The sequence below is a fragment of the Anastrepha obliqua genome, chromosome 2, assembly GCF_027943255.1.
Source record: "Anastrepha obliqua isolate idAnaObli1 chromosome 2, idAnaObli1_1.0, whole genome shotgun sequence".
Lineage (NCBI taxonomy): Eukaryota > Metazoa > Arthropoda > Insecta > Diptera > Tephritidae > Anastrepha > Anastrepha obliqua.
The window spans coordinates 23,922,195-24,034,144 of record NC_072893.1 but is presented as its reverse complement, the minus strand read 5'-3'; the positions used below and the strand labels follow the sequence as shown (position 1 = coordinate 24,034,144).

The 111,950-nt window shown below is 37.3% G+C and overlaps 2 protein-coding genes across 2 annotated transcripts in view; one reads left to right on the top strand and one right to left on the bottom strand.

Moving 5' to 3' along the window:
• The first annotated feature begins 1,287 nt into the window (after positions 1-1,287).
• Positions 1,288-70,491, top strand: LOC129239056 (E3 ubiquitin-protein ligase HECW2). Its single transcript, XM_054874331.1, has 8 exons — positions 1,288-2,364; positions 2,438-3,700; positions 3,764-4,288; positions 4,379-5,214; positions 5,340-5,506; positions 68,512-68,700; positions 68,763-68,900; positions 68,972-70,491. The coding sequence occupies exons 1-8, from the start codon at positions 1,908-1,910 to the stop codon at positions 69,906-69,908; spliced, it is 4,512 nt and encodes a 1,503-aa protein (XP_054730306.1). The 5' UTR covers positions 1,288-1,907; the 3' UTR covers positions 69,909-70,491.
• A 35,203-nt stretch (positions 70,492-105,694) lies between these two features.
• The window catches only part of LOC129238049 (death-associated protein kinase related), a 15,098-nt gene continuing 8,842 nt past the window's right edge, over positions 105,695-111,950 (bottom strand). Inside the window, exons 2-5 of the mRNA XM_054873090.1 lie at positions 110,549-110,761; positions 110,299-110,474; positions 109,885-110,203; positions 105,695-109,514 (exon numbers count right to left, since the gene is read on the bottom strand). Coding sequence (XP_054729065.1) covers positions 107,522-109,514; positions 109,885-110,203; positions 110,299-110,474; positions 110,549-110,761 — 2,701 coding nt within the window. The 3' untranslated portion in view covers positions 105,695-107,521. The remainder of the gene's footprint in view (positions 109,515-109,884; positions 110,204-110,298; positions 110,475-110,548; positions 110,762-111,950) is intronic.

The following is a 111,950-nucleotide window of genomic DNA, read 5'->3' as shown; positions in this document are numbered from 1 at the left end:
GGAGGCTTATAGTTTTTAAGTAATTTTTTGCTAAAGTTGAATCTCAGAAGTGTTGACTAAAAAGGCGCTACGCACTATTTTTTGCGTAGAACTTCACCTTTTGTTTGTTTGTTTGTTTGTTAGGTAGGAGTTTAACCTCCTACAATATCCAGAACGTAATTGTACCAGTGTTACACGTGTCTCACGAGGAAGCTGGAGCTCTTCATCTGCTGTAGGTGGTGGTTGGACTCCGATTACGGCATTCACAGGACGGGAGCTTAAGAAGGTGGTGACGGTCTCCCGGTGAATGTCGTTTATTGACTGTCTAAACACTGTCAGGTCCAGTAGATTGCGGTCAGTTTTGTCCTGGATTTCGTCAGCGTAGTCTTAGAGATGTCTCCTGACGTGCCTGGGAGGCGGCTAAGGATAAGCAGGTGTCTGCAGGGGTGAAATCTGCGGTAACTTCCCAGCAGGAACTGCTTGCTGAGCAGTTTGTTATGCTCCATTACTGGAAGCATTTGTGCCTCGTTGTGTAGGTGTTGAACCGGGGACATCAAGAGACAACCGGTCGCTGTCCGAATGACAGTATTTTAGTATGTCTGAAGATTTGTCCACTGAGTGTCACTAGTTCCATGCGACCAGACGGGCGCTACATAGTTTAGAACCGGCCCACCAATTGCCTTAAATGTCCATAGCCACAGTTCTTTGTCTTTGCCCCAAGTGCTGCCGGCCAGCGATTTGAGGACCTTGTTGCGATTTTGGACTTTTGTGGCAATTGCGGTTGTGTGCGCTGAGAAGGAGAGCAAACTGTCAAAGGTTACACCCAACATTTTGGGATTGTTTACCGTCGGAATTGGTGTGTCGTCGACTTTTACCTTAAGGGACAGTTTGACCTCCTTTGCCCAGGTGGTAAAGAGGGTCGCTGTGGATTTAGTGGGGGAAAGTTGGAGATTCCTCGCAGTGAAAAAGCGAGAAAGGTCGGTGAGGTAGTTGTTCACTTTGGAACACAGGCCATCGATGTCATTGCCCGACGAATTTTTAACTATGTTTGGAAATATTTTATACTCACTCTTAAACAATTTATTTTAAGGAATTATAAATGTATACGTTCACCGATATAAGCAAATTAAAAGCAATTATATTTTCATATATAAAAATTTCATGTTAAAATCTTTAAAGCAAAATGTCGTGCACCCTGTGATTTTGTTGCTGTTTAACCAGAGAATGAAATTCATTAACATTCTCTGGTTTAACATAGGCAAGGCAGAGAAGCTCCAAGTTGCGCGACAACTCTGCAAATTTATCGTTAATAAAGAAAGTTTCGCAATGCTTGAGTGAAAAATTGAAAATAGTGCGTGAAAAAGTGTAAATTAATATAAATAGTTTTATATAAGAGTTATTAAGCTCTTGCCGCAAGGGACTAACCTAATTTCTAGCCAACAGAAACGGATTTCAATAAAGAAATTTATTGTAATAGTATCAGCAAATTTCGGTGCGGAAGTAGCTGTAGAAAGTGCGACATTAAAAGTGAAAAGCGTTGAATAGGCTAAATAAGCTAAGGAAGAGTAAATTTTAAAATAAGCCATGTGTTGAAGGAAAATATAACTATTATTTACGAATCGTGTGAAAGTTAAATCTAATTAGTCCAACTAGAAAAATCTATAAATTTACATTATCTGTGTGTGTGCAATCAAGCAAAAACCGAGGGGACAAGTGTGAGTTTATGTGAGGAACAGAACGAGCTTAAAAAGAGGACAAACAAATGAGAGAACATGAGAAGAATACTGCGAGCAAAACAAATGGCGAAAAAACGTGCCTTTGGAGCTTGTAAAGCACTAATTTATAAACCATATGCTCAAAAATTGTTTTAAGTAACAATACCGGCGTGTCTGGCAAGGATAAAAATTGCAGCATTCGAATATTTGCACATGTTGGCTGAAGATATGGGTTATAAAGCGAATGGGGAGAGTGGTCATAACGGCAAAGGTCGTATTGATAGTCGTGGGGCAGGGGACGACGACGATGGGGCGGATGAAGAAGAGAGTAGCACGTTTTATGAGGCAGTCAGTGAACCGGATCTTTGCTTAGATGCTCTTAAAATAACGAATGACGTCACGTCTGTAAACAAAATTACGTCGAGTGCTGCTGATTATGGAGATGGTGCAGAAGAGGCTGAGGGTGCACGTTGCTTACCACAGGCGACAGATGTTATTGACACCGAATCTGCTTCGGCATTGGTTTCGGATACGTCAGTGGTGATCTGCAACGCCACTGACGTTGACACCAGTTGCACTCTGTTTGTAGGTGACCAGCGGGTGGAAAATGGGGAAAGTAAAGAGTCGTTTTTTGAAGAAAATTTTACAACACGGCCGAAACGAAATAAGAGTAAGTACAAATTTTCTACAAGATTGTTTTTTTTGGTTTATATAGAAAAACAAAAATATATATTTAATTTCAGATTTAAAAGATTTGAATAGAATAAATCAAACAATAATGTCTGATGATCAACAACAACAGAAACAACGTCAACAGACACTGCTTACAACAAAATCGTGTGAGACCCCTGCGACTGCTTCAATCTCACCAACTAATTCGCACAGCGACAGCGGAAGTGTGGGTGGTGGTGCTCGCCGCAAGTCATGGACACTTTCGCCACAGAGTGGTGACTCCACACCACAAAGCGGTGCAAAGAAAAAAATTAAAACAGTAAGCGTAAAATCTCCAACGGCGGCAGTGTCATCAGTAGCTGGCACGGAAAACTTGAACTTATGGGTTGCACGTGAATGCTATGAAACCGTTCCGGCCGAAACAGTTTATGAAGTAGAAGATGATATTGTAGCTGTGGACGATGAGGAGGCCGCTGTCGAAAGCTTACTTGGTGCAGCAGCTGCTTTCCAGCCTAACACAACCAGTAAAACAGTGCAGCGTCGGCAAAAACATCTACGACAACCGCAACATAGGCCCTTAGAACGCTCTTGGCCTCCCAGAGCTTTTGGTAAAGATTTGAACTTGCAAGGTGATGTATTCAAATTTGATATACTCGACACGGATGAACGGATTGATGTGTATGGTGGAATTGGAAGCGGCTCCGCTGATGGATTTAGTAGCGCTACAAGCAGTACAAATAATTCGCCACTACTACTCCTAAACAATGCTGCCCCTTCATCCACTAGCCCGCAATATGATCTGCCTTCTGGAACGATATCTCAGGCGCCGGTCAAATTTAAGCCATTAATTAAGAAAAAGATTGGTCCTGATAGCTATATAAACACAATTACAACAAAAAAGGTGTCAGCTTCAGAAACTTATGAATTCCCGACATTCCCGGTAAAAGACAATGCGTCGGCTGGTATAGGAAACGCATCGCCAGTTAATCAATTTCCATACATACGCCAGCATCGGCCACTAACGCGCGCCTTGTCAAATGGGAAAGGCCCCGCACCATGTAATGCGATTAACTATGATGATTTGGGTGCTGGCACTACGCATTCGCCACGTTTATTGCTCTCTCCCAAACGTCAACGCAGTCCACCTTCCGGTTGTTCGACACGCAGTGCATCACCTTTGGATGTTATCATAAGTCCGGAAACAAGTTCGCCTTCTACGCCACAAACTCAGTTTAAATTTGTTTCGAGTGTCGTTGGTAGTGGTGCGCCATCGTCGCCTGCAACGCATATACGGCCTCAACAGAGGCTGTTAAAACGTGTTGGTGGTGGTGCCGGTAAGTGGTGTTATTCATTTATATGCACTTGGGTAGCTCTATATTTAATTTCGTATTTAATAGGAGCGAATCTTGTATGTCCACCAACCCCCACACATCATGCTCGACGCCAGCAACGCTTACAATCTAACGCTTCTGCATTTGCAGCACATGCTGATAATTCATTTTCTGTTGCCGCGACACCATATGCAACACCCAACAATACCAACCAAGGCGAGTACAACTTAGCGATTATTCCAAGGTCGCCACCTATAGCCTTTGGGCCTGCCGTAGGGGGCGAAATAACTGTCGCATCGGCGGAAAACCACACGTTTGACTCGGGCTTAGAAGAATCACTTGACACTAGCGGCGCAACAAATGAAGCCTGCAGTACACGCCTACCTTCAATCCCTGAGCGGGGGACCGCTGCTGGCTTTCTTCAGGGCAGCGCTGTTTTCGGTGAAGGCGAAACTGCGACAGAGCCCTTGCCCCCGGCATGGGAGGCGCGTATGGATAGTCATGGACGTATTTTCTATATTGATCATACGACACGTACAACGTCGTGGCAACGCCCCGGCACGAATGGTGGTGTAACCCTAAATGGGGCAGGTAAGTTGGCCGAAATAAAAATAAAATATTTCCAAAACGGTATTAAAAAAAAAATATAATTAACATTTAACTCTTTTTCTGCACTTTTAGGACGTGAGCACCATCATCGCCAGCAATTGGATAGACGCTATCAGTCCATTCGACGTACTATTACCAGCGAAAACCGACTATCGAATGCTTCCGTTTTTAGTGCGAACGATAGTTCCGGTTGCAATAACACTGCCAGTCCATTTGCAAATGCTCTCCATAACAATCAAACCGCAGCTAATAATAGCAATCAACAAATGCTTAATCTTTCTGTACACCCAGCTGTTGTTATGCTCTGTCGCCCGGACTTTTACTCCATGCTGCATACAAACGAAGACGCTTTATCGATATATAATCGAAATCCGGCACTAAAACATATGATTATACGTATACGCCGCGATCCGCAGTGTTTTCAACGTTACCAATACAACAAGGATTTGGTGGCATTAGTAAATACATTCGCTCAGCTTAATCGCGACTTGCCCTCATGCTGGGAGACCAAACTCGATCAATCCGGCAAACAGTTCTTCATCGATCACAATAACCGTAAGACGTCATTCATGGATCCACGCTTACCGATCGAAAGTGCACGCGTAGTTCGTCAAAGGCATCAACATCCTTCACATCAGTCACCACAACTTTCATCACATTTTTCACATGCACACCATCAACACCTACACTTACATCCACACCAACCGCAACAATATCAACAACAAAGTTCTCATTTTGATGTTTTTGATGGGAATTGCATGTCTTCCTCTGGTGTGCCGCCACTGCCACCTCCTAGGCCGGTTAGTACTGCACGTACCGGACCAAACGGGGCAATAGGTGGCGCCAGTGGAGGTGCTGTTGGTAATTACGAGCAGTACAACGAGGTGCCTGTAGCTTATAATGAAAAGGTAAATCATTCAATCCATAATTTTGGATATTTTAGAATTTTTTATTATTTTTTCGTTGCAGTCAGTCCATAATTTTCTAAAATTTGTATAATTTAATTATTTTTTCTTTGCATGAAATCTCGCAGGTGATAGCGTTTTTGCGTCAACCAAACATTTTGGAAATTTTGCGTGAACGACATGGCCAGAATACAGTTTCGCGATCTTTACGTGAGAAAATTAATATTTTACGTGTGGAAGGTGTGCCAGCTTTGGAGAGATTAGGTCATGATTTGCAGCTGACCATTCTACTAAGGTTAGTTATTTTAATTTTAGTTTTTTTGTTGTTGTTGTAGCAGCATAAACATTGCCCATGCATATACGAAGAATGCTGCTGAAGTGACAGTCCTTGGCTGGATATAAATCCGAAGAACCGACTGTCGGGGGAACGTTTTTTTTTCAATTTTCCCTGTGGCTTTGGCTCTTCTTAGAATTCAAATGAAGCAGATAGCATTAATGTAAGTAGTAAAAGAGCAAGACTGCAGTTTGTTTTTTAAATCGTAAATAGAATTGGAATATAATTGAATGCAAGCGTTTGAGAAAAGTTAATATATATAATATATAGAAGCGGGTGTTATGTGCTAAGTGGAACGTATTCTTGAATGAGCATGAAAAGGATCAAGATAGTTTCTTTTGCGGACAATGGATTCATCTTGATAATAGGGAAGTTTCTCTTGACTATTAGCGGGCTCATTCAATTAGCGCTAAAGGAACTCTCTAAGTGGGCGGCGACTTTCAGTTGCCGTCTATAGATGGAGTAGCACTAACCCTATCGAATGAAGCCAAGTATCTTGGTATAATTATGGACTCGAAGCTTTCTTGGAACACCGAGGAAGGGATGAAGAAAGCTTGTAAGGTCCTCTTTATCTATAAGAATAAATTTGGCAAAAAATGTGGCCTGAAACCGCTGGGGGTATAGTACAATACGATCATCAGACCCATTGTGACTTAATGAAGTTTTCGTGTGGTGGGAGGCGGTTCAACGGTCCAACGATTACCTTGAGTAAGAATACCAGCTGCGCTGCGATTGATTCCTCAGGCGGCACTGGAAGTGATCCTCCAAATTCCACCCATTTATATTTATATAAGTATGTATGTTAAAGGTATAGTGGCCAAATCTGTTTCTAGGATTAAAGTAGCATGTATGCTAAAAGAAATTTGTCGAAATAAAATATTAGGCCGCCGTAGCCGAATGGGTTGGAGCGTGACTACCATTCGGAATTCACAGAGCGAACATTGGTTCGAATCTCGGTGAAAAACCAAAATGAAGAAAAACATTTTTCTAATAGCGGTCGCCCCTCGGCAGGCAATGGCAAACCTCCGATTGTATTTCTGCCATGAAAAAGCTCCTCATAAAAATATCTGCCGTTCGGAGTTGGCTTGAAACTGTAGGTCCCTCCATTTCTGGAACAACATCAAGACGCACACTACAAATAGGAGGAGGAGCTCGGCCAAACAGCCAGAAAGGGTGTACGCGCCAATTATATATATACCTATATATATGCTAAAAGAAAATACTCAGTTCTACTATCTGTGGAACACTTGCAAGACGTAAATCGCGAAAACGCGAATCAATTTAAGATGTGTTAAAGAATGCAGGAGGTCGCTCTCGCTTATTCAACAACACCACACCACACTTTGTTGGGCCCCCGGTCACTCTGCAGTGGAAGGGAATTTAAAGAGCGGATGAGTGTGCAAGGAAAGGCTCTGAACTTGACCTTCAGCAAGTGGTAGAGGACATAAGCATTCCTTTAAACAAACTCTCCACTGCGATTGACTTGAGCGTAGTCGTGGAAAACAATAGAAGGTGGTCTCTGACTACTAATTGCAGGGTAGCCAAAAAACTCTGACAAAACTGAATCTTAAAAAAACTAAATGTCTGCTTGGATTCAACAGATCAGCTAACAGCGTTGTTGTTGTAGCAGCATACTAAACCCTGTCAGTGCAATGTAAATGACCAGTCGTCTTCGGTAAGCTCAGCTAACGGTAGATCCAGATGGCGTAATTTAAAACCGGCTGGTTAATTGGAAAAATATGATTCAAGCGAAGCAATGGCTTGAAAAGTGTTGTGGGAACTCCGTTCCATCAGAAACAACAATAAAACGATGGTTTGCTGACTTCAAAAGTGGTAATAGAGACACCGATGATGTACAACGCGTTGGACGTCCAAATGAGGCGGTGGTAACACCAAAAAAAATCAAAAAATCCACAAAATTGTTTTGAATGATCGAAAAGTGAAGTTGCGTGAGTTAGCTGACGTCGTAAGATATCAAAAAGACGTGTTGGCTTTATATTGCATGAGCACTTGACTATGAGAAAGGTCTGTTTAAAGTGGGTGCCACGTTTGCTCACTTTCAAGACAACGCACCGTTTCACATGTCAATCAAAACAATGGCAAAACTTCATGAATTCAACTTCGAATTGCTCCCAAATTCACTGTATTCGCCACATTTGGCTCCCAACGAGTACTGGCTATTCGCAGGCCTAAAAAATATGCTTGCCGGTAAGACATTTCCCTCGAATGAAGAGCTTATAACTCGAACTGAGGCCTATTTCGAGACAAAAGATAAATCGTCCTACAAAAGTGGTATTGAAATGTTTGAGCGACGCTGGCATGATTCCTTTGTTGATGAATGAAGCTAATTCGGAACAAAAATGTTTTTTTTGTTAGGGCGGGACTTTTCAGCTCATGTGTCATGTACCTGTTAATAAACTATTGCGCCATAAAAGTATCAGCAGCGCAACAGGTGCCCTGTTACTAGATTTGAATATGAACTATACGACAACTACAAAACTGAAGTAGGCAAAAATATTTCATTATTTCCCACGCTGCAATGTTCAACTGAAATGTCACCAGTATTTATTAATTAATTTCAATATTAAATCCTATTTACTTAGCCTCATTGTCTCTAAGTACACGCCCACATTTTTTGCGCTCAATTAATTTATTATCTATTGAAATATTACAATTTAGCTGCTGCTTACATACCTACTCGAACACGAATTGTTACCACAAAGCAAGGCTCTGGAACTTCCTGTTCTCCATGATTCACATTGTTGTGCGATTCTCGCCGTCGGTTAGTGCTAATAACCGCACCAATTCAAGACCAAGTTCTGTCTGTCTGTTTGTACATTTTTCTGAACCGCAACTTATTCGTATATATGTACATATGTAAATGTGCGCTAGATAGACAAGTGCAGGGCTTAAGAGCCGACAACAGTAATAAAATGTTGGTCCTGCATGAATGATTTTGCGTTAAGTGTGCTATGGCTAAGCCAATGTGGCAAGGTTGAGTATGCGCCAAACAAGGTTGAATAAAAATTTCCACTAAATGCCAAATATTGTTAGTCCGTGTGACTAACATTCGCAATTGCATTACCTTTCATTTTGCACTTATTAAGTAATTAAATAATTACAATGTAGAATCGTACAGGCCAAGTCAATGCACTTTAAGCTGTACCGGCTGTATAAATGGTGCAAAAAAATCTGTCTATTTGTGTCGTTTTTCATGCTTCATCTGAAATTAAGGAAGTAAGGCTCGTAATATATTGAACTGTTCAAAGGTTAGGTTAGGAACAGCAACAATAAATGGAAAATGGGCCCGAACTTCTTCAGAAAAAACAACGTTTTAGCTTAACGTTTTAGAGATATGTACATTCGAAAATAATAATAAATCTCACTGATATGGCAAATGAGGATGAGAAGTAAATTAAAAAAATCCCACTTACAGAGATAAAACAATAAATACTGTAAAAGACAGTAAATCGCCGAGATATGATTACATTTCGGAAAGAAATATTAACCATATGCCTGACAAGGCAATAATTTAACACATGGGCTGAAAAGACCCGGGCCTAACAAAGAAAACTTGTTTTTTTTTTGTTCAGAATTAGCTTTATTCATCAAGATAATTTCCATCAAGAACAAGGTAATCATTCCAGCGCTGCTCTTGCATTTCAATACCACTTTTGTTGAACGATTTATCTTTTGCCTCAAAGGCCTCAGTTTCAGCGGTGACCTCTTCACTCGAGTGAAACTTCTTACCGGCGAGCATTTCTTTTTAGGCCTGCGAACAGCCAGTAGCCCCACCGGATGTGGGAGCAATGCGAAATTGAATTCATGTAGTTTTGCCATTGTTTTGATTGATTTGTGATTCACTTGTTTTTGGTCAACACTGAGCAAACGCGGTACCCACTTTGAACAGAGCTTTCTCATAGCCAAGTGCTCATGCAATATAAAGCCAACAGGTTCTTTTGATATCTTTACGACGTCAGCTAACTCACGCACCTTCACTTTTCGATCATTCAAAACGATTTTGTGGATTTTGTTGATGTTTTCTGGTGTTACCGACCCATTTGGGTGTCCACTGCGTTGTGCATTATCGGTGTGTCTATGACCAGCAAATCGGTGAAGTCAGCAAACCATCGTTTTATTGTTGTTTCTGATGGAGCAGCGCCCCCATAACACTTTTCAAGTCATTGCTTTGCTTTAAAGGTATTTTTTTCCCCGCCAAAAAGTAGTGTAAAATTAAAACACGAAATTCTTTTTAAGCTGTCTTATATAGACTGAATGACAGAAATTACCAAACGAAAAACAAAAACAAAAAAATCCACGACTCTTAAAGGTATAAACTCTTCGCTAACTGCAAGAACCGTGGTCCCATATCTTTTGCCAACTCCAGTGTTCGCAGTTTAGCAATCATAACGCGAAACCACATAAGGTATAATGTATATGCCGTACGCTGACATGAATTAGATAATACTACTAAGACAAGGGACAGCTTCCACGGCTGTCTTCCATTTTTCTCTGGAACTTCTGTTAAACCTTCTTCGAGTGGACCTCTATGGTAAACATCAAACCCTGATTACCATTCCTTAGTTTTAGCTTACGAGAATTATGCCTCACTACTTTTTTCTTCTATTTTGAAAACAAAGATTTTCGTAAGCATTCCTGAGAGAACGAATGGAAAGCCATTACAGATGTACATACATACCGATGGCGAGGATCATCTTATCTATTTGTGTTTTCGATACGTTTTAAGACATCATTTTTATTTGACGCCATCGTCTAGGTTTTCGCTCTGTATTATAATATAGGTCTCACCATTGATAAATATAGGGTTGTTCGATAGGTGCGCTTCAACTTTTTTCCGATAGGGAGGGCGAACGACGCAATATTTTTTATTTTTCGATTGTCATTTGTAAACTTCATTAGTATACATTTTATCATGGAACGTTACACACTTGAGCAACGATTGCAAATCGTGCAAATTTTTTATGAAAATAATCGTTCTGTTGCTGCTACTTTAAGAGCATTACGGCCATTTTACGGTCCATTTAACAAGCCGTCCCGTTTTGGGGTTATGTGAAGTCATTGGTCTACAGTAACAAGCCGGCGACGATTTGTGAGCTCAGAGCCAATATTGAACGCGAAATTGCTGGAATTTCGGCCGATTTATGCAAAAGAGTGGTCGAAAATTGGGTTCAACGATTGGACTTCGTAAAACGTGCACGCGGTGGTCATGCAAAAGAAATCGAATTTCATACTTAAATGTATATGTTCAAACTCGATAATAAAAAAAAAATTAGTTAAAAAAGTCAAACCGTTTGTGTTTTATTCAAAAAAGTTCAAAAGTTGAAGCGCTCTTACTGTACTATAGGTACATCGTAGTTCGAAATTTATTTTTAATTTCTTGTGACTTCAACAATTTTGTCAGCCTACAGTAATCTAATCTGCTTGTAATATCTCTGGTTAGGATAGTGGGATTCATTCTGAGGAACGCTGCAATTCAGTGCAATTCTAGCTGTCAGGCTGCCATTAAGTGCCTACAATTTAATAGTAGTGCCTCTTTCAAGTTAGCTATTGAAAGAGGGAAGGTCCTAAACTAGTTGGACTCGCAATGCACCACGGGTGTGACAGGATCAACCCTGGAGACAATGACGCATGCATGCCTACTACAACTTTCATTGAAAAGGGATATGTATTAGCAGATGGAGCTAAATATCCGACGAGCAGACAAATGTTTTCAAAGATTGATGCAAAAGGTCTAAATATATCACTAATAGTATTGACAGGCGGCGGCGTTAATCTGGATTACCGCGACAGTTCTCTTCTCCTTCTCTTCTTAGCATCACAGTCTTTGGTGAACCATTGTTTCATTCACAACCTTGCGCCATCTGTCTCAGAGTTGCTCTGTCCCTGGGTATTCTAAACACGTGTCCGAGCAATCTTATCCTCTGAGATTTTATAAATCTTATCACAGTTTCGTTTTTTGGTAATAGTTCCATCCCATGATTATATCTAATTCGATAGATACCGTCTTGCAGTCTTATAGACCCATACATTTTTTTTTCAAAACCATTAGCTGATTAATGCCAGTAGTTTGTATGGGGCACTTAATCTGATCAAAATTGTAGTTTGACAAACGGTTGTTACGCGGATTAGTGAACAGCTGATTTATTTATTGAATAGTTTTGGCAATAAAAGATGGACCGCAGGCAACAAATATGGGTATTAGCTGCCCCGATACTAAAAAAAAAATATTTAAAACAAAGAAATCTTTAATTGCAATTTCTCAAACTGCTCCAAAATATCACAACAATTAATCCCCTGAAGAGAATTGTAACGAACGGATTGACGAGTACCCGCTGTCAAAATTGCATGAAATTGCATAGAACCGCAGCGGGGACGATTTCTTGCCGTCGGTTATTTTTACGGCAGGAAAATAATTAGATTTATTTCTATTTTCTATCAGATTTTATTTCCATTTTATATACTCAGGGCTGCTTTTTTGATGGCTTGATGACAATTTATTTATTTACAACCAAAAGCGGGCAAATAATAAGCAATTAAAATTTATTTGATTTGCACAACAAAATCCACAAATTGTCAATAATTTAGACAATTTTAATTTAATAAATTTTTAATTTAATTTTTAAACAGTTGTTTATTGGTAGTAATGAGCTTCGACCAGTTGCTTCACAAATATGGCGAACCAAAAGATTTCACTACAAAATTAATTTTATTGTAACCACAAAATGTCATTTGAAAACCATCCTGTTGCAATAGTGTTTTCTGTCACCGTCGCAATTTTCTGACGGAAATGCAACAGCTGCCACCCGCTGCAATTCTGTCTCGGGCCTAATGTAATTTCGAATGTGTTAGTGCAAACTAGCATTGCATCCAGTTTTTGTTATTCTTGCTTGTAAAAGCTTTATTATTTTTCATTCACAATAGATATTTACTTTTTTTCGGTGGTGTTGCATCGAAAATTCCCCTAAGCCGCTTAAATTATGGAAATTAGGTCTGATAGTTGATCCGGATTGGGTGTTTGGCCGAGTTGCTCCCTCTATTTGTGGTTTGCGTCCTCTAGTTTTAAGCCGACTCCGAACGGAGAGAAGAACTTTTTCATGGCAGAAATACACTCGGAGGTTTGCCGTTGCCTTCCGAAGGGTGACTGCTATTAAAAATAAAAAATAGTTTAAAAAACTAAAAAACACGCTTTTATTGCTAATCGAACTAAAAAGTAGAAAATAAATTTTAGTGACAAAGGGACCTATAATGAAGTAATAGCAAATCGAACGATCAGTCATAGTCAACTACCTCAGAACAGAATTATAACAAAAATTAAGATACAAATAGAGTAATTCAAATAGAGTTAAAAGCGTGGGATGCTTGATATAGTAAATATTACAATCATTCTATTGGCAACTACCTATGTACAGAGGGTTATGAAAGTGAAGCAAAATGCATCCCACGCTTTTAACTCTAATTTGAATTACTCTATTTGTATCTTAATTTTTGTTATAATTCTGTTCTGAGGTAGTTGACTATGACTGATCGTTCGATTTGCTATTACTTCATTATAGGTCCCTTTGTCACTAAAACTTATTTTCTACTTTTTAGTTCGATTAGCAATAAAAGCGTGTTTTTTAGTTTTTTTAAACTATTTTTCATTTTCCACTTTTTAGTTCGATTAGCAAAAAAGCGTGTTTTTTAGTTTCTTTAAACTATTTTTTTTTATTATGAATGAAAATTATTGTTATCATTGCAGTCAGGGAATAAATGATTCGATATATTCGTGTTATATTTAATTCCTTTCTTATCGACTGTGAGTCTAAAGCTATGCAGTTATCGGCCGTAATAAAGAAGTAATCGGGATGAAGAACTTATTTTGTGGAGGGAGCTTAAGAAACTGATTTACATGAATAAATAAAGATTTTTCATTTTACAACCAAATTCACCTTACTTTTTGCCCACAGTAAAAAAAAGAAAATATTAATCCTGGCAATCCTAATAAGGGTAATAGAAAACTTTTATCAAATTATTGCATTGTCATCGGTCCTTGATAGGTGTGCAAAATTTCAAGTCGATCAGACTTTTAGAAGCCAGTGAAAATTAAGCTCAAAGATTCCGTTACATACATACATACAACCCGACCTAATAAAAGTGTGTTAAAAATGTGTCTCTCATTTTGGTGTTTTATATACGGAGATTCTAAACTAAGTAATTCCACATGGTAGTCACGCACCAACCCATTCGGCTACGGCGGCCGATGATCCGGATTATTTGAACTTAACCTGAGATAATTCCGAATTAAGTCGTTAATCTCGATTACCATCATTTAATATTGATTGCCACTGTCTGTCTATGTTAAACCGCTCTGATCGCATCCATCAAGTCAATGGTCGCTATGTTGACTGAACATTGCCAATGAGTGTAATAGATATTTAATTAATGGAAAAAACTGCTAAATGATCCACTGTATATTTGATTTGGTTCGTCATTCATTGGTTTAGGTTTATGTATTGGCATACCAGGTTCTTGGAGATGGGTAGGTGCGATCAGCTGTTACGTCACCGCTCCCAAGCACGTGCACTTCTTCTTTATGTCTCATAAAATTCGTATACAGTCAGACTTCTGAATGCTAGTATACATATTTGTAAATTATAATATAATTCTTTTTTTATTTGCCAACCTGATGAAATGAATTCTCTGCGGCATCCGTTGAAGGCATCACAGTAACTGATTGATGACTTATACGCTTTTAGGCGTTATAAATTAATTAGCATACACTACAAATGTTTAATGTTTGCACATACGAATATTCACATGGTTGATTTTGTATTGGGGCTTCAATTTTGAAATTGTACTTCATTTATTTTTTTACACTAATTTCTACTTAATTGTTGTAATTGTTTTGTGGTTATTGAACTGTAGTTGCAATCATACTTATGTATTTATCTGTGATTGCATACGTGGGTGTGTAATTAGTTAGTTACCCCGTAGGGAAGCATTCGGCCAGTAACAAAATTTTCGGTACGGTATAATTAATTTAGTATTATTTCGGCATTCGCGAACCACTTCACTGCTCAAGTAACAACTGCCGAACTCAAAAAGACACTAAATTGAGCTTGCGTAGACGTGACTGCGTCAGTTGACACATAAGAAGCCCTAGTGCATTTTGAGCTGCTGGTTCGAGCCGCAATGGAGCAATGGTTGTTTTCAAATTCAAAAATATTAAGAAAGTATAAACAATTTTGTTTACCGTTTCGAAGTATAGATGGTAGTTTTGTTTTCTCAATTATTCACCGGGATCTTCAGAAGTTTAACCCCATTAGTGGTCAAATTTGGCCATGAGTATTTATTGTACTGGGGCCAAAGGTTTTTCGAAATAGCACATGAAGAAATAAAGCTCCATCTTTTCTGCTCTCTCCTGAGAAATAAGGTTTGCAATTCTCCTTTAGCAACATACAGGGGATGGCGATGACTGGGTAAGAGGTCTCTGAGACTAAATCAGTTTCCTTTCTGGCAAGCTCATCAGCAATTTCATTTCCCTCTATGTTCATATGTTCTGGAACCCAGATCAGACAAATGTTACCTGCACACCCATGAGATTTGATCTCCTCCTTACAGGAGTTGACTAAGCAGTTAATAATTGTCACTGAAACTGAGCACGAAAGTTAAAGGGTGAGGTTCAGCAATGACATAGTTGGCTCATCTTCCAAAGTGAACGATTATCTCGCCAACCTTTCTCGCTTTTTCACTGCAAGCAATCTCCAGCCTTAGATTTCCAAGCATCTTCCAAGAGGAGGTGTATGCCATTTGCCTACGTGCAGAGATTAACTTAGACAGGAACTTTCGGAATGAGCGAATAGCATTCTGAGCGACAGGAGAAGCGATCAAGGAGAAGCTTAGGAGTGAAGAGCTAAAGATAAGGGAGGTTAGATGACACCAAACTATGAGGCTACGCCAGTCGAAATTCTTACTTCGAACATGATGAACACATGATCGGGATATGGTCCACTGACTCTTGACCAATCCCAGAAGACTGCAATGCATCGTCTCCTTGAATGCATTGCAATAGGCATCTCGGCCATTTGCAGCCAGAAAAAAGGCACATACGCTCAGTCCAACCCAGCTCTGTCTTAAATTTAATAAGGGAATTGGGTCCAGATGAAGTACTGTGACGACTAGAGGGTACAAAAGACCATGAGGTCGAAATGGAAACTTCCAATAAATCGAAATCTAAGCTTTTCCCCACTAAATCCACGGCAACCCTTTTCGTTCCTCCTCGCATATAACGGCAATTGCATCTAGGGTTCAAATCCGTAACAGGCCCTCAAGTTGCTAAGTATTAGCACTTGGGGAAAGACAAACAAATGTTGCTGGCGACATTTAAAGCAATTGGCCGGTCGATTGTGAATTAAAGTTGCGCCCGTCTGATCGCCTGGCACTAGAGATTCGCAGTGGACAAAGTTTCAGACCTGTCAGAGTAAGATGGTAATCGGTCGGTGCAAGGCCCGAAGAATAGGCGGATGCAAATAATTTCCGTGCTGTAGACTCGCCTGTGACACTTTCTCCATACACGTCGCAAATGTCCCGGGCTGCTTCGGCAGCTTTTTGTCCTCGATGAGCAAAGCAAAGAAGACCAGGTGTCGAAAACGCTGATTTTTGCCTCCATTTCTAAGGCTCAAAAAATTAAATAACTCAAAAATACAACTAATATAGTTTCGTAGAGCAGAAGGAGTTCTATCGAATGAATTCTTACCCTTTGCCAAACAGCAAACAAATCGTTATAAAATAAAAGAAAATATAAAAACGCTATGAACTTATTCCCCAACCCAATACTTTGCCAGACAGTTTACAGACGTACATTACACGACATTCATCGGGAGTCTCTTACCATCTTCCTGAACTCCCGACCCTCGTATGACGTCATCGGAGTCTAACCACCACCCATCGCAGACGAAGAGTTTCAGCTGCCTTCTGAGCATCGCGTAACTTTTTCTCAATTACTTACGGTATATTATAGTAGTTTAAAATCCTACCTTTCCAGTATCGACCTCGGCATACTCAATACATGTCTGGGATGTGCAGGTACCCTGCACGATGTTAACCACCTATTCACCTGCCTTCTTAAACCCACTCACCTAACACTTCTCTCTCTTTGAACCCAACCCATCGAAATGGTAGGGATACAGCGTAAGTCTCGTTATTTAATACCCACCCTTGTGCGTATGTATGTAGGCTGTGTGTGTGTGTTTGCTTTAACTTCAAGTTGCAGTAAGCCAATGCATCATCTCGCAATTATCAATAGTTTGCTCATTCGATTAGGTTTGCCTAAAATTATGAAATAATTTCTACACTTACAAACACATTTTCATATGTATGTATGTATATTTTTCACCTGCAAAGTGATGAATAACAATTTGCATACATATGTACATACATACACACATACATACATGCACATGCATATGCACACATCATTTTAATCATTTAAATGCATTTACTAGTGAAGCTGAATGATTACAATATAAAAATTAATAATTGAAATGACATATCTACGTTTACTTCTCGATATCTTATAAAATTAGCAGGTAATTATATTACATTGCAATATTTTTAAAAATATTGAAATTGTTGGAAAAGTGTAGTATTTATTCAAGTTAGACAATTGTTGAATTCGATCATCTGTTTCGCATACTTCATTGGTAATGCAAGGTGGCGCAAAATTAATCATCCAATTTTCTTTGTGCATATTTCTTACTAAATAAAAACAAAAAAATATTTTGAGTGATGGAAATCTGAATTTGACCTTTACGCGCTCCGTTGCTTGTCTGTTTGTATACTGCAGCTGGGCAGTGCATTAATTAGAATATTTTCTGATAGGGTGATTAATTTTGCGCCACCTTATAAACTAATTCCAAAATTACATATGCACATAACATAATAAAAAAAATAAAATGAAGAAAAAAATTAAATAAAAAAAGAATTAAAAGCAAAATAAAGTAAAAAAAAATAAAAAAAAAAAAAAATGAAATAAAAAAAAAATAAAAAATTAAAAAAAGGAAAAAAAGAAAAAAAAAAAGAAAAAAAAATTAAAAGAAAAAAATAAAAAAAAAAATTAAAAAAGTAAAAAAATAAAATAAAAAAATTATATATTGTATATATTAGGGAATAAGTCCAAAGCGGTTTTATCTTTTCTTTTATTTTATAACGATTTGTTTGTTGTTTGGCAAAAGGTTAGAATTCATTCGATAGAACTCTTTCTGTTGTACGAAGCTCTGTTAATTGTATTTTTGAGTTATTTAATTCCTTATTTTGAGAAATGGAATACCCAGGAGGTAAAAATCAACATTTTAAACACTTGCCCTACTTTGCTCTTCATTGAGGTAAAAAGCTGCCGAAGCAGCCCGAGACATTTGCGACGTGTATGGAGAAAGTGTCATAGGCACTGCACGGAAATGGTTTGCAAAGTTCAAAAATGGCAACATTGAGGTCGATGACACGTCCCGCAGCGGAAGACCTTCTGAATTCGATGAAGAACGTCTCAAATCACTTTTGCAGGAGAACAGTCGCCAGACCAGTCGTGAATTGGAGGAAAAAATGAACTGCGATCATAAAAAGATTCACAATAACCTTCACTCAATGGGGTGTACCGGAAAGTTGGGAGCCTGGGTGCCTCACGAGCTCAACGAAAAGAATAAAGAAAGTCGCCTTCCAATTGTTTCTCAGCATCTCGCCCGCCATCGAGCAAACATGCGCTTTTTGTACCGAATCGGCACGGGAGATGAGAAATTGTGCCTCTACATGAATATGAAGCAAAGAAAGCAGTGGGTGACTTCAGGAGATGAGCCAAAGCCGAGAGTCAAGCCGGACTTTCATTAAAAAAAATCATGATATGTGTTTGGTGGGGCTGGGAGGGCATGGTGCACCGAGAAATGCTCGAAAAGAATTTCACGGTCCACAAGGAGCTCTACATTGCCCAGCTACACTGCTTGAATGAGGTTATTCAATTGAAAATACCTGATAGACATGATCAAACAATACTCCTTCACGACAACGCCAGGGTCCATGTTGCACAAGTCGTCAAAGCCGCACTCCAAGAGTTCGAATGGGAGGTTCTTCAGCATCCGCCGTGTTCTCCGGACCTAGCACCGACCGATTACCATCTTTTCCGCTCCATGTCAAACTATATGAAGGGCGTTATCTTCGATAACAAAGTGGTCCTTAAAAAGTGGCTCAATAACTTCTTTGACACCAGACCTGCCGATTTTTGGCGGAACGGCATCAACAAATTGGTGGGTAGGTGGGAAGAGGTTGTAAACAGCAACGGCGAATATCTAATTGTATAATTATTGCTTTTTTGTTAAAATAAAAGTCTTCGGTAAAAACGCTACGAACTTATTCCCCAATTCAATAATATTTCTGCCATAAAAAAAGTTCCTCATAACCATTTTCCGTTCGGAATCGGCCTAAAACTGTGGGTCTCTCCATTTTTTGGAAAAACATCAAGACACACACCACTAATATCATTCATAGGAGGAGGAGCTCGGCCAAACACTTAACAGAAGTATACGCACCAATTAGTATTATTTTTTTTTTTTAATTTTTTTTTTTGAAATTTGTGCAATTTTTGTTAAAATTTGTACAATGTTTGGAATTTCGATTTACAAGGTTTTTATTGTTAATGAACTATATTTTTGTAAAAATTAACAAAAAATATTTTCCCCGAAAAATATTGCCAATATTTTGAGAAGATTTAATCTAACTTAACCTAGGTTAAGATTGTGGCAAGTTCCAGCAGCATTCATATATTCGACTTGCTAACTGTGGGTGGTGTACGAATACATTGTGCGACCACTGTACTTACGATATGCGCATCATTCTTAAACTGCTTTATGCTTTCCTTCAAAGCAATGCGTGTGATTTTCTATGCAAATTTATCCGTAAGAATATGGAAATACGGATACATTTATTTCACACCTGTTCGATTCGGACTTCATTTCGTATTCAAAACGCTTCGTTTTTAATTTAATGCAAAATCAATTTCTTCGTTCAAAATTTGGCGTGTATAAAATGTGCAAAATAAATGTTATATTTTTTAATCAAAGCAAAACAATTTTTTTTTTTTCCAAAATAAACAAAAAACTTTTATTAACTATCACGATAATTTATCCGTAATGCGGATCCCGGAACAACGAGACTATGAGCCCAGAAGCATAGAAAGCATCCAAGAAAAAAATTATATATGTACATAATCGTATGGTAACCGAATGGTTTTGTGCGTAACTTCTATTCAGTAAAGCCCAAGTTCGGAACCCACTCTTCGAATGTGTTTCTGCTAAGACAAAACTTCTCATAAAAACCAGTCGCCGTAAAACTGTAAGTCCTTCCTTTTGTAGAACATCGTCAAGATGCTCACCACACATAGGAAGAGGAGCTCGGCCAGTATCAAAAAAGGGTGTAAACGCCAATTACATACATACGCTTATGGTCATTTAAATAGGTAAGCTGCCTTTATCCATCGATTGTCATCGATTGTCCTCATGCCGCTCGGAAAAATGTTAAGCTATTATTGAAATTATCGCTTTTTTTTTAAATGGCATCACTTCTTCGTTGTGAATTTAGAAAACTAGTTACATTACCTTGCATTATTGGTAGCACAGATTCGGTTATTTTCAGAGAGTGTCATTTTGCGTGGCCATTAAAATAGGTACTTGGCGAATAACTCTTGCCTTTTAATGAATTAAGTGGAAAATATTGCATGTTTCCTTGATAATTAAAATGAAATTCTTTCAAAGATGGGTCGTGCGCAGCATTGCAGAGATTTAAACAAAAACAATAATCATATCAATAAGTTAATCAATTATATATTCGCCGTTGCTGTTTACAACCTCTTCCCACCTCCCCACCAATTTTTTGATGCCGTTCTGCCAAAAACCGCCAGGTCTGGTGTCAAAGAAGTTGTTGAGCCACTTTTCAAGGACTTTTTTGTTATCGAAGGTAACGCCCTTCATATGGTTTGACAGGGGGGGGGGGAAAGATGGTAATCGGTCGGTGCAAGGTCCGTAGAATACGGATGTGGATTTGACGACTTGTGCAACATGAACCCTGGCGTTGTCGTGAAGGAGTATTGTTTAACCATGTCGATCAATGTAGAGCTCTTTGTTGCCCTTTCAGTCCCATCAAATACAGATCATGATCTTCTTTGTATGAAGGTCCGGCTTGACTCTCGGCTTTGACTCATTTACTGGAGCCACCCACTCCTTTCTTTGCTTCATATTGATGTATAGGTACCATTTCTTATCTCCCGTGACGATTTGGTACAAAAAGTGCTGTTTATTACCGCATGTTGCTTGATGGCGGGCGAGATGCTGAGAAGCAATTTGAACGCGACTTTCTTTGTTTATTTCGGTGAGTACCCCGGCTCTCAATTTTTCGGTAAATTTTTTTTCCAATTCCCGACTGGTCTGGCGACCGCTCTCCTTCAGAAGTGATTTGAGACGTTCTTCATCGAATTCAGAAGGCCTTCCGCTGCGGTACGTGTTTTTTGGGAGGGACTAACAGTTTTAAGCCGACTCTGAATAGCAAATGGTTTTTTAAAAGGAACTTTTTCATGGCGGAACTACACTCGGAGGTTTGCCATTGCCTGCCCAGTCTTTTATTATTGAATCATAGTGCGGAAGAAAATTCTTAATATCGAATACAAAAACAAAAAAAGAAAAATGCAAAAATGCAAAAACTTCATGCCATTTTTATAAATAAAATTAATTTTTGAAAATATTAAATTAATTAGACCTTTCAACTACATAAAAATGTTAAAAATTTTTATCAAAGTTAAGGAAAACTTGAATAACCCAGCCAAATCTTGACCGACTTAGACTTTTAAGGTATCAATGGAAAGGTATTTTCCCACACTCACTAAATTTTGAAAAAAAATTTAGCACTTGCATCCCAATTTTTCCGCAAATATCGCGAAGAGAAAAAAATATTTTACCGCCAAATTTGTCAAAGCTCAAAGTCCAATATTTTCTCGATGTCGCTCAATTGTCGTGGCCTATGCCACAGCTTAACCCATAAAGCATAAAATTGCGAATGCTTGACCCTCAAAATTTAGGGTAACATTACGCATACATAAGCGTAGTAGAATAATATTTACATACTTCGAATTTGATAAAAAAAATGGGTTCAGTTGAACCCAGTAGGAAATGGAATTGATTTACAAAAAAGTCCGTTGCAAGATACTGAATTTGCAGCAGACAAATTAATTTTGCAAATACATTTTTTCTTCATTGCATGAACATAACTATTGTAGATTCTCACGTTTGCCTCAATTTGAACTCAAACAGAATTGTTTATTGTCGTGAATATGAACCTACATAAGTAAATATAGAAATTCATGTATGAATGCTCGCACTCACTCGCATATCTGCCAAAAATTATCATTTACTTGCATAAATATGAATGTATGCATGTGTGTTTGTGTGTATGTATGAATTGTTTGAACTAATCACCGAAAAATATGGGTGGATCCTCTGTTATGAATACTTAATTGTTTTTATTTGCCAACTTGTCGCAGTAAAGCTGCTGTTAAAAATTTGAAACACAATACATATTATACGAGTATGTACTCGTATATGATATGTAAAGGGTGATCAATTTAAAGGTATCGGATTTTAAACTAAAATAAAACAATGAAAATTCAAATTGATTGGTCAATCTTTATAGTTTTTGTGTAGAACCATTCATGACATTTTTTTTAAAGATAATCCTTTTCAAATGTTGGCCGCAACTGCGCCATAATTCGGCCATCCGTAAACACCAATTTTGAATGATTCGCTTGAGGACTTCGGTTGGTATCTCGTGAATAACTTTAGTAATGTTGGCTTCCAATGCCTCAATTGAAGTGCGTTTATCCACAAAGCATTTAGACTTTACATACCCCCACAAATAAAAGTTCTCTTTATCCCAACGATTACGATTTGTAAATGTTGTTGAGGTGTAAGTTTTTCCATGGTGAAATGTCAATGAATACAGAAAAAAAAAATACCAGTCTAACGGTTAGACGCGATAGAAGTGAAACCTTCCGTAAAACAAACTGAGAGAGAATGAGACGAAAGCAGCATTAGGGGCGGGATAATTATAGGTTCATTATAATATTGCTATAAAGTTCATATTTTATTTTCTTCATTTTATTATTATTCATCCTCAATGTTTTCAATTTCAACAAATGATACGAGTGGCTTATGATAGCTAAAATATGATACAAATGCTTTGGTTTCGATGTTGTCAACATATCTTTGAAATACCGCGTCAATTGTTGTTTTTGATCGTGTTGTCGATTCAGTGCGATTGTTACACATTTTTAAATTGAATGTTGTATTGAGAAAGTCAATTGAAGGAACCGCTGTGTCCAATGCAAAATTTACGTTAAAATCGCCACTTAAAATCATTGGAACTTTATCGTAATCTTTTCTAAGTATCCGCGATACTTCTGGTGTATACTTTATTAAATTTTCGTGAATGAATTCCGTGATGCTATTTATTGATTTTTTTTTCTGTCGATATTCACGACACTTTTCTGCATTGTTTTTCGGCATAATTGCGGTAAATATTTAAAAATGAAAATATTTACGAATATAAAAATACACACGCGGTTGCTATTATGAGCGTCCCCAGCAAAATCTGCGTGACCGAAACTCTAACACAATTACATTTTTTTGAATGTTACAAACGCTTATGCACGCAGGTTTTGCTGGGGCGTGACCGAAACTCTAACACAATTACACATATGCACTCGTATTTGTTTGAAAATCGACTTTTTTTTTGGTTCTCCGTCACCTTTGGAAAATGTGTAAACAGTAAGCAAACTTTATTCATATATTTTTCCTCATTTTTGCATCAGTAAAATTAAACAAACGCCGTAGCCGAATGGGTTGGTGTGTGACTACTATTCAGAATTCACAGAGAGAACGTCAGTTCGAATCTCGGTGAAAACACCAAAATTAAGGAAAACTATTTTTCTAATAGCGCTCACCCCTCAGCAGGCAATGGCAAAACACCGAGTGTATTTCTGCCATGAAAAAAAGCTCCTCATAAACATATCATAAAATAAAATAAAATAACTGTATAAAAAAAATTTTTTTCTTGTGATCCGAACCAAGGATTTTGGATCGGAAGCTCACATTGCTAGTCGCTCGGCTACCGCGCCATGCTGTCGGCGCTGGCCTAAAAGTTATTTAGTTACGAAGCGTTATAGTATATGTTGATATAAACGTAGCGACGAACTAAATAACTTTTAGGCCAGCGCCGACAGCATGGCGCGGTAGCCGAGCGACTAGCAATGTGAGCTTCCGATCCAAAATCCTTGGTTCGGATCACAAGAAAAAATAAAAGTTATTTAGTTCGTCGCTACGTTTATATCAACATATAATATAACGCTTCGTAGCCAAGAAGGTCGCTTTTTCGTTTCACTTTTTCTCAAATCACTCCCAACGATTCTAAAGAAGTTTTCACTTCAAAAATTTGAAAATGGTTAAATTTCAAGGGCCGATGTAGAATGTAAACCACACCTAAATGTCAAGTTTTCTTCTGCATTTCATTTGACGTTTTTCAATTCCAGACTAATTCAATTTGAACCATGGAAAGATACACAATCGAGCAACGCGTTAAAGTTTTCAGGCTTATTATGAAAACGAGCGTTCAAATCAAAATGCACATTTTCACCTCAGTGGATTCGGCAATAAGTAGAATTGCCGCATTTCGGCGAATGATAATCCAAGAGTGATTGGCGAAAAACCAATGCACCCACAAAGAGTGACAGTTTGGTGCGGTTTAGGAGCCGGCGGCACCATTCCATTTCCAAAATGAGGCCGGTCAGGCAGTTACTGTGAACAGTGTTCGCTATCGTGAGATGATAACGATATTTTGTTCCATACGTAATTGAGCCATACCAATATTATCATAATAAAGAGAAATGACAATAATTTCCTAAAAAAATTGTATTTTATTCAAAATCAACACCGGCCCCTGAAACATAGCCACGCTTTATTTAGTTTGACAGTAGTTACGGGTGATCTGTCAAAAACCCCTATTGAAAAAAATACCTCCAATCTGATCACCCTTTTTACATATGTTATTACTTGCATATATGTTATACATACATATATGAAGTATACATTTGTATACTGGCCATAAAACATCGGGTTAGTCAGGTACATACATACCTCAAACATCAGTTATTGCTATGTTGCTGTCGCCAAATGGGTTTGTGAGTGGAGTCTGTGAGTGGGTTGTGAGTGACTGGTCTGATATGCTTTATGTTAGGGATCCAAGCCGCGTTATGGCACACATAACTGAAGGAACATACATTTGATGCAAGATTTGGAATAAAATCTTATTGGAGATTGAAGAAAGTTTACACTTTGCCAAATTACAAGAGCTTTCATTTTTGATGTACAAAAGCTTCATAGCATGAGTGTGCAAGCTTGAGACTTGTGCAACCTTTTCTAACAAACTGGTGATTTCAGCGGATGGTTTTATAAGTATGAGTAATAACTTTTTATTTCAACGGTCCCGTTACAGCTCGGGATTGAGCTTTGGCTTCATTCACAATTTTATTCCAGGCGTCAGGTTTTTTGCTGTTTCCAGTTGTTTCTTCTTGTCTTGATTGACGCGATAATCACTTACACGATTTTGGCCCTCCAGTTGCTGACGTGTACCTTTTTCAGGTCAACGATGACTTCGATTGTCAGTGCACTTTTGGGCGTTCTCGTGTTTTCGAAACCAGAGGTTTATAAGCGGCCAAAGTTTTTTGCGGGCGGTCATTGTTCACGCCGATATGTCGATATGACACCAATAACGAATTCTTTGCGGTTTAATGTGTTTAATAACATTTTCTCCTTTGCATAAATAATACAGTTCGTTGTTGTTCCATTTTCTATATGTGTCGTCACTTTCTCGGAGTGGTCCAAAGATCTTACAGAGTATTTTATGTTCGAAAATGTTAAGGCATTGCTCAACTGCGTGTGTAAAAAACCCCGGCGTATTACCGTGAGGATTTTTGATTTTAGAAGATTTATATTGATCAAGTATATTTTATTTGAGGCCTTAATTCGGTCTTGTATTGTGTCGTGCATGTTCTTGTTGTTTTTTAGTAAAACACCGATGTATTTAAATTGCTGAACTCCTTCTAAAAAGCAGCTTCCAATAGTTTTTTTTCCGGCAGGCGTTTCTTTTTTCATCGGGAAAGCTTTTATTTATCTTCAGACCGAGATTTTACGGATTTTTTTGATATCCTCGAAGATTTCGGAAAGGTACTTTTTATTGCGGCTGTATTCACGGCTGCATCATCACGGCAGATGGTGGAGCAGATGAAGATGTCAACTGCAGGCTAAACAAAACAAGGGCAGCATTCGGGCGAATGCATACAGTATGGGGGAGTTCGCAAATCTCCAGGCGCACTAAACTACGAATATTCGGCTCATGTGTAAAGGCAATATTGCTGTACGGAAGCGAAACATAGCTGGTCTCTAACACCATCACACAGAGGCCACAATCCTTCATCAACAAATGCCTGCGCATCATCTGCAGGTAATTCTGGCCAAACACCATCAGTAACGACGCACTGTGGAGATTAACGAACGAGGAACCCATCCTTAGGTAAATCAAACGCAGAAAGTGGTGATTAATAGGTCACACATTGAGAAAACCACCACATAGCATTACGAGAATGACATTGCACTGGAACTCGCAAGGGAGCAGAGGTCGCGGTCGACCAAAAAATACTTGGAAAAGGTCGATGCTACGCGAACTAGCAGATGCCGACATCTCATGGGACGGAGCAAAAACAACAGCACAGAACCGTGTACGATGGAAGAGTCTTGTCAAAGCCTTATGCTCCCGAGAGGATTGAGCGAGGACAAAAAAAACTTTTTGTTGCGAGCTATAATGGCTTTATTATAGGCGTATGCGATTGTTAGGCCTGATCTACTGAAAAGGTTTCCCGATTTTACTTCCTTTTTTATAGCAAAATGTAGTAACAAGCTGAAGACCGACGAGGATAAAGAATCACCTTGCTTGAAATTTTGAAATTATCTGACGCAATATGCTGTACTACAACTATTCCAGTGGTATTCGTCAAAGTGGCCATTATTAGACGCATTAATTTGGCATTTATGACCAGATGTGCAACAGCGTCAGCGATTTTCCAGCGTTGGATGCTAACAAAAGCTTGCTTGAAATCCAGAAAGAGTTTGTGAGCGTCAATGTTACGTTCGTAGTATTTATTGAAATTCCGCTTAATCATGAATATTTGATCCGTCGTTGATCGGTTGGGCCGAAAACTACCCTGGCATTCGCATAAAAGTTATTCCGCTGCTTTAGCAACTCTGGCAGCTATAATATTCGAGCAAAGTTTGTGAATGGTGTTTAAGGGGGGAAGTCCATGTAGAAGCCTCAAAATCGGTCATTTTTTAAACACGTTTTTAAAGGTGATAAAATAATTATATTATTTTGAAGCTTTAACACAACTTTATTTAACCTTTCGAGAGTAGAAAAAAAATTATTTTAATTTTTTTTTCCAAAATGGCGGCTCAGGATCATTTCTTGTCGCCTGCCTACGGCGCGAGGTCTCAAATTGCTCTATTTATTACTCTTAATCTATCGATCTGAAACAAAAAAATTGGTTTTTTTTTCTATAACATATTAACTGAAAGGATGAACCTATAAAATTAAAAAACAAGTATAAAATTAATTATAAAATAACCCCTTCAAAAAAAACTCAGAGTTTTGGGCTCTTTTATTGACATTTTTAACCCCCAAAAAGTAATTTATCAACGCGAAATAACTGAAATTTTAGGTTTATCCTTCCGATAGTAATGTACAGAAAGGCCTCATCAAACTTCAAACAAATAGGTCGATAACTTTTTGAGTTACAATACGATCAGTTTTTAAAAATACAATTTCGATATAAATGAGTTTGAAGTTTGAGGTACAGGAGCGCGCGGATCGCTCTCTACATAGTAGTGGACTGTAGAAGCTATAATATTAGTAATTTCCGCATGAACATTTCACAATATATTCTTAAGATACTGTACTTTCGAAATATCGAAAAAAGATCGATTTTTTGAAAATTTTACATGGACTTCCCCCCTTAAAAGTGTTATTATCCGGTAGTTTTCTCAAAGAGTTTTGTCGCCTTTTTTAAATATATAAATTACTAGTCCTTTTCGACAAGCTTCTGGTATACATTCCTGTGGTCCTGTCTTCCTGTTGCGATGCTTATAGTTAACACAAAAAAACATAAAATCCCAAGTCTATTATTGAATTTTTATTCAATTTATGAAAATTAATCCCGGCACGAATCTCGTTATTTCAGGATTACTACCTGGCATTTTGTGACTCCCAGGATTAACAATCATTGCTGACATCCCTTGTGTAGTAATCCAAGTAGGAGATTTCAACAGCCGTTCATATAGAGATGATGTCACGCTGTTGTAGGCAAATCCAGACTGTTATTTGATTAGAACTCTTTTTGGTCATTTTTGTGTGTTCCACTGCAATTACATAAAAATAAGTAATACAACTAATTACCGTTTGATAGCTATTACACGTTTTTTGCTGTATCAATGACTACTGCAAAAGCTCCAATAATAATATGTTTATATTTGTATTTAATATCCATCCACATACACGCGGATATATACATATACATGCATGCAAAACTAAACAGTGGCAGAGTGACTCAGAATTTTTGGTATAATAAGCAGCGCCTCGCCACTTACAGGGTGGTCCAAATAAAAGTACCTTTTAAAAGTGAAATAAAGTATGCAAACTCAGCTTCTTTTGATATAAGGTTGTCAAAAAAGTCTTGCGGTATTTCCGCAAGCTTGTCTTTGCAAGCGCGTAGTTCTAGTTGTATTCGTCGCATCGGCTCACGTTAGAGCTTTTTGGAAAGCTCTTTTCACGTGCTAACACGTGTTTGATTAATTGTTGTTTGCTTTTAGTCGTTCGTGAGTTATAGCGTCGCAAACATGGAGCAAAATAAAGAGAAAATACGGCATATTTTACAGTACTACTACGATAAAGGCAAAAATGCATCTCATGCCGCCAATAAAATTTGTTCAGTTTATGGACCCGATACAGTTTCCATTTCCACTGCACAACGATGGTTTCAACGTTTTCGTTCTGGTGCAGAGGTGATCGAAGATGGTCCACGGTCCGGAAGGCCTGTCGTCAAAAATTGCGATAAAATCGCTGAATTGATCGAAAGAGACCGGCATAGTAGCAGCCGTAGCATCTGCCAAGAGCTGGGCATGAGTCATCAAACCGTTATAAACCATTTGAAGAAGCTTGGATTCAAAAAGAAGCTGGGTGCCACACGACTTGACGCAAAAAAACATTTTTGCCCGTATGGATGCATGCGAATCGCTTCTGAATCGCAACAAAATCGACCCGTTTTTGAAGCGGATGGTGACTGGCGATGAAAAGTGGGTCACTTACGACAACGTGAAGCGCAAACGGTCGTGGTCGAAAAGCGGTGAAGCTGCCCAGACGGTGGCCAAGCCTGGATTGACGGCCAGGAAGGTTCTTCTGTGTGTTTGGTGGGATTGGCAGGGAATCATCCACTATTAGCTGCTCCCCTATGGCCAAACGCTCAATTCGGACCTGTACCTCCAACAACTGGACCGCTTGAATGCAGCACTCATGCAGAAAAGGCCATCTTTGATCAACAGAGGCCGAATTGTCTTCCATCAGGACAACGCGAGGCCACACACATCTTTGGTGACGCGCCAGAAGCTCCGGGAGCTCGGATGGGAGGTTCTTTTGCATCCACCGTGTAGTCCGGATCTCGCACCAAGTGATTACCACCTATTTCTGTCCATGGCGAACGAGTTTGGTAGTCGGAAGTTGTCCTCAAGAGAGTCCTGTGAAAATTGGCTCTCCGAGTTTTTTGACAATAGGGAAGCGAGCTTCTATAAGAGGGGCATTATGAAGTTGGCATCTCGTTGGGAACTCGTCATCGAACAAAACGGCGCATATTTGACTTAAATCGCATTATTATAACCAATTTCATGAACAATTGAAAATTCAATAAAAATACCGCAAGACTTTTTTGACAACCTTATATTTTGCGACTTAAAAAAAATAAAATCGAAAACTTTGCGAAAAAGTTAATATAGAAATGTTTAGAATGAATTGAGGTTGGGTATAGTTTTCGTCCACTAAAGCTTTTAGTTCGGCTGGTGTCTTCAAATTTTCTTGTTATTCCTGGGCGTTCCTTACCATCAACATCGAAGTAATTGCTTTTGAATTGTTTAGACCAATCCTCGGATGTATAAGTAGATTTCAAAGGCGCATATTCAACGTAGGCCTCATCAAGAAAACGACGTGCTTCAGCTGAATTTTTCTTCCAAAGGTAATAGCGAAGCAGAATTTCCTACAAAAAGGTGCTTGATCAATGCTTTAAAAAATTTTCGGTTTTGTTAATAAAATTTTTTTCGGGCTGTTAATATTACGAAAGATTACAGGCGGCCGCCGTAGCCGAATGGGTTGGTGCGTGACTACCATTGGAGTTCAGAGAGAACGTATAGGGTGGGCCATGTAAAATTTGCTTTTTGAATCAGCTATAAAAAAAAACTAATCAACATGTTTTCAAACTTTTTTTTCTATTTTGAAGATTGAACATCCAAATATCCAACTTCCGGTCAATCCAATTTTCCAAAATCTAGTTTTTGCCTTTCTCTCATGAATAACTTGGGCCATATCCGCGTTAAAGGGATTTTAATCGTGTCTGGATTATCTGCGTCACATCGATTTTTAATGAAACCGCACGAGAAGTTTAACTGTGTCATAGAATTGAGAAAGTAAATTCGGCTACCGACCGAACATGGAGAGCAAAAGATACTTTGCTTGATGAGCAGTTTTATGTGGTACGCTTGGCTGCCGAAGCCCAAGATTATCCTAGTTTATATCTTCAATTTCAGCTCTAAAAAGGTTGGAAAATATGCCTTTGTAATCGAAGTTGTGCTTTTAGCTGCATTTTTGGAAAAATTAAACCAATGATGCCATTACTCTAAGGTGCTCCGTCAACTGTTCATAAACGCGGATGCATTGTCTTTACAAAAATCACGTGCGGCTTGTTTCCCGTTTCCAAAATCCGGAAACTTTGATTCTTAACATAGCCACCAAGATGAAAATGCATCTCGCCTAAAGTTTTTTTCATTAAATGCACAGTTTGCAATATTTTTCAAAGTTGCTCCAGCGCACAGCGATTCATTACGTTTCGTGGGGTATCGTACTGAGCAGATCAATAAGGCTCCGCATTTCGCGGTACTGCCACCCCACGGAGGAGAGAATACAGAGGGTGTGGTCAATATCAGACCGTTAACCGGCTCTCAGCGATTTTGAAGGAATCAGCTGATTTGCCGTCGCGGTTTATTTGCGAAAGAGGTCGGCAAAAACTTAGGTTGTGTTGGTGATGATCAAAGGTTCAGGACCAATGAAGGGAGTGTTTGCATTCTTTTTCCCTAAAGTGTCCACAATTTCATTCCCTTAGTGAGTGACATGTCCCGGAACCCACATCAGAGTAACAAAGTTTCTTGATGCTAGAATTTATAGATTTTCCTATAGGGTGATTAATTTTGCGCCACTTTCTATTTTCTACAACAAAAATCGTATATTATTATAATATTTGTCATTTTCTTTATCATATTTTGCCACACCAATTTTTTTTTTCATGTCGTAATGGAGTTTACAATGTCTTGTTAGTAGTTCGGTGTAGAACTTTATGTCTTTCCTGCTGAGGTTATACTAGTAGATTGCCTCTACCATTATACGTTCTGGATCATTGAGTCTTTTCGATTGCCGCTTGCCAGTTTGGGCTCTCCAGTACTCTATTAACTGTCCACAATTTCATTCCCTTCGTGCCACTCATGTTCCGGTACCCTCATGTCTAGAGTAACAAATTTTCCTGATGCTAGAGTTTCGAGAATTTTAAAATATTCCCAGATCAAACTTGATAAGAAGGAGAAGCTATCTAGCGATTTTAGAGTTGGCGGACTTTTAGAGAGCATGATGATATTGGCACCACGAATGCCTCTACGAAGACATTCTCTGGCCCATAGCTCTAAGGCGTAGACCTCCGCCTGAAAAAATGGAAGTCGTTTTTCCTATTGCAATTGCCTTCTTCAAGTGTGATCCGACAATTAGAGCTCTGACACTGCCGTCTTCCATGTTGGATCCATCAGTAAACCACTAAACCACTGCTTGTGCTACCCGTTCTGAATAACGGATGATGAGAGGACTTATTGTATTCAACTAAGCTCACTTTACACAGTTTGTTTTTTTTTTCATTCGTAATTCTCTCTCTGTTAAATCCCCAGGAGGCCAAATAAACAGCCAAAGTTTGTCTCACAATTGAGCTTCGGATGGCTAAAACTTATAATCTATCATACTTGCTGCCTCTCAGGTTTTAGGGAATTTGACAGTATCAATTGTGGAGCTGATGTAATTTTAGAGTTTTTTTTTAATTTTTTGTTTGTTTCCTTTCTATAATCTTCCATTTTTTATTCGATTATTATTCCACTTGGGGAAAATCGGGGTTGAACAAAATATTTATATCCTATTCCATTAACTGCTGTTCTCTTTGCGACATCCCACCTTTGGTTAGCTGCTTCTCAATCACGAAGGTTAGAACGCCTCTAGGTACTCCATGGACGTCCGTGTCCTTTTGGCTCCATTCCAACGCTGTTGTGCTTATGCTTTCCATGTGCTTTTTGAGAGTGTGCCCGATTCATCACCATTTACGACCTCTTATCACCTTTTGGATTGGCTTTTGCTCGGTGACCTACCACAAGTCCGCATTTTGGATAGCGTTGGGTCAAAACCTTTACATATAATTCGAAGGCATTTGTTTGTAACGCTTTGTAATTTCTGCGTAATGATTCTCGACATTAGCCACGTTTCACTGCCATATAAGAGTGGTGTCATATGGAGGTTCATAAACCTGCGATAAATATTCTTACTCTAGTTTTCTGTGAAATTTGTCTTCTCACTCATTAACCTAACTTTTTATTTTTGTTCGCAAGAGTTGACTGTTTTGACGCACTCTTCTTAGTTCGCTCACACACTTTATCTACAATTACAAGGGATCACGCTTTCAGGGTATTCCGCTGAGCTCCTCCTTCTATTTGTGACGTGCGTCTTGATGTTGTTCTACAAATGGAGGGACCTACAGTTTCAAGCCGTCTCCGAATGGCAGATATTTTTTATGAGCAGCTTTTTCATGGCAGAAATACCGTCGGAGGTTTATTAGAAAAAACTTGTTCTATCATTTTGCTGTTTTATGCACGGTGTTTCGAACCTACGCACTCCCGAATGGTAGTCACGCACCAACCCATTCGGCTACGGCGGCCGCCTACCTACAATTACGTCACAGAAATCTTGCGCTCATTTTTCCATTTCAATCAGCATAGTCTTATTTTCTCTCATTCCTTCATTGACAGTCAAGATTTTGAGAGCCGAAAAGCTGTCATTGTTTATGATTCAAAAAGATGCTTGCACTTGGACCATCCTGCACTTGAGAGTACTTGCAAGTCAGAACACAGGCCGAGTATTGTTATTGATTTGCAGATTGACTTAGGGGCACAATGAGACACTCGATCGAGGTGTGTGACTATCCCAAGATGCAAAGTGTCGCGCTGTATTAGCTGTACGTACATACATATCAAAATAGATAAGTCAATATATTTATTTTGTCATCTTCTCGCTTCGCTTTATTTATTTGCTCATTTTGGCTGTGAAAACTAAGGCTACTTGCCGCACTAAAGCAATTAAATAATAAGCCTTTCTAACTGGCGTTTATCACCAATGACGCGTACAACAGTAGCACTCATTCACCAAGCTTTTATTTGTATAGCTTTGCATGTGCATGTGTGTGTGTGAATGAATGTAGGTATGTGTGAATGTATATTCATATGAATTTGGGAGGCGCGCGCACACTACTTTACGTGGCAGACGTAGAGTCATCCAATGCGAGCATGCAGCGGCGACTGCCACACGCCAAACCACACCACACCAGAAGCAGCACATTCATCTGTACATACATACCTACCATACGAGTATGTATGCATGATTGTAGTGCATGAATGTACGTATACATATGTATGCATGCCTATCGATCGCCTGCGTTCTACTGCCGGGTGATTTCGAATTTGAATTGGATTCGCGCGCGCACACTCCCAAACAACTGTTCACCCGATAACGTTCGCGGCGCATTGCTGTAGTGCGTTTAGAATTCTTGAGACCTCGCTGGCGGTAGGTTTTGTTTTGAAGCTTTTGCGACGCGCGATGAAAATCGAAAGTTTATGCTAGTGCGCAAAAAAGAAAAAGAACAAAAAAAAGTAAAATAACGATAAGTGACATGGTGAAAATATTGTCTTTCAAGGATGATCAAAGGAATTAAGTTAACTGGCAAACGAGTGTTGAAGTTCTTTCATTAAAAAGTGCGTTTAAAACCAAAGTTACAACAACAAGTGAAATCAAAGTGACAAATATCAACATAAACGTAAATAGTACATAAATCATGAATTTAAGTGATTGACAGGTTTTAAGATTTCTTCTACGCTGTTAACCTTTGCCGAAAGTTATGCAGCTTGGGTTTAATATATGAAGGAGGATGATCAGTTTAGAGGTATCGGATTTTAAATTCAAATAAAATAAGGAAAATTCAAATTGATTGGGCAACCTTTATAGTTTTTGTGTAGAACCATTCATGATATTTTTTAAAGATAATTCCTTTCAAATGTTGGCCGCAACTGCGTCGTAATTCGATCAACCATAAACATCAATTTTGAATGTCTCGTCGGAGGATTTCGGTCGGTGTCTCGTGAATAACTTTAGTAATGTTGGCTTCCAATGCCCCAATCGAAACTGGTTTATCCACAAAGCATTTAGACTTTACATACCCAACAAATAAAAGTCCGAAGTTGTGATATCACACGATATTGCTGGCCAATCTTCTGGTATCAAAAAGTCGTCACTGTTACAGTGACGCCAGCCTCGTCTTTGAAGAAATATGGGCCGATGATTTCTCCACCCCATAGGCCGCATCAAACGGTTGTTTTCAATGGATCCAATGGCTGTGCTTGAATGACATCGGGTTGCTCTTCAGCCGAAATATGGCAATTTTGCTTACTGACGTAGCCATTAAGCCTAGTAGCCTAGTTTGGCTGTAGTCATGCGTGATCTGTCAAAAATATCCTATTGAAAGAAGTATCTCCTATCTGATCACCCTTCATATATATGTAGGATCCTCTAACTCCTAGTTGGATCATAGGGCGTCTGAGGATTTCTTAGCATATTTTGTTTTAGATAAGCAGGTTGCTAAACTTTCTTGCCTAGCTTGGTGATAGTTGAACTATCCGCACCTCCATGCCGGTGTTTTTCTGTTTGGGTTTACGAGTGGTATTTTATGAGGATGCGTCCGATGGGAGATAAACAATTCCACACCGCTTCGGTTTAAGCTGATTTAAATTGAATATCTTAAGACAGGTTTATATGTACGCGGTAGTCTGGGCTGGTTGTTGTTACTGTTGAAACAACATGAAACATTTTCCATACATTTCTGGGGAATGTTGCTGAAGTGGTAGTCCTTGGTAGCAAGTTAAGTTCGCGTTATTCCGGTAACATAGAATTGGCTGTTAGGGGAAAGGGCATGGGTTGGCAATCCACTCCCTTCGTCCTTCATACAAATATTTTAACTTCGATGCTACTACACATGGCTCCAAAAATTTAATTAAAGCAATAAAATAATTTAAAGAAATTACAGCAAATACAAAATTAAAATTTATCTTTTTATTATTATTAAATTTATTTTTTTATTGTTAATATTTTTTATTATTAAGTTAAATTTTGTTATTGTTAAATTTAATTTTTTTATTATATTATTATAAGTTTATATTCGGCCGCCGTGGTCGATTGGGTTGGAGCGTGACTACCATTCAGAATTCAGAGAGAACGTAGGTTCGAATCCCGGTGAAAGACCAAAATGAAGAAAAAGCTTTTCGCAAGAGTGTTTCAGGTCATTGACCGGAATGTCCTTCAGGATGTCGGTACAAGTCTTTTGGATGGCCTCCACCGACGCAAAACGTTTTCCTTTCATGGCCAAATGCAATTTTCCGAATAGGTAGAAGTCACAGGGAGCCATATTAGGCGAATACGGTGAGTGATTGATGGTTAAAATGCGATTTCTAGTCAAAAAATCAGTCGCAAGAGTGGATCGATGAGATAGTGCATTATCATGCCATCTTCCTCCTTTGCGGTATTCAGGGCGAATTCGACGAATGCGATGCAACAAACGCTTCAAAACGCCAAGATAGAAAATCGCATTGACGATTTGGTCCGTTAGCTCGAACTTCTTGTGGACAATTCACTTGGAATCGTATAAACAAATGAGCATCGACTTGATTTTTGACATTTTCAAACGCGATTTTTTGGGTGGTGGCTCGTCTGGGGCCTTTCATTCGGGACTTTGACTCTTAGTTTCAGGTTTATGTTGGAAACACCACGTTTCATTACCAGTTAGAATGTTGTAAACGAAGTTCTCGACTTTTCTCGTCTCTTTAATGAGGTCTTTCGAATGTTGAATTCTGAGCAGTTTTTGGTCCTCAGTTAACTTGTGCGGCATGAAATGTGCACAGACCTTTCGTAAGCCCAAATGATCAGTTAAAATGAGATAAATCAATGTTTTGGAGATATTAAACTTCAATTCCGTGAATGTCAACTATGATTTCGATACATTTTTGATAAATTTACAAACAACTTCTATGGAGTTTTCGGTGATTACTGACTTTGGGCGGTCCGTATGTTCATTGTCATTTATGTCCTCACAACCATCTCTGAAACATGTAAACCACTCATGAACTCTGACACGAGATAGACAATCATCACCATAAACTTTTTTCATCAATTCAAATGTTTCGGTAAACGTTTTACCGATTTTAAAATAAAATTTTATATTAGCTATTTGTTCGGAACTCATTTTTGTAGCGAAGACACAAACATACTGACACTTTAGACGCAATACCTGCGCTTCCACTAAACCGAATGTCTCCAAGCTTTCACTGGAAGTCAGCCAGGGATGTAACTTACAACGCACAAACTCATTAAAAAGATGGCACCTTCAAAAACATTTTTATGACGCCAGTCTTGTTTATTTTGGACTTCTCCTTGTATTATATCCAAAATTTTCGAAGGAATTGTAAAAGAAAAGATGTACTTTGCAACTTAGAGCTTAATCGCTCCCAATCAGCATGTATTTCTCACGGATGGGTCTACGCTTTTCAACCCAGCTGCTTTTGGTGATTATTGCTTTTCAACTTTTGCTGAATGCTTTCAAGTCGGTTGGGTTTACTCAAAATTTTCTAAAGCATTTGATAGAGTTTCTCATATATTTCTATTACGCAAATGAGCCTCGCCTAGCCTGGTTTTCATTCTGTTTTCTTTCAATGTTTGAAATCTTATTTATCCGATAGACTCCCTGTTTTTCATTTAATAGGCACATTAACTTTGTTGTATCTACTTCTTACTTAATCTTAGGTTTTATGCGGCGTAATGAATCGAAGTTTTCGGATCCTTACACTTGAAATTACTTTTTAGTTTTTTTTTTATTATTCCATCATTATATTAAAACTATATGTTTGTTTTTAATGAAAATCACCTTGCTCCAACAGTTGATGACTTCTGGCTTTAAAAGTTTTTTTTTCTGGTTATGCAGTTGAAAATTTTGATGAAAATTTTTTGAAGTTTGTTAAGGGGTTAGGGGAAGTCAGAGACCCGAAAAAAATGATGATTTTCAAAAATTTTGTTTTGCTAGTCAATACTTACAAAAATAAAAACATAGCATTAAGGCACCTTTCTGGTCTAGAATTTCGAAAAAATTGATTTTTTTTTCATGTTATATAGTTTATACTTTCAAAAATATACTTGCAAATATTTTGTATTGAAATTCCTTGTAGTTAAGACGTTACAGTACTTTAAAACGAGACCGGTTTGGAGTACGACGTCCAGGTATAAGAGCGTTAACCGTGTTTTTCTCGACACAATTTTTTCCGAGTTGGCGTTGGTAATTTCTCAAAAAGTACTGAACCGATTGATTTAAATTTTTAATATGTTTTTGAGTAGACTTGTGGCTCTCGGGGGTAGCAAAATTATAATTTTATAATCAATATTTCTATTTTTGTTAAGAGCGAGAACGTGAAAATTTTTTTTTTTTTTTTGTTTTTCCAATAAACATAAAATATCTAGAAAATTTTTTTTTAGTAGGTAAATCTGCTACCCACCATAGCGACATATCTCTTGATCAACCGAATTTTGTTTTTCAGACGTACCTGAGCAGTCCAATCAGTTACGCTAGTGGCATGTGTTACGTTAGGGAAAGCAATTTTTTTTATTATTGTCATTGAAAAAAAATTTTTTTTTTGTAATTCAAGAATTGATCTAATGAATAAAAACGATTTTCAATTGATACCAATTGTTTTTCTCAATTTTTAACGCCTTCGATTTACACGTCTCTAGACCAGAAAGGTGCTTTAATACATCATATTTCGACTTGACTTTAGCAAAATTTCAAAAAACGAAAAAAAAAAATGAATAATTGTAAAAGTTGTCGCTGTTTGTGTGGAGCCCGTTTCTCCAGAAGTCCCTTACGGTGATCATCACAAGTCCTTGGAGATTCATCTAAAATCAATCGGACAAGATAAATTAGTTTTATTAATAGATAATCTTGTGCCTGATTGCAGTTTTTTTTTTCAAAATTAACAATATGGCGGCCTCAGGAAATATTTTTTAGATTTTCGAGAAAAAACCGACAAATAATTTAAAAAACAAAAAATTGGCATTTAAAAAAACCTTCGATCAGGCACGAGTTTTTTATGTTTCTCAAAAGCAGTACAAATTTTATTGAAATCTACCAAGCGGTTTTTAAGTTACAGTGATCACCAGTTCAAACAACATAGTTTTGAGAAAAACGCATTTAAAGTTTTGCTATCGAGCTCCGGAGCGCTCGAGCGCCCTTTGTTATTTGTTGAATAATTCGAAAAGTATTTGTCGGATTCACTTTAAAGTAGCGGCAGGTTAATCATCTACCCTGTCAGAAATCAAAATAGATTAACTAAACCAAAGCAAGACTGAGTCTTGTCGAGGCCTTATGCTCCCGAGAGGAGTGAACAAGGAACAAAAAATTTAAATTTTCACACAGTATTTTTAAGCAATAAATAAAATTATAATTTTTGCTATTAAGAAAATGCAAACAAAATGCAATTGTTTTGAAAATTGTGACTACCCCTAACCCCTTAAGTGATTTATGATTTTTATAAAAATTTACGAAAAAAATTTATCATGACAAATATTGCCAATATCGTTAAAAAGGTAAAATCACTTACTTATATAAGCAGAAATGTGCATATATTTTTGTTGGTTTGTCACTTTTTTATTGTTGCAGTTTTCCAATTTTCTTCCTATTAATTACAAAGCTTTTCGTGCATATAATTGTTCGTTTAAACAAACAACAATAAAAATATTACCTATTTTTTGCGATGGGTTTTTAGCGCCCACTTTATTTTGTCACAGCATTTTAAGCAAAAAGTGGAGATTCCTAGCAATGGCAAATATGCTAGAATCGGAATTTGAGCTATAGAAACTGTCAAAAACTATGCTGACATAAATTATATAATAATATAATATATAGATGTGCCCATAATTATGAAAGTGGTTTAAGCCAAAATTAAAAAAAAATTAGTTTATCACTTATTTCACATTCACATTATCTTAAACTGTTATGTATTTAATGTAGTTTTCACGATATCATTCTAAATGAACCTTCAGGAAGTGGATGTAATTTCAACGTTATACGGAGTTCATTTAGTGTTAATTATGAAAGTGGTCTAAGTTGTCAAAAACTTGAAGAAATTAGATATAAACATAGCTTGAAAATAGGCTGGTAAAATAAATGATAACGAAAACGCCAACGGATGAAATTAAGATAAAAGCTGTAGATTAGATTACATTAGATATGTGGGGGGTTGGATAAGTCCAAGCACTCAATCAGTAGACCATTCCACTACACCCGTATAGATTTCAGTACGAAGAATAGAGATAGAAAAGATAAAAAGTGGGTGGTAAGACGGATAAATTAGTTTGATGTCACTCTTCCACAAATCTCTTGGATTCATTAACGAATTTTAAGAGATCCGGAAGAGGAAGAGTATGAACTTTATCCATACTCAGTATATCGCAACCCAATATCCTAAGTCTGATTCTGGAAAATGTAGGACAGCTACAGAGAAAATGCTCTGGAGTGTCGTCATTACCCAGACAGGATAGGCATATCGGGCTGTCTACGACCCCATGGTAGCCATATGCTGACCACAGACGTTGTGCCGTGTGATTACACCCACCAGTACTCTCAGGTCCTTTCTGCTGAGTTTTAGGAGAAAGGTCGCTATTTTTCTGTTTTTTTTCAGACCAACGTCCTCTATGGGTAGACCTCATGAAGTCGTCAATCCATAGTTGAATCGATGCGGAATTGACACCTAGAAAGGGTTCAGGGCCTAGTGGCATACTCGCAAAGCCTTCATTAGCCAATTTATCAGCTAACTCGTTCCCTGTAATACCACAATGACCAGCCACCCAAATAAGACTAACTTTGTTGTGTTTTGCAACACTTTTCAGTTTTGTCTTACATTCACCGACTTACTTCGACGAGCAGCGTGGGTTAGCAAGGGCTTTGAGTGCAGCTTGACTGTCACTACAAATTCCAATACTGCTACCCCGCCGCTTTTTCTCAATTAGCCAGTATGCCACATTCAAGATGGCATAGATTTTCGTAAGGAATACCGTGGCCATCGGTCCTATAGCGTAGGAGTACTTAGTGTCTTCGTCTAAGTACCATCCAGACCCGCTACCATCACTGCTTTTGGATCCGTCGATGTAGAAAGTGTGCTGATATCCCGTTAATATGTTCTCTGGACTTAACCATTGATCTTCCTACCGTAGCTAACGACAGGCACCCGATTGTCCACTGGCATCGATCCCAGTGTGCACCGCTCCGGCAACTGGTGGTATATCTGACAGTGGCCAGTGCTTACTTCATTTCCCCAGACTCCGTTTAACTTGAGTCTGTACGCCGCCTTCATCGCTTCCTTTCGAATGTGAAGATCTAGAGGTTGCAAGTTCAGAATGGCATTAAGGGCATCAGCAGATGTCGTACTCATGGCCCCTGTGATACCCAAGCACACACTTCTCTGTAGTCTGTTTAGAGGTCTTACTCTGGAATTAACCATTGTGGCTTTCCACCATACTACAGAGGCGTATGTAATAATGGGTCTAATCAGGGTGATGTACAGCCAGTGTACTATCGCCGGTCTTAGACCCCATGTCTTGCTAAAGGTTCTCTTACACTGCCAGAAGACTTTTAGTGTTCGAGAGACCTTCTGCTCGACGTGGTTACTATCTAGGATTACTCCTAAATATTTAACCTCAGAAGACAGTTACAGTGTTACCCCTTTCAATGTGGGTAGTAACAGACCGTACGAGGACATAGATATTTTAAGTTTTCCAGCATATGAGAGCCAGTGCACCAGAGCTCGTCACACTCCTGGTTGAGAATATTTAAGTCCTGACTTAGACATTTGTAAATTATATAGCTACATAATGTGATGAGAAGAACCAATCCTTTGTTATGTAATGGATCTACAGGAAAATATGTAATAGTGAATTTAACTTAAATTTTCATTCTCAAAATACACATGCCAAAAATGTGATTTTCTGAATGGAAAAACCCAAGTATGCAATAATGAGGAAGTCATGATGTACATTTACAAAATGCCGAAAAAGCTAGGAACTGTCTTGCAGAGGACCAGAAAAAAAGCAAAAAAAAAAAAAAAAATCCAGCGAATACTATGGATTCTCGTTTGATTTACTAAAATCACTTCCGTACACTAAACTGTCCGCTTCGTTAGCCTATTTTAAGCGAAATATGTACGTTTATAACTTGGGCTTCCCTAATTTCCATAATCACAATGTCAAGATGTATGTATAGGATGAAATTATAGCTATATGTTCTCTATCCATTCGTTGAGACCTATGCCTGTGCCTAACATATTAAGGGGTTACATGGGTTTCGTTCGATCAAAAAATCGATTTTTTTTTGCTTATTAATTTCTACAACTTCTCAGGAATATTATCCTAAATTTTCAAGTCGATCCGAATAATAAATTCGGAGATACAGCCTTTGGAATGTGTGCGCTCCAAGCCACTTTTATTGTTACTCAAAACTTTAAACGCGTTTTTCTCGGAACCGTGTTTTCAAAGTCGGTTGTCAAATGTTCTCGAAAACTACTCAACCGATTTTAATGAAATTTTACACAGGTGTTCGAAATACAATTTATTCGTGTTTGAATGAAGGGTTTGGTTTTTGTTTTCAATTACAACTATTTAAAAAAAAACAAAATGTCAAGAAAATTTGACCGAAATTTTCATTTTTTTGGAAAAATGTCTGCCGAAATTCCAATTTTTACTTTTTTTTCTTTCCTTCGTTCAAGCACGAGTTTATGGTCTTAACTAAAGCACTTATTTTTGTTTTTTCATTTTTGATGAGCCTGTCAGGAGTTATGCTGACAACGCGGACGCACCTTTTTTTCGAGGGGTCACAGGAAATGACATCACAATGGAGGAGTTTTAAATTTTTTTTTTTTGAAAATTTCAGAAATTATTCTTTAAATATGTATCTATAAGACAGAAAAAAGTTTGAATTAAATAAATAATTTTTTACATAGAAAAAAATATATTGAAAATAGGTCTGGTCTTTTTTTACCAGACGAAACCCATGTAACCCCTTAAGAGCCTCAATTATGGATCTTGTGCGTACAGTTCTTGAGCTTATGGCTACATTATGTTGTTCTTCTAGGTTATTTTCATTTCTATGGGAGTTTTAACGAATCCTACGAATAACACCATCTGTTCGGGGAGATGTTTTTCTCCAACTCTGCTCTGACGCTCCAAACACTCATCCTGGTTCCTTTATTTTGAGTAAATTTATTACTGTTGGATGGCTACATCCAACTTTTCCCGCTATCTCGCGAATAGGCCGATTTCTCACAAACTACTGCATTTTAATTTCAAATAAAAGCATTTGCTTATATCAAAATAAAATTTTAAATCATTTCGATCAGCACCGCTATAACTACATTTGTTGAAGAGTATATTGACACGAAAAAAAATTGTTGGCAAGGTTTGTGTGGCCACGAGTGTACGTATATTTCTGTGTCCTTTGAAAAAAAAAACTTAAGTCGACTTAGCACTTTTCTCTATGAGGTACTAAACTGCTTGCTTTTCTCGCAATATTTAATCAATTAAACACTCATAGCCGTAGCTTGAGTAACCATCTTAAAGAAAGTTTTAGAAAAATACTCTATATTTTTTCATGATAGATCAGAATTTATTGATCTTGAAGCAAAACCTGCTAAAGTCACATAAGTTGTTTCACTGAAAGATTCTCAGATTGATTATAACTTTTCCAATATTATAAAGGGTTTTCCAATAACAGGTATTATTTTGAAAAGCCCACTATTTCGGTAGATGTCACTTTTGAAGCTGTCGTTTTTTTATATGTGACAAGTAGAAACTACGCCATCAATAAAAATAGAACGATACCCGCTTAAACAACGCATTGAAATTATTAAAATTCACTCTAAAACTGGTGAAAATTTGGCAGAGACGGTTCGTAAAACTCTAACATTTTTTGGTCACCTTTGGCACCTTGTCGGACCGCAATACAGAAATTGGTGAAAAAATTCGAGCTGTTGGGACAAGTTAGTGATGTGAAGAATAAAGCCCGTGCACGTCGCTCAAGAACAGCCGAAAATCGAAAATATTGCTGTTGTAGCCGAAAGTGTTGAAGAAAACCCAGGTTTGTTCATTCTTCGTCGTTTTTTGGAATTAGGCATTCCACAAACGTCATTACACCGTATTTTGCAAAAAGATTTGGGTCTTAAGGCTTATAAAGTCCAGTTATCCGGAATTCCATCGAAAAATCATCTTGAGTGATGAGGCCCTTTTCCAACTCGGGGCCTTCGTCAACAAGCGAAATTGTCGGATCTGGGGCTCAGAAAATCCAAGAGTTATTGTTGAAAAGCCTCTATATTTCGAAAATGAAGCTGGAGCAACAGTGACGGTGAATGAATTGCGCTATCGAGAGATGATTAACGATTTTTTATGGCCGGAATTGGATGGTATAGATCTGGACAACGTTTATTTTCAACAAGACGATGCTACGTGTCACACAAGCAACGAAACCAATCTTTGAATATAAAAATAACACCTCTTATTCGAAAGCCCTTTATTAGAAATTTGCTAATTAACACTTTCTGTTGGCCGCCCGAAATAATTGTTCAATTTCACTTGGTAAAAATTATTACGAAAGCAGAGTGGCATAGAGAAAGTTAAGAGAGTTCGGAATTCAGAAGTTACGGGGAGTGTCTGAGCTATGAACCACTCGAAATCAGTATTCATATAGTTCAGTATACCTGTATTATGGTGCCATTTATTAATAAAATTCCATTTTTTATATTAATAATTACATACAATTTGTTTACTATGACTTTTAAAAAATGCCCGTACTTTTGCGCCGAACATTGCTTTACTATAAAGTAAACTTTATCAACATAAATCATGTCAAAAAGATATGTAGCCCTATTTTCTAAAGTTTAGTGAAATTCAATCGGCTGCTTCTCAAAACACCTCAACAAACTTTACATGGTTACAAACTCCCTGCAAAACTCACCAGATCTGGTCATCTAACCAATTTCTCCACAAAGTGAACCTGCTCCTGCTCTTATTGTGCGAGTTTTGTTTTTACATAAATTTGCAAGTTTGTAATTACCTGAATTTGACCATTTTAATACTTTGTCGTTCATCAGCTAAAAGAAAGCAAATATGAGATTTCACAGGCTTATGAAAAACTACCCGTTTCCACACCACTGCCAATAATGATTTGTTCGCGCATATCCGGTTTGCTCATAATCAAATAGTTCGAATAAATATTGATATGTCTGTATGTACGAGTGTGTATGTGTGCATATATTAATTGGTTTTTCACCAGCTTTTACAACACATGCGTTGTGGACGGGATGAAGTTTTTTGCTTTGGCTTATCAGCTATTGCGAAGTACGTAGAAGTGTGTAAAGGTTTTGCTTTCCGATTGGTAATACGTATTGCGAAGGCAGAAAAGTTAAATGAACTTGTGATATCAGCAGATCAACGCAATAGGCTACACCTGTGTTCAAAATAATGGGAGTGCGTTGAATTATCGTCTGGTATATGTCTGTCATGAAAAATCTGTTCAGAAAAAACCATCTGCGGCTGTAGGTCCCTCCATTTAAGGAACAACATTAAGACGCAGACCACAAAAAGGAGGATAAGCTCAGCCAAACCACCAAGCAAGGATGTACGCACCAATTGTCCATCATCCAATCACCAGTCATTTAATCATCAATCATCAAATAATAATAATAAAAAAATACTTTTGATTGCTGGCAATCTTTATTTTGACCTTTGCCCGCTCTATGACTTGCCTGTTTGTATACTGCTGCTGTCAGTTTACTAGTGTGATTGTGTCAAATATGATTGACGTATGACGTCATTTGCAAAAATTATAAATCTTCCGATAGTCTGATTAATTTTGCGCCACCTTTTGTATTCTACAACAAAAACCTTTGCACAAAACTCTCAACAATTTAACAAATTTGAAAAGATTGCCATCAACATTTTCAACTTTTTAAGCAGAATCTTCCGAAAACTTCTGGCTATGCAGTTTTATATTTGCAAAGGGTAATCAATTTGTAGGTATCGGATTTTATTTTATTTTTTTCGTGATTTGATTCCCTACAAAAAGGTGCATAATTTCATTAAAGATCAGCAAAAACTTCACTGATATTAATCAAATTGGGGTTAAATAAAGGGTGATCAATTTAGGTATCGGATTTTAAATTGAAATAAAACAAGGAAAATTCAAATTGATTGGGCAACCTTTATAGTTTTTGTGTGAAACCATTCAATACATTTATTTTTTAAAGATAATTCCTTTCAAATGTTGGCCGCAACTGCGCCGTAATTCGCTGTCTCGAATGTCTCGCTGGAGGACTTCGGTCGGTATCTCGTGAATAACTTTAGTAATGTTGGCTTCCAATGCCTCAATTCAAGCTGGTTTATCCACAAAACATTTAAACTTTACATACTCCAACAAATAAAAGTTGGAAATAAAAATAAAAAATAAAAGAGTTGAAATAAAAGTATCCAACAAATTTGTGATAACGCACGATCTATGTAGTTGGGCAATCCACTGTTTCATGAGCTGCAATGCACGTAACGCCGTCTCGGTTGGCACCAAATGCGAAATGTTGTGGAGATCACGGTCTTCAATTTTCGGCATAAAAAGTGGTTTATCATGGCTCGATAGCGTTCGCCATTTATTGTTACATTGGCGCCAGCCTCGTCTTTGAAGAAATATGGGCCGATGATTCGTCCAGCCCAAAGGACACACCAAACGGTAGTTTTCAATGGATGCAATGTCTGTTCATGAGTGGCTTCGGGTTACTCTTTAGCCCAAATACTGCAATTAAGCTTATTGCTTATTGTCGTAGCCATCAAGCCAAAAAAGTGCCTCATCGTTGATCGCGAAAAGTTGGCCTAAGCGCGCAATGAACACTTTGCACAGAGCGTCGATTTTTCGTAATACAATTTTACGATTTGTAAACGTTGTTGAGGCGTAAGTGTTCTCATGATGAAATGCTAACGAATACTGAAAAAAATTATGTATTTAATTTGACAATAGTCATGCGTGATCTGTGAAAAAACTCTATTGGAAAATGTAACTCCAATCTGATCACCCTTTATGCTTATATATGCATACACCCATAGTCAAAAGTATTTACACAAAGCTGAAATTCTCACTATGTTTACTAGAAAACCTTTGTTTGTTGTAGTTAAACAATTTTATTAAACAAATTTGTTGTTACTGAAATCTTGCATTTATGCCTCTTGTCGTCAAAAGTATTTACACAGCATTGAAGAGTTATTTGTTTGTGAAATTAAATGCTATTTTAAGATGTTATATTAATATTTTATAAGAATATTGATAATTCTCCGTTTCATTTCTTTTGCCATATATTACTGGCATCCCAAATTTCCTTAATTACTTCGATTGTATCATGTCTTTTTTCCTATTCTTATTGATTGTCCGTTGTTGTTTGATAAAAGGCCTAAAATGTTCAATAATGTTCAGATCTGTACTTTGAGTTGGCCAAAGTAGAGTAGTTTGATTTACTTCACTCAAAAATTTTGTAGGCAGCCAGCCCTTGTTGTAAAATCCAGTCGTTGGTTGAGAAAAGGTTATTGGCTAATGTGAACGCATGATTATTAAGAATGCCAATATATCCGGCTTGGTTTAGAGTACCTTAAATGAGCACGAGCTCTACATACACGTAGAAGGACACGCACCACTCAAAACTTAACTGCACCGCCACTGAATCTGTTCACAACACATTATGTCAGAACTAAATTGGAATTTTTATGTACTCCCTATCAAAGGCGAGGCGCTTGGATTTGTTCGGCCATTCTTAAATTTGGTACCGATTTCCGCTCGTATTTCAATGCTTAGCTTAATTGTTTTAACTATTTTAATAATTTAATTTTCGGAACGAAAATTTTCTTACTAATAAATCCGATAGTAGTAACCACACTGTAGTATATTTCAAGCTGAAATCTATGCCGCAAAGCAGCTGAATTAGCTCTGGAATTAACGCCTCTTAATACTCTGATAAACATTTTCATTGATAGCCAAACGGCTATCAAAGCAATTATAGCTCCTTGCACTAACTCGGAATGTTTTCAACAGTGCAGATCCAAACTGGATGAACTCTGCAGAAATGGGTAGGCTACTATTTACTGGATACCACGATACAAATTGAACTGCTTACCCGAAATTTTTCTAAAAATTCTGAATAAAAAGTTGGCGATTTTAATTTTTTTTATTTATTTAATTTATAGTAATTTTGTACAAAGTTTGGAGCTTTGAGTTATGAGGTTTTTGTTGTAGAAGTTGCTATACATTTAAAAAAAAATGTAGATGCACAAAAAAAAATTAAATTTTGTTCCTATTATTTTGCACACAAGTGTACCTAAATAGGTACTTACCCACTATTAACGCCCATAGTTGCCGTTCAATTGGACGCGTATTGCGTACTACCAATGACAGTGCCCAGCCGACGCGCGACTTATCTAGTTCGTATTCGCCTCGATGTGTATTAGGGAAATCAAAAGGCTGCATAGATATTTGGCAGAGTTCGAAAGTGGATTTTAAAAGATTTCTTGTTCAATAATATAATTCAATAAATGCGAACCGGCTGCTTTCTAAAGTAAAAGGACTTTATAAGAAAAAAGGATAGCAAATCCTCCTCCGATGTACTGTCAACACACAGATTTGGACAAATTGAAAACGGCTTAATTGTGTCCGATGTGAAATTACTATGTATTTGTCTTTTCAACACAAAAGTGAGCAATGCAAAAGACTCTAAGTTAGAATTTTTATTTTAAACTTGCTAAAATTTTAAGCGAAAAATTTCAATTGGTCACTTTGTCACTAATGATTAACTCAGTGTGGCAGAGTTTGTGAGTGGTATGGGCGAAATTCATGATTTGATTCCCAACAAAAAAGTGCGCGTAATTTCATCAAAGATCAGCCAAAACTTCACTGATATTATTCAAATTGGAGTCAAATAAAGGGTGATCAATTTAGATGTATCGGATTTTAAATTGAAATAAAACAAGGAAAATTTAAATTGATTGGACATTATTTATAGTTTTTGTGTAGAACGATTCATGACTTTTATTTTTTAAAGATAATCCCTTTCAAATGTTGGCCGCAATTGCGCCGTAATTCGGCCGTCCGTAAACACCAATTTTGAATGGCTCGCTGAACATTTTTATACGATTTGTAAACGTTGTTGAGGTGTTAGATTAGGTTAGGTTATAGTGGTAGTCGGTCTCTGTACGACAAACTCACTTAAACCTAACAGCTCCGTTGTGCACGGGAACCTTATTTATTTTTCTTCGTGGAACAATTTTGTGGCTCCTACGAAGCGCAAGATTAGTCCCATCCCCACGCCAGACAATTACGTGGAACAGTTGAATACATATTTACCTAGAAAACCTGCTCTGATTTTAGCTACGACTGGATAATTGAAAAAAGTGCTCGAACTGTTTCTTCCTCTTTCTCATCTCTAAAACTTCTCCAATATTCGAGGGAGAAAACTTCTAGTCTCAAGGAATGCTGTAGTTAATGATCGGTTATACTAGTCTCGACCTTAAAGATATCCTCTCTTGAAAGGTTAAGCAGTTCCTTCGTTTTGTTGTTATTTATGCATATGTCTTCATCTCTCCATGCCCTATTGCCCAATTGTGAGTGACGGGTCAGCAATAGATAATTTACCGCCAAAATCGAAAGTGGACTCCACCTTGAGGTGTGCCTCTGCAGACCTGTCTACTTTGAGAAGTCCTGCCTAATTTAGCCGTTACCTTTCTTCTGATGAGTATAGTTCTATCAGGGAAACTACATGTGGTTCAACTCCAAAATCTTCTAAAGCATCTACTATAGTGTTTGTATTTATATTGTTGAAGGCACCGTCTATGTCTACGAAAGCAACCAAGTCAGACTCTTTGCCCGATTAACTGTTTTCATAAGCCCGACAAGCGAGTGTAGGCGGTTTCTGTGGATTTTGCCTTCATATAGGCATAAAAAATACCTGCCGTTCAGAGTCGGCTGGAAACTGTAGGTCCTTCCATTTGTGGAACAACATCAAGACGCACGCTACAAATAGGAGGAGGAGCTCGGCTAAACACTCAAAAGACGTGTACGCGCCAATTCCATATAGTATATATAGGCAGATTACGCCAAGGAGAACCTATTTATTGGTACAATGCCCCGTATGTGCATATTCATCCACTATCCTCTCTAGACTCTTGAGGAGAAAAGACGTAAGATGAATGGGTTTTAAGTTTTTGGGGTTTGTGTGTGGAGACCTACCTGCCTTGGGTATGAAGGAGACTTTTGTCTTTCTCCAGCGTAGCGGTTGATCTTAGAAGCCTTCCAAAAGATTTGTACTGACATCTGAAAAAAAGCTTCCGTCCAACGATTTGAAACACTCAATCGGCATTCTTTCCTTTTTTCTTCTTCTTCTTCTTCTTCTTGATTGGCGCTATAACCGCTTACGCGATTTTGGCCAAGTTTAACAAAGCGCGCTTGTTGTTTCTTTCTCGTGCTAACCGGCGCCAGTTAGACACACCAAGTGATGCCAAGTCCTTCTCCCCTCGATCTTTCCAACGCAGAGGGCGCCTTTCCCTTCCTCTGCTACCACCAGCTGATAGGTAGGAAGGTAGCTGGGGTGGCTGTCGCAATGACACACTTAGACCTTTCTTAGGTCCATTGTGATACCACTGGAACTTATCCTTACCCTATGGGTTCCTTTTCAAACCATCGGGTAGCTTTAATAAACGAGCAAAGCTTCGTTAGTTTTAGATGCGCTATGTCCGCTACATCAACTAAAAAATGCCATGTCAAGAGTGTAAAGCCTTCTTGTAGCTAAGCTTTCACACTCACATAAAAGGTGTCTGACTGTTTCGTCTTCTTCTGTGTTAAGGCAGCTTCTATAGAAATCGAAGTACGGGAGTCCTAAGCTTCTAGCGTGGCTGCCTATTAAACAATGACCAGTTAATACCGCTATCATTTTTCTTACAGCTTCTCTATTAAATCTTAAAAAGATTTTCGATCGACCGCTGTTCCACTTCGGCCAACTTGTTTTGCCAACTTGTATTTACCTTTTTGATGGTTTCCCTATCTATAAGTAGTTTACAAGTGGCTATAGGCATAGGTATCAGCGTCTTATGCGCTCGGAGGTCGAGCTGGTATCGCATAGAATACTTTCAGAGCCGGAGTGTTTGTATCCATTCGGACGACAAGACCTAGCCAACAAAGCCGCTGGATCTTTATTCACTGCACTACGTCTATGGCGTCGTAAAGTTCATACAGTTCAAAGGTTCAATCTTTCTCTTAAACACTCCAAGTGACACCTCATCGGATGTTGTCATCCTCCAAGCTTCTGCGCCATACGAGAGGACGAGCCTTCTCATTATAGCCTTATAAAGTGTTAGCTTTGTTCTTTTACACTGAGTTTATTGCTGTATTGCTGTACTGAGTTAGGAGAAGACTATTCTGACTATAAAATAAATCGGTTAAACAGAAAAAGTTTTCGTTGTTATTATTTTTAAAATGTGTGGCTTACTTGAGAACGCACCTTCTATATCTGTGAAGGACACTTGCGCTTACGCAAAATTCATTATCTATGCAGCTATAAAAAAATGTATATGGTTTTAATTAAATCTACTTAAGGCAAATGGTTTCATTTAACAGGCGCCTGCGAGGTATAAATATGGACAATTTCCTATAAAATTTATCGCAACCGGCTTTAAATGCATGCATAAACATTTGTGTTTTGTTGTTTTTTTTATAAGAAATAAATACAATTACAACCACAATTATTCACGATTTATGTATGTATTTAGTAGAAGAAGAGGAAGAAGAAAAAACACAATTATATAAAATATTGTAAAATAAACTGAATAATTGGAGTGCTTTATCTCTGGTGGTGAAGTGGTGATAAAAACAAAGGGCGCAAGTGAGCAATACGATTTTACGCAACAAAATAATAACAATAAAAAAAAATTATAATAAAAAACTGAAGAGATTTGTTTGTTAACACATATCTGCAAATACAAAAAGCACCGCCCGGGGTGATATCAGCCGCACATGTTGGCAGCCGTCGCGCGTCGCATAGCGATAAGGCGGTGTGTTTTGTTGGCTGTTGTGGTTGTGTCGCTAGCGGGCGCGAGGTGCATGCCTTTACAGCAGTACCCGGTGCTCTGGGCATATTATGCGAAGCTGCATCTAATACATCCGTTGGAGCGGCCATCTTTAGTTCAGCTAATTCTGTTACTGCGAAAGAGTTCAGGTCAAGATATCCAAAATGGGATTCCTTTCCAAGGCGGCATACATTGTGTGGGCTGTGTAAGTTTTGAATTAAATTTATAATTACGAATGTTTTGTGAAAAAATTAATACTCGTATGTACATTTCTTCGGAACTATGAAATATAATATATTATATTATATAGTCGCCAGAACGATTCGGAAAAATATTAAGATTTACGTGAGCTGGTCCGATTTGAAAATACTCCCAAAAATAGAATTTTTTTTAAATAAAATTTGTTTTTAAAAATATTTTAATACAAAGAAGAGAGTTTAAGCTCAAAAAGTCTGCGTAAAAATGTTAAAAAATTGAATCAGTGGAATCATGAGATTGTGAGTTTTGGTGCTATTTTTGCCCCTGTTTTGGAAGATAGGCTTAAGGACAACTTGAATAACCAAATTTCGACCGATTCAGACTTTTAAGGTATCATTGCAAAAATATTTTCCCTTCTTTTCATTTCTTGAAAAATTAATCCATCAGCCCCAATTTTTTTCGCAAATATCACTAATTTGATTTTTAAAAAACTCTTTTCCTGTGGGACTCTCCAATCGCTCCAGCTCACATAATTTTTATTATTTTTTATTTTGCCTATGGTAAGTGTTTTTAGAATAAATGAAAAAGAGAGTTAAAATATTACATTTCGATACATTTGTTGATACATTTCGAAGAGAAATATGTTGTTAAGGTGAATTTACACTCGAAGTGTAACCAATTAAAAAGGTCACAAATTTAGTTTGGGAAATTACTTTTATTCACTTCAAAGTAAAAATTGTGTGAAAATAATACAAAATTAAGAATCAGTTGGTTACACTTCGAGTGCCGGACCCTGAAGCAAAATTTTCCAAGGAATAATTTTGTGGAACATTTTAGTCCATTAAATCTGTCGCAGTAGGGTAGTTTTGGCATTTTTTTTAGAAAATTCGAGTAAAATGGCATTTTGAAGGTCGGTAGAGGGTTAAAATGTTCTAGAAAATTATTTGCCATAAATTTCCTTCAACACTGTAACTCACAACTGAATGGAACAAACTAAAAATGGTAAACGTTTTTTTTAGTGCAAATTGTCACCTTGGCAACGAGCGTAAACTTTGAATTGTTTGATCCAAGGCGAAACTATTAAAGTTTTGTATCGCTAAATCAGCTGATTTGTGTTTTTTATCATTCGCCGTGACCACGTGGCTGTCAGCCCAGAATGAAACAAGGCGAATTCATTCTTTGTTTTCTACTTTGCCAATACAAAATCAACGTACAAAATATTGTTGTTGGTCTGGTACCATCTCTTTTAATTAATGCGCCTTGGTTAGCGAGACATTGACGATGACACTACAGTCATCTACTGAGAAAAATTTCGTTTGATGCGCTCAAGAATGTCGGTTTATTGTTAGTGGAACGCGATTTGTTTGTCCACCGACTTAGAATCTCTAGTGTGTGTTAAAGACAGCTATAACGAAAATTCGAAAATTTAATTGTTGGCCAATATTTTTTCTTTTTAAACAAAATATACATCTTATTGAAAAATTGTACCATTCTTCATATCATAAGTAATTATGTTATTGTATTACAAAAACAACTTAGTTTATTCGGTAATTCACATATATGTAAATATGTCTGTGCATATGTATAGTATGTCCTAAAATCACAAGTATGGGTACCTGTCCGCTGACACGTGCGCATATACATTTGTATCGACAAAAATTAATGGCAATTATTGTTTTTTTTCTCAGTTTATCTTATTCTTACCTAAAACCTAAAACCGAAAACAATCAAACTTTTACTTGACCTTCATCGTTAGAACATTTTTTCCGTTCTCTAACTTTGTATGTCTTGTGTATTCTGATGCAATTTTCGCCTTTTCCGATTAGCCACACGCAAAAATAAACAAATATCTTAACACTGTAAATTTAAAGTTAAAAAACGGAAATAATTATAATAAATACTTTCAATTCAATTCAAATTACCCACCAAAGGGGCGAACCATTTTTAGCACTAATTTAGAGTTGTTTTTGCCTGCCAAAAATTTTTCATTAGCCAATTAGTTTGGCACTAACAGGTCACTTAGTAGTCAGCGGCGGCATCAATTACTCATTCGGCTGGTGCTTAGTGATATGAAGCTCATGCTGGCTAATTTTCTGCTACCGTTGCAGTTTCATTGGCTTATATTTGTATTTGTTCATGCACTTGCCGGAAGTGTTGAGAACTAAGATCTAAAGGGGAAATACCAAGTTTGTAAAAATGTGTAAATGGAGTAAAAACAAATATTTTCATTAGTAATGCAAACCTTTGTTGTTCTTTTTTAATATTATTTATTATTCTCTTTTATTTTATTGCTCTTTTTTATTATTCTTTATATTATTAGAATTTCACAAAGAGTGGGATATTCGAACCATGAAAACCCAAAAAAAGTTATTTAAAAACGGGCTGTCTAGTTTAGTGGGTAGCTCTTCGAAATTCGGCTATGACACTGGGACGTGTAGAATATGCCCCACTGCCGCCTTTAACGTCATTCTGCACTTATTTTCCCGTTGATCTTCAAGTTCAATCCATTGCCGTTCAGAGCGCTATTCGGTTGAAGGAGGTTGGCCTCTGGAGGCAATCTCCCGTAGAACATGGTATCGTTTTGAGACAGATTTCTACTTCCTTCTCTGTACTTCGTACAAATCTCTCCATCCATAAACAGGGTTCTGCTACCTTTTCAAGTAGTCTGGATTGGAAGGAGGGGAGAGTCTGCACGGACATATGCACCTCTGTTTTCACTGAACCAATATGGAATCTGAAGTTTCGGGGGGTTTTCTCTAGATGAGCCAATATTTCTGTCTTCTTTAAACTGCTGAAAACTAGTAGTGCTTTTCAAGCAGAGGCCTGCGGCATACAAAATGCTTAGGAATTGCTTTTGGGGGGGAGATATAAGTACATAAATATTTTTCCTACAGTCAAGCTGAGATCAAGTCCCTGTCGTTGCCGTGTTCCAGCTCACTTCTGGCCAACACCTGTAGGAAGAAGATCAAACGTCTCGAATGTGCAGGAAATATTTCCCTTTCTGGGTTCCACAGCATAGCAACAAAGGAGTCTAGGAATAATATTAAAATGTTATTGCAAAATTTCTTTCTTAAAAAAGCATAAGACAGATGGAGTTCTATCTTATCAGTGCGACAGAAGCAGGACCTTTAAAGTGCTAGGAATCCCACGCTACTCAAATTCCTAACTCATAGCGCTGGCCACCGGTCACTGAGTGATTGGAATTCAGGCGGAAAAGCTTGGACTTCCGTACAACCACCATTGCAGAAGCTGTGGGGATCCTGCAGAGAATGAGAATGTTGAATGCTTTCTTTGCAGATTTTTGGATCTTGAGGTTCTCGAGGGCTTGAAGTTCTTTAGTGCGCCTTTTGGGGATAGCCTGTAGCAGCTCTCCAGCCTAGATCCTGTTTCCCTCCTCCACTACGTCAACAGCACTAGATGGCTGTAGATGGGTTTTCTTTCTTCAAGTGTTTGAAATTTTTCGCAGGTATGGTGTCAAAACGACACTCTAATACTACCTGCAGTGCATCCTCGGTACTCTTTCCATCTAAACTACCTAGCTACCTATTTTTTATGGCTCAGCAATGAAGCTATAAATCCAAATCATGCGTTGTGTTTACAAACATTCGTTAGCTGTAGAGAACGACCGAGCTTCGGCCCTGTTCGGCCACAAATTTTCAGTTCGGAGACAAATTTTTCTTAAATTTTTTTGTTCAAAAAGTATCAACAATCAACAAAAAGTGAGTTTTTATTGTTCTGAAATACCATCTGCTTCTTCAACGAGTGTAGTTAGTGGACAATTGTTGAGTGCTGCCAGTCAGCTCTGTACCGGTAGATAGTGTTGCTGGCAAGGTGAAAATGTCGATAAGCTGGTTCATCTTCTCCTAGATTGGCGCGATAACAGCTTAAGCGATTTTGGCCGAGTTTAACAAAGCGCACCTGTTGTTTCTTTTTCACAGCAAGCGAAGCCAAGTGCTTCCCCACCTGATCTTTCCAACGCAGAGGAGGCATTCCTCTTCCTTTTCTTCTGATAACACCAGCTGGTACCACATCAAATATTTTCAGAACCGGAGTGCTTGTATCCATTCGAACGGCATGACCCAGCCAACGTGGCAGCTGGATCTTTATTCGCTGTGCTATGTCTATGTCGCCGTAAAGCTCATACAGCTCATTGTTCCATCGTCTGCGATACGCTTTATTGTCTAAACTTCTGCGCCATACAGTAGGACGTGGATGATGAGAGACTTATAAACTTTTAATCCGACTCCGAACGGCAAATGGTTTTTTTATGAGGAGCTTTTTCAAGGCAGAAATACACTCGGAGGTTTGCCATTGCCTGTCGAGGGGCGACCGCTGTTAGAAAAAATGGTAGTCACGCGCCAACCCTCGGCTTTGGCGTCCGCAAATATGTAAATAAAATAGGGGAAACGGAAACCTGTGAATGCATTTACGGAGATGCACCGATTGAGGTTGCAGATCGCACATTCTACAAATGTGAGAGATAAAAATAAGATCGCAAAGATCTCGAAGATAGTCTAGGTAGAAAGCGCTGAAAATTGGCAACATATTGGCACGTACAAAGAGCGAGTCTTGCACATCAACCCTAACCTACCTGCCTAATTAGAAGATGAGCCGATAGCGTGATGCTGGCTCCAAAACTGGCGACCCTGGAAGGAGGCAGAGTAGAAGAGGCAGTCTTTATCAGAACACCTACTTGGACCTTCTCTGTTTTCGATTAAATGCTACCGTAGTTCCGGGGCAGAGGAAACATTCAAGAGAGGAAGAGGAGAGATATTTTTTAGTGGCACACCACTCGACGCAGCAGACGACGGTCGCTGTAAGTGGCAATTTAAATCTTACCTCACTGTTCCAAAAAAAACAAGTTAAACAAATTAAAATTGTAATTTTGGTGCCGATATGAAAGTGCGCCGACTGTTTGTTTATTGATTACTGGGACACCTGTAAAATGGCCGTCGGTTCGGCCTCAAAAATCGAAACGCTGAAAATCACTTCGCCGGAAAAATTTTGTGTGAAGTGCTTGGTTAAAACATTTATTGGAGTTACCAGGATCGTACAAGTTGATGAAATGGCAAGAAATTTGTGGATTGACCGATTGTAGGTATAGTAGGTCAAAAAAGTTTTAGCACAGTGATTGTTTTACAATATTTACGATGTTTTTCAGAACACATTTTTTGCGTTGATTTTATTTGAAAATTACAGAGTTTTGTCTGTCTTAGAACGCAACAACTTAATAAGGTTCTTAAATCGCACAGACTGGATATAGTTGGGCTGTAAATAACCGTTAAACAAGTTGGTAACGAGGATGTGGCAACAAAATGGTGTGGAAGCGCTAGTTCGATTCCGGAGGAATCACCACTTTAACCAACGAACCAACATTGAATTTGAAAAAATTTATAATTTTTTGCATTCAAATTCCGAACTGGATCATCCATGGTGCTGGATCATTGTACACCCAGGATAGGTCCGAGCGGAACTTTTCCATTATTATACCTTCAAGGGAAGAGTAAGCGGTGTGTAACATTTGGAGGTAGGGCATGGCAAATATGTTTGCGGATGGCTCGAAGTTGGACGGAAGAGTTGGTAGGGGAGTATTTTGCGAGGATCTCACCACCAACCTCAAATTTAGGTTTCTGGACCTGCAGTGGTCTTTGTTGGTGGTGTTTTCCAAGAGAAGTAGCCGCAATTAAGGATTGGTTGATCGCTTCCGTAATTAGTGTAAAGGAGGTAAACTTCTACTCCGACAGCCAAGCGGGAATTATGGTCTTGAACTCGTTGTTTGTGCGTTCGAAATTAGTCGGGGAATGCCTGACTGCTCCTTCGATTGCATTGGAATATTTCGATATTGGGCTCCTTTGGGTTCCCGGTTACAGAGGCATAGAGGGAAACTGCGCGCCGATGAGCTGGCTAGAAGGGGACCTTGGATACGTCTTCATCGCAACACGAGTGGATTGGAGTTTCCTTGAGAATCTGTGGACTACTACTGTAAAGATGGGCTTTACGTCAACTGAGAGAGCGCTGGGCTAGTGCGCAAACTTCGGTGGCGCTCGAGAGAACTTTTAAGACTAACAAAGCCCAGCTATCGAATTTGGTAGGTATCCCCACCGGACATTGTCCGTTAAGTGTCCATTTCTTTCTGCAGCAGCTGTATGGAGAACGAGGTGGAATTATCTCAACACCTTTCTCTGCCTTGCTCTCGTCGGGCAAAAGTTTATACAGCTGGGCTCTCGCTTTTTGGTCACACTTCTAGTGAAATTCATTAGTAGCCTGAAGCGGTTAGTACAAACGTAAATCGCCACTTTTATTCCACGGTTCTGCTCTCCTTTCCTTCTCCTTGTTGTTATTGTAGCAGCATAAACATTCCCTGTGCATATACGAGGAATCCTGCTGAAGGGAGGAGCCTGGTTTATGAGGTCTAAAAATTGCATCTCTTTGCGATTTTTTTTTAAGGAAAAAATTAATTTAGTACTGCAAAGTTTTTTCTATCTTTTAATGAACATTTAAAAAGTATAAAAAATTTTTGTACTGGTTAAAATAAGTTGAAAAAAATGTTCAACATAGAAATTAGTAGAGCGCTGCAACGTTGGAGTTTCCAACTGGCGTACAATATACAGCTCGTAATTATTATCTAAAGCAAAAAATACAAATGGATTTCTAATTATCATGATTTTTTATTCTAGATGAACTAAGAAAACTGAGAGAAATTCCAAAATTTCAACTTTTTGAAGGTTTTAAAGAAAAAAATGCCTTTCTATAAAAAGCAAATTCACTTCAACTTGGTATAAAAATCTTGAAAATTTTATTTTGATCTATTTTGTTAGTTCAAATAGAAGAGAATTTAATACTGAAGGGAACAAGCTATGATTTATTTCAAAAGGTTCATTAGTTTTTTTTCATTCATGTAGGCCATTTCAAAGAAATCATAAAAATGAAAAGTCGAGAAAAGAAGATAACGTTTGTAAAGGGTGTTTTTTTAGAGGTTAGGTTTTCAAGTTGGCACTACTTTTTTCGTAGATGGTCCTTTTGACAGCTGTCACTTGATTTATGCTCAGTTTGGTTTGCCATTTCATAATGAATAGACTTACACCTGAACAACGTTTGCAAATCGTGCAAATTTATTACGAAAATAATGGTTCGGTTCGCGCGACGCATCGAAGAAAATTTTGTTCAGCGATGAAGCTCACTTTTGGTTGAATGGGTATGTCAATAAGCAAAATTGTCGCATTTGGAGTGAACATAATCCACAAGCCATTGCTGAGACGCCGTTACATCCTCAAAAAGTCACTGTTTGGTGTGCTCTATGGGCAGAGGGAATCATTGGTCCATATTTCTTTAAAAATGAAGCCGGCCATAATGTTACAGTCAATGGAGAGCGCTATAGAGCCATGATTAATGACTTTTTCGTGCCTGAATTGGACGATGTTGATGTGGACGACCTTTGGTTCCAACAAGACGGCGCTACATGCCATACAGCCAACGCAACAATCGATTTATTGAAGGAAACTTTTGGTGAGCGCATTATCTCGCGCCGTGGACCTGTGGCGTGGCCTCCAAGATCGTGCGATATAACACCGCTGGACTATTTCTTGTGGGGCTATGTGAAGTCGCTTGTCTACGCAGATAAGCCCGAGACGATTGACGTCTTGGAAGAGAATATTCGGCGCGTTATTGCTGACATACGACCCCAATTGCTGCAAAAAGTGGTCGAAAATTGGGCCTCTCGGCTGGAATTTATTCGAGCCAGCCGCGGCGGCCACTTGCCCGAAATCATTTTTAAAACATAATGGCAAACCCTTATCTTTATAATAAAGCTAAATTCTTGGCCATAACATTAAATTATATACGTTTTATTTCATCTTGAAAACCTAACCTCTAAAAAAAACACCCTTTACTATAGCTGTCCGGTCACAGCGTAACTACCTAACGCTCGCCTACCTTTGGCTTTGTATCTACGGAAATATTGAGAATTAGGCTCTGTAACTTTGTGTGAATAATCTGAAATATATTAGGAATCGCTTAAAACGAAAAAAAAATTGATTTTTTTGACCTTATAAACCAGGCTCCCCCCTGAAGTGACATTCCTTGGCCGGATATAAATCCGGGTGTGTTCTGGTTATGTAGAACCGACTGTCGTGGGAACGACACAGCATGGTATCACAAGGAACAAATTCCATATTTTTTGTCCAAGTTCGCCCCTAGCAAGGGCAGCCATTTAACTTAACCTAACTTAGTAAGAATTTAACATTTTCTTCTGGTATGCAATTTTATAGCTGAATGGCAACGCAGGAGTGGCCCTATTGTTCGAGTTATTTCGAATTTGTCAACTGGTCAGCTACTCGACTATGCCATTCTATTTCCACAACACTAAGCAGCCGTCAGCACTTCGTTCGTGTTTCCATATTAGATCGCCAGTTCTTGGTGTTAATTAATTGAGAAAAAACTACGATTTTTTCCTACTTTCAATTAATTGGTCAGCATGAACGCGAAAATGATTCGTAGCATAGCAAAACAAAACTGAGAATCGAATAACTAAACAAAAAACAAAAAAAAAAAACCTAAATGAAAGTAAAGCTACCGACAGCCCCTCGCTACGCTGATAACCGCCAACGAATGAGGGCTGAGTTTAAAATGCAATTATTTCATTAAGACTTATTTTGATCACAATTAACTGGCTGGTCAGTCATGTGCATGATATTTAGACAACACTAACAAAAACAAAGCCATTCTAGCTTTTTTGTATCGATGAATGGAGTAATATAAATATTTTCGGTTGGGTGATGCGATTCTCGGCAGGAATGTGCGTGCTTTGAGGATTGTGCTTGCACTTGGGGGAGGGTGGTGTCGATGATGAAATTCATACCACTCATATCCACATCAAATAGTAAATAAACACATATGTAGATGTGTGTGTGAGCATATAAATGCATGTTACTATGTATGGCTGTGTGTCTGTATGTAAGCGCCGAGGTGCCTATGGCTCATGCACACACGTGTTAGCGTTTATTGTGACCGCCGAATGACAGTCTACCGGCAGCTGGTGTGTTTGTGTGTTTTTGTTTTTTGTTGTCTTGCATACGGTGGTGTAATTTGAACTCAAAACATTCGCATTAGATATTTAAGTTTTCCATTTGTTTACTTTTTCGCCTGTACGCCCAAGTCTATAATTTCGTGTAATTTTGCTGTTTGCATAAATTAATGTGTGTGTGTGTATGTGCGCTTTTTGGCAAATTAAATTGGTTGGCTGCCTAATTTAGTTTATCAACTCTTTGCAATTATGTGCCGTAGTTCAAGGGCAATTAATGTAAATTAATTTTTTTTCGGAATCCACCTGACACTATCGGGTTGAGCTGCGCATACAGGTAGAATTAGGAATTAATCAAATTTGCGCCTAATTTAACTTATGTGGTTTTATTATGAAGAAATATTAAAAACAAAAAAAAAACATATACGAATTAATTTTTTATGAACAAAGAGTTGGGTTTTATCGATTTTTGTCTTAAGGGGGAACACCACTGTGACTTTTCGAAAAAATCGATTTTTTTTTGCATTTTCTTAAAGGAGATATATTCAAAAATATGTAAAAAAAAAAATTTTAATTTAAAATCCTGAAAATTGACGAAGTTATACCCAATACAATAAGTGCATGTAGTGAGTTACAACGGCCAATGAAAACTTTAAACGCGTTTTTCTCAAAACTATCAGGTCCGTCATAAGTTCGTGCGTATTTTACCCATAATTTCACTTTTGTGCGATTTTTGCATACAAAAAATTATTCGCGGAATATAATGGAACTATTTATATTTTCTTTGATATATTGTGCATTCAACAAGTGATTTTAATCGCGTATAGAAAGAAGCACGTGTTGTTAAAAAATAAAATGGAATCTTCGAACGCGTATAAGAGCATTTTTTGTATTTTTTTTTATAAAAGTGGTAAAAATGCAACAACTGCTGCTGCAGAAATAATCACTGTTCACGGAGAGGATACCGTGGTTTTCAAAATTCCGAAGTGGTAACTGCGACGTGGAGGATGCCCCGCGCGCTGGTCGTCCTGAAGTCTTTAACTTCGACGCCTTGCTCGAACTCGTGGAAGCTGAGCCAAATTTGACAGTCGATATGATAGCTCAGAGGTTAAATTCATCGCATGGAACAGTTCACAGGCACCTGGTTCAGTTGGGAAAGGTTTCAAAGCTGGGAAAATGGGTTCCGCATAGACTTTCCGTCGCCAACCTTCAACAGAGAGTGAATGTGTGTTTTCAGCTGCTTCAACGGCTTGAAAATGACAGTTTTTAGAACCGTATCGTTGCTGGTGATGATGAAAAATGGGTCCTTTACATAATCCTGTTCGCAAACGCCAATGGTTAGATACAGATGAAACACCAGAACCGACCCCTAGAGATGGCCTTCACCCCAAGAAGATTCTCCTGTCTATTTGGTGGGATATGGCCGGTATTGTTTATTATGAACTTCTGGATCCAAACCAGACGATAACTGCTGATTATTATTCCTATCAGCTATCAAGTCTGAATGAGGCACTTAAAAAAATCGACCGTCTTTACTGAATAGACGCAAAGTTTTGTTTCGCCACGACAACGCAAGACCTCATACCCCAAGGCAAACATTCGACAAGCTGAACAAGCGCGGATGGGAGCTAATGCCGCATCCACCATACTCTCCGGCTAATGCACCTTGTGATTATCACCTTCTCCGTGGACTTCAATCCCATATGAGTAACAAGAACTACTCCTCAAAAGAAGCTATAATAAGGGATATCGAAGCGTATTTTGGGTCCAAGGACAAAAAATTTTTTGAGCAGGGAATTAAAAATTTGCCTAAACGTTGGGGAAGGAAAATAAATAATGAAGGAAAATATATTATTGATTAATAAATACTTTAAACATCTTTTTCATTAATTTTAAAACCACCTTCAAAAAACGCACGAACTTATGGACTGACCTGATACTTTTCTGAACATGGTGGCCTCGATTTCTCGAATACTTATGAACCATTTTTAATTAGTTTTTTTTTTTTAATTTTTGTACATGTATTGGCTACAGGCGTACATAGCCGTTTTTAAATATTCCAAAAATTTATATTCTTTCAAGCCTTTCGAAAACAAAAAAAATGGTAAAAACACAATCTCATTTTTCAAAACTGCACCATTTTCTCAAACAAAAAAATAAAAAAAAGAAAACCGCCACGAATGGCGATAGCCATTGATGTATAGATTAAGAATTTTCAGGAAATTTTTCACCGCTGTATCGTGGCCACCAGGGTGCGTCAGTTTTTTATGACGGCATTGCATTCATATTAATAACAATTGTAATTTTTAATATTTTTTAATAAAAAATTGTGTCAGTATAGTTAAATATATGTTAAATAAAATATAATTTGTCCGATCCTCAAATAATCACCCCTACTTATAAAAAAAAATCATGAAAATCACTTAATTTTCACGCGTTCACAGTGGTGTTCCCCCTTAACATATCTTTCGACCAAAATTTTTTTTCTTTTATTTGAAATTTGTTTTGCTTCTAATTTATATTTATTCTAAAAGCTTCTACAAAAAATGTAACCGTGACCGTCGGCTTGGGCGCTAACTACAGTGTCTGAGATTTCCAAATTTGAGTTCCAAATTTGCGCAGCGGTGATATAAAATTTACTCTAAGCAGTATTTATTTCGATAACACTGTGGGCACGCCAAAATCACACATGAAAACACTGAGCCACGTAAACTTAATTTTGGGTCGCAGAATACGGATCTGTATTCCATTTTTCAAGATCAGTTAATTTTCTTAAGGGATTAGGGGTAGTCAGAGGCTCGAAAAAATGATGATTTTCAACATTTTTTTTTTTTTTTTGCTAGTCAATTGTTTTATTTTACAAAAATAAAAACATAGCATTAATACATCATGTCTCGACTTGACTTTAGAAACTTAAAAAAAAAAATTAATATATAATTGTAAAAGTTATCGCTGTATGGAGCCCGTTTCTCAAGAAGTCCCTTGCGGTGATCATCACAAGTCCTTGGAGATTCATCTAAAATTAATCGGACAAGAGAAATTAGTTTTATTAGTGGATAATCTTGTGTCTGATTAAAGCTTTTTTTTCAAAATTAACAATAAGGCGGGCTCAGGAAATATTTTACAGATTTTCGAGAAAAAAAACCGACAGTTAATTCTTAAAAAAAAATCGAAATTTTTGAAAAAAGCAAATTCTTCGATCAGGCACGATTTTTTTATGCTTTTCAAAAGCAGTATAAATTGTATTGAAATTTACCAAGCGGTTTTTAAGTTACAGTGATCACCAGTTCAAAAAACTTAGTTTTGAGAAAAACGCATTTAAAGTTTGCTATCGAGCTCCGCAGCGCCCGAGCGCGCTTTTAATTGCTGAATAACTCGAAAAGTAATTATTTGTCGCATTCACTTCATATTTTCATGGAATCAAATTGCAGCTGGACGCTTAGTCCAATCGACATCACTGATCACTTATTACTCATTTTCGAAAAAAATGGTACTCATTGGCCGCTCGATTAAAATCTGCACTAAACAGTCACTCGTTGTAGATGCAACGGCTTCTCAATGACGACGTGCGGATTTTCTGCCTCCCAAATAGGACACTTTGTGCTCAGCTTCAATCAGGCGTTTTTCAGCTCATTGAGCGATTTATGTTCAAACGAGAAGCGATCCATTTTGTAAATATCAAATTATAAACTAAATTTCTGACACCTCATGCATGTTTTTTTGGCTGTCAAAGTAAAAAAATCGATAGTTCAAATTCCTAATACTGGATGAACCACCCTTAACTTTTATATAGTATACAGGTATACTAAAAAGTGAATAAGAGTGAAGTCAAAGGGTTAAAACTCCTTTAAACAATTTTGGTTAGATTTTGATTCATATTTGCTCCTTTTGTATGCTTTTATATCATAGAAAGGTGTACACAATTTTTTGTAAAAAGGAAAGCAGGTTGGGGTGAAACCACTTTTGACACTTTCCTTGCAATTTGGATGCAAGTTTTTACGCTTGGCTATCGATAACAGGGAAAACCAGTAAAAGGGTTCTGAATGGTAGCCTTCATTTCAAAGCACTCAAATTCAAATCGGTTTCACATTTTGCAAAACTATGACACACTCGGTTTTTGAAAGCCGAAATAAGCAGCTGAAAAAAAGGTTGTAATAGCAGGGAGGGAGATTGTGAGTCTCTAGGTTTAACGCCTTCCCTTTGAAATTATTATTTCCATTTTGACGAAATTTCGAACACTGTAACTTTAATATTCCTAAGTGAAAGAAGTAAGTGCGTATTTATGTACATCGTTCAGGAGCAGGTACTAAGAGTGTATGTAGTCTCGTAGTAAATTGCTCCTATTAAAAATATTTTTTTTTTTAATTTTTTTTTATTTTCTTTATATGAAATTCCGCATATTTGAAATCCAATGTAAAAGAAAAATATTTGTGTGAATATGAAGTTTAATAAAAGTGGGTGGAGCAGCACCACTGACCGAAATAAGAAATCTTTTTATCAGCGCATTGTGAATACGCAAAAATATCCAATTGAAATCAATTTAAATATCAACTCTTAAACTCTTGTAAGTCTAGCAACGAATATATTTTCCAGACAAATAAATGTGATAGTCTCCAGTCGAACATTGGCTCCATTTGTACATGTATGTGTGTGCCAGTACCTGTGTGTTAATGTATTGTGTTTTCTAATATCGATGTGCAACTCATTTAATATGATTAAATTTAAAGTCGACAGCAAACATATTGGTTTCAAATTATTGCAGGTGTTAATGAAAAAAAAAAAAAATAACAAAAATATGGATTAAGTTTCAATGGCAACGAGGTGGCCATATGCGTGCATATATAGCATAGGCTGTCTAATGGAAGAGTTAGTTAGTTAGAGTTACTCTAACCCACAAGCGAGCTTGGTAGGTTGAGAGAGACTGCAGATCGACAAAACTGATATTATCTGTCATGTCCGACCGACTGTCGCAGTTCTTCCTGTAACTAAGCAGAGGGGCCTGTAGGAGGCTGGTTGGACTGATGACGGGCCACTTTCTATGGGCAAAGCACATAGAAAAGTTAGGGATCTCAGACAGTGTACTCTGCCCAGCTGGCGGGGAGGAGGATGAGACGGCGGGCTACTTCTGTGCGTCTGCCGAGCCTTCGCTCGATTCAGGCTTCAGGCCTTTGGCACTGATGTGTTAAGAAGCGACCACCTTGGCTTCTTGGCACCACAAGATCTACTCAGATTTCTTCGGAGGTCGAGTAGTTTTAAAGAAAATTGTAAAACTCTACTTGCTAGTCTGTCCCGAGAAAAACAAAAAAAAAAATAATGGAAGGGTAAAAATAGTTTTTTTTGTTTTTGTAATTGATAAAAGAATAAAGAATGCGTCGGAAACAAAAACCAAAGAATGGCGTATCTCGGTAGGAAACGTCCAAGAAGTGCGCAAAAGTGAAGGTTTACGATCATGTAAAAAGATTGTAGGACCCAATCGCAATGATAAACAAAATAAGAGTGATAAAACATGTGCGGGAAAATTCTACATTCTGTCAAAAAAGTGGCGGAAATTGTTCAATAAAACCCAAAATAATTGTTTAGGGGGGAGCCTGCTTTAGAGGCTTCAAAAAATCGATTTTTTCGTGGATTTTTTTGGGAAGGAAAGAAATATTCGATTGAAACGAAACTTTCAGGTTTTATTGTTTTATATTTCAACAGTCTTCTCAATTTTTTCATTAAAATTTATTTCATATTATGCCTGGTACAAGCATTTTGCCGAGGCGCCTCGAGTGTGCATGTGTCGTGCGGCGGGAAAGGTGCAGGTCGCAATTTTTATCTGAAACCAAAAACCAAAAAAAATGTTTATTTACGTATAGTACAGCTTCTACTTAAGCCAAGGAAATTAAACAAAAAGTGAGAAATTCAACAATTTTTCGCTAATTAAAAAAAAATTCAATTTTTTTGGAAAAACAAATTCACTTTAAATTGTTTAAAAAGAGGGTTAATTATAACTTTCTTAAGGTTTTTTGGTTCAACTAGAAGATAATTTAGTTCCGAATACAATCAATGTTATCTCGTTTCGATAGGACTTTTAACTTTTCCCCTATCTTTCCCTCCAATTAGGAAAAACCGTAAAAATAAAAAACCGGGTAATCGCATTTCGGGCGATCCGGCCGCTCGTATACCTGCTTGACGCTTGCACACAATTTCTTCTGTAACTTCGAAAATATTTTGAATTTGTTTCTGAAATTTTGAGGACACATTCTTGGATAGTTTGGGAAGGCATTTATGCAACAAAAAAAAAAAAAAACGATTTTTTGAAGCCTCTAAAGCAGGCTCCCCCCTTAATCATCAATATAGAACTCGCAATGTTGAAGCCACAAAAGCCTCCCTGTATAAACGCGGTCTAATGAAATTCTGTTGAAAGAAAATAGTGAGTTACACTAGTTTTATGAAGTATAACCATACTCGCTAGCGGCTAATCTTGCTCGATAACTTTGTTGTTGCTTTCACATACAAATTTTTCGTCAAGTGAGCAGAGCTCAAACATAGCGAGCAGAGAAGTGACGAATCGAATAGGCCTTTATTTTGTTTATTTTTATAAATTCTACGATAATACGATAGGCCTCGGTAGTCTAGCGTAAGTGCACACGAATGCCACGTAAAGCTCAGACTTTCCCAAATTTACCTACGTTTCTTGTTAAAAAAAAAAAAGAAACCACATTCCTCAACCCCAAAAAAACGTATCCCCTCCATCTTTACTCCCGCACAATAGTCAGCGCATTATTTGCATTGTGGCTGCTAAAATAAGCAAAAAAAGAAAAACACACAGTTACACATTGCTTCATTGGTGTCAGCAATAGAAAGCGGGCAACCGCGGTAATAGCGCAGACACACCAAATTTAGCGAAGTCCTCAACCATCTGTGCGATTCTTCTGGCAGAGAAATGCGAGACACAGATGACACTCCAAGCAGTAAAGAAGGCGTTGTTCCTAAGCAACCACAGGTGGGCATTCATACTATTTAGTACTGGTAGCGGCAGGCTTATCACTTATCCTGCCAGAAATAAAAAAAAAAGATTAACGAAGCCAACGCAAGACTGAGTCTTGTCGAGGCCCTATGCTCCCGAGAGGAATGAACAAGAAAAAAAACGATAGGCGTTCGATGTTTTATTAAAAGAAAAAGCGAATTTGTGTTGCTCTATTTTATTACCGTATACTGTATACGGGCATACACACACATATATGTATATTAGGCCGGGTCGATTTGTGGGGAGGCAAAAAAATCGCCCATTGCTCTGTGAAAATCATATTGTAGGGATCAAAATAAGAAACTTTGCGAAGGAACCATACCTCTAAAACGAATTTTGATGTCCCCCAATTTGGGTCGAACTTTTTAGTTTCTTTTCTCATGTAAAGGCCAAAAATGGTGATATTTTGAAATGATTGTATGGGGAACCCCCCAGGGGAGTTCCAGGGGGTGTGCCACTGGCATGGGTGGATCGGCCGTCCAAAGTTAGTGGGGGTCGGTCATTCATTTGGACTCGATTGGAGCACTCTAAATGGGTCAAAGTGGGATTTTTCGTTCGACACAAATTGGGGGACATCAGAATTTGTTTTAGAGGTATGGTTCCTTCGGCAAAGTTTCTTATTTTGATCCCTAGAATACGATTTTCACAGAGCAATGAGCGATTTTTAAATCGACCCGCCCTAATGTATATCTAACTATTAAATTAATTAACATCACTTTCATGCGTAGCTCAAACTTTTCATTTTTTGTTCGTTTTTCGTTTCTCTCTTTACAGTCTTTTCGAACAGGAGATTATGAGCTATGTTCCTATTGAAGAACGCAGTCCACAGGGTTCTCCGGTGCTCAACTCTCGCATGCCACAGCGTGCCCCGCCACCATTCCGGCGTGATTTCGAAGCCAAATTGCGCGGATTCTACCGCAAACTGGAGTCGAAAGGTTACGGACAAGGTCCACACAAATTGAAGTAAGAACTCTGCCACCTGTTTTGTTTTTATTTACACTTATTTGCTTAATTCTTCACCACAGATTACACATTCGACGCACACATCTGCTGGAGGATGCTTTCCGGCGTATAATGTCTGCCAATAAGAAAGATCTGCAGCGCGGACGTCTTGCTGTTCTATGGGATACTGAGGAGGGCTTGGATTATGGCGGCCCGTCAAGGTATTTAATATATCTAATGCATATAAAAAATCACCCAATTCTCATGAAATGCTTTTGCTCGTACCGTACAGAGAATTCTTCTTTCTGCTCTCGCGCGAGCTGTTCAACCCCTACTATGGACTATTTGAGTATTCAGCAAATGATACGTACACCGTGCAAGTTTCACCGCTATCGGCATTTGTGGACAATTGTCACGATTGGTTCCGGTTCGGCGGCCGTGTATTGGGCTTGGCACTCGTACATCAATACCTATTGGATGCCTTCTTTACACGCCCATTTTACAAGGCGTTGCTGCGTTTGCCCGTCGCGCTGAGTGATCTGGAATCGCTCGACAATGAGTTTCATCAATCGTTGCAGTGGATACGTGACAATGACATCGGCACCGGCATCGATCTTGGTCTAACGTTTTGCGTCACCGAAGAGTTGTTGGGACGTGTGGTGGAGCGTGAATTGAAAGCCGGCGGTAAGAATATTATTGTTAATGAGAAAAATAAAAAAGAATATTTGGAACGCATGATTAAGTGGCGTTTGGAGCGTGGTGTGCAAGAGCAAACGGAATCGTTGGTGCGTGGCTTTTATGAGGTGGTCGATGCGCGCCTTGTTTCCGTTTTTGATGCACGCGAATTGGAGTTGGTGATTGCCGGTACGGCGGAAATTGATATTAACGATTGGCGTCTGAACACCGAATACCGTTCGGGCTATCATGATAATCATCAGGTGATCATTTGGTTTTGGCAAGTCATTGAGAAATTCACCAACGAGCAACGTTTGCGTCTATTGCAATTCGTCACCGGCACCTCGAGTATACCGTATGAAGGCTTTTCGGCACTGCGTGGCTCAACGGGACCACGACGCTTCTGCATCGAAAAGTGGGGCAAACCGAACGCTTTGCCGCGTGCGCACACCTGCTTTAATCGCTTAGATTTACCGCCTTATCCGACACCCGAGCTGCTCTATGAGAAGCTGCTGTTGGCCGTAGAAGAGACGAATACGTTTGGCATAGAATAGAAATGCATAGTGTGTGTATGTGTGTGTAGATGTGCTATGATATACAGTAGCGTTTAGGGGACTAGAGTCAGTCGCAAGTTCATCTTAATGAATTAAGTTAATTTATTGAAATCGTTGATAAAAACGAAAGAAAAGTGATATTTTTAATTACAAATATTTATTTATTTTCACATTTACATACTTACATACTATTTTTTATATTTAAATATTATAGTTATTTAATATATTGTGACCAGGTCTGTTGTTTTTTCGTAGTTAAGAAATAATCGAAGTCATTATTATTTATTGACGTTATGGATTAACGGTTCTTTTTATATCGATGAAACAAGTGTTTACAACAAAAGCAATAATCCCAGTATTTCCCCTTTTTTTTATTATTATTATTGAAACTTTATGTCGTGCATGCTTTGAATTGCATTTAAAACCAAGAAATTAACTGTCGACAACAAAGTAACAAAACTTATTAAATCACGTGTGATTAGAACTGTGCGATTATTTTTTTGTGCAAACTTTGATTAAAACACGGCTTAGAAATTTTATGAAAATTAACGGTATAAAAAATTCTCGATGAAGAATTAAAAATTAACATCATAAAAAATTCCCCATACACTTTTGCGGGTCTCACATTAGAGTGAGACTGCTTGACCGACATAAAGCCAACACAAAGACCGAAACATTATTATTGTTGTTATTGTTGTAGCAGCTTACACAAACTCTGTCAGTGCAATGTAGTTACCGGTCGTCTTCGTCTAGCTCTTCTAGCGGTAGACCCATGAAACATGCTGTTTCGACAGGCTGGGTCCAAAGGGAGAAAAGGAGTTAGGTGAGTAGGTGGTTAATATTGTGCGAAGTGCCTTGGGTATGTCGCGGTCAATTCTGGATAGGTAGGAGTTTAGTCTGCTACAGTATCTATAACGAAGTCGTACCCATGGCAATCAGTTCTACGTTACCGGAGTGACTCGGTTTTTTCTCAACCAAGGGTTGGCGCCCCAGTAAACTAGCACTGTCCGGACTAGATGACTATTCTTTGCCTTTGCAACCGGAACTCCATATTTAAAAAAAAACTGCACCAGTTACTAGACTACTGTGATTAAATAGGAGTGCGAATATGTGACAATATTCATTTATTTATTCTTTCCAAAAAAGATTTAGTAGTTCACAGTTGGATTTGGATTTCAGCTTGCCCTCAATTACGTACACTAAAGATTCTTAGAAACTTTGGGTTCATCCCTTTGGCGACTGGTCAAGGCGCATCCCTGCTTAATCCGGGCGGTACATTCTCCACTCACTTTTCTTTCAAGGAAGAGTGGACGGGGTGCAGTATTAGGAGGCAAGGTCTGGTGAATCTGTTCACGGATGGCTCGAAATCGGATGGAGGTATTGGAGGAGAAGTATTCTGGAAGGAGCTCCCTATTAATTTCAAGTTCAGGTTACCGGACCACTGTAGTGTGTTCCAGGCAGCGGCAATTAAAGAAGCAACTGCTGCTCACTTGAGTAATAACTGTCAGGAGGTAAATATCTACTCCGATAGCGAAGCGGCAATAAGAGCTCTGGGTTCGATGATGGTGCAGTCGAAACTGGCTTCACTTTCGATTGCATCCGAATTCTTCGGTGTAAGGCTCATCTGAGTAGCTGGTCATAGCGACATTGCAGGAAACGAGATAGCTAGGCAGGGGACCTGTGAGGTAGTTGCCGCGAAATTAGAGGTTGACTACCTACAGTCTGCTCTTGGAAATATGGGCTTCATGTCAACTCAGCGAACGCTGGACAAGTAGACAAAGTTGTAAGGTCGCGAAATCTTTCTGGCCACGAGTTGATTGGAGGCGCTCGAGGGATCTATTGGGAAATACAAGTCGCTCCAGTCGGTTAGTTTAGGTTAAATGGCTGCCCTAGCGTGGGGCCCACTTGGACAAATATTCAAAAATTCGTTCGTGCCATACAGGGGAAAGCATAAAGAGAACGACGCCGATGGTGGCTGACGCATGGTAAAGATACCCACCAAATTCGAGAGCTGGGGCTTTGTCAGCCTTAGGAGTTCTCTCGAGCGTCCCCGATCTACTCGTTGCCAGAAGAATCTCCCGACCTTGCCCGCTTGTGCACTAGCTCAGCACTTGCCGAGTTGATTCGAGGCCCAACTTTCCAGGACCAGACCACAGGCTCTTAAGGGAACCCCAATCCTCTCATTTCGCGACGAAACCGTCTCCAAAGTTCCCTGTGAAGCCAGCTCATCAGCTCAGCAGTTTCCCTCTATGCCGCTGTGACCGGGAACCCAAATGAGCCTGATATCGAAGTATTCGGATGCAATCGAGAGAGAAGCCAGACATTCCCCGACTTGAATCTTGAACGCACAAACAACAAGCCCAAGGCCCCAATTGCCGCTTGGCTATCGGAGTAAGTATTTACTTCTTTATCGAAGTAAGCAACCAATCCACTGCTTCCGTAATTGCGGTTACCTCCACTTGGAAAACACTATAGTGGTCCGGAAGCCTGAATTTGAGCTTGATGGGGAGCTCCTTCAGTTGGTACAAGTCGGCAGTCGGTTCTACATTACCGGAACGGCCCGGATTTATATCCGGCCAAGGACTGTCACTCTAGCGTCATTCCCGTTTATGTATGGGGAATATTTCTGCTGCTGAACAACAATAAACAACAACATAATTGTTTCCGTGCTTCTTTAAGAAATAGTCAAGTAGCTATTTTTAGTTGGGACCCTCAAAAAGAAAGTAAACTAAATTCTCAATAAATAAAATTCTCAAGTCGGCTCTTATTGAAATTTACTTTTTATGTTTTTTATCTATAATGAACACTCAAATAATCGCACATCATTCCCAGAAATTCTAGTTGTGCGCCAGATTACATTTTTAGTTTTACACTTTTGTTCGATAGGAAATCACTGTTTGGACTCTGTTTTTTATGATTTTATTTAATATTCTTAATATTTTTAAGATTAGTATAAAATATTTATATACTGGAGCGCTTATTTCAAACTATAAATGCAGGTTCATTTATTGTTTAATTACAAAATTTGTCAGTTATAACTTGGCCAATTAAGGCCATGTCCTACGTTGTGGGCTATGTAGGTGTGTACGCAGAGGTTGAGTATCTGATAGGTGCTCTAAAGGCAACAGCCTTGCCTTCTAACTGCTTCTAAAATGGTTCAGTGATATGAGGGAGTCTATTTGCCGAAAACGCTGAAATAAGACTGGCTCTTCAATATCTCTCCTTGATATATTCAGCTTGCCACCGCTCCCAGAAATTTTGCTGAATCGTCTGAAGGGTGCGAGCATTTAAGTAGCCCAACTTTGACATTCGATATTGTTGGCTCTGTGACGGCGCTCAGGGTTCCGCCCACTAAGAAATGTGTAGGGATGAGCGGACGAAGATACTCTGAGGTTTGCCGTTGCCTGCTGAGGGGGGACCGCCATTATTTTGGTGTTTCTACGTTCTCCGAACTCCGAATGGTAATCACTCACCAACCCATTTGGCTACGGCGGCTCCATGCTTTACCTTTCATCAGGTCCATTTTAACTCCGTCAGAAGATGTCCCGTGAGTATAAACCAATAGTTTAGTAGATTACAGCCCACCCAGTGCCAAATGGGAGTTGTTAGGTGTGTGTGGTGCATGAATTAATCATGGCTTTAGCGGTAGATGGTAACATATCTAAAATAATGGGTGTCACAGATATCGTGATTCTAATCTCAAATAACCTAGGCACCTTCAAATTGCTTTACGAGGACTACAGGTTCCAGACTATCGCATACTTAGGTAGGTAGGTGAATTAGTGGAAGTACCACTCTGGCACTCCAAAAGTAGCATTAAAGCGCACCCTCCAACAGGCAGATACCTACAGTCAGCCAGAGCTGTTGTAATGGAGAAGATTGATGGGACTTAGGGTGGCGCACTGCCCCTGGCTGACGAAGAAAGGAGCACCCAGTGACCTTAATCGTCAAGCTACCAAAGCCAGACATTTACAGTCTTCTACTCTGAAAGATTCTCACAGCTTCTGCAATTGGGGTTAAACGGTAAACCCAGCTTTCCGGTCCGTCCAATGACCGGTAAAAGTAAACACAGCTATGAATATGGAAATTGAATGGCGTGGAGTGCGCAGCACTTTCTGAGTCCTCCGTCTATTGTACTCGGGCCAAAGGGTTTTCGAAATAGCACATGAAGAAATAGAGCTACATATTTTCTGCGCTTTCCTGAGAAATAAGTTGTGCAATTCCCCTTTAACAACAGTCAGGGCGACCCCGATGACCGGGTAGAAGGTCTCTGATACCAATTCAGTCCCTTTCCTGGGAAGCTCATCAGCAACTCCATTTCCCTCTACGTTCCTATGTCCTGGAACACAGATCAGAGATATGTTACCTGCACACCCAAGAGATTTGATCTCCTCCTTGCAGGAGTTAACTAGTTGGGATCTGCGTCATGGCGCGTCAGAGTCTTAATGACGGCTTGACCATCGGGAAAAATATTAACACGCATTGAATCAGTTATGATTTTCTTAGAAAATATTTATCTTAAAAGTGCTAGGGCTGGAGATTTTAGTAAAATGTGTTGAGACGTCTCGTCGACCTCCAGTCATAGACGGCATTCTGTTTCAATAAACGGATGCGTTCGATGCAGTCTTGAACGCAGTCGTTTATGAGTGGTAAATTAATCTCTCGTCCCTACCAAAGGGGTATTGTTACTGGAGTGACAGTCCTTGGCCGAATATTAATACGGGTCATTCCGGTAACATAGAATCGACTGTCGTGAGAATGATCAAAGGGGTATTTAAAAAGTTTGGCTTGTCTCAGGCGCCCAATTCACCTCCACGCGGTACTTATCCTGCGTTCAGTAGTTTTAAAGTGCAGGGTACGGTGAACTAGAAAGGGTTAATTTACTGGGCGGCAGCGCTTGGTCGGGAAAATACCGAGTTATTCCGGTAACATAGAACCGGTTGCCATGGAAATGCGTTTAAAGTGTCCTTTAGACTGGTTCTAAGTACATACATTTTTACACACAATGTGAGTTGTTTTAACAGTATAAAATATTCCCTATACATTTTTGAGGAAATGCTGCTGAAGTGATAGTCTTTGGCTGGACATAAATGCGGGTGGTTCGGGTAACGAAGAACCGAATGTCGTGGAAATGTCATAGCATTGCTATTCCTTTAAATGCTATTTAATTTTCAATAAAGATGTTCCTATGAGATTTAGTTGAGGGTTTGCCGACCGCTAATTTTTTATGCTTCAAACCATCGAATGCGATCGGCCTGCCTGACACCTGCAAGTACATTTGCCTGCCTGCTTCGAAGATAGTGAGCCAATAAATAACAATAAATGCTACAATTTTCCTCATAGTTATATTTTAATAAAATAACCTAATATCTACAGTCTGTGTCAGAAAAAAGGAACCGCGATTATTCATGAAGTATAAAAAATATGTATTTAAATTTTTTTTTACATGAAAGTATGTACTACGAGTCGCACTTACTCAATAAGCTGTGTAGTCTCCATCGTTGTCGAGTATAGCCCGACAACTACTCGGCATGCTTTGAACCAGCTTTTCTGCGTAGCTCGTCGACAAAGAGCACCAGATTTTGCGAACGTGACGCAAGAGTTGCTTTAAATCATGGACTCGCCTTCCGGCAAAATGCGTTTTCATAGTTCCTCACACATGTTCAATGAGTTAGCGTCTGGGGACTGGGAAGGCCAGTCCATTACTGTGACGCCATTTCCTTGTTTTGTTGTTGCTCAATGTGTTTTTCTGAGAGCAGTGGTTTTGATGATGTGGGACGGTAGAATATGCTCGCCTTTTTCAGTCGACGTTCGATGGTATTGATACTCACATGTATTCCTTTTTTAGCAAGAACTGATCGTGCTTGGCGTAGTCACAAAGAAGGGTCGCACTTAAAAAGTTGCTTTTTTGTCGTCACTCATTTCAAGCCACGCTCGGAAAAGTCAGCAACATGTTTGTACACTTTATACCGCTGATGGACCTTATACGAAGGACTCAGAAAGTCCTTTAAACTCCTCGCCATTCAATTTCCTAACACGTAGCTCTGTTTACCGGTCACTGCTAGAGTAAACATTTAACCCCCATTGCAAAAGCTGTGAGGGCCTTTCAAAGAAGGAGACTGTAGAGCACTTTCTTTGTAAATGTTTGGGTTTCGCGGCTAGACGATTAAGGTCACTGCTCCGATTAAGGTGCTCCATTCTTCGACAGCCTGAAGCAGTGCGCCAATCTAAATCCAATCAATCTCCTCCATTATATCAACAGCTCTGGTTGGCTATAGATATCTGCCTGTTGGCGGTCTCATAATGGTATCAAAACGGCGCTGTAGGGCTACTTGAGGAGTGCCAGACTGGCCTTCAACCATCTCACCTACCTACCTATACCGCTGATCCCACATCACAACAAACTTTTTTGATCTTTTAAACACTTTTGCAGCGTGAGATAATTTCGGCCCTTTCGATCGCGTACATAATAATATCGCCTCGAAACGTTTCGTGTACTTCTCATTCATTTTTGTTTGGTTGCGTTTACGAGAAAGTTTCGAACGACACTAACCTGAGTTAGCACTGGCATCGTAGCCCTTGAATGGGACTTTTACGCAACAAAAAGCAGAACGAAATATAACTTGAAGTTACACGAAAAAAAAGGTTCTCTTTTTCTGATACAGATTGTAGAATTTGTATACCTCATTTCAAATATTATATACCTAATTAATTTGCTAAAACCTGCAACTGTAGTTAAAATGTAGTGAAAATTGGCGATATGTTGATTTAATTTGCAAGGCCTTAGAAAGATCATCGAATAAAAAAAGAAAAAAAAAAAAGAAAACAAAAATAATAATAATTATTATTATGTAATCGTTGTGTACTTTATTTATTTTATTTTTAGAAATAACTATTTAATTTGAAAACTCTACCTCTTTTAACTATAAAAAAACATAAAAAAAACATTTGCTCTCTCACTGTGTGACATTAGTTCTAAGCAAAGAAATAATAATTAATAAAAAAAATATATATAAATATATTATTATAAAATTTACTTAACTATTTCGAAGTGTACGTAGTTTAACCCGTCCATTTCTGTACCAAGATTTAGGCGAATCAAAGTCAAGGCGCGACGCCATTGAAAAAGCTAAGCAAAAAACAAACAAAAAAAAGCCACAAGAAAACGAAAATCAAATTCTTAATAAAATGTTCAATAAAAAAGAAAACTTTTAGAGCAACTGCAACGTTTATCTATGTAGTAGTGACGCAGTTGCGCATCTCGTCAACGCATTATTGATTGCTTTCGTATGAAAGTCGTAAATTATTATACCTAGAAAAGATTCCACACGCATACATATGTACATATGTGTGTGTATGTCATGATGTGAAAAATTAATTGAATTGCACTAAAGCGGGTAAATGCAATCGATTAGCAAGCGGATAGGCGAAAATTGTGACTGAAACTATGGGCGACGCATTGTAGATATTCAGCGCGCATAACTGAATCGATTAGATATTTGTTTTTACTCAAGCGACAGTCGTTTATTAAATAATGTTCAGCTTAATGTAGTGCCGCGTTGTTTGAATTGAGAAAATGCATAGAAAATAAATATTTATTAAAAATACTTCGCTGCATTCCCTTAAATTTTCTTGCGATGCTTTATTTGTTTTTCAATTGAATGGACGAAAATTAAGGCACAAACCGAATTTGCATTTCCGTGAGGTTGAATCGTAATGTGCAGCCTTGCAATAATTGAAATAACAAAATCGAAAATTTCTTGTATTATATAGAACAAATTATATTAATGAATTAAATTAATTATTTAAAAATATTTAAAAAATTATAATTACATTATTTTCTTATTGGTGTGAATTTGTGAAATATTCAAATTAATTATTTTCTTATTGGAGTGAATTTGTAAAATTTTAATTAAATTATTTTCTTATTGATGTGAATTTGTGAAATTTATAATTAAATTATTTTCTTTTGTAAAATTTGTAAAATTTTTAATTAAATTATTTTCTTTTTTTGTAAAATTTGTAAAATTATTAATTATTTTCTTATTGGTGTGAATTTGTGAAATTTATAATTAAATTATTTTCATTTTTTTTTGTAAAATTTGTTTAATTTTTAATGAAATTATTTTTTTTTTGTAAAATTTGTAAAATTAAAATTATTTTCTTATTGGTGTGAATTTGTAAAATTTGTGATTAATTTTTTTTTTAATTTGTAAAATTTATAATTAAATTTTTTTCTTATTGGTGTGAATTTTTAAAAATTTTAATTAAATTATTTTCTTTTTTTTGTAAAATTTGTAAAATTTATAAATCAATTATTTTCTTACTGGTGTGAATTTGTAAAATTTTCAATTCAATTATTTGTTATTGGTGTGAATTTTGAAAATTTTCTATTAAATTATTTTCTTATTGGTGTGAATGTGTAAAATTTGTAATATAATTAAATTATTTTCTTACTGGTGTGAATTTTTAAAATTTGTAATTAAATTATTTTATTTTTTGTAAAATTTATAATTAATTTTTTTTATTGGAGGGATTTGTAAAATTTTTAATTAAATTATAAATTTATAATTAAATTATTTTCTTACTGGTGGGAATTTTTAAAATTTTCAATTAAATTATTTTCTTTTTTTTCGTAAAGTTTGTAAAATTTATAATTAATTTATTTTCTTACTGGTGTGAATTTTTAAAATTGTCAATTAAATTATTTTCTTATTAATGTGAGTTTGTGAAATTTATAATTAAATTATTTTCCTTTTTTTTTGTAAAATTTATAATTAATTTTTTTTATTGGAGTGAATTTTTAAAATTTTTAATCAAATTATTTTCTTTTTTTTTGTAAAATTTGTAAGATTTATCATTAAATTATTTTAATAATAATAATAAAAATTACACAGTTCAACAAATTCACTTAAATTACTATTTGGTCGCCTTTCTGTTCCAAAAATGGTGTTGAACAGTGTTCTATATAAGTATATGCATTGTAAAATTTAAAATTAATCTATTTTTTTATTGATATGAAATTGTAAAAATTATTTACAAAATTATTGTACTTTTTATTGCCGTTTATTTACAAAAAAAAAAAAAAATATTAAAAAAAAACTCAAAAACCGATTCCGTGTTACCTGATAAAGATTCCTTTACACAAAACAGACGAGAAAAAAAATAATATTCAAGTGGAATTGCACTGCTTATAGCCAAAAAATGGCAATATCTCGGCAATATTTCTCTAAATATTTCCGAATACAAATGGTTTGCTTTCAAAGCAGAGGATAAAATAAGCACATTTTTTGATTTGCAAAATTTTAAACATTTTTTTGTTTCAGCATTTCTTGTTTTGAAAAATTTCATTTTTTTACATGCACACAAAAGATAAATTTGGTTAAATTTAAAAGAAAACGCCTATGTACAGTATTGGCCAAAACTAAAGCTCCCCCCTAGGTTAGGTTTTGTTGACCTGGCTGGCTGAAAGCCATTACATGAGCCTATTGGTCCTTAGTGATACCAGATTGAGCATAACCCTTACATTTCCTTGTAGTAGGCTTCTTCTAATAAGCCTGCGTCTTTTGCGAATCTAAGTAAGCTCTAAAGCTCTAATCCTGTGAGACATTCTAACTTCTCATATTGTAGAGCTCCTAAACATCTCATTCGGGTTCCTGCTAATACAGAGCAAGAACATAGCGTTTCCTTCTCTTCCAGTTCATTGCAAAATATGGAGCTATTATTGTTTGCAATTCCCATTTTGTATGCATGGCATTACTTCGGGAAGGTCCAGAACGGTGTCCATTAAATGGACCAATACTATTTACCCATGTCTGGGACCACCATATTTGTAGTTAGCTTCATGCTATAGGCTATCGAGGCTACTTTTGGATCTGCAGTAAAGAAGATGTTGCGGTAATATTATACCATCTTATGTCGTCGTGAGCGTCTGTGATTTGTCGTCAGTTCGTAGACAGTCTACCTCCTATCATGGACTGATTTGTTTTTCTCTGCGTTTTGCGCTGCCACCCTGCGCGTTGCAGGTGCAGCATTATCCTCTTTGCAAAACTTTTAACTGCGTTCCAACAGTCATTTGATGCACACTTGTTATTGATTAAGCTATCTGGGCTCAGCTGTTCTCCCAAGACTAACTCAAGCGTTCGGCGTTTTTCGTTGAAACGGTCACAGAAGAAGAACACGTGCTCCGCGCTTTCTATTACATTGTTGCAGCTTGGACAGAACGGAGTGGCCTCCATGTGAAAACGATGGATGTACTCCAAGAAATATCCGTGACCGCTCAATATTTGAGTTTGCGTCTCCGTGTGTTCTGGTCACCCATTGGCTAATTTTTTTGGATATCAGCTGTATCTTTTCAACGCTTCATGTGAATCCTTTAGTGCTCGAAGCAGTGCTGAAAGTCTTCTTCGTTCAGCTCTTTCAGGACTTGGCTTCACTTCCTGCATCAGCTGGCTTTTATAAGAAGTGGTTTCGTGGAAGAAATCTTCTTCTTCTTAATTGGCGCGATAACCGCTTACACGATTTTGGCCGAGATTAACAAAGCGCGCCAGCCGTTTCTTTCTCGTGCTAACCGGCGCCAATTGGACACACCAAATGAAGCCAAGTCCTTCTCCACCTGATCTTTCCAACGCAGAGGAGGCCTTCCTCTTCCTCTGCTACCACCAGCTGGTACCGCATCGAATACTTTCAAAGCCGGAGCGTTTGTATCCATTCCGACGACATGACCCAGCCAACGTAGCCGCTGGATCTTTATTCGCTGCGCTATGTCTATGTCGTCGTAAAGCTCATACAGCTCATCGTTAGTTGTTCTGTTAGTTGTTTGGCCGAGCTCCTCCTCCTATTCGTGGTGTGCGTCGTGATGTTTTTTCACAAATGGAGAAACCTACAGTTTTAAGCTGACTCTAAATGGCAAATGATTTTTTATAAGGAGCTTTTTGATGGCAAAAATACACTCGGAGGCTTGCCATTGCCTGCCGAAGGGCGACAGCTGTTAGAAAATACGTTTCCCTATCATTTTGCTGTTTCATGCACGGAGATTCGAACCTTCGCACTCCCGAAATGTAGTTACGCACCAACCCATTCGGCTACGGCGGTATACTGAGTAGAAATGTCAAATGTATTTTCTTACTTGCACAGCTGGTTTGATGTCTATGGAAAAACACCTTTTATAAAGATATTTAATTTCGGTTTCAATGCATCGTTGGTTGGGGGAGCGATGATTTGTTGATGAAATCGCAAATGAGGAAAGCTGAAAAGGCGCTGCATGTTAAAAGCAGCAAGCAGTTCTCGGCAATACAACAACACATAATAATTTTATTGTTTATCGCATTTCATTGAATGCGAAGTTGAAACCCTTTTTAACACACTTTTATTAGGTCGGGTTGAATGTATGTATGTATGTATGTATGTATGTATGTATGTATGTATGTATGTATATATGCATGTAACGGAATCTTTGAGCTTAATTTTCACTGGCTTCTAAAAATCTGATCGACTTGAAATTTTGCACACCTATCAAGGACCGATGACAATGCAATAATTTGATAAAAGTTTTCCATTATCCTTATTAGGATTGCCAGGATTAATATTTTCTTTTTTTTACCTGTGGGCAAAAAGTAAGGTGAATTTGGTTGTAAAATGAAAACTCTTTTTTTATTCTTGTAAATCAGTTTCTCAGGCTCCCTCCACGAAATAAGTTCTTCATCCCGATTACTTCTTTATCACGGCCGATAACTGCATAGGTTTAGACTCACAGTCGATAAGAAAGGAATTAAATATAACACGAATATATCGAATCATTTATTCACTGACTGCAATGATAACAATAATTTTCATTCATAATAAACAAAAAATAGTTTAAAGAAACTAAAAAACACGCTTTTTTGCTAATCGAACTAAAAAGTAGAAAATAAAAAATAGTTTAAAAAAACTAAAAAACACGCTTTTATTGCTAATCGAACTAAAAAGTAGAAAATAAATTTTAATGACAAAGAGACCTATAATGAAGTAATAGCAAATCGAACGATCAGTCATAGTCAACTACCTCAGAAAAGAATTATAACAAAAATTAAGATACAAATAGAGTAATTCAAATTAGAGTTAAAAGCGTGGGATGCTTGATATAGTAAATATTACAATCATTCTATTGGCAACTACCTATGTACAGAGGGTTATGAAAGTGAAGCAAAATGCATCCCACGCTTTTAACTCTAATTTGAATTACTCTATTTGTATCTTAATTTTTGTTATAATTCTTTTCTGAGGTAGTTGACTATGACTGATCGTTCGATTTGCTATTACTTCATTATAGGTCTCTTTGTCATTAAAATTTATTTTCTACTTTTTAGTTCGATTAGCAATAAAAGCGTGTTTTTTAGTTTTTTTAAACTATTTTTTATTTAAATTTACGCTTATTTAAATCCTCTGTTTCGTGGTAAATTTTTACAGAATACTATAAATGTACATAGGCATAATAACTGTAACTTCACTTGACCAACATAAACGCACTGCCCTTTTTTGATCCGAACCGATTTGCGGCTTAAGCGAACACCATTTAATGCCTCCATTCATGTCTCTATATGTGAAATTTGAAATGACTTAGTACTTAGATATTATAAAATAAACGAAAAAATTACTATTTATTATTTTAGCAGCATTAAGCGCAAAACAAAAACAAAGACGAAAAACAAACAAAAAAAGAAAAAAACGTATCCATGACTCAAAATAAGCGATAGTTAAAAGAAATTAGTTAAAAAATTATTTACTTCCCACTCAATTGCGGCCAAATTGTTACGTTAAATTCCCAAAACAAAAAAAAAAGACTCCTATATTCCATGTATATTTATTTTCCGGCAACATTTGTGCCTGTAACAACAACAAAGAAAAGGAGATATTATTGCAGCGCTTGGGCATGGATACTGATATTAACGGTACGCATACCTACACATACGAGTATGAATATTTATATATTATTAAATTAGTCTTATATATGAAGTGTTACTTATTTATTGCATATATTTGTGTATGTGTATTTATTTATTTATTTATTTAAAAAATCAAAGAAAATCTGTAATAGAAAACTAAAAAAAAATATATTTAAACAAGACGAAGAGATTTTCAAATAGCCAGCTTGTTCTAGATGTATTACGTAAGTACGTGGAAAGTCGGCGGTCATTTGCTTTTCTAAATTTAAAAGTTTGCGTATGTTCTGAATAAAAATAAATTACCTAAATATATAAAATACAAATAAAATATTAAACGCAAAATAAAACATCTTTTCTACTTAATTTAATAAGCATCCAGCAATGGGCAGGGTGGATATAAAAGGGGCAAGAATAAAAAGGGAACAACAGAATCTCGTATGCGACCAAAAAAGTTCGGTTCGGTTTCGTTTCGCTTAAAAAGTGCATCAAGTTTGGTTTTTGAAAGATGCTTGAATACTCGACATCAAAGTGAACATTTTGTATTAAGAAAGTGACTTTAAAATGCCAAAAATGAAGGAGACTTTCTTAATTTTTTTGTATAGCTATGCTATGGATCTCACAGCTCTGCTTAGATTCGCCAAAAGCGCTGACATCCTACATGATGTCTACTTTCAGTATTCATAGAGGTCGGTCTCCATCTGGTATCGCTAGGAACCAAAAGGTCCTCCTTTTGGTCCTACCATATATTATAGCTTCTACAGCCCAATTAGGTAGAGAGCCTCATACGTCAAACTTTAAACTCGTTTTTCTCGAAACTACTTTTTCCGGCACGGTCAGCATGATAACTCATACAGTTTTTAGCATTAGTTGATGCGGTTTTGTTTTTTAAATATTCGAAAGTATTTTCTCTATAGATTCGATTTTTAATATTTTTATTAAAAAATTTAATAAACATAATTAAAGTGTGACATTAATGACATAAAACGCATACTTTTTTTAAATGCCGTAAATTGCAAAATTTTTCGAAATTCAAAAATCCGGCTCAATAGACTATAACTATTGTACAAATTTATTTTACAAGATTTTTTTTACTTTTTACAGATCCATCAACAGTTCAAGGAGAAATGATGCATACCAACTTTTTTTTCATTGTACTTTGGGTCACGAGATTTTTTATATACTAATTTTTGTAAAGCAAAATTAAAATACATTTTTTTATAAAGCTCAAGTACTTCTAAAAACAGTTTTTATTTAGCGCATTTTTTGCGTTGCTGGACGTATGCAACCCCTTAAAATTATCATTATTCGATAGAATCTTAAGAGATGTGCTGGTAAAATTTTCTTAATAGTGAAATTACAACCCCTGGCAATAGCAGGGCAGTGAAGGTGTGCGAAATTATAAAAATCAATTTGGTAAAGAGAAGTTTTAAAGTAAGTTTTTAAGTAGAGCCCTAATATTATTCTTATACCATTCATGGGCTTTATTTTTTTTTAAATTTCGCTCTTTCGGACAAGTTTTTTCCCCACTTCGGAATCGGTGCGGTGCAGCAGTGGCAATCAATTTAGAATTTGTGCTAAAACACACAGTACTTATGTGCTTGTTGTTGTACTGGTTGAGTATTCCTGCTGAAATATTCGTAATTAGCGACTAGCGCCGTTTTACTACCACTGTTCTCGTGTGATGAGGTCTTGTCCGTTTTTGTTTGTTTTTTTTTTTTTTTTGTTTTTTAAGTCAGATCCATTTCGTTAAATGTCGGAGATTTCATTAATTTTCTGTAAGAAAGGCTTGCCGAAAGAGCGAAGTGTTGCTCTAGCTAGACCTGGACATTCGCATAAATAGTGAAAGAGACTTTCTTTCACTCCTTCCGCTTCACAACTTCTGCAGATGGGATTGAAAGAGAGGTTAAGTCTGGCTGCGTGATCCCCTACATTCCAAAGACCTGTAAGGGAGGCAGTTATACGTGAAATGTTTGGTCGAGAGCTTCCTAACAGATAATTCGTCCTCTGTTTGTTGTACGACGGCCAGGTTTTTCTTGTAGTACTACATGTATTTATTTGCTTCCACTTTCTTTCGGTTAAAGCAGAGAGAGAGTGAAACAATGGATGTTTTCATTGTATTAAAAGGGGTAGCGACTGCCACCGCCTCTGTTATGTCTAGTGCCGAACCTTTTCTTGCTAGCTCATCTGTCATCTCATTACCCTCTATGTTCCTATGACGGGAACGCATATCCGAGTAATTTGAAGCCAATGACCAAGCAGTTCTAGTTCCGTTCTACATTGTGAAACTAGTTTGAATGAAATGGAATTGGAATGTAAGGCCTTCATAGCTTCCTGACATGGCTTCTCTGTGGGAGCTACCAGTTAAGCTAAATGCTCCTCACTGTTACATTGAATTATCACTATAATTTTTAACTGATTTTGTTAATTTGAGTACCCAATGATAGGGTTGAGTTCACAGCTGACATTTTTATACAAGGATGGAAATCAATTATTTTCACCATGATTTTCATAAATTTTCAATTTCTTGTGGTGAGAATCGCTTGCTCTAATCAATACTTACCTCATCTCACTAATCCCATTCGAAAAACAAAAAAAATGTTTTTAACGTTTGATAACTTTTAACATTTTATTTGGATTAAATTTTACGTATGCATGTATGTGTATAATTCAATTTATTTTCTATGATTAAAATTTGTATTTATATGAGGAAATAAACATTCATTACGGACTGAACACAATTTATCAGGTTTGTTAAACGAATGAAATGTTAGTTTGGGAAAATTTTGCGCCATAAAAGACTAATAAAAATATGTTGAAATTTAAAAAAAATTATGAGTAAAGTTTTCGCAATTTTTAAAATATTATTAACCATATAAAATTGGAGAATTTACAGCCAAGGTTGGAAAACGATATTGAAAAGAAATTTGAAGATTTAAGATTTTAAACGAATATTTAAAAACAACATAGTGACGTCAGTATTTCCATTCATAGCTTTTGAAGAAAGTCTACATAACTTAACAAAAAAGTTTGCTTATGAAGTATGAAGTATGAAATATGAAGTATTTCAATATGTACATACAGGGTGGTCTAAACACAAGTTTCTTCTTGCACTATATTATTATGCTTACAAGGTCCAGTTAATGGCATCGTAACTGACGACGAATCTCGAATTTATTCATAAGAGTTGGAAACAAAACAGCAATGGACAGTAGGGATGTGCCAAGACGAGTTTGATCCAACAAAAGTTGTTCGCGGAAGAGGCGTTTCAAAGCAAATGGTCGTCTGTTTTTTTCAGAAAATATAGTCATTTCGCAACTTTATCACTAGTGAATATTAAACAAGTTAATTCGGAGTGGTGCACAACCATCTTCTGTTTGTCAGAAGTTTTCGCTGAATTAAGGAAAACTAATCACCCCAGACGAAGCGTCTTTTACCAAGGCAATGCGAGCTCTCAGGTATCGGCTCACACAAGACAGTTTTTGAGCACTCAAAAGACCGAGTCCATGGATCAACCGCCTTACAGCCCTAATTTGGCGCTTAATGATTGCTTTTTGTTCCCGCACTTTAAAAATAAAATGCGAGATCAACGTTTTCCAACACCTGAAGAAGCTGTGGAAGTCTTTAAACAGCTCGTTTTGGAGGTATTCACTTCTGAGTGGCAAAAGTAAGTTAATTCAAAAATTAATTTCAGCGAATGAGGAAGTGTTTTGACTTTCAAGGTAAATATTTTGAAAAACAATAAAGCGTTTTTCGTAATTATTTCATTGTGTTTTCATTATTGATTGCAAAATATAAAATGACACCCTCGTATCAGCTCCGCTTGTGCTTCGGATACTTTTTTATCGCGGGGATAAAGGTCGGTCGAAAGCAATTTCGACTCTTAAATCGAATACCTGCCGAGCCATTCGTTAGATAGAGCCAGCTGGGACTTGGAAAATTTATTCAATATAAATAATGGTATTGTTTGCTCTTTTTAATCATGCCATAATATCTGTTGTCGTATGGAAAAACAGCTTAAGAGGTTTATCCCGGTTTGATATGTCGAAAAAATCAATTTTTTCTCATAAGTTTATTCCCAAAAATAATAATAATACTTAAAGCCTTTGAAAAATTACTTCAATTAAGGACCACCTGTTCGTGAGTTTAGATTTAAATTTGCGTTTGACTGCGTGAACACGTGACAAACGTCTGAAACCATGCTTTTTAACAGATTCGATGTTATCTCAAAAACAGTTCAAATCGATTGCTTTGAATGCTAACCTTGAATATTTATATGGGAGATGTATTGCCATCGAAAATAGTGCAAATTATTCCGAGTAATTTTATCGTAACAAAATTGTTCCACAGTTTCCCAGATTAAAATGCTTTACGGTTTTTTGATTTCTGATAAGCCAATCGACTGTAATAAGGCATGGTGAAATGATTTTAATTGTGTGCTCTTTCGACAGACCGTTATTCGACTCTGAGCGAATTTGACAGAATCAGCTGATGGGCTGACGCCTCTTGGGATATGTTCACAAGCAAAAACTTAAGATTGTGCCGGTGGTATACGAAAAAAATCAACCAATGACACTTCGTTGCCGTCTGGACAACGACTGATTGGACAATGGTGTGAATATGTGTGAAATGATCGTGCATAATTCGGCTACCGAATCCCCAAGTGACGTGGCAGCCAAAGTTCCCCACACAATTTTATTTTTCACCATAGTTAAAGGGCAAATCTGGTGAGTCTAGCATCGCTGGTCATCAGGGAAACCGTCGACAAACTCTTCTTCGCTATACGTAGTAGCAAGGATGATAGATACCAGGTTTGCTAATTAGGTATGGTGAAAAAGAATATTTTTGAGTGTACTTTGGATTCTACGTCATTCGTTTCGTGTTTCACAAAATTTAGCTTTGGCTTAGTGCAACACAAAACGAATGACGTCGGTATATCTGTCAAATTCGCTCAGAGCCGAATAACGGTCTGCTAGGTAGTACACCTCTAAAAATCTTTTCACCAAACATAGTAGGTGCCTTTGGCGTGGGGTGAAATACATTTGAAGTTTTCCGCGTTTTGTTCAATTTAAATTCACAGCATAAGTTTTTCTTCGAGCTAATTAGAAAAAAATCGCATTATTTTCTGATAGAAAACGTTATGGCCGAGATAACTCTGTTCTCCAAATTTATTAACTTTACGAAAGGGAATGTTTGGCTTCAAAATTTACTCGATAGGTGTCGTTGTGACCGAGATATCTCCAAAAATACTATTTATGAACCGATTTGGCCCAATTCAATAAATGTAATCTTCTTATTAAGTCATAAATAGGGAAATAGTAACCGATACTCCAAATGCTTAGTATTACTAGCCACACTAGATATTAGAAATGCTTTCAACAGTTTAAGTTGGGACGACGTAATTGATCGCGTGCCCTTATACGAAACCCGAGAAGGATGCAAGACTAAAAAAATAACAGCAACACGGCCCAAGGATCAACACTTGGACCTGAACTTTGAAATATAAGCTACGATGAAATCCTTCGAATAGAGATGCCTGAGGATGTGCATTTAGTGGGATACGCAGATGACATTGCAGCTGTAATAATCGCTCGAAACGCTGACGAAGCCAAAAGGAAAGTAAATCAGGCGATGATCCGTGTTCAGACATGGCTAGAGGACCATAGACTAAAGCTGGCCACAGAGAAAACAGAGCTAATCCTTCTAACCAACAGGCGCATCCGATTAGAAGTAGATATATAAGCACTCGACAAAAAGAGTGCTCAACTACCTAGAAGTGCAATTAGACACAAGGCTAACTTACTGGGCGCACATAAATGATGCTGCCACAAGAGCGGCATGTTAAGTAAGCTCATGGCTAACCTTTGAGGTCTAACGCAGAATAAGCGAAAACTTTTAATGAACACGACGAACTCGATTTTTTTATACGGATGCGAAATATGGGCAGATTCGCTAAGGGTGCAATGCCGGCGAAAAACTCTGCAATCTGTTCAACGCACCTGCGCTCTCAGAGTGGCTTTTTCATACAGAACAATGCTGCTTCAGATAGCGGTTTTCGTTATCAGCAGAGCCATCCCTATAGATATTCTAGCATAAGAGCGCAAGCGGAGATGGCAGGCAAAAATCTCATGAACTCCAGTACCACGCTTCTCCGATATTAGAATTCAAACGCGCACACTTTGGCAGACAAGATCGAACTCTGAACGGGGCGGTGGATGGACAGCGAGACTAATAAACGATCTAAAAAAGTTGGGTAGAAAGAAAGCACGGTGAGGTTAACTATTAGCTCACACAGTTTGACATGGGTCCTTTCGCAAGTATTTTTGGCGAATGGGAAAAGTGAGCCTACCAAACTGCATATATGGAGATACTGAGTCTGATAATGCGGAGCACACCTTCATTAAATGCAAGAGGTGGAACATAGAGAGAACAGCTGTGCAACGAGCCATTGGTACACCGGAAGAAATAATCGAGAAAATGATGATAGACGAAGAAAAATGGAATGCCGTCGCAAATTTCGTGGAGGATTTTATCCAAAAACAGAAGCGCGAAATGGAAAGTTATGCTGAAGAGCATTGAGCATGGGTGTCTCAAAACAGGCGTGTAAGTAAGTGCCCTTCTTAGGACGCCGTCTTGGCCCTCTACCTCGAAGCAATGCGGAAGCAGTCCCGGGGTGGAGGGAAACATCCAAGAGAAGAGGAGGGATATTTTTAGTGGAATCACTACACACGTAGTAGCGACGGTGATTATATGGGGTGAAGGCACTTTTAACCCACCCTCACCGCCAACAAAAAAAAAAACAAAAATAAAACGGCTACGTTGGCTGGGACATGTCGTTTGAATGGATATCGGTATTCTCTGCGGTACCAGCTGGTGGTAACAGAGGAAGAGGAAGACCTCCTCTACATTGGAAAGGTCAGGTAGAGAAGGACTTGGCTTCAGTGGGTGTGTCCAATTGGCGCCGGTTAGCACGAGAAAGAAACGACTGGCGCGCTCAGCCAAAATCTCGCAAGCGGCTATCGCGCCAATCAAGGAGAAGGGTGAGTTGCACCTGCAATTGTAGTAGCCACAAAAAAAAATGGTGCAAACTGGCTCATACTCCGATGTTTTTCATTTTTTCATTTGATATTATTTAGAAAAAAACTTGTATTTAGTCCCATATTCGAATTCAAAACAAACAAAAAAATCGGATTTTTCAAATTCTTACTCATAAGTATCCATGTATACAATATACTGCTATTATTTTTGTTTTTGTTTTATTTTGGTTTTTGTTTAAATTCACATTTATATATGTATTTAATATTTTTGTATTTTTTTATTCGTAGCGCAAAAATTCATAAGACTTTAGTTAACATTCGCAATAACAATTTGACAAATACATTTTTTTTCGATGCAACTTCAAAACTTTGTGGCTTTGCTTACTTATAAATATATTTATATGTGTATGTTTGCGTATACGCTGTGTGTGTATTAGGCGTTTTGGCTTTACTGAAGTTGCAATTGAAAAAGTGGCGAATTTAGCTACGCTATAGCAATGTTTAACGGTTTAAAATTTTATTTAATTTTAATTTTAATTTTTGTTTTTGGTTTTTCTATTTTTTGTTTTTCACTTTGCTTAAATTTTATATTTTATTGTAAATAATTAGCGTTTGATATTTGACGATTCACTGCTTCAACATCGTATTTTTAGCTTTTATTTTCTGTTGAGCGGCAAATTGCAGTTACTCTCTCATATTACTGTTTCATGTGCATGTGCCTAGGCATGTGCCCTATGCAATGGGCACATTAACGTTCTCTGTGCCTAGCATGCGCCTAAAAACACACACCACTTAAAATTGTTTTGGCAAATTAAAGTCTACCACTTACACTTGGCATAAGCGGGCGACAGGTATGCAGTGCCCAGCTTTGAGAGCGCTTTTTTTTTTATTTTTTTTTTGTGATATTTCTATTTTTCCTGTTTAAGTATAACTTAAACAAATAACGCTGCCATATGTATTTCTTTTATATATCTAATTTTTGCTTATCAACTTTCTATACTTCCAGTAAAACATCCATACACTGATCTTTGGAAACACACTTATTTACCTACGGTTATTGTTTTTATTTTAATAATTTCCACAACATTCAGCAAGACTATATAGACTTTCATATTTTATGTATGTATGTACGTAACGAAATTTCAAAAATCAGCGAAATTCGCATGCAATTTTCTACTATACCTACAAAAATTTTTTTTTTCACAAAATTATTTCATTCGAATTTTGTATATTATGCAAATTTTGTCTTTTACGAAACCTCAAATTGTAATTGTTGTAAAAATATCGTTTGAAAATGTGCATACTTGAAAAAATTTGTATTCGATGTGAGAACTTGCGTATTCAGTTTAACTGTAAACTGAACTTTGTGCGTTCGTCGTTTCACACGCTTGTGTTTATTGCATAATTTCCTGGTTTTCTTGTTCATTGACTTGCATTAGAATTAACGGGTTTTGCAATAGCGGTATCCTACCTTGGAACTGTCATAACGGTTGGGTTGTTCACGAATATGCAGAGTCAAAAATGTTGAAACTTTTAAAATTACCTAAAATTGGGTTCAGCGGGGGTGCAGTATTTGAAGCGGGGTCGTGTTAGCGCATATGGAAGAAGCCTTGGGAGAACTATCATGAACACCTATAGACATGTATTTCTTGAACAAGTATGACCCATGGCCACCAGCGTCTTTTTATTGAAGATATTTTAGCAAATAAAATGGACTGGTAATCTTGGTGACTTCTGACTTAAGTCAGAAAGAAAATATCTAAATGTTTATATTTCGTGCTCTTATTCTGGTTTTTGAATATCTTTATTTGGGCCAATTGAAAATACCTATTAGCTGCCGAAAAGTAGAAAAATTTGTTGCGTAGCTTAGGCGTTCAGATAGTTATAGAGACAATTCCCTGAATGGTAACTCCTAAAACACTCGGGCTAAAAAGCCCATTGCATTCGAAGCTCTAAAAAGTAAATGGGTTGATAGTCAAGGATAATAGGAGAGAAGTGACAGAGAGAAAGAGATAGGATAGAATAGAGACAGATGCAGATATAGCGAGTTCTGTGAGAATTTCGCAGATTCTTTGCGAAATCTGAAAACATCCTCCAATTTGAGAGAACGAATTTTACCCATTATCCTGACATCGCAACTCAAAATTCGTAGTCTTGCTCTAGCAAAAGTAGGTCACTCACAGAGAAAATGCTTAGTGCTAACCGCCTCCTCTATACAAGACAGGCATATTGGGTTCTCAAATATTCCAATGGCGGTCATATGCTAACCCCATGGATTGTGTCCTTTAATAATACCGACCATCAACCGAACGTCTTTCCTTCCAAGTTTTAGTAGAAAGTTTGACAGTTTTCTGTTCGGATTTGTCACAAAACACTTTGCAGTTCTGCAGCGTTCTAGACCGGACCATCGCTCTTTATGTAGTTTGCACACATAATCGCTGATTCAATTCATGATTCCTGTGGAACTGATTCCGATTATTGGTTCTGGCCCTTGGGGGGGAACCGCTGATCCACGGTTGGCTAATTCATCGGCAAATTCGATTCCTTGAACACCGAAGTGTCCTGTTTTGTCTTGCGAAAGAATTAAGAACTTCTTCTTACATTCTTGAACAATTTTTGAGGTTTGCTTCGCGTTCTCCAGGGCCTTCAGTGCAGCCTGACTGTCACTGAAAACTCCAATCTGTTTCCCGCTCCATCTCCACTCGATTATCCATTCGGCTACTTTCAGGATGGCAAAAATTTCCGTTTAGATAACAGTTGCCATTTCCCCCATAGCATAGTGACACTTATTAGTACTATTTCATTCTTGGACCCATCGGTAAAGAAAATATCCGTCAAACCTCCCTGAATGCTCCAATGGTCACACAATGGAAATCTGACATCAAATTTCCTTCCAAATGAAACTATGGGTATCAGGTGGTCTTTAGGTGTCAAAAATAGCTTAGATAGCAACTTAAAGATTTCTCTGTGTCTTCTTTCCTGTTGTATCTTAAGATCCAAGGAGAGCAAATCAAGCATAACATTTAGGGCATCGCCAGAGGCTGTACTCATGGCATCCGTGACGCATAAACATACGCTTCTTTGCAGCCTGTATAGTTCCCGCAGTGTGGACTTAACCATGCTCTGTCGGGACCAGACCACAGAGGCGTAAGTGATGATTGGCCTGGTAAGTGCTGTATATATCCATAGGATCACAGCAGGTTTCAGACCCCAGGTTTTACCAAGGTCTCTGCGGCATTGCTGAAAAATTTTCTAGTACAGCAGGACTACAACAGAAGTCTACGATCGTAGAAAAAATATAGGAAGCCGTATTGGAAAATCGTTAATTGACTGAAAGAGATTTAGTAGAAGCCCTAGGCATCTTATTGGGCATTGTAAGCCATATTTTGACTGAAGTATTGTTTAAGTTTCAGAAAGCTGTATGGAACAAGGGTTGCCGCATTCGCTAATAATGGAACAAAAACACATTCGAATGAGACTTTCTCTGCAAAACATTTAGAAAGTTTTCGAAAGAATAAAGTGGATTTCGTGCGTCGATTCATCACTATGGATGAGACTTGGCTTGAAAAAAAGGCTAAAGAGTGGTGTAAACCCGGTTCTTCAGCTCCGAAATGAGTACGAGTCCAGAAATCGGCCAAGAAGTTGGCAGCATGAGTTTTTTGGGATGTGAAAGGAATTTCGTTTGTGGGTTACTGGTAGAACAATAAATTCTGAATATTATTGTAAGCTTTTAGACCAGCTGAAGGAAAAAATTCGTGGAAAAAGACCCAGTTTGCAAAAGAAAAAAAGTATTTTTCAGGACAATACCCCGCGCCAGAAGAGCATTTTGACAATGGCTAAAATTCATGAATTCAACTTCGAATTTTTAAAGTATCCACCGTATTCCCCAGACTTGGCCTTTAGCGTCTTCCATCTGTTTCCAGACCCAAAAAAATGCATGCGTGGAAAACGTTTTTCATCAAATACTGAGGTCATAACAGCTGCAGAAGCGTATTTTGCAGACCTTCCAGATTCTCACTTCAGGGATGGAATTCATAAATTGGAATCTCGTTAGAAAAAGTGTTCTGATATTCAGGGAGACTATGTTGAAATACATCGAGAACGTACTACGAAAAAAAAGATTGGCCTCGACAAAGTGCAACATAGCGAAGGCGCACAGATAGAGGCACAAGAAGACGAGCCCAGGAGGGACGAGCAGGAAAGCTGACTACAAATATGGTGGACCCAGACTTGGGTGAATAGAATTGGTCCCTTATGGATGCCGTTCTGTGCCCTCCTGAAGTGATATAGAAAGCAGTCCCGGGAAGGGTGTCTCCCCAGACCACGCGACGCAGTAGACGACGGTCGCTGTAAGTGCGAAGGCATTTTGAACCCTACCTCACCCACCAGAAAAAAAAGTTGAATAATAAAGTGTATTGAAAACCATAAAACCGCGCTTTTCTTATTGAATGCCAAAACTTTTTGAACAACCTAGTATTTATTTTTTAATATATTTTTTAGCTATAATAATGGTTTTTATTGAGAAATATCTGAATTTCTACAACATTTTTGACGTGATAACGTCTTATAATTCGATTTAACAGGCTGCACGCACGAAAAAATGTGTCGTTACCTTGCTCATTAGTGTTACCTTGCTCATTGCCGTTACCTTGCTCATTTGTCGTTACCTTGCTCATTGCCGTTACCTTGAATGAACTGCAAGCGAAAGCGCGGAACGAACGACAAAGCAAACAAAGCAAACGAACGGCAACGTTCGACATCTTGCTCTCTTCTACTTAAGTGAGCGTATATATGTATGTATATGCGCATATGTACAATACATATATAAATTCACGTATTTGTATTTGCATATGCCTTCATATTGATTATTATTAATTTGATTCACTTGAAGAATTTAAAATAAAACCAAGTTTGTTAATAATACCTGTTGTTTTAATGTTATTATTATTATTTTTTTATTATATCTGAAGGAAAAAATGTATGGTACAATAATATTTACCACATACCTTATAAGATATGTTCTATACTAATATACATATGTATATAAACATGCATATACATATACAATTTCGCGCAATTTTCAAAAAGAACAAATCTATATGTAAAGATGCATACAAATCATATGGACATATCAAATATACGAATCTATTCCGTACGCAAGAAAATGTAAGCTAATGTGCTTGAACTGCAAGCGAGAGCGCGGAACGAACGACAAAGAGCACAATCGGCCCCCGCGTTCGGCAACGTTCGACATCTGGCTCTGTCCTACTTGTGTGAGCATATATATGTATGTATATGTATGTATATGCGCATTTGTATATAAATTCACATACTTGTATTTGCATACGCCTTCTTCCTGTGTGCATGGTAATGAACCATTTCTCTATTGAGAATAGGACGATGATAGAAAAGGTAGGAAAGGAAAGGGAGTGTTTCGAGTGTAAAGTGTCTTGAAAAAGGCAAATCGATGATGGTGCCTCTTAGTGTTGTTGACTTATTAACGTCTGATGCACAATCGAAATTGAAGATATCTTTCATGAATTTGATAAATGTTTCGTCATTTTTCACGTTTGTTTAAATGTAACTTGACCTATTCCATTGCAATTCCATTTACCTCCTCCTCTATATCCATACAAAATATCTACCAAACAAATAAAATTAAAATTTTGTTTTGAAAATTGCAACCATTCCATCAATATTTTCTTATGACGTTGTCACGTTAAACTATCGTCAGTAAACCGACTTTACAGACAACCTCTTTTTTTTTAGAAGTTTTGATACAATTTTCTATGAATTTTAATTATTTTTTAAGCAATCTGGTGATCGCAGCTGTCGGCATTCTTTGATGACCTGGCGTGGGTGATTGTGGAATGGTTACACCAAATCATTTGCTTAATTTACTGTCTTCGAAAAATCATAGCTAGTGACGCAGGCAATGAGAGAATTGTTAAAGTCCCATGTAAACGCCAAGTTAGCAAATGACGGAGTCATATTTGTTGTTTTTACCAATGACAGTTTAAAGGTAGGATCCACTTATTCAAACACCCTATATGAGACCATTTCACAGTTCTTTGTATTAAGCACCAAATTTGTGCTGAGTAAAAATCCCAAAAACGTTTGATTGAGTAAATTTTTTTTACACTTTTTTCTACTCGAAAATGTTGAAATGATTTATATTTTGAATTATTCGTATTATTTCTTAATTGTGGTTCTTAGTGCTAATTGACTGGAATCGTTGCGTTTGTATTCGTGCTTTGCAAATATTTTCAAAAGTATCTGCCTGTACTACCCGACACGTGATTACTCTCACGTAAATTTTTTGTATGTTGAATGGTTGAATGTTTGATTACGGTGAAAATTTCAACATAGGAGAACGACGTGTTTAGGTATCTGTGGCCTCTCCATACATTTCAACGCTTATAAATTAAAAATTGAAAACTTTTGAACTATTTTGAAACTTTTTCTAATTTAAAACGTCATTTGGGAAAGTAAAAATTAACACGTTGAGTGCCATACGGCTTTGACTAAAATCGTCACCAGAGGCTAGGCCGCTTTATGGTTAGAAATGTGTGTGTGAAAGAAATACAGTCTGTGTCAGAAGAAAAGAACTGTTTTTTGTTTTCTTGTAACGTCTATATTTTGTTCTGCTTTTTGCTGCATAATAGTCCCACTCAAGGGCTACGACGCTAGTGCTAACTCAGGATAGTGTCGTTCAAAGCTTTCCCGTAAACGCAAATAAAGTAAAATGAGTGAGAAGTACGCGAAGCGTTTCGATGTGGTATTTTTATGCATACATTCGAAAGGGCCGAAATTATCTTACGCTGCAGCTGCAAAAGTGATTAAAAAATCAAAAAAGTTTGTTGTGATGTGGAATCAGCGGTATAGATACATAGGTAGGTGAAATGGTTGAAGTGCCAGTCTGGCGCTCCTCAAGTAGTACTAAAGCGCCGTTTTTATGAGACCTCCGCCAACAGGCAGATATCTACAGCCAGCCAGAGCTGTTGATGTAATGGAGGATATTGATGGGATTTAGGGTGGCGCACTGCCCCAAGCTGTTGAAGAAAGGAGCACCCAGTGACCTTAGTCGTCTAAAGTGTTCAACAGTCTTCTACTCTGAAAGGTTCCCACAGCTTCTTGCTTAAACTGTAAGCCCAGCTTTCCGCGTGTGATCTTTCAATGACCGGTAAACACAGCTACGAGTTTGGAAATTGAATGGCGAGGAGTCCAAATGACTTTCTGAGTCCTTCGTATAAGGTCCATCAGCGGTACAAGCGGCAAGTGTAAAAAAATGTTGATGACTTCTCCGAGCGCGTCTTGAAGCAAGTGACGACAAAAAAGCAGGATAAGGTAATCGTCCAACCTTTTAAGCGGGACCCTTCTCTGTGACTACACCAATCACGATCAGTTCTTGCTAAAAGGGAATAGATGTGAGTATCAACACCATCGAACGTCGACTGAAGGAGGCGAACATATCCTACCGTTTCACATCGTCAAAACTACTGCTCTCAGGAAAACACATTGAGCAACAACAAAACAAGAAAAAGTATTGGACTGGCCTTCCCCGTTCCCAGACGCCAGCCCCATTGAAAATGTGTGGAGAACTATGAAGATGTATCTTGCCGCAAGGCCAGTCCACGATTCAAAGCAACTCGTGCATCAAGTTTGCAAAATCTGGTCCTCTTTGTCGACGAGCTACGCAGAAAAGCTGGTTCAACGCATGAAGAAGATGCCAGGATATACTATACGATGGAGACTAAACGGCTTATTGAGTGATTGCGACTCGTAGTTTTGAACATACTTGCATGTAAAAAAAATTGAAATAAATATCTTTTAAACTGCATGAATAATCGCGGTTTCTTTTTTCTGACACAGACTGTAAATATTGATTTCTTTGCCATCTCCAATCTGTAGCATTGCTTATTTTGAATTTTACAAATGAGTTTTTTAACAAGGACTGATAATTGGCGATGAAAAATGGGTTGTTTACAAGCCAGTTGGCCAGGTGAGCCAACTCAAACAACATCAAAAGCAGGTTTTCTTATCGACGAATCGAAAAAGTCTTGTATTCCATCATGACAATGCAAGGCCACACACATCTTTGGCCACTCGGCAAGAATTATTGGTGCTTGGTTGGGATGTTTTGCCACATCCACCATATAGTCCTGATCTTGCACCATCTGATTACTTTTTGTTTCGATCTTTACAAAACTCCTTGAATGGTAAAATTTTAATAATTCTGATGATGGCAAATCGTACCTAACTCAGTTTTTTGCTGATAAAAACCAGAAGTTTTATGAACGCTGGATTCTGATGCTGTCTGAAAGATGGCAAAAGGTCATTGATCAAAATGGGCAATACATTACAGAATAAAGTTATTTAGTTCCATGAAAAAATTGTCTTTGATTTTCTCAGCAAAATCCGCAATTACTTAGTTGCCAACCCAATAGTAAGAAATGTGGAGAGTTTCCAAAATGTTAAACAAAATAACAGGTTATGAGATAAATTCAGTCTTCATTCTGGGTCTACGCAGCATAAACCTTTTGCGTTCGCTAATGAAAGTAATAGAGTGTCGGGCGGTACCACGAGGTAGATAATATAAAAGGTGGCGCCTTCTGAAAATCGCTACTTTGTTCTCGGTAAATTTCACGATTGAGTGACGTCAGACTTCTTTGCGTGCGAGTTATTCCCACATTTTTGGTCTCGACTCACTTACTCACTTCTTCCTCTTCTTTTCATTTGCTTATTTTCCGTACTGACGTCACGGCGCATCTGGTATTCTGTCATTCTTACTGCACATCCATCTATACCTTACTTACATCTATTTTACACAACATTTTGGTTTTTTTTTAACATGGCCTAAAATTTCTTTCTTATCAAATAAAACAAGTTTGATATGTTCTTTATAATATTTCACACGAAAAAATCAATACACATTTTGCATTCTCAAAACGTTTTAAATCTACAAATTTGTGTTTTTTACCAATATTTTTTATAATTTTGTGTTTTTATAATTTTGTATTATTTACCAATATTTTTTTTAATTTTGTATTTTTATAAGTTTGTATTTTTTACCAATATTTTTTTTTTAATATTTCAGATATTTTCAGATTTTAACTTGACATGTTTAACAGTCTTAAAAATTGTAGTAAATAACTACTTTTTATCTATTTTTTTTTAAGTCTACAGCGTTTTTCAAAATAATTTCTTTGACAACTACAACAATGGCGTTGTGTATTGCAAGTAAATAAATTCATCGACGAATGGAAGTCTGAAAAGTTGAAGTCTGCCAGAAAGACGTATTTTACAGGAAATTTAAGTGGGAACGCCACTGTGAAAATTGAAAAAAATTGATTTTTTTTGCATAAATTGTTAGTATAACTACTCAAGAAAATGTGGTAATTCGCTTTATTCCTCATTCTATGTGCACTTAAATGAGCGCCCGTTGGTTCGGCCCCGTAGCGCTTACGATACGATGCTTTATTTCAAACGCGTTTTTCTCGAAACGACTTTTTTTGATACGGTGGCAACGATTTCTCGAAGACTAATGAACCGATTTAAATTTTTTTTCAAAATTTTTGTTATCGCATTGGCTATCCTTGTACCTAGCCGATTTTCAAAATTTTGAAAATAACAACTTTTTTGGGCCTGTTGCAAATAAAAAAAATGGTGAACAACGCACATCGAAATTCAAATAACCACCATTTTGTAAAAAAAAAAAAAAACGGCTACGTACAACGATAGCCACTATTGTGTAGATTAATAAAATTTTTGGTTTTTTGATTTCAGATGATTATTCATTGCTGTATCGCTACCACCAGATGACGTCCTTTTTTTATCTCGTTACGTTTATTTACATAGTTTAATATATATATTTATAATAAATTGCCTTTTGTGCTCGAATAATAATTCCTACTTACAAAAAAAAAAAAATCCCAAAAATCGATTATTTTTTGACCCCCCACAGTGGCGTTCCCCCTTAAACAACAGCCTGACTATAAAGCACAAAGTTGAGACCTGTCGGCAATTTTTTTGGCCCCTAACTATGTACATACTTGAGGCGTAGACAAATACAAAGTTTGAGCTCGATCGGTTTAGGTTTGGTGGATCTGACGTGAGATTGAAAATGAAAAATAAACTTTTTTTAGCAAAATATGGTTTTTTTCTAAATGCTATTTAACCACAAATAGAGATTTTTTAAATTTAATTTAATTTTATTCTTAATCTAAACAAATGGTAGTTACGCACAAACGCACTCGGCTACGACCATCATTCGGCAGTTCTGTAAGCATTACAAAATAATTACGATAATAGAACTTGTCCTTCAAGCAGCCATCTTAGCTCTCAAGTCACCTATAACCAATTTAAAAAAAAAACTGAATGCTTTAGTGCGCCGGATAGACATCACTCTCATCTGGGTACCTGGCTATGGCAACATTGAAGGAAATGAGAAAACTGACTGACACTAACAAGACAGTGGACATCCAATAACGAATTCGAAGCGGTAGAAATAGGCTATCCCCAAGGAGTGCGCAAAAGCGAAATCTTTTCGCTTTTCGAGAGGCAGGCCGTTGGCAGATGGACTAACACGGATAACTGTAAAATAACTAAACGACGAGTTATTTAGAAACCCACGAGCAGACATATGCAAGAGAGATGGGGTAGCCATACAACAATAGATGTAGAAGCTGCAATCAAGAAGAATCTAAGGAAACAGTCTTTCACCATCTGTGTGAGTGCCCAAGTCTGGGGGCTCTACGACATGGACTGCTGAGGAATACTCTATGGTCAAATTGAAAAAAAGAAAATAGACGACTTAAGCACATTTAAAAATAAAATAAATAATTGGCGCGTACACTTCTGTTAGGTGTTTGGCCGAGCTCCTCCTCCTATTTGTGGTGTGCGTCTTGATGTTGTTCCACAAATGGAGGGACCTACAGTTTCAAGCCGACTCCGAACGGCAGATATTTGTATGAGGAGCTTTTTCATGACAGAAATACACTCGGAGGTTTGCCATTGCCTGCCGAGGGGCGACCGCTATTAGAAAAATGTTTTTATTTATTAATTTTGCTTTCACCGAGATTCGAACCAACGACCTCTCTGTGAATTCCGAATGGTAATCACGCACCAACCCATTCGGCTACGGCGGCCGCCAAAGCACATTTGTACTCAAATTAAATTGGCTCGATCCGGGATACGTGGGTATCGCGGATAACGAGATCTCTGACTCTTTAGCTACAATGGGTTCCGCACCAAAATGGGCTGAGGCTAACTTTTTTGGCCCGGAGACCGTTCTGCCACTCCCTTCTGCAGCCATCAAAGCCACGGTTAGCGAATGGGTTACTCTAACCCACAAGCAAGCTTGGCAGACAGAGAGAGGCTGCAGATGGACAAAACTGATATTATCTGTCATGTCCGACCGACTGTCGCAGTTCCTCCTGTAACTAAGCAGAGGGGACTGTAGGAGGCTGGTTGGACTGATGACGGGCCACTTTCTATGGTCAAAGCACATGGAAAAGGTTGGCATCTCAGGCAGTGCACTCTGCCCAGCATGTGGATAGGAGGATGAGACGGCGGAGCACTTTCTGTGCATCTGCCCAGCTTTCGCTCGAATCAGGCTTGAGGTCTTTGGCACTGATGTGTTAAGAAGCGACCACTTTGGCTCCTTGGCACCACAAGATCTACTCAGATTTCTTCGGAGGTCGAGTAGATTTAAAGAAAATTAAAAAGGGAATCCGAGTGCAGTAAAATGGACTTAATCGTGTTAGTCTGTCACTACAAAAAAAAAAAAAATTGCCTCGACTAATAAAAAGTAGTGCCTCTACAAGTGGTGTATCAAAATGGCATCTTTTTTGCTAATTGGGTCTCGGCTGTGTCACTTAGGCAACATCTCCACCACCAGAACTGGTCCTGAACACTATTAATTCGTACCCTACGATTTCTTCTTACATACACCCTGTTGCAAAATTATAAACATACCACTTTCCTCTATATATGTAAATACAGTTCATGCTACAACAAAAACCTTCTTAATGCTTTATATTCGGATTAATTCTCATAATACTTTAACTACTGACTTCTAGCTACACATATTTTTTCTGCTTCTTCTTAATATTTATTTGATAGCGCATATTTTATTTATCTATGGTAGTATATTTCTTTAATATTTTTTACATTAAAAGTAATGAACACCATTTTTTTCCAAATTCGTCGTACAACATTCAACTTTTTACAGTTTAACCACATTACAAACTAAAACGTGCAGAGCTCTCCAACAACAAAATTATATTCAGTTATACATACTTACATTGAGTAACGCGAGAGTAAAAGTAGTACATTTATTATATTTATATAACTCACATCGTAAAAGATTTTTGGAATATCGCACATTATTAAGGTGAAATATTCGAACTCTAGAATTTTTACCTAAAATAACGCCCTGATGTGTCAGAAATTTAATTTATGGTGAGACATTCGATTTGTTCATGAAGCAAATAATTATCAAGTCTGGTGTTCATGTATCCAAGAAACTTGCAAAGTAGGGGAAAGTGAGAGCAAAATGACATTCCCGTTTGAGGGGAAGCTGCAAGTTTTTATCGAATAAAAAAAAACCAAAACAAGTAAAGAATTTGCAAGTGAGAAAAACAGCTGATCGCAAAGTAAAAATAAACACGAATTAAAATTAGCCAATTGAGTAAAAGCTCTAAATTTAAATAAAAATTGTGATTGAAATGGTGAATGTTAACAAATATATTTTAGACAAAACAAATAGAAAGTATTGAGGGTATCCTTCGCGTTTTATGCTTGTACTTCTTGGTTATTAACTAATTTGGGGGAAAGAAATGAATTATTTTCTTGGTAGCTGGCTGCAGTGTCATCATCGATATCTCGTAAAGTATCGATCAAACAATTTCAAGTTTATGCTCGTTGACAAGGTGACATTTCACACTAAAACAATTACTTTGCTGATAGCAAATGGCCGCAAATGTTTTCGGAAAATCTGGTCATGTCGCAACTGAGTGGTACACAACCATCTTCTGTTTGCCAGAAGTTTTCGTTGAATTAAGGAAAACTAAACGCCACAGACAAATTATTCTTCACCAAGTTTTTGAGCACTTAATAGATTGAATTAATCCGCCTTATAGCCCTGATTTGGCGCCTAATGATTTTTGCTTTTTATGCCTGAGGAGGCTGTTGAAATCTTTAACAAGCTCCTATTGGTGGTATCTCCACTTCTGAGCGGCAAAAGCGCTTCGAAAATAATAATTATAAAAGGTCAACCCAAAGTCCAACCAAAGATTTTAAAGAAATTAAGAAAATGCTAACTTAAAACAAAAAAATAAAATAATATAAATAAAAAAACAATAACTACAAAAAATTTTAAAAATGAGTGAAGATCTAAAAATGTTACTAAAATAAAATAAAAACTTAAAATAAAAAAAAAAGTTAAAGAAAGTGAAGATCTGAAAATGCTACTCTTCGAAAAAAAAATCAAAGAAAAAAAAAAATAAAAAAAAAAATAAAAAAAAATAAAAAAAAATGAATAAAAAAATTTAAAAAATTTTATAAAGTGAAGATCTAAAAATGCTACTCTTCCAAAAAAAATCAAAAAATATATAAATAAATAAATAAAAAAAAATAAAAAAAAAAATATTAAATAAAAAAAAATAAAAAAAAAAATATTAAATAAAATAAAAAATTAGAATAAAAGAAAAAACCGTTAAATAAAGTGAAGATCTAAAAAATGCTACCCTTCAAAAAACCGAAAAAAAATTAAAAAAAAAAACAAAAAATAGAAAAAATGAATAATAAAATTTTAAAAATGTTAATATATAAAGTGAAGATCTAAAAATGCTACTAAAATAAAATAAAAAATTAAAATAAAAAAAAGTTAAATAAAGTGAAGATCTGAAAATGCTACTCTTCGACAAAAAATCAAAAAATCAAAAAATACATAAATAAATAAATAAAAAAAACAAAAAAAAAAATTAAATAAAATAAAAAATTTAAATAAAAGAAAAAAATGTTAAATAAAGTGAAGATCTAAAAATGCTACTCTTCGAAAAAAAATATCAAGGAAAAAAAAAATAATAAAATAAAGATTAAAACCAATTTTTAAAATTTTATAAAAATACTACTCTTCGAAAAAAAATCAAAAAATACATAAATAAATATATTTAAAAAAAAAAATAAAATAAAATAAAAAATTTAAATCAAAGAAAAAAATGTTAAATGAAATCAAGATCTGAAAAATGCTACCCGTCAAGAAAAACAAAAAAAAAATTAATAAATAAATAAAAAAATTAATAAAATTTTAAATAAAGTGAAGATCTAAAAATGCTACTCTTCGAAACAAAAATCAAAGAAAAAACAAAAATAAAAAAAAATAAAAATAAAAAAAATTAAAAAAATGAATAAAAAAATTTAAAAAAACTTATAAAGTGAAGATCTAAAAAAGCTACTCTTCGAAAAAAAAAATCAAAAAATACATAAATAAATAAATAAAAACAAAATAAAAAAAAATTATTAAATAAAATAAAAAATTAAAATAAAAGAAAAAAATATTAAATGAAGTCAAGATCTGAAAAATGCTACCCTTCAAGAAAAGCAAAAAAAATTAATAAATAAAAATTAAATCAAAAAAATTAATAAAATTTTAAATAAAGTGAAGATCAAAAAATGCTACTCTTCGAAAAAAAATCAAAAAATACATAAATAAATAAATAAAAACAAAATGAAAAAATATATTAAATAAAATAAAAAATAAAAATAAAAGAAAAAAATTTTAAATGAAGTCAAGATCTGAAAAATGCTACCCTTCAAGAAAAGCAAAAAAAAATTAATAAATAAAAAATAAATAAAAAAAATTAAAATAATTTTAAATAAAGTGAAGATCTAAAAAACACTACCCTCCAAGAAAACAAAAAAAAGTAAATAAATAAATAAAATAAAAAAAAAGTAATAAAAAAATAATAAAAAAATGTTAAATGAAGTCAAGATCTGAAAAATGCTACCCTTCAAGAAAAGCAAAAAAAAAATTAATAAATAAAAAATAAATCAAAAAAATTAATAAAATTTTAAATAAAGTGAAGATCTAAAAATGCTACTCTTCGAAAAAAAATCAAAGAAAAAACAAAAATAAAAAAAAATAAAAAAAAAAAAATTAAAAAAATGAATAAAAAAATTTTAAAAATTCTATAAAGTGAAGATCTAAAAATGCTACTCTTCGAAAAAAAATAAAAAAATACATAAATAAATAAATAAATAAAAAAAAAAAAATAAAAAAAAAAATAAAAAAAAAATATTAAATAAAATAAAAAATTAAAATAAAAGAAAAATAAAAAAATGTTAAATAAAGTGAAGATCTAAAAATGCTACTCTTCGAAAAAAAATATCAAGGAAAAAACAATAATAATAAAAAAAGATTAAAAAAAATATAAAAATAAAAAAAAAAAAATAAAATAAAAAAATAAAATAAATAAAAGAAAAAAATTTTAAATGAAGTCAAGATCTGAAAAATGCTACCCTTCAAGAAAAGCAAAAAAAAAATTAATAAATAAAAAAAATTAAAAAAATTTTAAATAAAGAAGATCTAAAAATGCTACCCTTCGAAAAAAAAATCTAAGAAAAAAAATAAATAAAAAAATGTTAAATAAAATGAAGATTTAAAAAATGCTACTCTTGGTAAAAAATTAGATAAAAGTAAATAAATAAAAAAATATTTAAAAAAATATTAAATAAAACGAAGATCTTAAATATGTTATCCTTCAAAAAATAAAAAAATGTTACCTTTCGAAAAAAACGAGTGCAAACGAAATGAAAACAAACAATATTTCATAATGCATTACCAAATATAATGGATTTTTTTTATTCGTTTATGTGTTGTTGTGTTGACAGAAAGTAAACCACAAATCATTTTCATTTCAATTCAATTTCAGTTATTATCAATTATCATAAATCAATTAATTAGTAACTATTTGTCTACGATCGGCGCAAATCTGCATGCCTGTAGATATGTACGTAATTATTTATTTCAATAATGCCGCTTTTAACTACAAGTAAAGGTAGGTAAATCATTTCATATTCAGATTTTCATCTTGTAAAGTTAACCACTTCTGCTACTACGCAGAAAAAGTACATAGAAGATATGGTAATTATATTAAAAATATAAGTGAAAAACTTAAATCATACACAGCAGATGCTGCAGCAAACAAAAACAAACCAAAAAAAAAGTGAGTAATAAAAAATACAGAAATCAAATAAATCGCAAATAAATCTCAACTAAGCGCAGCTGCTTGGCAGAGCAGCACAAAAGACAGCCAACGGCAGCGACACCAACAATTTGAAGCCTTAACAGCCAATACAACTACAATACATTTCTATATTAACTAATTCACTAAAACTTAATTAATTAAGAGCAGCAGCGCGGACTTGGATTTGCTTTGCAATGCATATTTCTTCTAAATTCTGCCTACTTTATGTTTGCATTAAAACTAGAAGTTTGGGCATTTCTTTGTTCACAATTCACAAATTCAATTCAATTCAATTCAATTCAATTCAATTTTAACGTACAATTTTTTATTCTATGCAAAAATTAATTGTGTTTCGCGATATGGAATTACAAAATAAAGGCTTCATAAAACTAAACCAACTTCAAGAGATATGTTTTCATTTATATATTTATAAAAAAAAAGTGTAAGCATAATAAAGTAAATGAACTAAATAAATAAATTAAGAGAAGTAAGTTGAAAGCGCGCGGCGGGTGAAAACTCAATGACCCAAACGACTGAATGCGTAGAAATCAAGCGGAAGCTAAGGAAACAAACAGTCGCAGTAGACAGTAGTGTTGCTTCACAAAAAAAAAGGCATAAAAGCGAAACTAAAAAGCAACAAAAAGCGAAAGCAAAACATAAATTGAAGAAAATTTTCATCAACTTTTAAATTTCCAATTTACTTAAAGGGACATTTATTTACGATTCCGTTAAGTATGCGCGCATTGTAGCTAAACATTTGTTCGGAAACATTTATGTATGTACCTATGCGCGTACACATGTCGCAAGTCTTGTATTATACAACTACGATGCTTATCGCGCTCTCCCATGCATCCATCATTGAACTAATCAACTAATTCAATTTCAACTTATCCATTTCACGCTACAAGTTTTGCAACTAATTCACATTAATTTAAATAAAATTAGCTGTAAAGTTATAACACTTAACTACTCGTACATTAAGCAGCGTCGTGTGCAAATCACGCGCCATCAATAGTCACTTAGTAAGCGCGCATGCGTGTGCTGCTGGGGGGCGTTCAGCCTAAGTGGTGTAGCGGTGTGTGTGTGTGTGTGTGTGACAGAGTGCGGAACGCATATTTTTACAACAATACTTATTTAAATATACAGATTTTTTTTAAATCACTTTTTATGCATTACTTTAACAAGAAAAAATTGAGTTTAAGCAAAGAGTAGGAAAAACTATGCGCTCGCTGCTCCTCAACAACTCCACGCCACAACCAGAAAACCCAACACCAGCAAGCGGCTAGGCTGCATAGCCTGCATTTGTGTTGGCCAGCCGCTTACACAGCATCCACGCAATACTACATACAACAAAGAAATCGGTTAAAGAAATTTCTGGCATTCCTACGCGCCCGGCTGGCCCTTAGCTAACAAATAATACCCTGATCCAAACTCAAATTGTTGGCTGCGGCACTCTTCGCCGCCACATGCATGTGATGATGATGGTGGTGGTGGTGGTGCGGATGATGGTGTACGCTATTTAAGTGGTGATGATGGTGCAGCTGCTGCTGATGATTGCCCAGCAATAAAGCAGTAGTTGTTGGCGTCGATGAGGTGCTGCCGTTGCTGCTGCTGCTGCTGCTGCTGCTGCCATTAACGATGGCTGTTGCTGTGCTGATGGCAGTGCCACTGGCAGTGGCGTTGGCGTTGCTGTTGCTGCTAGCGATTTTACTACTCTTAGTGGCAGTGCTGTTGCTGTTCCCGTTGCTTGCTTTGCTGAGCTTGCCGCTGGCGTCCATCGAATGCCTGCATCCGTTCGGAGCGCTGTTCGTTGTCGCCTTGCTGCCACAGCTGAGGCAGAGCACACAAGTCGATTTGTAGCTGGTTGGCAGACTGCCGCCACCGCTGCCGCTGCGATTATGCGCTACCATTACATGCGTCACGGTATTTGTTGGCTCCGAAGCGCGTCGTCCATTGGCTACGACATGGCCAATGTTGTTGCTGCTGTCACCATATTTTCTCAACGCATCAGATTTCTTGGCGTTGCCATTACTGAGCGGCGATTTCTTGCTACCGATACCCGCGCCGCCACCAATGCTAGAGCCACCATTTATTTGCGGTGAAGCTGCATTTGCGTGCTGTGTCTGCTGATTTGTTGATTGTGCCTCTTTCAGATGTGTGGTTGTTGTTGTTGTGTGCTTCTCCACGCCGTGCGGACTTGTGTTGCCACCTTCCAGTTGAAACTTTTTCACCAGTGCCTTCACCGAAGTGGGCGATGCCTCCGCGTTGGGTGCTTTGCGTATAACTTTCGGTGTTGTGGGTGCGTCGGGGAAGAGGCAATGCGCTGTTGTAGTGGTTATATATTTTTCGTTGTTGGCACTATTGTGGCTGTTGACGTTGCTGCTGCCGCTGCCGCTGCTGCTGCTGCTGTTGGCGTGGTTATAACCACTGGGCAGGCTAAATGTGGCAACCACATTAGCAGATGCAGCAACTCCTGTCGTCGCTGAAGTGCCGCCCATTTCGCTACCTCCAATTACAATTGTTGTTGTTGCTGTAGCCGAAAGTGGCTTCTTCACCACACCACCAGCAACACCAGCCGTTGCGGTCGGCGTTATTTTCTTGGTAGCCAGGAAAGTGTTCTCCTTGTTGGAGTCTGAGGATGAATGCCGGCGTGCAGGTATCTGTAGATGCTGTTGGTGATGTTTTTGCTGTGCAAATTGGTGCTGTTGTTGTTGTTGCTGCTGCTGCTGATAGTGATGGTGGCCGCCGTTGTACTGCAACGGTATGGTTGTGGCACGCATTGCGGGCACCGTCACAATTGCGGTGGCTCTTTGTGTTGTTGTTGTATTAGCGCTTGAAGCGAACTTTGTGCCATTGCTGTATCTCGAAGCATTGCCAGCACCGGTGGCATAACTGGAGTGGGTGCTGCTATTGTGGCGCGTGGCGTTATTTGTTGTTGAGTTGGTATTAGTGGCACTTCGGCCATTATATTTGCCATAGCCATTGCTGTTGTTGTATGCAGCCTTGCCATTAGTGATGACCACAGGCTTGATTGGTTGTGGTGCTTCCTCCACTTCCTCCGCATCGGATGATTCCATTTTGCTGCCATTTGTGCCATTCAGCTGGCTGGAATCAATGCTAATGTTGACTTCTTCGTCTTCGTCGTCGTCATCGTGCGACATTTCGTTTTCATGTTCAGCTTCATCCGCTCTCACCTCATCCACATCCTCTTCCTCTTCTACCTCATCTTCCTCGTCGTCGTCGTCGTCGTCGTCATCATCATCGACATCTTCGTCGGCTGCAGCGGTTGCTGAGTTGACTGTCGTTGGTTTGGTGATGTCTGTGAGGATTTGTCTATCGATTGAGCATTCGTCTTTCAACCAAATGTGCTCGAGACATCCTGCAGCATTCATGCGATCACTGTAAAACAACGAAAAAAAAATATATCAATAAATTTTTAATGCTGATGCAAAAAGGATATCTTTGAGGTTCACAATGGCACTTTTTGATTAGCCAGAAATAGCGAGGGCGTGCTGATTTTTAAATTGTTTTTTCACTCAAAAACTTCATGAATTACGGGATTTCCATAACTTTAAAATATTTACAGATGTTTAATTCACACAAATAATAACATTAGAGATTTAGGAATTACAATAAAAAATAAAAAAACTCAATCAAAAATATGTTGCAAGCTTAGCCAGTCTCTACATCCACATCTCACTATTTTTGGCGATTTCGCTACCAACCAACCGCACATCTCCACACCACTGCACAACAAACATCCACTTACTTTGGCTTTATTCGCAAAGCGCGACGTATAAAATCAATTGCCGCAGCGGACACTCCGCCAAACAGTTTGTCCGGAAATGTCAGCGCACATTGCGAAATGTTGAGGAACGTTTCCTGTTTTGTCTCGCCGCCGAAAGGCGAGAAACCGGACAGTAGTACATACGCCAACACGCCCACCGACCAAATGTCCGTCAACAATGAGAGCGGCTCGTATTGCAACACCTCGGGTGCCACGTAATCCGGTGTGCCGACAATCTCACGCACATTTGTGCCCTCGGCGACGACGCGAGAGATGCCAAAATCGCACAACTTCAAGCCGTCTGCAAACAAACAAAACAAGCAGAAGAAGAAGAATAATGAAATGATATAACAACAATTTCAATAGTGCACACAGTGTGCCCTAAAAGATACGCACCTTCGATGTGCTCACCAGTGAGCAAAATATTTTGTGGCTTCAGATCGAGATGTGCAATCGAACGTTTGTGCAGGAACTGCAGTGCTTTAAGTACTTCACGCATGCAATAGCGGGCATGTGCCTCACTGAGGCACTCCTCATTGTCTAGAAATGTTTGTAGCTCACCACCGGTTGCCCTGGAAGAGAGAGTAAATTGCATAATTAGAATAGGTGGCTTTTCAAAAGGCTGTTCAATTTGCTTGGCGCTTACAGTTCCAGCAGCAACGCCGTATCGGAGCGTGACTCGTGCACCGCATTCAATTTGACAATATTGTCGGCGCCATCACAGAGCATCAGTACAGCGATCTCATGTTTGATCTCCTTGTCTGAGGATTGAGCGCGTCGGCGTCGTTTTAGAAATTTAGCAGCAAAATGTACACCGGAATTTTTGTGTATTGCGCGGCGTACAGCAGCGAATTTGCCTCTGTAGAAAAAGAGAAGGAAAATTGGGAAAATGAGAAATATTAAAAATGGGAAAATACTAAAAATTATATATAAAATTTGTTTTAAATTAACAAGACAAATAGAAAGGCAGGATGTAGACAAGCTTTGTATTATACTATAATTTATTTATGATAATTTTTTCAAACCGTTTTATTTTCTTGGTTAGGGGACAGATACCGGCCCATTTTGAGCGGACAGTTAAATATTGTTTAAATGACACACGGCCTGTGCGATTTTCAGTGCATGCCAAGAAGGACTCGCTGTTTCAAATTTTGCATAGTTATATTTTTTTCGCTTGCTATTCTCATAAATCGAGCTTGGGCTTTTACTCTCATTTGAGCACACGGCTATTTGATCCCACCCTGGCTTACTCTTAAGGAAAGTGTTAAGTTTACAGCCGCGAAATTTAACCAGCAACATGCATTTGGCTTGCCGTGAAATGTTGCTAGCAACATTGATTGTCAAATGAGAAGCGTCAAATTTATAAATACTGCCCCAGAAGTAATTGGCAAATTTTAGCAAGAAAAGTGTGTTTAAATAAAATATATGCATAAAAAAATTGGCGCGTACACCCTTTTTGGATGTTTAGCCGAGTTCCTCCTCCTATTTCTGGTGTGCGTCTTGATGTTTTTCCACAAATGGAGGAACCTACAGTTTTTTTTCAGACGGCAAATGGTTTTTTATGAGGAACTTTTTCATGACAGAAGTACACTCGGAGGCTTGGCATTGCCTGCTGCGGGGCGACCGCTATTTGACAAAACTGTTTTTATCATTTTGCTGTTTCATGCGCCGAGATTCGAGTCTACGCACTCTCGAATGGTAGTCATGCACCAAACCATTCGGCTACGGCGGCAGCAAATGGAAACAGGGGTGAAATGAAATGTTGCTAGCAACATGTTGCGAGCTTTTTCACAGCGTGAACAGAGCACAACTTTGTCGTAAAATTATTATTATTATTAAAGAGAGAAAATTTACGCATATTTCACGTATAAGAATTTCATATCTATTTTGACAGCTAATTTCTCGTTAAATTGTAACAGAAAAACAAATAAAAAGAAAAACTTCATTATCAAGAGACACGTGATTTTACTTGAGTAGATTTCTCTGTATGTAATGCAAAAAAATTTTAACTTAGTTAATTTTTGTTTCACAATATTTGCAATGCTTTT

Coding starts and splice junctions, on each gene's coding strand:
- LOC129239056 (XM_054874331.1), top strand. CDS start 1,908: ATGTTGGCTGAAGATATGGGTTATAAAGCGAATGGGGAGAGTGGTCAT. Junction 4,289..4,378: donor TGTAACCCTAAATGGGGCAG/GTAAGTTGGCCG, acceptor CTGCACTTTTAG/GACGTGAGCACCATCATCGC. Junction 5,507..68,511: donor CAGCTGACCATTCTACTAAG/GTTAGTTATTTT, acceptor CTCTCTTTACAG/TCTTTTCGAACAGGAGATTA.